The sequence below is a fragment of the Poecilia reticulata genome, chromosome 1 (assembly GCF_904066995.2).
Source record: "Poecilia reticulata chromosome 1, P_reticulata-male-v2, whole genome shotgun sequence".
NCBI lineage: Eukaryota > Metazoa > Chordata > Actinopteri > Cyprinodontiformes > Poeciliidae > Poecilia > Poecilia reticulata.
In genome coordinates, this window is record NC_088830.1 from 18,927,420 (window position 1) to 19,065,733 (window position 138,314).

Sequence of the window (138,314 nt, forward strand, 5' to 3'; positions counted from 1 at the left end):
ACAGTGGGAAAAGTGAGGGTGTAAAAACACCCACATCCCCCAAGGAACCACTGCTCTCAGAGCTGGCCAGAGGAACAAGCAAACAAAGCCACTTCTTTAGGCATCCATGTCAGAAGGGGGAGCCAGCGCGCACTTGAAGCCTCACACAAATTATACTTTTTATTGAATTACCTTGGATTTAAATTAAAATTCCCAACAAATGCTTATTTCTGTCAAAAACCTTTGTGTGTTTTTGGGTAACCTTTGTTGGCGACAACAAGAAGTGGGCTGGTTCCCAGCATCAAGATGCTACAAAGTTTCTTCACCTCCATGAAAGTTCCCTGTCATTTATTTTCTAATTTGTCCTTTTAATGAGATGACTGTCAGGAGTGTAGACTAGTAAACAGTGCACTTCCCTTCCCCCACCTGTTGCTAGCTTGATGAAAGGAGCCCATCACACTTTTCCTCAACAAAGAAGAAAGATTTCTTGATGGTAAAAATGTATTGTGGAAACCCGAGGAGCAGAATCCATCACTCTTGTCCAAGATAACTCATGTACAGCAATATTTTAGTAGCAAAAAGTTGCTTTTATATCTCAACTAAAATTAATTTGATGTTATACATTTTAATGTTTGCGTTAATATCGCGATACTTTGAAATTCAAACACAAAAGTTGTACATTGAAAATCTCACACCAGCTTGTGACCATTGTGAACTTTTGCCCAGCACTACAGTGTGACTAAAGTTTCCCAGATGTCATCGCAGATCAGTTTAGTAAGACCCCAAAATGATATTTATTAACAAAACATGATCACAAACATTCTTGGTCCGAACATCGATTAAGTTAAATTAAAACTCGAGTTAACTTATCTCAGTTTTACCTTCTCAGACTTTCAGAAACAAACCGGCTTGTCAGAAGCAGATCTCTTGAAGGTGCCCGAACATAACCGTCATACAATATTCAGGGAAAAGATCATCACTTAAACTAACACTGCATAATCAAGTTACTTCAAGTTGAGTTATGATAAGGCGTTGAAACAGACACACACACACACTTCAAACTCCCTCATCTTAAACCCCTCCCTAGCCTCCCGAGATCTGGTCGGGTTGCACAAGAATAAGACAATTAACTTCGGTACCAACATCAAAACATCAAAATATGCAACGTTCTACTTTTCATCTCAATTCCACATGTGAAAGCAATACTTTCTTCTGATTTTAAGACCATGCATGTACAGAGAGGATTCTGGCACTGGTTAATCTTTCTTTGACAATGTAGGTACAACAGGCACTTTATACCCATGGGTATTTTCTTTCTTTTTTTTTTTTTTTAGGACTGTTGTAACAAATATTACCAGCATAAACATACATTAAAATTACCAGTTTATCTTCAAATTGTCCAGAAAACAGTTGATGTCACGGAACTGGAAGGTTTTAAACATCTGCAAATTGTTTTCTTTCGTAAAATAATTTCACCTAGAAAACAGTCCGATGTCCAACCCAAGACAGTAATCGAGCCCAGAAGAGGTAAAATACTAAAGTTAAATATTAGTTTGAAATATCTACAAATTAGTGGCTTGAACCTAAAACAGTACTGCCCCCTTTCTTCAAACTCACATTTTCCAGTCATATTTTTTAAGATTGTTTAGAAATGTTTTAAAATAGCCCTTTAAAGGGTAAACCAGCAAAAACGAAAAAAAAATAAAAAAAAAAATAGTATCAAGTATCAACATAAATCTGCCTAGTCCTCCATCTGAACTTTGGGTCCTCAAAAACAATTAACAGGGTCATTAACGAGCTGTTCACAACCAGATTAAGCAACACCACATACACACAAAAGAAAAATGTAAATGAATGTTGGCATCGGTTTTAGTGTAAATGCATGTAGAGTTTTTCTTTTCTTTTAAAGACACTGTGATACCAGCCCTCATGTTTAACCACAGTGCATCACAAAAAAAAAAGAAAAAAGAAAAAAAGAAAAAGAATTGAAATATGGTCCCTTAAGGAATGAGCAGTCCAACATCGAGCCCAAAACCAATTAGTTGAAATAAAGAGTGAGCCAGGACTCTTAAGACTGAGCTAGAGGGGAATTTCAAACTAAGACAAGAGTTACCGGACGAGAAAAGGTGCACAAACTTCCAACAAGGTGCATTGCATCAGAAATGGGGGATTTTGGAAAAGGCAGAGTCTCGAGCTGGGATTTAAGACGTGTGGCACTGAACGCCCCCAGTGCTGGCGTAGTCATCCTCGTCCATGTAGTAGTACTGATGTCTGTGTCTTCTTCTGCTCTCCAAGTCACAGTCCTCCAGGTCAGCGTAGATGTAGAGGTCCTCGTCCATGCTGTCCGTCTGCTCTGTGTCTATCTTTCCGGGGAGGTAGCGCTCGAGCTCCTTCAGCTTGTGCTTGGGGAGGAAATTGGCTGGTGGGAACACCACCTAGTGGACATGAGCAGAGTACTGACTCAGCTTGACTGTATACACACACTTTCTATATTTGCTGCTTTGAGAACCTTTAAAAAACAAAAACGAAACATTTTTTCCTTCTATATTGCAATTATGCTCTACTTTGCTCCCGTCTGTCACGTAAAATCCTGTAGGATTCAAACAGGAAGTACTGCAGACATTTCCTCAGATGTGTCATTTTCACATGCATAAAGTCCTGATTTATTCTTGTCCAGTCTAGAGTGAAAAGGTGCAATGATTATGCAAACGGAGTAGTTCAAAACAGGGATATTATTAACTACTGCAACTGTTTGTCTGTGCTCAAGATCTTAGTATTGATTTACTTCACAAGTTGAGCCACTAGTACCTTAGCAGCGATGCTAATGCTAACTAAAGCGAGCTTAAACACTGTGGTCTGTCCCAGTTTGGTGAAGCAAACGAATTTCTAATCCTACAGGGAGAACGAACACATGAAGCTCTGTCCAAAGATTTTAAACAAGAACAACTAAAAAAACATATTTATGTGATTAGATGAACATAACACATCTAACTAGTGGCTGTGGGGAATGACTAATCATTACTGTTGTGATACTTGTGTTAGTTAAATATTAAGCCCATTTTTTACTGCCTGATGCTCTGGAAGAACTGTGTCAGTCTGCTGTCAAGGAGCAGAAATGATTAGTCTGCTTCTATTGAAGTGAAAATAACATCCTACAGGTCTTACCGAAAAGTGAATAATAAGACGTCCTTTCTCAAAAGGTCTGCGATACATAGGCATCCCCTCGTTGAGGACACACTTGGTGTCTCCAGGCTTGATTAGTTCCCCTGTAGTTGGAAACAGAAGGAGATTGGCTATAGCAAACCTGACAGGATATTCCATCAAGAGCCTTTAAAAAAACTCAGAGACAATAAATAAGCTTCTGCTGCAGAAGATCAGGTGATTCACAGCTGGTTCCACGTAAATCCACCACAGTCTTGAATACTTTACAAACTCCCAAAGGTTGATTAATTTAACCCCTTTAGAAGCAACTAAATAAATTCGTCATATGAAATCTGAGCAATCCAGGTTGCTGTATGTCTGATGGGTACGTTTACCTGGATGAGACGTAACGAGGAGAGTCCTGCTGTCCAGTGTTTGAACCGGCCTCTTAAAACCACACAAAGCCTCAACCAGCTGCAACTCCATCGACATGAGCAGGTCTTCTCCTCTCCTGAGGACAGAAACAAGTTCAGAAACTAAGGTCATTTCATTTTTGACGTTTCTGAGCAGACAACACATTAAAAGACAAAATAACATGTTACTATTCCTGGGGATTAGTAAGTGTCTCACTTATGTAGGTTTCAAATTTTGTACACATACTGTTGTAACGCCTTATGATGTAAACCTTGCTAAGCTAATCTACAATATCCAGGAAGACATGTCCGTTCCCATTTTGTTTTGTACCTGGTGAAAAGTGCATGTTCCTGCTGGTCGAGGACGATTATGATATCACCTGGTTCCAGCCCTGGTTCCTGATCCCCTTCACCATGAAAAACTATTTTCTGCCCATCTTTCATTCCTGTGAAAAACATCAGCTCACGAGTTCAACCGTCGGTCTCAGCAATTTTACAGCTTTTTTTCTTTTTCTTTATATAAACAGACTCATTAAGTCACACCTTTGTCAACGTGAACCTCCAGAATCTTTTTCTGTCGCATGATCTTGCGTCCTGCACATGTTTTGCAGCGGTCCTTCTGGCTGATTCTCTGTCCTTGTCCCTGACAGTTGTGGCACACGGTGGAAACCTGCTGCACCATACCTGGGAGTAACTGATGCATGCGTACCTGCACACCCGTACCATGGCAGGACATGCACATCTGTGCAGCTCCTTTACGACTTCCACGACCTGCCACGGAGGAAAAAGGGGGAGGGGAGAGAAATCATCAGCACTGTGGAAAAATATAGAATATAAGCACATTCTTGACATGGGATAGGAGTGGCATTTAAATAATCGTGTATTTAAATGGTTTTTGTGTGAATTTAAAACAAACAAGAAAAACATTTTGTTACCGGCTTAAGAGGTTGTTGCCATACTAATTGAATTCAACAACATTTTGAACCTGTTCCAACGAAGAACCTTTTAAATAATTGCTTGGTTTTGACATATTGTGCAGCTGAGTAAGCCAGTGAGTCTCTGGTACAATCCACCTGTCAAACAGTTCACTTCCATCATTCCAGAAGCACACAGACCACCGAGGAGCTGGAGGAAGCCTCAAGCTTTCCTCAGATAACGACTCCTTTGTGTGTTTTTTAATGATCCGGCTGCTGAAAACATCCCGGCTTTTTGATGTTTTCACAGATTCTCTGCCAAAGGTAAACCTCTGAGACATGGTGGAAACTAAAGGTCATTCTGCATCAGAGCGATTACACAACTTTAGATGAAATATGGTTATTAACCTCACGCACAGACACACACCATATTTCAGAAGCTTGTGAGTTATAAGCAGACGGACAATCTGAAAAGGGCAGTTTGTGAAGGCGACCGTGTGAATGCTGATCCGCCGCAGCGTCAGAAAAAGGTTCACAGCATCTAGCTTTTATATAAAACTGGAGCTACTAAGGATTTTTCTTTTTGTTATTAAATGTCAATACCTAAATGTTATTTGCTCTGCTGGGTAAGGTATGCTCATGGCATCCACTAAGAATTATAAAATGATTTCTGGTGACAACACAATGTTTGTCTTATGAGATCGGGGAAAATGTTTAAGCATTAAATCAATATTTTTTGACCCCAAAAACATCCAACTTGTAATTCCTAACTTTTTTAACCTTCATAAAATAGTACTTTTAATATTATAGAAAAAAGGTGTTTTATCTTGGTTGAGAGATTTGGAGTCTTACCATGAAAATGTTAAGTTCATACCACATGTGGAACAGTGGGTTAGTTTTTGTCAATAATAATGACTGCTTTAGTTTTGACAGTAAACAAACACCATCATTCGATGAATAAAACAAACTACTTGCAAACCTCAGGACTTAAAACGGCAGAAGTGTTTACCTTCACATCTCTCACAGATGCAGTTCTTCTGTACAGAAAGTTTTCTTGTTGCTCCGTTGTAAAGATCCTCCAAGGTCACAGTGATTTGATGAACTATATTCTTTCCTGTGGTGAAATAAAACACATCACTGTTATACATTTCACATGCTTTGGGTATATAAGATTCACAACAATAATGCACCTTAATATCTACATAAAAAGGCTTATTTTTGGGCAATAACTTGGAAAATATTTTTAGACAAAGCAGATACATCATCTAAAGATCTGTCACCAGCCTTTGATTACTGTTATTTATTGGATGCAAAATTCACTTTGTCCTTCAATTTTCTAGGCTCAGCTCACTAGACTGTTATCTTGTAAAAAAACAACAACTAAAAAACATCACAATTCTTACATGATTCTGTTGAGCGAGGCTTCACAAAATATTTTATAGTGACAGTGTGTTGTATACCGTTACCGGGGTCTCTACTCTTTAATATTCTAAACTTTCCAGGCTCAAATTCACAGCATTCTCGATCAATTTTCAGCCCATTTTAATTGTATAAATATGAACATTTAGTTCAGATATACAGAAGCCATTTAAACTGTTGTTTGGTTTTATGTATATAAAATGCAACCACGAAGAAAAACTCAGTGCGTAAGTAAGTGGATGGAAAAAAAAAAAAAAAGAGTAAGGAACAACCGTCCCTCATGTTTTTCCTAATTTATCTGCCAAGATTCATCCGACATCATGCTTTTCCATCAAACATCTAAGAGTGAATAAATCCACTAGTGCTTCCCAGCATAGTGAAAACTGATGACTTGCGTAGCACCATCTTAGTTTCATGTCAATATATCTTGAGAGGGGTTAACACCAGATGGAACACTTCAGAAAATCTAGCTCCTGTTTCTCAACGTGAAAAAAGCAGCACGTTCAAACGTCTGATAGGTTCGTCACTCGTCTTTCTTAAAAGTTCAGAAGGAAGAAAATATGACAGGCCTGGGAATTACTTATAAAAGCTAAAAATAAATCCTACGAGAAACTTTTTGAAGCCAACAGTGGCACTAACCTTCCTGTTCTGTCCTCTAGTGGCAAATGTTATGAACTACATTACATAAGAATCCTATTGTTTGCCCACTTCTGCATACTTCCACTGTTACATATGCAACCACCAACCACCTTTATCTGGCAGATACATTGACACTTTTATTTGCACTGCTCATTACTATAACTTTTTTTTTTTTTTACACTTTATATAATTGATACTATATTGTCCTTTCTCTTAATAGAAATTCCGATTTATATTATTTAGAAACACTATGCAGCATTCGCTTCATGTCTTCAGGAGCCACTGGGAGCTTTTCCAAACATTTGCTCTCACCTTTTCGTTCTCTGTGCATTCGACTACCTCCACCAAAAAATAGGTCAAAGATATCCATGGGAGATGTGAAACCGCCGCCACCACTGCCGCCGCCTGTTCCTCCTTCTTTTATAGCCTTTTCACCTCCCCGGTCATACACCTCTCTCTTCTTGGCATCTGACAGAATCTCGTATGCCTGCGAGATCTGTTTGAACTTCAGGGGGGAAAAAAAATAAAAACAATCAAGATTAGAAAACCGCCACAGCTGCTGTGGTTATTCGTAACAATATCAAGGGGACAAACCTTTTCCCCTTCAGTAGGGTTTTTGTCAGGGTGATACTTCAAGGCTAATTTGCGATAGGCTTTTTTAAGTTCATCGGGAGTTGCATTGGGTTTCACACCAAGTGTGTCATAAAAGCCTGTTTCTTTCACCATCGTTGCCTCTGTCAGATGATCTTAAGAAACGGAAAGAAAGTAAAAGAAAAATAAGTGTCTGAACCATATCTTAATGTACCCAATGAAACTAACTTTGCCCCAAAAAATATTTTGTCTGTCAGTTCATAGCAACATCAGAGTAAAGATTTTAAGAACATTTCAAAGGACAATTTCTGCAAAAATTAAATTCTCGTCGTCTAAACTGAGCGTTTCTCTGCAGAACCTGACAAATTCAACTCTTCCAGCTCAGACAAAATACCCACATGCAACAGACGAGCCAGCACAAAGAGAACCATGTCCTGTTCCAAGTGTTTTAAATGCTAGTAAACTCCACAGGGAGTGAAACAATGTGGGGGGTTTTTTGGACACAACTTGCTATGAACATTTGAACTCTTGTCAGAAATTTCAACTGTTGTGTGAAATAACCAAGTTTAAGCCTTAAAGCACTTGCTTTCCCCCCCCCCCTTTTATTCCAGTAGCTAAATCTCATATGAGTACCGTTACATTGACACAAAACTGTTACCCCCAACAATCTCCTTAAAATTTCAGGGAAGCATTGTTTTATGTATGTTACACTTTTAAGTTGATGATATGAACCATCATTATTATACGAACTAATAATTAATAAGTATTGGTTATTTCACAGCCATAGCTGAATGGCAACATACTGAATAAAAGCAACTTGTTTTACCTGGCAGAATTTTCTCTGTCACTTTATTAAATGAGGGAGAAAAAAAAAATCATACTTTATGGTAAGGAATGTGAAAGCCTGGGCTAAATAAAAGGACAGTTATTCTGCACCTAAAAATCAAAACATTTATGTAAGTTTGTAGAAAAATCATGCAGCAGTACATAAGAAAGTTAGAAATTAAGCCTTTTCTTGGTAATGTTTCAGGGAATTTTAGCCTTAAAATGCCGTAACTTAGGTTATTTATTTATTTATTTAATTTATTTTACTTTACAACACAACGCAAACAATTTCAACAACAAATTGATTTTCTTTTTGTATTTTGGCAAGCGTTTGGTTATGACAAGATTCATTCATGAATGATTTGGTAGTTATTGGTCGTTGTATTCATAAATCAACAAACGTCACGTTTCGCGTTAAGCGATTTTTACCACACTGGTCTCTAGTCGTTAGGCTGAAACTGGGCGCAAATTAAGGCTTAAGTTTCGATTCATAATAACAAGATTGGTGAAACTAGTTTTGAGTATTTCCTAGATATAATACAGCTGGATTTTTTTTTTAGAAGAAAGATTCCGGGGCAATTACAAGTGTTTTTCTACGATTGTATATGATTTAATGTGAGTGAGTATTAACCTTCCACACAATCGCAGGTTAAACCGCTGGTTAGATCGGCACATAAACTGAAACTGATGAGGCCCTTCGTAGCTAATTTAGCTACTTGACCAGGTCAAATCTAACCTGCTAGCTAGGATGACCCTCTGGCCTTTGGCCAAGCTAAGCACAGCTGACAGTGACAGAAATAAAACGTGTGATAATAACTGTTTTCCAACCTTAGATGAAGACAACAAGCGGCAGCCTCACAGAAAGCCTTTCTTCCAGAATCTTCTGACCCGCGTGCCAAGCGAAAACACACCAGTCCCGTTCACGTTATAATCTCGCGAGACGTTTGTTCAGCCACCACCAAGCGGGGACTCCAACGTATATCTTGCTAATGGTAAAAAAATATTTAAAAAAATGATAAAATGCCTATTTGCTGGCTTGTCAGTGAAGAGGGTACCCATAAACCAATCCAGTTACCTCATTTACGTGCGGTTGTTGTTGGGCGAGGTCCAGAAACGACAATTAAAGACAAGAAATGCTCTCGGCAGCAAGGTACCCAACATCAGTTTGTATGCTAACATGAGTGTGCTAACCTAACCTAATCTAATACATATTGCTTTTTTACATTACTTTTTAGAATGCTACTTACTCGATGAAATGATAAAAAATGTTGGTGTTGCTATATTTAGTATAATAAAAAGTTGTGCAAAACTAATAACAATCACTGCCAGGTTCTTGGGTCAGTAATAAAATCCAATGGATGGTGGTGGTAAATATTTGAAGAAAATGTTGTGTTCTTTATTTATGTCTATTGGCTCTCATGCATTTCACCTGTTAAGGTGGAAAGACTTGTCTTTTTAGGGAGGAGTGTGACTCTGTTTTAGGGATTGTGTTACTGTATTTAAAATTTGGTTTCTATCAGGGGTCATAATCTAATAACTTTAAACAACTTTTTTGCTGGAGTTGGAGTCGCATAACCATATTTCATTAAAGTGGACTGGAATTGGATTAGATACAATCTCCCAACAAGTATCCACTGTCAAGGTGGGTTTTAAATGTTCTGCAGAAAATGGCTCCTTTGAATATTTTTCAAGTCAAGTAGAAAAAGTACAAAATGTGAATGGGGAAAATGACCAGCACCTATATTATGTTTTGTGAACTTATAGTGATAATAATGTAAAAACACTTTCTCTAATTGAGCTTTGCCTAAATGACCGCTATCCCTTCCTTCCCAGTTGAACTGAAAGCTGAGTGCAACAAAGGTTATGTCAAAGTTAAACAGGTAAGACTCCAACATTTTGATTCATCACTTTTGCTGAAACATTTTTTGGATTAAAATTCCTTTACTGCTTATGAACCAATTCTTACTTTCACAACTTTGTTTTTTCTTTTTTAAAGCTGGGCTTAAACCCCACCTCAGTAGACTGTGTGGTGGTGGGGAAAGGCAATGAGGTCAGAATAAAACCTGGACAGAAGCTCCATGTTGTCAATCAGCTTTACCCGTACACCATACAGTTCAAAGAAGATCTCACTGGGCACCACAGCAGCATCAAAAGTCCAAGAGAGCAAACATCGGAGAACAGTGACAGCCAGAAAAATGTTCAAACTCTAAAAGCTCCAAAACAGAAAACAAATGGCTCTCCATCAGTATGTCATGGAGAAAACACACAAAAAAGTGTGAGGAAAAATATGTCCCTGTGCTTAAGATGCTTGTTTTATTATTATTTTGATTGTGTTGCAGTCTGCTGAACATCTTAACAATTTTAAAAATGTTGATTCCTCATCTGTTGTAGGAAAATGTCGGACATTGGAGCCAAGGTCTGAAGACTTCAATGCAAGATCCTCAGATGCAGGTCGGTACCTTACAAAAATGATGTAAAACCTCTGTCATGCTTTCCTGCAGCCTAATTTGTACCCTGAAGTGAAGCTTTTTCTGCTTTTCAGGTTTACAAGGACGATGAGGTTGTTGTGATTACAGACAAATACCCCAAAGCTCGCTACCACTGGTTAGTCCTTCCATGGCAGTCGATTCCCAGCCTGAAGGCTTTACGTGGAGAGCACTGTGATCTTCTGAAACACATGCAGCAGGTTGCTGACCGCATGATCCAGCAATGCCCAGATGCCAGCACACTGCGGTTCCGGTCAGGTTATCACGCTATCCCAAGTATGAGGTAAGCAATGGCTGTTTTATTACTGCTGTTACCTGGCAATGGGACTGCTGTTAGTAAAAACCTGAACAGCTAATGACTGTTTTTTTCAGTCATTAGCTGTTTACTTACAAGATATTGGCTTCATATTTTCAAATAAACTTGTAACATCTACTGGAATACAGCATGTCTTTTTAGTTTATTATATCAGGAAAATGTACATTTCATGTTGGTCATGCACATGACCAACATGTTCATGTTCACAAAATATATTTCTGTTAATGCCTGATCTGATCGCACAGATAAAGAAATACTTATTTACTTTGACAGTCACATCCACCTCCATGTGATCAGCCAGGACTTTGACTCTCCTTGCTTGAAGAACAAGAAGCACTGGAACTCTTTTACAACAGAGTACTTCATTGATTCTGATGGTGGGAATACATTTATGTCCGTTACCATTTTCTGCATATTTCACTGTATTTAATAGCGTAACTACAGTATTTGAAAGAATGCTTAATCAGTTTTTTCCCCCCCCCCAACAGATGTTATTCAGATGCTTGAAGCAAGTGGAAAAGTCACTGTTAAAGAAGGTTCCAGTGAATTATTGAAACTACCTCTCTGCTGCCATGTGTGCCACAAAGAGCTTCCTACAATACCTTCTCTGAAAGAACACTTGAAATCTCACTTTCCCAGATAATTATGTGACCTTAACATAGAAGTAAACACGTTTAATGGTGTTTAGTGTATTTTTCTAAAATGTTGTCTTGCATTAAGTGTTGTAATTATGCAAGTTGAAAACTTGTCACTTGTTTTGTACATTTTTGAAAATGGCGATATCATTATGCTTATCTAGAGGGCGTTTGTCAGTTCTTAGTCAAATGTTGATCCACTCTAACTTTATTTTTGTTTATATATTTCATTTTCAAATAGGTTTAGTTGTTCATTCTGACACAATAAACGGTTTCTAGAAACTATACACTTTTCTTCAACTCCCTTATTAATTTCTGAAAGAAAACAGTTTTATGCCATCATTAAGGAAGAAGTTCTGACCGTTTGAAATGGTTTAGGTATGTAGTTAACTTGCTGTTTTTCACAGTGAAAATCTGAAAACGTATGTATTACTTCAGATATGCTGTGCTTTAAAAATTACATTTATAGTTGTCAGATGATAGAACTATTAAGAGGTGCTTTATTAATATTCAATGCATACAAATTCAGTAAAATTTTTCCTTCAAATTGTACTGAATTTACAAAATTGATTTCCAATTTGACAATACTTATTCCCCAAGTTTAATCAAATAACATAATTTAGCCTTAAATGTAAGTAACGATAACATACTGGAGCTTTATTCTTCTTACTATTGTGATGACTAATGATTCTATCTTTATGTGCTTAATCTTGTTTTGGAGGTGCTGTGGATTGAAGTGGGTTTTTAACCCCAGATAACTACTTGATTGGAGAGTGAACAGAACCTTGCTAAAGAATATGACTGAATTAAGAAGTCAAAATAACACTATCCCTAAACTTGTATTTACATACATAATTCTTTAAATATTATTTTTCACTTAGGACCTAGTTGAGCAAGACAACTACATTCCCGTTTCAAAGAGAAACAGAATAAGTATGCCATTGTCGCCCTCTAGTGGTAATATTTCCAAACTGCAGTTTCAGGGAAAGATAGTACAGACCGTAGCCAGAAGTTTTTGAAGTTTCTTTGACCAGTCACTCTGTGAATATACACTCTCATACACTTCTCATTTTCATAAACATTTCATAAATGAAAATGAGAAGATGCATTTTAAAAAAGGAAAAACTGTGGCTGGCCCGTACGGGGATCGAACCCGCGACCTTGGCGTTATTAGCACCACGCTCTAACCAACTGAGCTAACCGGCCATATTTTGACACCTTCAAATATATATTTAAATAGCTTAATGTCGTGGGATCTTTGGTCACAGTTGATACAGAGATAGATGATACAAGATAAACTTTTAGGCTGCAACAAATATGGGGCTGAGCTGAAATGTCGCCTTCCAGCAGGACTACAGCTCTAAACACACTTAAAACTAACTTCACTGCGGTAGAGCTAAGTGCAAATGTATGTCACACGTTTTAGATTGTCTTTAAGACAAATAAAAGAGACATACCCAGATCTCATTTCATCTTACTTCAAAATGATTCATTGATATGTGTTGCCCAGTGACATATATTTTAAGTCAGATAAATTGAAGTTTGTGGCTATTGTAAAAATATTCAAGGGATATCAAAACTTTTGCAATGACCTGTAGATTAATCTTTTTATGTGGCTACATGAAAGCTTTATCACAAAGCTTAGCACACAGTTTTCTCTTAGCAGCCATTGTTTTGCATATAAATAAGTGAAAACAATACAGTATGTTCCTAAAGAATTTATTAGACAAAAACATTGTAGCATCTTCTCTGAATTTCTTGACTAATGAACAAAAAAAGATCTCTATTTCAATAAATGCAAGATCCCGTGTACTGATACATCGACTCTGTGTAAGTGTAATAGAGTGCAGGTCTACTTGCCAGCACAACAGTCCTGAATACAATGGTTATATTAACATTATTTCTCACATGTTATCAAAGCAAAGTATATGTGTAGGTTATACTATCACAGTAAGTTGTTTTTTACACTTAGTGAATCAGGTCGCATTATAGCAGAATCAATGTTCAGAGTTGAACATTCGTTAGTCTTTAAGCTGGTCATTAAATAAAACTCTGATATGACAAACACAGAGGTTGCATTTCATCATCTTCTGAGCCTCAGTTCCCTGTCATCCTCGTCCGGCACCAGCAGGTGCTCGCCCGGCGAATGAGCATCATCTCCTATACTCTGCAGGAAGTACTCCTCACTTTCACAGCTCTGCGTACTATTCACACAGTTTTTGGCCCTGACTTGTTCCAGCTCGGCGCTGTCACTGGCGTTGCTGTCTTCCGTGCTCTTGCTGGCAGTGCTGCTGTCGTTGCTGTCGCTTGTCTCCTGGCTCTCCTGGCTTTCACTGCTGCTGCTGCTGTCAGTGCTGTCGCTTGCAGCAGCTGAAACATCGCTGCTGTCACTGGCGTCTGCGCTGTCGCTGGTGGTGTCGCTGCCGTCGGTGGACTTTTCCAGTAGAGGTTGCTTGGTGTGGATCTGAACTTTCTTGGTGTGAGTTGGCCGTTTACCGCTCAGCTCATTGTTCAGGAGACCTGGGTGACCTGTGACCTCCGTGCTCATGTTGTCTTCACCACTCGCTCCTTCGGTGATACTTGGGAACACTCTCACCCAACTCTGCTGCAGGGTTTAAAGGAAGCCCAGGTTTACATCGGTGCATTTATGGTTTAGTTTAAAATCAAGAAAGTAAAATATGTTTTCTACAACCTTTCGAACATTCTCCTCGCTGCCCATGCTGTTGTCTTTGGTTTCAGCCATGGAGTCCATCTGAGCAGAGGTTATGAAATGTATGAGTCATTGACAGCTATGGAGAAGATTTAGTGAGCGACCATTTTTCTTTGTCCCTTACCCCGTCACTCTCATTCGATTGACTGTCGCTCTCCTCTGACGTCTGGTTTTGAAGACACAGTTTTAGGTAGTCAGCACAAAGTTTTATAGCAATGCAGCAAAACTAACATCATATTTGTGTTTCATTTAGGCAAAGGTCGCATTTCTATGAATCGCAGTGTCTTGCAAAAATATTCCTTGAACTTCTTTATATTTTGTTACATCCAAAAAACGTCAATGTATTTTTTTGGCTTTGATGTGATGTGACATAATTATCAAATGGAAGAAAAATTATGTAAGGAGTTATTGCCATTCTTCTCTTTTGTCCCCTAGACATTCATGCTCCAAAATACAATTTTGTGCAACCAAACTGCCTTCATTATGCTCTTAAACAGTAAATAGTGCAGACCAATGAGTAACTTACTCTCAGAGCTGTTTCGTGAAGGCTGCGGGTTAACAAACTGTATTATACATGACAAGGAGCACACCAATAAATGAAGAATAAAGTTATGGAGAAGTTTAAAGTTGGGTGGTTCAAAAGAAACACACACAATAATGCCCTGCTTTTTATCTGTCTGTCACATCATGTCAAAAACAGAAAGAAAGAAAGAAAGAAAAAAACCCTGTAAAAATGTACGTTTGAAATCTTTTGCGAGATTCTTTATATAGTTTCATTTGTTGTTTCTCTGGCTCATTTACAAAGATTTGAGGGATGCACTTTTCTTTTAACTCTAAATGTATGAAACAACATTGAGGAAATTGATGACAGTGAATATGAATGATTGACCAACACACCTTGTCCTCTGAAGTGGATTCTACTGATTCAGATTCTGAACTCTGTTTACAAAAAAAAAAGACACATTTATAGCACATCATTTCAGAAATGTTTTAGAATTATGTGGCATCAATTATCCAAAATATACTTTCTTCATGGATCAAGCTCATTTCTGGAATTCAAAATGTCTCACCTGGTTGGAGGTGTTTTCCTCAGAGCTCTATATCCCAAAGAGCAAAAACAGACATCCACATTTAACTAAAATGTGAGAACGTTTCTTGTGAACTTATATAAGTATATAAAATACATATATATACATATATGAATATATATATTTACCTGAAGCTCTGATGTGTTATTTTCAGAAGATTCTAAAACTGACAAACTTTCAGTCTGGAAAAGAAAAGAAAAAAAAAAAAAAAGAAGAAACCTATATGAGCACACACCCCAGTAGTTTTAATTAGATTTAATTACACATCATGACTGCAATATCAACAACCAAAACATTCATTAAAAACCTCCTTCTTGACAAGCTCAGGCTCAGGCAGAGCTATTGCTGCATAAATGCGTGGAGACAGATATGTATCCTTGTAAACAATATAATGTCAGCAGTGAGAATTGCCTTGAGGTCTGTACCACACCTATTGTTAGGCTTCCCGCTGACTCTGTCAAAGAAGCATTTTTATGCCCATTAGGATAAGTTGTTCACAGCACCGTTAACACACAATTTTGGTTAAATGTGTGCATGGAAAAGTATTCCTGCTTCAGGATGCTTTTTCAGGAATTAAGAGTTTTTTTGTTGTTTTTTTTTTCTGGGACAGTTCTCAAAAGTGGAAAAAGTATTTTTACTATCACCCTGAACTTTGTGGGTGGAGTTTAATGACGGGAGGGGCTGAGTAGTTCTAATTTTGCAGCATTAAATTTTCAGTCATCCCAAACTCATTTACCTTCATTTAATCATTGGAAACTCAAGATGTCAGATATTTCAGGACTTTATGTAAGCTACATATATTTACAAAGGAAACATTTTAATTACTACCCAATCTTACATATTTTTATCTTAGGCTTCTGTAAATATGAGTCAGTTGCTGTTTTTGCATGAATGCCACCCGAAGGTGTTAAATTCATCAGTGTAAAATTCATGCCATTATTTTCTAAAGGATGTTCTTTAGAAAACATCCTTTACATCACACACACTCAGAAGTTTGAATCAGCGCAACTCTGTTAAAACCTGAGTTTAATATTGGGTTTAATCTCCTTATGGAGTTTTCCATTTCTTTTATGAGCTGCCTCTCTTGATGCAGAGAGCCATTCTGATGATGATTCCCCTCAGCTCACTGACGGAGCATGAATAAAGGGTTTTAGCCTTTTTAGCAAAGATTAAATGGTATTATTGCTGCTTTTCTTGCATTTAATAAGCTATAGATAAACTTTTATTATTTTTATATCAGGAGCCACTTTGCCCCTCAGCATAGTTGCTCCTAAATAGCAACGGTGCAAGCAGCTACTTAGGAAGAATAATTCCAACTGCATTAACATTTACATTTAGTAGTAAAAACAGTCAAGCACCTCTGGAGAGGTTGAGGGTTCAGGGTAATTAAGTTCAGGGGGAAGGGTGGAAATATTACTTACAGAGTTTGATTCAGACTCAGTTGATACCAAAATGTTGTGTAAAATCTGTAAAAACAAAACGAAGAGGGACGTCATCATACACTCAGGCATTCAGAAGGTTCCCGTTTTTTTTCATTGAGTAGATATCTCAGAATATCTTGTCTCTTTTTTTCCAGTTTTTTTGACACAATATATATATATATTTAAAACTGAAAGCAAATTACTAAGTTGATAAATGTTGTCAGAAATGTTGGCCTGTTTCAAGAGTTTTGACTTTTTAAATGAGCTTCATACTTACTGGGTTAGCAAAAGCTGCTCCAATAAGGCAACATGTTATAATGATAAGCTTCATTCTGCAACAGAAGAACACAAAGGTTACAGTAATAAGTCAGTGTTTATCCCTATCACCAATTCCCCCCCCCAGTTCACTAAGGAAGCCATTCCTGCATGCTCTGTTGAGCAAAAAAAATAGGTTCAGTTCCAATCCATTAGCATTTTAATTTACTGGCAAGCCTTAACTTAGCAAGTAAGAAATAATAAACTAACATCTTGAATCTGCAAATCTAAATGTGAGCTCAGCAGCATTGACTGCAAAACATGTTTGAGACAGAACCAAGTCTGACCAAGAAACAAATGCACAGATATCAGAAATGACCAGAAATCAAAAGAAAGCACAGAGTGAAAAATAATGCCAGTAAATTGAAGATCAATTACATTTTTATACCTCAGATTCAGTCTGTGCAGGAGAGTTCAGCAGCGATCCAGGTATAATAAAGACGACGGCACTAAGTAAAATCCAATGCCTGTTCTGAGCTCTGTACCAAAGTTGGTAGCTGATGCACGATGTATGGAAATGCTACAACACCCCAAAACACCACCGTATATATAAATCCTCAATTGGGCTGATTGCATCACTTCCTTCCGGGTCTCTCTCTCTCTCTCTCTCTCTCTCTCTCTCTCTCTCTCTCTCTCTCTCTCTCTCTCTCTCTCTCTCTCTCTCTATTTATCTCTGTGCGTGTGTGTAGCAGACACACGAAGGTGTATTTGTTCCAGAAAGTGAGCTCAAAACAAACTCAGACTGGCATGATGATGATGATGATGATTGCAGGGCCAAGGAAACACACATTCACTCTCATAAATTTCCTCCGCCCCCTCTCATGTCTAAAGAGAAATGTAATTTAGCCTTCCAAACCATAGGTTTGTGGTCTGCAGGAAAAACAAACTCACCCACTGAGAGAGAAAGAGGGACAAGCAGCTCAGTGCAGCAAATGCTTGTTTCCGGTGAATTTTCCAGTTGAAGTTTTGATTGTTTTGGCATAATAAATCACAAGGTAGAGGAAAAGCGCAGGCTACAAGTAGCTAGCTGGATAATTCACAAGAAAAGCAACATTTTTGTGTTGTCTTTATTGATTGTATCAGTGAACAAAATTATAAGGAGGATTAAAGCCTGGCCAGAAGTCAGGCACTTTTGTTAGGACTAAAATATATAACCAGTACACAGGGCAGAGTATGTGCTATTAAATATGACTCATTCTTAAAAATAATGCATCTACAGTTCAGAGTCCTAATGGAAGTCCTTCTATTTTTTTCTCCCCCCAGGCTCATAATTACTTCCAGGATGTCCTTATATGGTTAGTCCAAAAATAAGTGAACAAAATTCCATGTTTAACTCCACACTGGATTTCTTTTGAGAGGATGAAACCTGCAATTAGCCTGGATGTTCACCAGTCTGGAGCAAACCACTAAAACCACCGGGCAGGAGTGGGGTGGAGATTGATTGATGCATGTTGTGGCACACAGACCGTCAGCAATGTCTGTTCACTCCAAGGTGACCAATTTTTAATCCTGTGTTGATAAAGCCTACTTGTGCGGCAGTTTGCAACACACTGAGCAGAGTTTTAATAGTAAAGATTTTATTTATAAAGTTTTGGAGTGCCACAAAGTTCAGTGTTTGGATACATTTTTTTTATGTTGCTGTATTTAGGGTTCTAACGCAGTGTGAAAATGTTTGGAAAATGTAGAATTTAAGTTTTCTTTGAGTAAAATTGATTCCACATTCCATTCATCCATTTCTGATTTGCGGATAATGAGTCTAGCAGAGAATCTCCAGGACCATGTTACCCTCAATTTCATCCTTCAATCCCAGAAAATCCCCAAAGAGAGTTGTTTTGGGAGAACCCTAATCAGATACTTAAGCTACCTAACCTGACCTCTCACTCTTCATCTCTAAGGGTGAGTCTAGCCGCCTTATGGAAGAAGCTTATTCCTTGCCTCATTCTCTAAAAGGTGTATTCATCCATCTCTCCATTTCAGATTTAAAGACTTGCCTGTATAAGAATGTCTGCTGTACATTCCTTGTGAACTTCTGTAAATATAATTGAAAAGGGCAAAATTAAGATTTAATTGAAAATAAAAATGAAAAATGTGCTGTAGCCCTTTTGTATGCTGAAGTGTCATCAGTAGGCAAGAAACCCATAGCCTGTTGCAGTGACCTCTTTTATCAAATTCATTTTGTTATGGATATGTAACAAATGGTGTCAGATGCTGGGAGAAAACTTATGGAACACAAAAGGTGTTCACTGACATTAGATACATTTTATGTAAAAATACAATCAGTGGAAGAAATAATTGCCTTAGCAAGTAAAAATACACTGGATAAATTGTTTCCTAAAACTTAGACTTGTTTGTGTTAAAAGCCCTACAGTAATTGATGCTATGCAGTTGCTTTGAACAGAGGCATAAATCTGAAGGTAGCGCATGATGAGAGGTCAAAAATAAAAGGTACTGTACTTCAAAATTTTCCAAGAAACATAGTCCAAATTGGTTCACTAAGAAAAATAGCCAGGCCACTTTTAACTCGGACACTCAGCTGAATCGAAAAGAGTTGATGATATGCAAATAAGAAGGAGGTGTAAAGAAGTGGATAACACACTTAAAAATATTACATAGAGAAACTAAGTAACAAAAATAGACAGAGATTAACCACAAAATAATGAGCATAGAATAAATTTAGCATACTATATGCTTAGTTTTCTTCAAAGCAGTGTACAGGCTAGACAAATCAGATATGCATAACAAATTTGTAAGAATAACATTTTTATCATTCATGTTTCTACCTATTTTCATCATGTAAGTGTCCTGTATAGTCTGTTACACCCAGTCAGTGGGACGCCTGCAAGCTCTTTTATCCCCGACAGTGATTTCCTGCTCTTTCAGGCTGTAATAACCCAGCATTAGATGAAGGTGTTAAATTGTTACTGTTTGCGTAAAGCGGCTTTTTCTAAACCACACACAAACCCACTTGGCCATCTGAGGTTTATACTCTAAACAAATGCTCAACACAATAGTTGTACCTGCAGGTTCTGCTCTGGGAGTGGTTTTAAAGATTATTTCCATCCTGTTTTCCATTATCTGTCAATGTTGCTTAATATCCATCAGGAGTTCAGTCTTGGTATGCAGTGACATCTAGTGACCAACATTTGCATTGTTCGACTGAATTCTGTCAAAAGAATCCAGACCAGATTAACTTTACCTTGTTCCCTCATTTTACAGTGACAAACTTCTATGTATTTTATTGGTATTTTATTATTTTTGTAACAAACCAACATAAACTAGAGCTAATATAACACTGATTTATTTCCCCATTCTTCTTTGTAAACCACCTTGAGCTCACTGAGGATTGAATGGACAGTGTGCATGAACATAATCTTCCACTTAGTCTTATAAGAACAAGTGGGAATCAGAAATGGATGGATGGATGGATGGATGGATGGATGGATGGATGGATGGATGGATGGATGGATGGATGGATGGATGGATGGATGGATGGATGGATGGATGGATGGATGGATGGATGGATGGATGGATGGATGGATGGATGGATGGGTGGGTATTGAGTACTTTGCACCACTACACATAAAATTAACATAAATATATTGATGTTTGTGGTTTTAATGTGACAAAATATGAAAACTTCCAGCAGCAGGAACACTGAAAGATGAAACAACATACATACACTTTGGTCCAAGATGAGATCTTGGCCATAAAATTACTAAATATACCTATGTGCTACAGGTGAAATGCAAACAGACATAAACAGTTTTTAAACTTCTTGTGTGTTGGAGAAAATAATGTTAATGTTTTTAGGCAGTTGACAAAGCTTAAGTTCAGTTTTGGATACCTCCATGTTACCCTTTGTGCAGCCCAAAGACCCTCCCAAAGCAGTGGCATCCCAGACCTTAAAAAACCCAACTCCTGTGTTCATTTCAGCTTGAGCGGACAGTGAGTGCAGCATCGCATACAAAAGGACAGCTTCACGGGTTCAACATCAGCACGTTCTGGTGTTTTTTCAGGACTCTCAATTTCCTTGTTCCAGCAAAAAGTAGGTAAAACCGATTTGCAAGTATCTGTGATTCTTTTCTTCAAAGCAGGCTAAAGGTGCGCAGAAAAAGAAGGTATTAAAAAACATTAAGTGACACTGCTGAATGATGTTTTCAGTGCCTCTGGTTAAAATGTTACCTCATTTAAGAAAGATTGCTGGACTTTTCTATTCCACTGAAAGTCACATCTTGTTGTATTGCTTTTGTGCATGACAACACAGCTGATGCACAATTAATTTTGTAATTTACTAAAATACTGTTGATGTTAAAGTAAAAGTTACATACACGGAGTTATGCACACATTTCACACAAATTACAATGACATATAATATATTGAATAGTTTCAAGAAAGACCATGTACATATTGAAATAATGTGAGGTGTATTTTTGTTTACTATATAAGTAGAGTTTCCATACATTCAGTGCATTTTCACACACATACCCTTATTGCTTTTCCATGTGTCAGGCTTATTTCACTCAGTCACAAAGCTTTAATTCCACTGGACAGATCCACTGATGTCTGTATTGTTTCCGTCCTGGCGCTCACTTTGTGGATTTAGCCAACGTTTTCCAGTCTGGTAGCTTCTGATGTTTACTTTACCCCTGAATGTGACTTTTGAGAGTGAGGCCTATCTATGAGGCCAGTAACTGTGACAACAGTGGAGTACCAAGTTGCTGGCTGCATACATATGCAGCATTCTGTTTAAGTCTGAAAAAAAAAACAACTAAAAAACAATACAAGTTGAAGTCTTGTGGAAAGTCAGCTTTGCTGTGAATTTCGATTTGTTTCTTTGACTAAAAGTTTCTATTCTTTGTGATGTTTCAGATATGAGGGTCTCCTTGATATTCATTTTCTTTCTAGGTGCAACGTTTGGTCCATCTGTGAGTAGCAAAGTATTACACCCCTTTCTTTATCAAGTGACACGTTTTTTTTTTAGTTTTTTTTATTTTTATATAGCGTGAAGATAAAATGCATGCTCATTTTGGGATGAATTATGATTATTCCTGTTATGAATAGGTGAAATGTAAATCTCGTGAAAAACACCATGGAATGCGGGAGCCGTCAGACTCGGGTACAGAAAAGGTAAACTCTCATACATCCGTCAGATATTTTAACACGGCAATATTATTGGTAAATGTTCAACTGGATTGTATTCAGGGTTATCAGAGTAAAAGAGCTGAATATAAATGTATGCCATACATTAGATTTTTAATAGTCTCCTTTGTTTTGGTTAATATAATTTTATCCTACTAAAATATACAAGTTAGTAGTTGTAACATCGTAAATTGTGAACAACTGAAAACAGCACAAAAATGTTTGCAAAGCTCTGTAAATTGAATGTTTTCTTCTCTCTCCTGGTAAAGGATGTTGTCATGATGGAGGGCAACGGGCCACAGGTCTCTCCCACTTTGGCCACCATTGAAGCTGGCAGTCAGGAACCGGAAGATGAGGAAGTGAGCTCTGGGTATGATACTAATGCCAACAAACAGGGTGAACAAGTGGAAGAAGAAAGAGAGAAACTCACAGCAGTGCTTTTGAGCGAAGAAGAACTGGTAGGTCTTTTGACGAAGGAAGCAGAAGAAGATGAAGAAGCAGAAGAAACAGAAGATGAGGTAACAATGATGGACGAAAAGAAGGCTAACGACAGTTCAGAAGCAGTGAAAATGATCAAATATGAGGCAAAAACAAAAGACGGCAGTGAGGAAAAAGAGGCCCCAGCGAAGGAAAAGGCTGAAAGACCTGCCATCAAGCTGATTGAACGAAGTGGTCAGGTGGGCTTGCTGGAGGAAACAGAGAGCAGCACAGAGTCAGAACTTCCAGTGAATCTTGATTACGCTGCTGATAGTGGAATATTAATACCTGCTCAGGTGGAATCAGAAGATCTCAACCCATCGACTGAAAACCAAGAGTCTCCATCAAAAAAGGATCTTCAAGAACCTAAGAAAGAGGTGGGTGAGAAAGAACTTCTCATGCAAGACATGCCGTCCCCTGAAGCAGGAGACCTGGAAGAAATGACTGATCAGAGCAAGGATTCATCGACCAAATCAAAAGAAAAACACGCTGTTAAGGACAAACCAGAGGCGACCATGGACCGTCAAGAGTTTCAGAGCAGCGTTGGGCTTATTTCTGGTCTGCGGAGGTCTGAAAAGGAAGAAGGGAAGGACGAGAGTGACAGTGGAGCTTTCTCTAAGAGAAAGACAAGGAAGCAGAAGAAAAACAAGAGACCCAGGAAGCACTCTCCACAAAGGAATGAAACACATCCTATACAAGACCAGGGCCAACTGGACAGTGAGGAGTCTGAGGGCAGCAGCACTGAGAACGTAGTTCACAAAGCTAAGAGGAAACGGAACGGAAAATGGGTAAATATTTGTAAATTTACTGTCCCTAAGGTGGCTAGCCAATGTTTTCTATTCAATAAGGCACAAGGGAAAAAAGTCTGGTATAAGTTATAAAAAAGCAAATTCAACTAAAAGTGTGGTTAAGAACATAATACAGCTGTACACATAAAGTAAATAGAACCCTCTTTCTGATCCAGTCAGTAGTGAGGATTGATGAGGAAAACAATAGGATAGCATTACCATATCAAGGTTTTAAAAGATAAAGAAGTTAAAGGCTTAATCAATCTACCAATCTATCTTTTGATATTGTCATCAAAAGATACTTGTCAATGCTGTGTTATTTCACAACATGATGCTATTGTAGATAGCATTATGATTACTTTTTTTATTTACGTATCATTTTCTCTAGGGTCCCTTAGTGGGGGTGAATCCTGTGCAGATCAGAGCCTCAGTGGATCTTTATCCTCGGTCCAGGTCCTTTTCGAACATACATCTTTCACAAACTCCACCAGGTTTGTGTTTAATGCTTTATTATTTGTCATAAAAAGAGAAAAGAAAAGCATGATGTTCATTTGATGTTAGTCACAACTAAGTTTCTAGAAGTAAGAAATATAATTTCCCATCGAGCACATTCATACGGACCACATACAGATTTGGTTCAGACCAGATGTGTGTTAAATGAGCCTTGTGCTCATAATAGGCTTCTCAGATCAGACCAACTTGAGTTGACTAATACAACCCCTGGTGGCAAGACTATAGTAGCACAACACATTTGAGGTCTGTATGGATCACATATTTTACCCCAAGTAGTTCTGTATCAAACTGATATAAACAGCTTAAATGACGCCATTTTAAATCAGTGAATAATACCACCTGGCTCCATTTTGTGGCCATTACCTAATAGGTTGGAACAGGAACACAGGGTCATACCGAAATATACTCAGTGGTGTTTTAATTGGTGAATGTTGTGGTTCAAGACCTTGAAGAAACAAAAAGAGGCCTATGAGAGTCATAGATTAGTTGATCTAAATGTAAACATATGACCTTGAGAGTGAAAATTCTCAAACCTAAACCTAAACCTAACCTAATCCTAACCAACATATAAACTTTGTTGAGTTACTTTTAAATGAAAACTTTAAAAACTAAAATATATCATGATGGAAGATAAAATGAACAGTGTTTATCCTTGGGACTAAAATGTCCTCCGTGGTCTCTGACCAGCAGTGTTCACCACCCAGTGACTAATGCCCTATCCCAACAGTCTCACAGGGGAATCTGCTGACTGGACCACTTTGGTCCCACTTCCACATGAATGGTGCCTGCATGGCTTCACAGTCACTGCCAAAACAAAGTTCTGCAGGATTAATATGGAGCTCCATAGCTTAAGGAGTGAATCAGGCAGATGGGTATGAAATTAATGACTGTACCAGCTCTAATGACAGAGGAATGTAGGTGATGCAGGCAGTAACTACTCACTGGTTTCCACAAGAAGAACCAGCCATAAAACAAGCCATTTTGTTGTAAATCTGATGTATGGTAAACAAATGGAGTCTTTGCGTTTTCTTCTAGATCCATGTGACAATTTTCGGTGCAAGCGAGGAAAGACGTGCAAACTGGATGCGGATGGTAAACCTGGATGTGTGTGTCGAGACCCATTAGAGTGCCCAAGCAGCATGAATACATTTGAACATGTAAGTGTGTGCAAAGTACTACTGATTCAACTGGACAGCCTCATCATTAAAGGTCTTTATGTCCGTTCAGGTTTGTGGGACAGATAACAAAACATACGATACGTTGTGTGAGCTTTTTGCTACTAAGTGTAACTTGGAGGGGACAAAGAGAGGCTACAAGCTTCACCTGGACTACACTGGCCCATGCAAACGTGAGAACTAGGCAGGTCTTTGTTGAAGAAAATGGTTGGGGGCAGGGGGGAACCTTTGACTGTATTGAACTGTTTGTTGTGTGTCCTCTCAGTAATTCCTCAGTGTGTGAAGAATGAACTGGTCCAGTTTCCTCTGCGAATGAGAGATTGGCTGAAAAACGTGCTTCTGCAGCTCTATGAGCATGACTCTGTTTCCCCGGGCTTCCTCACCCCAAAACAGCGTTTCAGAGTGAGACACGCAACTTTACTGTAGCGGAAGCTTATTCTTCTCTTTTTGAGCTTGAATGTATCCATTTTGTTCATTTTAGACAAGCATTTTCTTAGTAAAAAAAAAAGTTATTTACCACCACGCTTTGACATTTCTTGCCCCATACTAGGATATTGCAGGTATTAACAATGTCAACAGACCATAGCAAGACCTTGAAAAATTAATAAAAACCTTCACCTGATTCAGACCGTTGTTTTTAATTGACCATGTAACTGACTTTTATTTTCATTTTTTAATAAATTTATGAGACACATTAGCTGTAGATTTGTTGTTGTTTGTTTGAAAGTGATCTGTTTTGTGTTTCTTTTTTTGCAGGTGAAGAAGATTTTTGAAAACGAGAGGCGTCTTCACGCTGGAAATCACTCCGTCGAGCTCCTTGTGCAGGACTTTGAAAAGAACTACAACATGTACATCTATCCGGTTCACTGGCAGTTTGCTCAGCTGGACCAGCATCCTTCTGACAGGTACATTTTCACCATCCGTGCTTCACTCACAGCTAATTGGGCAAATGTTTCCAGACGTCAAATGAAATTTTGTGTTTAGAAATAAATAAAAAAAAAAACTCTGTAGTATTTGTTTCTTCAGTCCAAATTGAACAAAGAAATATTTGTCTTTATTTCAAATTGAATTAATTAATCACAACATAGTGTATACTAAGAATCTGCTTTGATAGATAATTCACAGTAAAAGATGATCGATTTCATCAAAATTACTATCAAAATTATTTAATCAAAATTACTATCAATCTTGGTATTACATTTAAAGCAAAAGCTGGATTTTATTGGTCACGGACAAAGCTGCTTCTTCATATGGTCAAAAATAATCAAAAATAATTTGCCTTTGACATTTTAAATTGGTGAATGCATCTCTTTTTGTGTCCTTTTAACAAATTGTTTGTATTTCCCTAGAACTATGCAAAAATCCTGCTATTCTATCATTTCTAACTGATAGGGCGTACACTTTTGAGAGCCACTGTTCCTGTGTGTTTCTTAAAAGAAAAGAAGACGTTTTTTGTTGTTGACATTTTTGTTGCGTTAAGCAACAAAAACATGTGATTACTTAAACTACATCTGATCAGCGTGATGAAAATCCACCTGCTGCTCATTCTGTGCAGGACCCTGTCCCACTCAGAGCTGGCCCCACTCCGGGCTCCCCTGGTGCCGATGGAGCACTGCACCTCTCTCTTCTTCCAGGAGTGTGATGCTGACAAAGACAAACAAGTCACCCTGAAAGAGTGGACTTCCTGTTTTGGCATCAAGGATGGTGAGAGTATTACCACTTATGAAACTGTTTACTGTGAGCTTGAATATTAGACTTATTAATTATGGTCTAATCACGGGTGTGGTGAAGATTTTACCAAATGTTCCTATACGTCTGTCTTCTCTCCAGATAATTGTCAATACATGGGCAGTTTATTATATATCAATCAGGCTCACTGTTCTCTGTAAACCTGTTTCTCCACAGCGGATGTGGACGTCAACCTGCTTTTCTGAGTTTCACCTCTGCTCTCACCTCCCACTGAGATTTTTGGAAACTTTTAAAGACATTTCCCACACGAGGAACAGCAGAGTGTTGGTAATCATTGTTGTTACCCTGCATTAGGGTGAGGGCAGTCAATTAATTATTTTAGGGAATTTATAACTTAGAGCAATGCATTTATTTCTGAGAATGTTATATTTGATTTTAGCTAGTGTTGTCCAAATACTTCTTTTCTAATGCATTCCACACAGGGATAAAGTTCATGCATTAACAGTGAAGAGAAGGTACACTTTGTGATGCTGGGATTAAAATAACATGTAGACTGAATTAGAGTAGGATTAATCATTAAAATCATTAAAAGTTAGTGTAATTTCAAACCCTTATGTTATGATACTACTGTAAATGTGTATCTGTGTCACGTAACATGTTAGTAAATGTCTTGTGATTGTATGTTTTTTGAGTAAAAGCTTAATTGGTTAAAAAAAAAGTCACAAGAAGATCACAGGGTATTTCTCTGCATCCTGTCATTACTGAAAAGCTGTTGTTTTCTCTGATGTCCTGAAATAAAGTTGTTTTCACACTTGGGTGGGTCCCAGTTGGTAGGCACCAGTGTATGCTTTTATAATTGAAAGCTTTCTTTTCACATTTAGTTGCAGGGTTGCACAGCCAGAAGGTTCTGGGTTCGATTCCTGGCCCCGGTCTTTCTGCATGGAGTTTGCATGTTCTCCCTGTGCTTGCATGGGTTTTTTCCGGGTACTCCGGTTTCCTCCCACAGTAAAAAAAAAAAAACATGACTGTCAGGTTAATTGGCCTCTCCAAATTGCCCCTAGGTGTGAGTGTGTGTGTGCATGATTATTTGTCCTGTGTTTCTCTGTGTTGCCCTGCGACAGACTGGCGACCTGTCCAGGGTGAACCCCACCTCTCGCCTGGAACGTTAGCTGGAGATCCATCCATTTTCTTTACACCCTTGTCCCTTAGTGGGGACAAGGGTGTCCCAGTAAGGACACCCTTGATGCTCAGATGCTCAGAGTTGCATGAGGTATTTACTCCATTACCTCAACAAAATGCTGCAGTCAGATAAAAAAAAAAAATATTGTCTAGAAAAGACTGGACATAGTTTTGGAAACAGAAAATGCACTGAGATTACTCATTTGAAGTAACAATTATTACTTACTACTTTCTTGCCATCAGACCTCATGACCGTCTGAAAAATCAAAGTTCTAATTTCAGGATCAGTTTTACTACACTATAGTTTTTACTCTTAATTAATATTATAACAAAGCACAGATACGTTAACTTGTGTAAAATCTCCACCCACTGTGAGTAACTTTACTGAATGAAGAACAAACATGCTTTAGCATAAAATTAATGGAACATGCAGTTTATGTTAAAGTAAGACTTTTTTCTTGTTTTACTCAATCTTTGTTGTTTCAACGTTGATTTCTATCTGCTGAAGCTGATGAACCATTTGAATGTAGTGAATATACAATAAGCTATGCTTTGCTACTGGAAGTACTTTACCCTTTTATAAAAGATATGCATTGCCTACTGTAGGTGTTAGTATCAGAAGTTTATGAAAATAAAATATGAAGAAGTGTTTCTTCCACTTAAAATGTGTCGTTTTGTAAATATGTTATTTTTTTATTTTAGTCTTTAAAATATCAGAACATGCATATAACTTTATACTTTTGTACATCTGATTACATAATTATTAAATACAGTATGATCAAAACAGAAAAGCACTTTCTAAGAACTTAAGTAGCCTTTTTGGTCTTACATGCTCTTACTGCTCCTACTCTTTACTCTTACTAGAGTACAATTTTTAGTTATTTTGCCCATCGGTGATAAGTTGTTAAGAAGGAATTCTGTTTCTGGCAACATTCAACATTCTTTCAGTTTTCTGTTCGACTGCATGACACTAATGTGTGTCTTCAACAACAATAGGTTTGAAAATGCAAGTCACTCCTCCGTGGTTTTGGCTGCCAGTTAATCCTAAATAATGGTTCTCTGTAAAGCAACAAACCGAAAGAAGAAACCTTAGTCATGGTGATAGCAGTGTGTTGTTGTTTTCAGATAAACGATTGAATTCTGATTGGATGTTTCTGCTTGACCTCTGAATCTGCGCCTCTCTATATAAGCAGAGCAGGAGGCAGCTGGCTACCTGCTCGACCGTCTTCTGTGGCTGACATTAGACATGTTCTGCATGCTGTGGGTTGTTTTGCCCACTCTGGCCGCTGTGGTGCAGGGTGGTGTGTCCTCCGGGAGCGCTGAGGCGCTTCTCAAAAACAATGGAGGGGGTGCTGCAGCCGCTGGGAATGTTGCCAATCCTGGGGTTCAAAATGGAGTTCCGCTGGCTGGTGAGGCCATCGTGGCACGCTTAGTTCAACTCGGTGGGTCACTTTTTATCCAGCCAGTTGGAAATCCCGGTCAACCACCGCTGCAGCAGCTTATTCCCATTTCAGCTCTCCAGCAGGGTGGGACTTTCCTTGTGGGGCAGGGCGGAGGAGCAAATGGGAATCTGCGGATCGCTCAACAAGCTGGAGGTTTGCCAGTGATGCTGCTTTCTGTGGCGCCCCAGAATAATGCCGGAACAGGCCCTCAGCCTCCCATGCAGATTCCTGGCCAAGTGCAGCTGTTCTCAGTGGCCGGGCCCAGCAACCAGCAGCAGCAGCAGCAGCAACTGGGCGTTGCTGTTGGCGGCGGCGGTGGTGCGCAGGCGAGAGGAAGACTGAGGTTTCTGCGTTCGGTGGCAGCTCGTCTCAGGGGGACGCAGCCTCCTACAACGAAAGCTGACGTTGATGAAGAGGAGGAAGAATGCTCCGGGACGGACACAGAGGAGAAACAGCAGTAATGAGACCCTGCTGCTCTCGTGATTTATTCAAGCTTTTTACTCACAGATCTGTCACATAAACAGCATTCAGAGATTTGCCTCATCAAATAATTGTTATTGTAACAAATGGTCAATAAAATGATTAAAAACTGAAGTGCTCAGACTTTGCCGGCTGTTTTTATTTACATTTCATCTGACTCTTAAAGTATATCCATGTAAATAAAACTTTAAATAACATCCATCACCATTATGATGCAAACAGACAAAGATTGCTGTTATTTATTTGTCAGAGTTGACTAAATATAGACACAAACTCCTATTTCCAGTGCGTTCCCAGGTTGAAACCTGCTCATTTGTCTTGGAAAACATGCCACAACATTTACATCATTGCTCAGCGCAGAAACTTTGTGTTGTTAATTAAAGACCGGACGGGTTGAACACAACCAATCCAATCTCCTACATGAGAGAAATGATCATATTCAAGTTGGGAAATACCATTTTTCACAATGTAGAAATCCAAGCAAGAAAATGTTCCTCACCGGGTACACGACCGCAGTGTGTGATTAAATGTCCAGACCAGACTCCCCACATGGTGTTTATGTGTGTTACTGCAGGCTGCGCAGTCAGCAGCAAAGAAACCGTTCCCAGACAGCCTCCGTGTGAGAGAAAAAAAAAAAAGTGAGCCGGCTATGCACAGGAAATGCACTAATGTCTACAAGCATGTTGAGATGAACAGCAGTCTGATCCTACTGACATGAATGTGAAGCTGTTGGCAAGATTTGCATTTAAATAATGAATTCATCTCAAAGCTTCTAGTTAGAATGGAGAAATTAAATTGCATACATCATTTTTTAGCTTAAGTGAATATGAATTAGGGAATTACAAACAAAATCCCCAATCTTAAATTCTATTTGATATTTTAAATACATTGAATCTTAATATTTTTCAAATGAAACCCCTGAAATGCATTGCATTTCTCCTTGCCAGAGTTCCATAAAGGCCAGGCCATTTTGTCAATAGTTTCTCCCACCTGACTTTTGGATCTCTGCAACTGCACCAGAGTGACCATGAGCCTTTGCAGTTGTGCCATCCTCCTTCCATTTCTTATTTTTTATTGATGTGTTGAGTAATTAATTCTCTCTCAAATTTTCAATGCTTGGGATCTAGTTTTTTTTAACCCAACTCACCTTTAATCTTGTCATCAACTTCTCTCCGTAGTGTCTGCTGGGTCTCTTGATCTTCATGATGTTGTTTGTTCTCTAAAATTATTTAACAAACTCCTCAGGCCAACACAGAACAGCTAATACTGAGATTAAATTATACACAGGTGGACTCTGACTGATTTATGAAGGTATTTAGTTTCTCTTGGTTTTATTTACTGGTATTAAACTAAAGGGGGATGAAAACAAATGAACACAGTTTTGTAGTTTTCCATTCTTTCCACTTCAATAAAATGTATATTTTTGTGTTTGTTTATAACTTTAATAATGAATACAATGCGTTGAAGTTTGTGGTTGGTAACGTGACAATATGTGAAAACACTTAACGACCTTAACTGCTCCTGAAAGCCTCTCCAAATCTTTTTGGTCAGTTATGTGATTAAGACACTAAACCAAAGATAGGTTAAGTACAGGATGAGTCCCCAGGTCGTTGTTTTCTTTCATGTTTAGATTTGTAAAAAAAAATTTAATTCTAAAACAATTTGAAACAACACTTTGTTTCTAAAAAATAGCATTTTTTTTCTATTCTGAAATTATTAGATATTTCTCAAATATTTGTGATATTTTCAGATTATTAATCTTGGTCTCCTTGCACCTTCCCCCAAAGAAACAAAAAACTTTTTTTTTTCTATTTCTCAATTTTGCACTACCTCTAAAGTCACAAAAAAGTACACTGAAGTTTGTGGTTGCAGCATGACAAAATAAAGAAAGGTTCAAGAGATATGAATGATTTGGCAATCCACTGTACGTAGACATTTAAATTAGATTTTCATGGTCAGATACAAAACAATTATGATGTCATATGTTTTTCTTCTGCAACCACAACCCACAACATTTAATTAAAGGGATCTTACAGGTTTGTAAGTCGGTGGCTTCCATCGACCTCTAAAGCTCCATGTGAGACACCAAAACCCTCCGTCATCTCTCTGTGGTCGTTCACCTGCTTGGAGAACAATTGTTACCAAGATCAAATCTTAAAAAAAAAATAGCAACTTGTGACTTTTACCCTTCCTTAAAGCGTTTCATAATGAAGATGTCATTTCACAACTTCCCATGACACACAGGTGACAGATACAAAGCAAGAAAAACACCAGTTTTCTTCTCTCTAATTGGTTCATAATAATCTTTGGGACACATAAAAAGGTGTTCTCACAGCAGAAAGATACAGTTGTCCTCCAATATCTGGAGCAAGCGTGCTTTTCGCAGATTTCAAGGTGCAAACATGAAGCTTTTTCTCTTCGCTGTGTTTGTGGCAGCAGTCACCTCCAGTGTAAGTCTAGTTTGTCTGCATCTTTCTGTTTAGTTTGGGCGTCTTTCTGTTGCACAGTCATGTAACATCCCGTCTTCTCGTTCTCTGCAGGTCAGCGGGGGCAAGGTGAGAAACAAACATGAATGTAGGCACAATTTGTGACTTATCAGGAGGCCAGAGACAACTAGAAAAAAAAAAGATCTAATGTTTTGTGCAGACCGCAAGACTGTTGGCAGCCATGAATGCTGGGATGCTTAACGGGATGATAGGAGGAGGTTTGAACCCCCCTCTGATGGCTGGTGGTGGAGTTGGTTTACTTGGGCAGCCCCAGTTTGCTCAGGTTCGTCCACAGGCTCATCTCTTGTTACTCTAATATGAAGTTACGTGACAAATTGAACATCTTTTCTTCTCACAGATTGTTCCTGGACTCCCTGCCTTTGCTGTTCGAGCTCCAGTTCCTAACATGTTCCCTGCAGCAGTCAATCCGGTTAGCAGTTGCAACAATGACACAAAGCTTCCCCTTTGCTGTTTCGGGCTTTTTAAAGCTCATATTTTTGTGTGTTTTGTTCAGTACCAGTTCCCTGTGATGGGTGTTCCTCAAATGCCCCAAATGAACCCTCCTCAGCAACTTCCAATGGTAATCACTCACTTCTCTGTAAAGTTCAGATGTTATTATTTTAGGATTAAATTCTTAGAATCGTGAGGACTTTCTGTTTTGTTTTAGGGAATGGCTGGTGGTGTCATGCAGCAGCAGCCTGCCTATCAGGCTCCTTTCCAGGCTCCATTCCAGGCTCCTTTTCAGGCTCCTTTCCAGGCTCCTGCCCAGCCTCCTGCTCAGCCTCTGGTTCAGCCTGATCCACTCCGAAGATTCAGGGTAAGAAGTGGAGAATGTGCATACGCAGAACCCAGCATGTCTGTGAGATGTATTTCATGGGTTTAAATGTTTCTCTGCAGCGTCAGACTGTGAAATCTGAAAATGCAGCAAAGTCTTCTGTGGACACACAGGTATAACATTGAATTTCATCTAATTTTTCTTGAGTTGTGATCCCGTTCTGTGGGTTTATTAAGTTTTCCATCGTTTCCTACATATGCCTACAGATTCCACGTCCCGCTGAGCCCACGACAGTTTCTCCGTGTAACAATAAGGAAGCTAATTAAGTTCACGTTGGTAATATGTCAAAATCCGACTCCATGGCACAAAGAGGCGTCTCACGTTGTCTTATTCTATGTATCTTCATGATTTGAATCAAAATTAAAATCAATCAGTTTTTGTACCTTTGTTTCCAATAAAGAAATTATGTTGAAATCAGCATGCAGTTCATCACTTGGCTTCATTTATGAGTTATTAGTTGTTGGTCACTGCTGCCATCTAAAGGGCAAAATAATTTTAATGTAAATAAACTAAAACTCAAAGAACTTATCATTCTGAAACAGCTACAAGATTTATAAATGGATATAATATCAGGACGTGACAATGAAAAGTATAATTTTATTGATAACCAATTAAAATACTTCTATGTCGTGCTTACATACATTTTCAAGAGTGTTTGTTTGGCATGTGGCCAATGGGATGCAAACATATTCACATCCCTTTTCACATTAGCTCATGTTGCACAAACTTCAAAACATTTTGTTGGTATTTTATGTGCCTGACCAACACAATGTACAGCATAACAGTAAATTAAAAGGAAACACATGGATCTAAACGGTTTGTTGTCCATCTTCCATAACTGCTGGACTTATTATTTAATTACACATGCAAATTTATTTATATTGCTATTGATTAGGTGACATGAAGGCAGCTGGTTGGATTTTATTTAGGCATACTGAAGTATAGGGAATAGAAAAAAGTATGCTATACATCTCATATTTATTTGTAAAAAAAAAAACATTCATCCCTTTTTTCTTCTATTTTCTTTTTTCTACTTACATAAAACTCCAATAAAATAAATTGAGTATTAACTGTATTGTGACAAAATGTAAAAGACAGGGAGTTAGAATGTGTTTGCAAGGCAATAAAGGTTATCAGTGACAATTTACAAGCTTACAAGCTACAATATTCCTTCAAACATAAACATATTTTTATTTTAGAAATGCTACAACTGAGAGTTGGTCCAAACCAGGTTTTACAGTGTTTGTTCAAGGCCACCTCTGTGTTTGCTTTATGCTGAGTCATAACCATCAAGTTCTTACCTTAATGCATTTGGCTAAAGAGCTGACCACTGCAGTAAAGTTTTCACAACTTTTGCTTTAAAAGTGTATGTGATTGTCTTTTCATCTATTTAATCTCACAGCCTTTGCTAAAGATGAGCATCAGTAAAATAAAAGTGACGTTGTAGCCATGATGCTGGATTTCACAATTATATCACAGATGAAAAATTTAATACTCTGCACGCCTGCTGAAGTGTGTACTTAGGTTTTAACTTCAACATGTAGGTTTAATAACTGGTTGGTTGTAAAAAAAAAAAAAAAAAAATTATATATATATATAATGGCACAGCCAAGATACTGCGCAGAACCCTCAAGCTCCCAGGCCTTTGGTAGAGGACCCGAGCTCAGAGGATGAAACAGACCACCCGCGGAGGGTGAGAAGGGAATTTTTATATATATATATATATATATATATATATATATATATATATATATATATATATATATATATATATATATATATGTACACTATGCCCGCCACTTGGTTATGTCGTTCCATGTACGCTTTCCCTGCCAGCATCTTGCACCCTGCTATTATGTGCTGGACTGTCTCAGGGGCCTCCTTGCACAACCTACACCTTGGGTCTTGTCTGGTGTGGTAGATCTGAGCCTCTATTGCTCTGGTGTTTAGGGCCTGTTCCTGGGCGGCCAGGATGAGAGCCTCTGTGCTGTCCTTGAGTCCAGCTTTCTCCAGCCATTGGTAGGTTTTCCTGACATCAGCCACTTCAGTTATTTGTCGGTGGTACATCCCATGTAGGGGTACATCCTGGACAGTGGCTCTCACACTCACTAGTCCTCTGCCTCCTTCCTTACAGCTCGTGTACAGTCTCAGGGTGCTGGATTTGGGGTGGAATCCCCCATGCATGGTTAGTAGCTTCCTAGTCTTAACATCCGTGGCCTTCATCTCTTCCATTGGCCAGCTAATTATTCCGGCAGGGTATCTGATTACCCTGCCATATCTGATATATATATATATATATATATATATATATATATATATATATATATATATATATATATATATATATATATATATATATATATATATATATATATATATATATATATATATATATATATATCAGATATATATATATATATCAGATATATATATATATATATATATAACTGTAATAAAACTGTAATAATAGAGATAAATCAATCAATCTACACAGCTCAGCTCTGTAAGAAATCTGCCCATTTGTTCTCTCTCTCTCTCTCTCTCTCTCTCTCTCTCTCTATATATATATATATATATATATATATATAATAAATACAATACTGGCCTATTCCACAAACTTTAGGACTTCCAGCAACCCAAAAAGTGAGCATAGCTTGAAATGCTAAAGCTTAGATAGGCCTTTTTGAATAAAGGTCCAAAATGGAAACTAAAAATGCATTACACACAAGGGTTTTGAAAACAATTGAACTTTGAATTTAAAGGTTCAATGTGAATTTAAAAGAAGCTGCAGCTGCATACATTTAAAAAAAAAACATAAACCAACAGGGAAAGTCATAAATAAATCTGAGATGAGATACAGAATAAAAAATAGCTAAGAAAGTGTTGTCAAAAAGAACTACAAATAAATGCTATACAATTTGATATACAATGAGGGAGAGTGATGGTAGCTAGAAAACTGGGACAAGGTCTGTGCTGAAAACCGAAAAAACCTCCAAACTGAAATCAACCAGAACACAGAACAAATTGAAAAAAGCCCATGGATTTACAATATGAAATAAAATCAATCCAATAGAAAACTGAACTGCTCCTGGGTAAACCCAGAGAGTGGCAGAAAGCCTTCTTACTGAAGGCTGATTGAAACCATTATTTAAAGTACTGTGAAAAAGTGCACTTTTGCAACTTTCGCACTGTGCCACAGTCACAAAATGAAGTTTGTGGTTGTGACAAAGTGTGAAAGTCACACATGTTTGTTTTAGTGCATTATCTGAAATGGAAAGTACATTGATTGGGTTTCAATCAAAGTATGAGTCAACATACAAACTGAACTGCGCATTACAGAACTACAATTACAGCTGTAAGTCTTTTCTCTAACAGCTTTAAACATCTAGAAACTGAACTTTTAGACCATTAGCATCTGTGAACTTTCATGTTCATGTCTTCCTAAAGGTCCTCAATTGGATTCACGTCCAGATTTCAACTGGGTCATTCTAACAAGGATGAAGCAGGTATTGCAGATAAATCTGCAGACAGGAGCTACTGTAACAAGAGTTAACTGCGATCCTTTAGACATCAAGATCTATCCACCTGGCACGAATGATTTTTTTGGCAAATGTCTGATCATGAGCTCTCTGCTCCCTTTTTTCTTCATTTTTTCTCATGACATGCAAAAAAATTGTGTTCCTCCTAATGCACTTAATTACACGCTACCAGTGTTAACACGTGCATGTAATCACAAAGAGAATGAGTGTCTTGAGTAAGTTTGTCGAAGATATGAAAAAGTGTCAACGAAGTGCAAAAAAACTAAGACAGTCTGCAGATTCTGTCATCTCTCCAGGTAGAAAGTACACACTGTTAGACATTATGAATCTCTGCGGAGTTATGAACAACCCCACACAGGGCATGTCATGGTGCTCAGAGACATGACTTACATTTAATGACAGACTTAGCAGTTCTGTGTTGTAAGTGTCTGAGTCTGTTGTCATGAGAAACGTCTGTCATTCTGACCGCATATTGTCTGGACGCGCTGCTGGTGGACTATTAAAACTCACATTCTGACAATTTAAAAGGCATCTGGACCCGAAAGAGGAGGCAGACACAGAAGAGAAGAGAAGAGAAGAGAAGAGAAGAGAAGAGAAGAGAAGAGAAGAGAAGAGAAGAGAAGAGAAGAGAAGAGAAACGGTAAGATGAGCTTGACACTGAGATTTTGAAGAAGTCTGAGGCGACTGGTATTTTACCAACTTTTAACAAAATGTGCATGTTTCGGCTCACTGCAGGACATGATGAAGCTGCAAAGTGCCCTTCTGGTAATCTGCCTTTTTAGGTCAAGCCTTGCTCTGCCAGTGAGTTTCAATTATATCCAACATTATTTCACAAGAACAAAGTATGCCATTTCAACATTAGATTAAATATTCTGCACATCTTCTTGAAGGTTCAGATTGGAATTATTGCAAGCAACAGCAATGAGGTAAATCACATTTAAAAATCTGCGTTTGTTGTTATGCAAAAAAATGAAATAAGTTGATTTAATTTCACCGTTTTGTTCATCAGATCCTGAGGCTGAATGGATTGACTCTTGCAGCTCTTGGACAAACACAGGTGCTTAAAAAGCTGCTGAAAAGTCTCAGTTTTCCTGTGCTCTGCATTTAAAACAATGGATAAATATGTGCTTTTACTTTCTCCAGGGCTCAATATTACCCCAGTATGTGCTGCAGCAGCAAACTCCGGACGTCTTGCTCACCCCACAGGTGTTGAATTTTAACCCCCAACTGGCAGGTCCTTTTGGTCCCCAGGGGCCACAGCTGCTGCTTCCCAACCAAGGCAACCAGTTAACACCCATGCTAGTCCCTAACGGGCAGCAAGAGCAGCTTGGACCAGCACAAGACCCCAACAATCCCAACGGTCCTCAGCAAGCCCAGAACCCGGTCCAGGTAACAGACCAACAACTTGAGGATCATGCAATTAGATTGTTTCACCAATGCACCTGATGCAAGGATCTCTGCACACTGATAATAGTTTTTCTTTTCTTGCAGATGTATCCACAGTTTCAATATCCATCTTTTGGATTCCCACAGCTTCACAGACAGCAGGTTTTTATTTACACAAACTGACCCATTTGTAAGCATTATGTTAATTAAAATTTTAAATGTTGATTACATTTTTTTTTAGGGCTACTCTTACTTTGTACCCCGGTATGGCTATGCCCAGCAGAGGAACACTGCGGTTCTGCCCAACAATGGACAGCAGAAACTGGAAAGAGCCACACAAAGACCACAACTCCCACTGCAGGTAAATTAAAAAAAATAAAATACCTTCCAATATTTATATATTTGTGAATAGATAAATATTCCAAGATTGGAGAATGAACTCCTAAACTATTTGTGATCGTTGGACTGCACTGAAGCTTTTAAAAAGCAACTTAAGGCATTCTGTTTTAAACAAGCTTTTTATCCTGACTGGTACCTTTCAGTACAAGCATTAGAAGAATCATGACAATTTTATGTTGTCTAAGATGTACTTATTAAATGTCTATTTCTTTGAATTTGTATTACTTTTACTGTTTTCTACTGTTTTAACTGTTGTCTGGGAAAGGAATAATGAAAAAGGACAACAAATCTCGGACATAAACATGCACCAAAAATGCATGGCTATGGAGCTTCGACAACCTGTCTAATTATGATTCTCTTGGTAGAAAATCATTCAGCGTCATTGTGTTTTAAACTAAACCAATGAAATCAGTTTACTGTGTGTATCACTTTGAATTAAAAGCTGGAGCAATAAACTTTGATGAGTCAACGCTAAGGCTTAATGATAATAACACAGCTGAGTCTATCGAGTCAGAGCAGCGTGGATGTGGTAAGTGTGTTGTAATGACGTCTGGCTACTAAAGTAACCAGACAGCTCATCTGTCTGCTTGATGCACCACTAAGTGTTAACCACTCACTTATGCTTCTTCTAATGCTTACCTGCAGGCTGCATGCCCCAGTGACACTAAAGTGTGATTTTTTATTTTTTCAATTGTATTGAAATTATATTCAGCAACATTTTATGCACCTCAGGCATAAAACAGAAAATATGTATTTTTTGGAAATACATATTCTAGGAAATTTTACGTCGTTTCTTTATCCAGTCAACTCTGTGCTTTTTAATAACTTGCAAACTGCGTTGTGATTAGTGCATGCACTCTTGAAATCGGTTGATCTAACTGTAATTCCCCTTCTATTTCAGCAGGGCTCTAAGCTACAGACAGAAAAGGTGAAATATTTATTTTGTTTGTTTTTTTCCTGTTTGAAACAGTTGCTCTCGAAATGTATCGTTTTTGTGACTTCCTCTGTGGTTTTTGCCAGACATGGCCAGCAGGGGCAAAGAAAGAGTCCACCACTGCCCCCCCTGATCCCCGAGGGGATGCAACTGGTCCTGGGACTGATGAGGTACCCCGTTTACACGTGCAAACTATTTGTTGAGAATTTTTTCCGATGTTTAATTTCATTTTTGTTTTGTTATTTCTTCAGGGTAATGGCAGCTTCCCCTTCCTGTTTGAGCCATAGATGTTAAAAGGAAAGAAGAAACATCACTGGAGAGGGGAAAAGGCCTGGGGGGGGGGGATATTTGCCACAACTTAACTGAAACTTATTCTTTGCTTTGACTACATTTTAAATAAACAAATAAATAAATACATAATTTTGTCAAATGAAATTGTTTTCAATTGAATGTGAATCTTCTTGATTTTGCAACCGTCTCCAATTTCAACTTTAACAATATTGTCATCAGAAGTATGGCATAGTACAAAATAAATAAATAAATAAGCAAATAAAGAAATCCTGCTGCAAACGTCACAACAATTACCTTTAGCACTTCTTCAAAAGGACTTTAGGACGCATAAAAAGTTGACACTTTGAAAGGTGTAAAGTTGTGTTAGGAGATGTCTAATGAACATGTTGCCTAATTTAAAATCCAAGAGGACAGTTTGTTCCATTTAACTTCTCTTTTCACCAAGTTACTCAAAATTAGAGAAAAGGAAATTACACAAACAACAGTAGTAACTTTAATTTTTTTTTCATTTTATTGAATTGAAGATTTTTAACAATGAACTGGACCTTATATGTGACTTGAATTTTTTTTTCTTCTTGTTTTATACAAAGTTGCAGTTTCAGTGATGCTTTTACTAAAGGCGTTGGAGGGGACACCAATTCTGTGATCCAATTAGAGACGTCATCTCTTTTTGGCAAGCGTATGATCAGTCTTTGTACAGGAATTCAGGTTCAGGTGGCTAATCTTACTTTTGGCCAGGGTACAGTCTCTGTAGTCTCTGTAATGTTAATATTTACACATCTGTGGATAATCCAGAACAACAGATTACTGAAAACATTGTTGGCGAAGGCCTCTACAGATTCTTGGCACGCAAAGATAACCTCAATTTTGATTATACAGTTCAGCTGATTAAACAGATGGTCTCTAAAAAATGTGAAAACATTTCTCTAAAACTTCAGTAACCTGGACACTGAAGTTTCCCATTCAGGAAAACTTCAGTATCCAGTGTGTTTGCATTCAGGCCCTTCATTTCTAATCAAAAGGTCTGGCATAAGCTTACTTATTTCTCTGAATACTAGGAGATTAAGAATGGTGTAAGCAGTGGAAATTTAATGGATTTATTTTTGATTATAAGATTGAACATTTTTATTACACATAAGAGCTATCAAGGTGTGGATTGTGTATCTAATCCCTGTTTAGACATTACAACCAGATTGCACTTTTATAAGGGAAATTTCCAAACTTCTCTGATCCTGATTCTGTATAAAAGAGGAGTCCAAAATTCACCAAAGAAGAGTCTACGGTGATTATATGAATTTATGCTTCATTTATTTCATACAATTGGACCAATTTGTTTGCTTGATAAAGACTTTATTTATGTTCCAACAGCTGAAATCACTGCAGCCATGCTGAAGGTAGCACTTATTCTTGGATGCCTCCTGAACCTCATTGTGGCTACACCAGTAAGTGACAATACTATAGAAAAATTAAGTCAGATATTTTTAAAGGTTTTTTTTTTTTTTTTTTGATGTTGAGTTGGTTTGACAGCAAGATATTTTCTGTTCCTTATCATGATGCTGGTATAAAATCTTGAGCTTATTTTAGTCTGCTGTGAAAATGAAGTCAAAAGAATCTGCAGAATGACTGAACCTGTCTGTTCTCTTCAGATGGAGCACCAGCGATTTGCTCGCTCAGGCTCTGGCTCTAACTCTGGCTCTGGATCGAACTCCGGAGAGGTGAGAATCATATCTTTTCTTTATTATAAACTACAAATGAACAACTTTTACTGTATAATTCTTGCATAATTCTGCTATTTATCTAACTACTATTAGGACTTTTCCACAGACCTCAACAACTGACCTTGACACCCTGCTATCCCTGCTTGTCCAGCTTCTTGCCACCACCACAACTGCAACAACTACAATAGCAACTACAACAGCAGCTACCACACCTGCTGCCACTACATAAAACAGAGTCTTGAACATCAGAAACTTTGTCATGTTTTGCTGAGAAGCATTTGTTTTTTTTTTCTTTTTCAATTTTAAGTAATATTGGAAATCTGTTTTGTTTTCCTAAAACATTGGCCAACCTGCAATCATGTTTGGTATCTACTTAATAAAGTTTAGCAAAAAAAATAAAATAAATAAAAAATTGTGATGACTCTTTTCTGATACAATTTCAAACACATTTTTATGAACAACTTACTTCAAACCTATTTGTTTTTCACCGTGGAGGAAAGGCAAGTTAATAAACCAATGGGTGATTTTCATTCAATTTTATATCATTCTTAAACATCTGTCATGGTTTTTAAAAGTGAATGTCACAAGTTGCAAAAAAAACAAAACAACAAAACTCTTAAAGAGTATTACTGAAAATGAAAATACGTCATGTTGCCAGAGAGTTGAAGGATAAAAAGCCCTGCCTGCTCATTTGGCCAAATGAATAATTATCTCACAATATGCTGACAAGTGCAGACTCTTGGTTTTTATAAACTGCACATCTCAGAAGTGAGACCACATTTCTCTGAAAATCACTTGTTAACCAAGCTGAAATACATTCACACTACCATGTTACTTCATTAATTGTTTACTAATGATGCAATCATTTATTGTGATTTAACAAAAAATAAGGTCTGAGTATTAAGAAGGATGACAGAAATGTTGTTTGAGCACTCAGTAGCGACACACTATAGTTGGCAACTCAAGGTTGAAATGAAAGACTTCATGGTCAACATGGACTTGGGCTCTAAAGAACTGAGGTTTGACTTGGACCCCTGCAGTCTCATTTATAAAACTTTGAATGTTATTAATACTAAAAGTGTGCATATACCTAAAATCCAAAAACTAGAAAATATTTACAAAACTTTTCTCATAATTTATAATGGAGTTATTTCTCCAATATAAATCACGGCAGCACCTGAACATTTGCATACAAGGCTCCATGTCATCTTCTGCCCTCTGTCCACCCACATTCAAACCACATGGTCAAAGTACCTCATGAATGTTAAGGTGTATAAAGATGAGCCAGCTGGTCAATGTTATGAAGCCTAGGCTTAAATTCAAGCTGGGAGACTTTTCCTTCAACGGGCACCACCAATTAACCTGCCTCCGCTTGGCCAACCAGAATGCGCCACTGTTCCACCTCGTCCAATCACACTGCAACAGCTCCTTCAAAGACAAAGCAAACTCAGATCCTCCCGCTTCAGTTGTGCTTCACCCCCATCTCCACCACTGACTTCCAGGACGCCTCCAGGTCCTCTCAAGACTCCTCTCTCCAGTCCCGCTCCACCACCAGTGACTGGGCCCAGGGGAAGACTACCCTGAGCTTCGCTCGAGCTGATCATCAAGGTCGCGGCGACTCTCAGCTCACTCGTCTTCTGCCGGTGTCCAAGCGCCAAATTACCAGCCCAATAAAATTGTCTAACTGCTGTTTCTCTCTCCGTGTGAGTCTCTACAGATCGAAATATAGTCAACAATGGCAACCACAAAGAAAATGATGAAGAAACAGAATTTCACCAAGGCAAAGATCAATGTGTTGATGACTGATTAGGAGTATCAACAGGGGTCCCCAAACTACGGCCTGCGGGCCGGATCCGGCCCACCTCCACATTTAGTCCGGCCCCCTGAACAATACCAGAGAGCGTTCAGATTTTTTTTCATTTATTGTATTTTCCGGTTTATATGTGGATTTTTCTTCAACCACCAGGGGGCTCTTTAGCAGGAAGTGTGTCCTGTAAACTGTGGGTGTTTTGTTTTGCTGCCATCTGTTGGACTTTTGGGGAACTGCTTGACTTTTATGTTATGTAATCAGTACGGTTGTTTGCTAGCGGTAGAGCAGATGAACACACGTGTTTGTTATGAACGCCGCATTCCAGGTCGAGTTCTTCGAAGCAATGCCTGTAAGTAGCAGCTTATACTTCAAAACGAGCCTTTATGTTAACATATGATAAAAGAAGTAACTTGTTACTTCTTTTATCATATGTAACTTGTAAAATGTACTCAAGTAAAAGTAAAACTACCACATTAACATTTGTACTTAAGTAAAAGTTAAAAAGTACTGGCTTTTAAAAATACTTAAGTATTAAAAGTAAAAGTACTTGCTGAATGGATTACCTAATCGCTAATATCATTAAGTGTACCGATTGTATTTAATTTTAATACATCAGAAATGTGCCATTTTAATGAACAATGCCATATGAAGCATGTTTTTATTATGTTTACTCTCTGTAACATAGTTTAGACTTACATATGTGATTCTATGCATCATAATTTAAGGGATGGAAACATCTTGTCTCCTGTCCTAACATAACATGAACTTCACTTTTTTTGCCACTAGTGGCATTTATTTTTAAAGAAATCAAAACAGAAAGTGGATGGAAAGAAGGTGGGTGGGAGAGGACAGGCAACCAAGGAGCCAGTAGCAGAGTTGTAGTCAAGACCACCTACACAAGACCAAGTCAAGACCAGCAACCCGCGCTACGTGACACAAAAAAAATGTACTTTTACCTTCTCAAATTTATCTGAAAAATCCACATTCCCATAAAAAATAGATATTAAATTTTTAGAGCTGAAATGAATTTAATCAATAAAGATCCGTCCAGAAGAAATCGGATCGTTCCTGAATATTGTGCCACTATATTGCACTTTGGTACCAGCGTTGTCCCATAAATGCGACACCTCAGTCAACACCTCCACACAATAATTCAGTGCATGAGTGACAACTTTTTTCATCGCAGATGCAATATGTGTCTGCACAGCTAGCTAACACGGAGCTTACCTTTCTTTAACCTTTCCTTCCAAGTGACGCTAAAAGTTGGACGAAGTCCCCACAGTCTGTGAAAGCGAAGCGCTGCTGATTTTACATGTCGCCATATCTTATGATTTATGCAGCGCTATTATATTACTGACGATTAAACAGACATCTTCTCCTGCTCAGAGGAAACCACTGCGCATGTCTTGGAGCTTTGCGTGCGAGTAAAGGGGGAGGCGATGGGTAACAACAGACATGCGTTATTGCTTGGATTTTACGGCGCCATCTTGAGTCCCTGAACTTCACATTTTAACGGAAAAAAGCACAATGCGACTTGGATGTAACGAGTAACGCGACACTTTTGTAGAAATGTAGTGAAGTAGAAAGTACAGATACTTATTGTAAAATGTAGTGGAGTAAAAGTAGAAAGTATCCATTATTAAATCTACTTAAGTAAAGTACAGATACACGAAAATTGTACTTAAGTACAGTAACGAAGACTTCCCACCCCTGATGAGGTAGCTGTTGTATCAGTTGTACTATGTATCTGAATGTAAAACACTTCTGTAAGCTGCTCTGAGCTCATCCTGAGTTGTTTGTGTTTTGACAGTTTCACTCCATTCTACATGGAAATAAAGGAAGAACTAACTAACAGAGGTGGGGACTCGAGTCACATGACTTGGACTCGAGTCAGACTCGAGTCGTTAAAATCACGACTTGAGACTTGACTTGAAAAAATGCTCAAAGACTCGGACTTGACTTTGACTTTCATGCCATTGACTTGGGACTTGAAGCTGTTTACTTGAAAAGACTTAATATTTTTTACTCAAAAATGTTTTTATACTTAGTATTCAGCTGCACATGTTCTATTATTTGAGATAAATAGATATTTTAAAAAGAACAAATGGTCTATTATTTGAATTTTATATATAATTGCAAATTATAAAATAAATAAAATAAATAAAAACGACTCGAAATTACTTGAAATTAAAGGTTCCTGACTTGAGACTTGACTCGACTTTTGTCTGTCTTGACTTGAGACTTGACTTGACCGTTTTTACTTGAGACTTGACTTGGACTTGAGGACAGAGACTTGAGACTTACTTGAGACTTGCAACACAGTGACTTAGTCACACCTCTGCTAATTAATCCTGACCCGTGTGAAAGGAGTTTGGCTGATTAGGTTTGGTACAAAACACCATAGCGAGACCATTACAAAGTGAATCATTGAAAATAAAAGAAAGCGGCCATTAAAATGGAATTAGGTTTTAACAGGGAATTGAAATTTGAGAATGTTGTTGATCAGTTAAATAGCATTGAAGGGAAATGCTATAAATCTTTGGGGTTGTGGCTTATAGTCCGGTGCGGCTCATAGTTAGGAAAATACGGACTATGATCCTTCCTGAATTTTTCCTGGGAAGAACCCAGAGAGGGTTATTTGATTGTGCTTTTTGGAAAACAATATATTTTTACATTTAGGCAGTCCTGCAATCCTCACACTTTTTCTGTTACAAACTGACTCGGGCCCCCCACCAGAGAAGGGAAAAGTCATAAATATTCATAAAGACTTATTCATGTTCATCACAGGTGTTTATGACGGAGTTATGTCAGTATTATTCACCCCCTTCAAATAAAGTGTTACCTGCTGGGTTTATGTAGCATTTGATTTTTAACTAAATATTTATACCTGTATTTGATAAAAATAGTGGTTGACCTTTGGCATTTATTTTGAAGAATGTTGGTCCTGTTTAGAACTATGATTTTCATGTTCAAAATCAATTTTTTTAATGTTCCATCTTATAGTAATAACTTAACAAAATTGTTTATTTGACTTGAAAGGCTAGAGTCAAGACTGCTTTACATTTAATTTATACGTTGGAAATTTGTATAGTAAAATGCAATAAATTAGTTGTGATGTACAGAAGATAAACTTAGCAAGTTCAAGAACATGTTTAGTTCTTAATATATAATAACAAAGGCTAGTTATAAAGACTAGATGACATGTCAATTTATGGTCAATTTATTGCAAAATAAAGTCTGCAATTTGATAGCAGAATGGTTTCATTTTTACATCACTTTGCATGAGCTACTTTCAAACTAAGTGTTTTGTGTTCTACAACTACATTTCCTGTGGACTTAGAATTTAGTTTTGTTTCAAAATTATGTTAAGAATATATTAAATACATTAACTTTAATATATTTGACACTATAATTAATATATGGTATAGAATACAGACTTCAATGTTTTGGAAGACAAAAGTATTTGGAAATGCCAAAGGTGTTTTAAAAAAAGGTTTGTGAATATGTCACAAAATACAGAGTAAAAAGACAGAGAATTTCAGTTTTGAGTTAACAAAATATTGGTAAATTTGACATAAAAAAACCCTTAAATTATGGAAAATATTTTGATGGAAATTCTGAAAAAAAATATACAGAAAATGTCCTGGTAAGTCTCTGCCAGGATATTTTAAAGTTTTTTTGTTTGTTTTTTTTTTACAGAAAAAAAAAAAGAATTAAGAGAAGTTTCTCGTAATTTAACAGTATTTTATTTCAAATTTTTCCATAAAAAACAGAGAAATGCCCTGGTAATTTTCTGCCAATACATTTTCTGTTTTTTTTCGGCATTTCCAGCAGAATCTTTCCATAATTTAACAGTTTTTTTCCCTGTAATTTAACATATACAAACTGTTAAATTATGGCCCAGCACACCACCACCACTTCAGGCAACATTTCCCATATTCTCAAACTCAAAGCTTGACAGGTATGGGGCAACGTGAGAGTTCATCTATTAAACTGACTGAAGATGAATACATAAACTAAAAGCTGGATCATAGACATTTTTAATAAGTGTATTTGTGAGCCTGTCTCTTTTTATTAAATTGAAAAAAAAATCAGATTTTTGTTTAACTTTTCTTCAGGTTAACTTCGAAAGCGAGCTGTTATTATTACAGGTTAGTTTTCTAAACTACGAAAAAGTAACTGTTAGGGAAGCTCAAAAATGAAAAATTGGACTGATATTGATATTCGATAGTAACACTGCTGTCATGCCAGATTTATTAAATACTTTATTTTGTCAATTTTTTTATACGATTACTCGATAAATCGTAAGAATAATCGATAGATTACTCGATTACTAAAATATTCGTTTATAATAGGCCTAATTATATAAATAAAATAGCATTTATAAGGGGATCAGGGATTAACGTCTCTCCTTCGCCCCCCTCCTTCTACAGCCAGACCTCCTCCCCCTTCTTGCAATACGCCGTCCGTCTGGCCCCCCCAGCACTCAATGGTACGCTAGACCGGCTCCATCCTCTTCGACCGCTCACACTTCTAATGGTACACTAGCCCCCCCCTCAATGTCTCTCATTCGCTCCCTCCGTCTTCGCTTCCCCCACCCCTCTAAGGTTACGTTAGCCCCCACCTTCTCTCCTTCTTCGAACCCCATCTAATTATACTCTAGCATCCACAGTCCACAGATTAATGTCGCTCCTTCGCCCCCCTCCTTCTACAGCCAGACCTCCTCCCCCTTGCAATACGCCGTCCGTCTGCCTCCCCCAGCACTCAATGGTACGCTAGACCGGGTCCACCCTCTTCGACCCCTCACACTTCTAATGGTACACTAGCCCCCCCTCAATGTCTCTCCTTCGCTCCCTCCTTCTTCGCTTCCCCGCCCCCCACCCCTCTAACGTTACGTCAGCCCCCCACCTTCTCTCCTTCTTCTTTGAACCCCATCTAATTATACCCCGGCACCCCCAGTCCGCAGATTAATGTCTCTCCTTCGCCCCCCCTCCTTCTACAGCCAGACCTCCTCACCCTTCTTGCATACGCCGTCCGTCCGGCCCCCCCTGCACTCAACAGTACGCTAGACCGGCCCCACCCTCTTCAACCTCTCACACTTCTAATGGTACACTAGACCCCCTCAATGTCTCTCCTTCGCTCCCTCCTTCTTCGCTTCCCCCACCCCCCGACCCCTCTAAAGATACGTCAGCCCCCCACCTTCTCTTCTAATTATACTCTAGCCCCCCAGACCGCCACTGTTCCCTGTGCCCCCCATTCAGACTCTTCGGTATGCTCTACCCACCTTGCTCTGACTGTAACAGTGGATGACTAAAGGTTTCCGGTATTCTAAGATGGAAAACTTTTAAGCACTCTTAAGGCCATAATCATCCACTTCTGTAAGTTGTGAAGTTCTGAAGAAGAAACGCATCCAGTTTTGACACTTCTGATAACGTGTCACTCAGTTGGTGAGAAAAAATCCTGAAAACACCGTTAGGCATGAGGACTCGGAGACAGGTCTCGGTAACAGGTCCAGTCTCAGAGGCAGGTCCTATCTCAGATCAGTCCAGACTTAGATCAGTCCAGACTCAGATCTGTCCAGACTCGGAGGCAGGTCCGGACTCGGAGGAAGGTCCTGTCTCGGAGGCAGGTCCCGACTCGGAGGCAGGTCCCGTCTCGGAGGCAGGTCCCGTCTTGGAGGCAGGTCCTGTCTCGGAAACAGGTCCCGACTCGGAGGCAGGTCCGGACTCGAAGGCAGGTCCTGTCTCGGAGGCAGGTCCCGACTCGGAGGCAGGTCCCGTCTCGGAGGCAGGTCCCGTCTCGGAGGCAGGTCCGGACTCGGAGGCAGGTCCCGTCTCGGAGGCAGGTCCCGACTCGGAGGCAGGTCCCGTCTCGGAGGCAGGTCCCGACTCGGAGGCAGGTCCTGTCTCGGAGGCAGGTCCCGACTCGGAGGCAGGTCCTGTCTCGGAGGCAGGTCCCGACTCGGTGGCAGGTCCCGACTCGGAGGCAGGTCCCGTCTCAGAGGCAGGTCCCGACTCGGAGGCAGGTCCCGTCTCGGAGGCAGGTCCCGACTCGGAGGCAGGTCCCGTCTCGGAGGCAGGTCCCGTCTCAAAGACAGGTCCGGTCTCGGAGGCAGGTCCGGTCTCAGAGGCAGGTCCCGTCTCGGAGGCAGGTCCCGACTTGGAGGCAGGTCCCGACTTGGAGGCAGGTTCCATCTCGGAGGCAGGTCCCAATTCGGAGGCAGGTCCCGTCTCGTAAGCAGGTCCTGTCTCGGAGGCGGGTCCTGTCTCGGAAGCGGGTCCTGTCTCGGAAGCGGGTCCTGTCTCGAAGGCGGGTCCTGACTTGGAGGCTGGTCCTGACTCGAAGGCGGGTCCTGACTCGGAGGCGGGTCCTGTCTCGGAAACGGGTCCTGAGTCGGAAGCGGGTCCTGTCTCGGAGGCTGGTCCTGACTCGAAGGCGGGTCCTGACTCGGTGGTGGGTCCTGACTCGGAGGCAGGTCCTGCCTCCGAGGTCTGTCCTGAATTGGAGACCGGTCCTGACTCAGAGACCGGCCCTGACTCCTCCGAGTCAGTACCAACCTCTGAGCAAACCAAACCTAGGGACCCAGCTAAGCGTGGACTATACTCTACGTTTGGTCCACTCTTGGTGGGTGCTTGCCTCTCTACTACATCTGAAGCATCTGCAGAACACGCAGCCTGTCTGATGCACCTCCATGCCTTTTGAAGAAAGTTTTCTTCGAGATTGATTTTCCGCGGTCGTGCCAGGGTTCTTTTAAAGCACTGGACAACCTTGTAAATAACAATTGGGTTGTCACTTTTTATCATCTTGAAGAGCAGTTCTCTAACTGCATCTTCATTGCCCCAGAGAAGTTGCAAGATGTCTCGGCAGAGTCTTTCTTCCATTTTCTCAAAAAAGACAAAATCAATGTCCTTTACTTCATTCCATATTTTTGGAGCAAGCTTTCTCTGGACAGGTTCGGTGTGCTTCCTTTTGTAATTCCCGTAGCTAGATCTGTAACTAGACTCATAAATCAACCTCCAAAGAATTCTTTGCACCATAACTTTCCTTTCTTCTTCAGTTCCTCGCCTGAAACCCATCCTGTTTGCGTCCCTCAAAAATTGTTCAGGGTCCATGGTTGCCTGAGTATAATCCTCACTCAGGCACTTTTCATCTGCGTACAAGTCCTCAGTTGGAAAAAATGTCTTTCTGATCTTACTATTTGTAGACGCTAACATTTTCTTCTTAGGAACAGGATTCTCCAGGTGCTTTTTGAAATTTTCCACAATAACCGGGTGTCCTGCTGGGTGATCAACTAGTGCGATTAAATGCAGTCCACTGGCAAAGTGGAATGCATCTCTCGCAAGACTCTGGAAAATCCTTTCACTAAGCTCTTCTGACACCTCCGAGAGTACGTCCACATTTATATCTCCAATTTTTCTCAAAAGCAAGATCAAAATTTTGCTATGTTGTTCCTCAAAGATTTGTCGGACAAGATGCAGAGTTGGTCCATCTGCAGCCTTTTCAATCACTTCCCAGAGAAGTTCACTGAGAAAGTTTCTCTTTCTGTAATCTGGGCTCCTTTGACCAGGATGAACTTTGTTGGACAAGGTTTTTTTCACTTTTGTCCAAAAAGAGACCTTAGGCCTCACGTCCATTTCCCTCTGTGGGCTTTCGTTGTTCATCTTTATTGAGCTGAGCTAAAACGTCCAAATGAATCTTGTGTTGACTGACTTGTTAACTGATTTGTGTTAACTGATCAGAGAATTAACTGATCAGTTGGTGATGTCATGTACTCTATGACATCATAAAGTCAACCTCAGAAGGGCCTCATGACACAGACATCATTTGAAGTCATGCTGATGACATCATTGTCAGCAGCATGGCAACTGTTGCTAGGGGTAATAATAGCACGTAGTGAGCATGCGCTATGAAAAAAAATTGAATCTGTGGGCACTAAATGCATTATTCCCTCAAGTCTGAACTGACAGTGATTTGCTCAGCTTAACAGGAGGGGCCAGGGAACCATTTGCCCGTCCACTTTACCGCCCTACCCATTTTTATTTGTTATTTGGGTTCCATCTCCTAACAGGCATAGGGCAAAGTGCCAATGGAACTGCTACATGACCTGGTGGGCCGGTCTATCAGTCAAACCTTGTGATGCTCACTTGTGTGTGCCCACAAAAGTGAAAAAAAGGGCATGCATTTCTTTAAATGTTTATGGGATTATGATAAGAAGATATTTTATTTGTTATCAGGGGTTTAATGACGATGGGTGCAGTAACGGTGTTTCACCGGTAGGTGGTGCATGGGGACTCAGAGCTGCCGTTTCTCATAAGCTGAGAGATGGTAAAAACGGTGAGCTTTGCTGGAGTAATTAAAGACACAAGTTCAAATCCATGCTGAGAGTGGAACTCCTTCAATCAATGCTCCTCCGCACCACTGATAGGCTAAGCAATGTATCGTGATCCTCTGCAGCAAGTGATGGCAAAGCATGTGTGTCTTTACCTCCGCGTGTCTTTACCTCCATGTGTCTTTACCTCCGAGGCAGAGGCTCCGCCGAAACCCTGAGATCGACACATCGAACCCCTGGCGTTCGATCGAACCCAGGTTAAGAACCACTGATCTAAAGATTAAATCTCCTAAACAAGTGGTCCCCAAACTATGGCCCGCGGGCCGAATCCGGCCCGCCGCCACATTTGGTCTGGTCCCCTGAACAATACCAGAAAGCATTCAGATTTTTTTCCATATATTGTATTTTCCGGTTTATATGTGGATTTTTCTTCAACAACCTTTACAGGACAAAACTTCTTTAGCAGGAAGTTTTGTCCTGTAAACCGGGTGTTTTGTTTTGCATGGCGCATTGCTGCCATCTTGGACTTTTAGGGAACTGCTTGACTTCTATGTTATTCAATCAGTACGGTTGTTTGCTAGCGGTAAGCAGATGAACACACGTGTTTGCTATGAACGCCGCATTCCAGGTTTCCCCTCAATGAAATATATACTAGTGTTGAGGAAAAATGACTATTTTTAGTGTTTAACACAGTTTAAACTTTTTAGAACAAATTTCTTAATTTTGAACAGGTTTCTGTTAGTGATTTGAAACCAAATACTATTGCTGGGTAAGTATTGAATAGAGATCTGCAGGAGAGCTTCTGCTCAGACCCCTTGGGTCTTATCATTAAAGACAGGAAGGTGGAGGACAGTATCACTTGAATTACTGTGAGAAAGGGAACTTTGGTCGATCACGTAACCAGGATGAGAAGTCTTCCAAAACTAACATCTGACATGGTGCAAAACTCAATATAACATAAAATGTTTTAAATCACTAACACTTAATTTGTCAGATACTTTTCTTAGTTGTTAATACATGCTTTGACTGAAAATTGTATTATTTTGTTTTAGAATTAATTTAGTCAATGATGAATGTATTTGAAATTTTATTATTTCTGACTATATTAGAATCAAATGAAAATGTTTTGTTTAGTATTAGAAAAATACTTAGGTTTATGGTGAATAAATGTCTTAATTCTAATTTGAATATTATAATAGGTTAGAAACCGTGTTGTACTCCATTATTTTCTGTTGATATTATCTATTGCTTTTGTTTGATATCAGGACTAAACTCTGAAGATGCTGAGTGCAGAAGAACAAAATTGGGTTTTTGGAGACAACTTTTCATTGAATTAAAATACAGTGTTAAAGGTTTGTTCCTGGCAGAGCGGGAGAGAAACCAGAATTTCACAGCTACCTGTGAGGTTCCTTCATCTGTTTCTCTTTGCCCAGATGGCTGTAGAGCCGCAGGAGGCCGGATAGTGTTAATAAAATACATTTAAAATAAGTTAGTTTTAGAATTTATCATGACTTGATTGAAATACCCTAATTATAGTTTTAAAATTTATAACATATTCTGGCCTATTGATCTTTATTTTACCTGTAGTTAAATCAGATGGTTTGTCAAGATCTCTGATCTGTCCTTTGTCTGTCTGGGAAACAATCAGTAGGAAGTTCTAGCTTTTCACACTGATCTGTGAAAGCCATAAACTACCATGAATTCGGAGAGTCTACTTCCACCTTATTTAACAAAAGGAGGAACTGGTGTTTGATCTTGTGAACAAATCGCAGGGATTTTCTAAATTCGAAAGGGCCAGAGATGCCTTCCAGTTGGTCAAGTAGAGATACGCCTTATTTTTGAAACATTTAAAAGGAAAACACGCCTACAGGTATAAAAGTTTGTGCACAAGGAAAATAATTCAGAAAAGGCTGATTTTAGTTAACTTCTGCACCAGCTCTTTCTCCAAGGACGTCCTTGATATTTCTCTGTCTTCTTGTCTCAGGTAACAATGTTTGTATCTGTGTTTCTCCAGTTTCCTGTTCTATCTTATATTTTCTTCTGATTGGATTAAATTCTGTAATTCTGTGACTTCAACACGCATTGTTGTGTTTCTGTCCCCGCACGTGGCCACGCGAGAGAACCCGAGATCAACGGGAAGAACCAGAGCCAGATTTTTTTTGCTAAATTTAATTATATAAATAATTCTTCCTTAACACTAGTCAGTCCCAGTAACCGTTTCACTAACGGTTTTTGCCCATTTTCTTTCTGGGTAAAAATCAATCGAGAAACGCCACCCCTCCCCCCTGAACAGTTTCAACCTTCCCCCCTCCCCACGTCAGCAATTTCCGGCAGCGCAGGTGATAAACGTGTAACCCTTTTTCTGTTACAAACTGACTCCGACCCCCAACCAGAGAAGGGAAGTTATGTGGTCCTCACAGGAAAAAGTTTGGGGACCACTGCTCCATGTAATCTTCTGCCCTCTGTTCACCCACATTCAAACCACATGGTCAATGCAAAGTACCTCATGAATATTAAGGTGTATAAAGATGAGCCAGCTGGTCAATGTTATTTCATGGGCAACAGTGGCATCCACAAAGAAAATGATAACAAAACAGAATTTCACCAAGGCAAAGATCAATGTATTGATGACTGATTAGGAGTATCAAATAAATAACATTATTTTAACAATAGAAGTAGTGTGAAAAAAAAAGGCAACAGCACCACCAGGAGGCAGATGAGACGCTCCACAGCTGAGTGGGCAGGAGTTCTGCTTTAATGCCCATTATGTTAAAGTGCATCTCCTCTGTAGTGTGGAGGTTTAGAAAACGAGTGAAGAGTCAGTGCCTGGGAGTGTAGTTTGGCAACATGTTAAAACAGACCTGAGAGATTTGCAATGGTGTAAATCTTTGCTCTCCATATCAGGGGGTTCTCAGTTTCTCATTGTGTACCATAAAAACTGCCACATGCAGTCAAAGTTTATGTCCAGAAGTCTGCTGTCAACAGCTGGACCCCAAGTTCACACAATCAAAGTAGAGTTGTCGCAAGTTTGACTGACTGTCCCACAGGACAGTCAGTCACACTGTTTTGCTGGGCTGAATTTTGGACTCCTCTTATATAAAGAATCAGAATGAGAGAAGTTTGGAAGTTTTCCCTTTTAAAAATATAATCTGGTTGCAATGTCTAATTAGGGATTAGATCCACAAACCACACCTTGACAGCTTTTATGTGTAATAAATGGCTCATCCTGATTAACTTGTACGTACAGCATATCAATAAAAGCTAAATTTTATTTCATTTTCCTAAGTTAAAGATATACATAAGCCTTTATCAATATTGATTACTAAAGATAGGTAAAGTTCTTCAAAATAATTTTGCTATTGCTCTTACAATAACCATGCATGTCTTGATGATGAAGTGCAAAATATAATGAAAGACAACATAGCAAAAGTCTTCATTGAAAATGTTTATTTTTAGTCAAAACTTGGTGAAGAATGACATTTGTCCAATTGTTGAGTGAATAGAAGGCATCTGGTTAAAACAGCAGCCATTGAATCTGAAATGAGATGAGAAAATAATACAATTATAGATTCACTATATACCAACTTCCCAAAAACAGACTAAGTTAAATATCGATTATTTACAGCAGTATTGTCACAAATCTGTTTTTCAATATTTGTCACTCACTTGATCATTACTGATTGAGTAGTTGTTGGAGCAGGGCCAGGATCTGGGCCAGAGTTAATGTACCTGTAGCTGCTGCTGTGGTCGTTGTCGTGGTGCTCTTTAAGGAAATATAGGGAGATTACACATAGCAGAGGATTTTTTTCAATACTGATACACTAACTTATGCTGAGGTTTAATCTAAAGGTTAGGCAGAGAGGACACTCACCTCATGTGAGCCAGAACCAGAGCTTGAACGAGCAAAACGCTGGTGCTCCACCTGCACAAGGTTTGACATTACATGCAGTAAATCTTCTCACAATAATAGCGAAATAGTGCATATGTATAGTGTATAGTACATACACTATATATATGCTCATTGATCTCTTATAAAACATAATATTATACTTACAGGTTCAGCCACAATGAGGCTCAGGAGGCATCCAAGAATAAGTGCTACCTTCAGCATGGTTGCAGTAATTATACCTGTTGGAGCAGAAGATCAAAATGACGTTCTGAAGCAAAATAGAATTTTTAAAAATCACTGTATAAATACAAAAACAATATAAATAAGGGAAACCATCACACCTTCAGTAGGTTTTCTCAGAGACAAGAGAAAAGTCTGTAGTGTTGCTCTTTGGATGTTGAGCTTCTCTTTTATACTTTTACAGATGCAGAAATGTTGCAAAACTGTGATTACATATAGGCTTCAAGGTGTGGCTGAGAATTAGTGACTAAAGTTATAAAATTGTGGACAAATATCCCTATAACATTCAGGTTTACCTACATTTGAGTGTCTAAATAACATTGTGAAAACCTGTTGAAAGAACCGGTGATTACAAGTTTCAGCTTATTGTTGGTGAACTGCAAGAGACACAGCAGCTGATTTTCAACGTCACTAAGTTTTGTGACTGAGGTTTATACTAAAATAGATGGAGAGAGCCTCCTCTGTGGAAACTGTTAAGTTTAATGAGTATAATAACACTGAGTGACTTGCCAACAAAATCAGTGTCTTACTCTTCCTTTTGCTTTGTTTATGTGTATAAACACATACATTTTCTTATTGAGATTTAAAATTCATACACTTGTTGTCGATAAAGTTCATAAGTTCTTTTATTTATTGATGTTTTATTGATGAATTATTTTTAGATAGTGGTCAGATTTTCAGATGTGTTAAAGATAACTTAATCCAACACCTCATTACAGCTTTTGTATGTTTTTAATATAATAATAGAACCTCTGCTTAAAGCTGCAGCATCTAACTTAAAAAAATGAATTTTACATACGTAATAAAACTTTCGCTATCCTAACATGAGATAGATAATCTCTGAAAAAATAATCGATCTCCTCCCTGCTCTGCATAATTACTCCGCTCAGACAGAAACAGCCACTCAGATCTAGCAGTAATCAGCTAGCCATGCTATCAGGAAGTTTTCGTTCAGTAACTCAGGATTGTTTTTGTAATGGATCCTGTATTTGCCTTTGAATGTTAAGTTTTATACTTGAATTTTTTGGCAATGTTGAGAGGTTTTATTTGGACTTTTTGCATTATTTAGCCTCTTCAGAGCATTCATATGTTTTCAGTCTGTTAAAGATAGTATTATTGATAGCAGTACAATTTGCACAATTTGTTCAGTTTTCTTCTTGGAAAAAGTTATTAAAAACAAGTTTTTGTCTAAATTAAGTTGAATTCATGGTTCCTTTTTCCACATAATGTAACCGGTAGTGTTTATGATAAAAAAAATAAATAAAAAAAATTATGTGATCGGTATCGGTGAGCGGCCGTGATCAGCCCTCAAGGGTGATCGGAATCGGAATCGGTAGGAAAAAAATCTGATCGGCACATCTCTAATATATGTCCTTCTACATGTCTGTATGCATATCTTCTCACTGGCTAAGTCACGGCATTAACTTATTTCCTAAAATATGACATGACAAGCAGAATGCAGGCTTCACTGGGTGTTTGTGAAACAAAACCACTAAGTCACATAATTTGTTTTTAAGAAAATTGTGATATCAAAGTTTTGCAACTTTTTACCAAGGAGTGTCATAACTGGATCAAATACTCTCCTGAAACTAAAATGTTTTTTCATGGCTTAATACTTGCAAAATGAGAAATTATACTAGTACAACATATTAATTAGCTGTAATTATAGTGTCCTCATTAACCCTTTGACTTAAATATAAATGTTATGGGGTTAAGGAGTTAATGTAGATTTTAAAGATTTGATTTCTCAATGTATTTGTTCCTGGAGAAGTACAAAAGAATAGATCATTCAGATCAACAACCAATGATCTTCCACTTCTTTGAAAAAATCTGCTGAAGACGTAAGGATCTCTTTAGTTTAATATTCCTTTTTTTACCTTCTTTTTTTCATTATTATATTCAATTAAACTAAAATACTCTGCATATGATTTCACATATCTTTTAAAAGCAGAACAGAGACCTTTCAAGGATCCTCAAACACTAGGGGTTTAACAAGAGAGCGTCTTCTGGTGTTTGTCAGTGGGTGAGGCTAACGTTGAGCCTGTCTGAAGTCTGTGGCAGTTTCCTCCACACAGGAACACAATGAGCTTATTAGATATTAGCTTATTAGCTTTTGAACTTATTAGATATTTCCCACTAAATTAGTGATGAAGGGGCTGGAGTTTCTCATCCACGGTTTGAAATTCGCTAGAAGAATTCAATTATGTTATTTGAAGTTATTTCTGTACTGTCCAGTGAAGATTTTGACTCATAGCAACCAGGAAGAAACTGTCTGAAGCAGCCAATCAGATGTCTGGGTTTATAGAAGCAGCCTTAATCTCGCTTCCAGAGTTTGATGGGTGAAGCTGACAGTTTAAATAAATTCATGATTTGCTTCAACTCAAAAACATAAATTTATTAACTCATAAAATAATTCTAGATTTTAGAATAAAATCAGTGCATTTACCTGAGACAATTAATTCTAGGGTTAATACATTATTTCTGTAGTAATTTCCAGTTATAATACATTAATGACACACATAAGTAATTATTTCATAAGTTATCTGGCATCGTTCACTTTCTGTAATTACATAGATATTCTAATTTCAGGTTTAAATTTGAAATTGTCACGTGAAGTGAAAAAAAATACTACAAACACTTTTATTAAAGCTTCTTTTTAAATCTCTCATTTATGTATACTGACATCATCTAAATATAGTGAGCAAAATGGGTAGAAAGTTTGACATAAAGTGACTGCTTGAATTTAAGTTTCCACACTCAACAGCAGAGGGGAGTGTAAACCCATAATGGGGAAAATTGATGAAATGAATAGATCAACTCTGGGTTGGAAGAGACAGATGGCGGTTTCTGTGTTTGGTGTTTCACTTCAACACAGTTTTATGACAGTTTTCTGTTTTTATTCTGTAATATAATAAACTTAAAAGTCCATACATCCTGTGATAACACTGAGGGAAATTGCCCAAGTTCTGCAGTCACCATTATTTGACTCATAAGTGAAATTGGTTTGATAATTTTTTTCCCTTCTTAATGAAATCATTTTGCTATGATGATCTATAAATAGTTTCTAAATAGCTGTAAGACTTCTGTCAGCAGTAACTGGTTCACTTGTACAGCATATCAATGAAAGCTAAATTTTATTTCAATTTCCTAATTTCCAGATATACATAAACCTTTATCAATATTGATTACTAATGATATTTAATCTTCTTCATAATAATTTTGCTATTGTTCTTACAATAACCATGCATGTCTTAATGAAGTGCAAAATATAATGAAAGACAACATAGCAAAAGTCTGCATTGAAAATGTTTATTTTTAGTCAAAACTTGGTGAAGAATGACATTTGTCCAATTGTTGAGTGAATAGAAGGCATCTGGTTAAAACAGCAGCCATTGAATCTGAAATGAGAGGAGAAAATAATACAGTTATAGATTCTCCATAAACCAACTTCCCAAAAACAGACTAAGTTAAATATCAATGATTATTTACAGCAGTATTGTTAAAAATCTGTTTTCTGTGTTTTTCACTCACTTGATCATTACTGATTGAGTAGTTGTTGGAGCAGGGCCAGGATCTGGGCCAGAGTTAATGTACCTGTAGCAGCTGCTGCTGTGGTCGTAGTCGTGGTGCTCTTTAAGGAAATTAAGGATGATTACACATAGTAGAGGATTTTCTTCAATACTGATACAATAATTTATGCTGAGGTTTAATCTAAAGATTCGGCAGAGAGGACACTCACCTCATGTGAGCCAGAACCAGAACTTGAACGAGCAAAACGCTGGTGCTCCACCTGCACAAGGTTTGACATTACATGCAGTAAACCTTTTCACAATAACAGTAATAATATCTACATAGAGTTTATGCTCTTTGATATCACATTAAACATTAAAATATTATACTTACAGGTTCAGCCACAATGAGGCTGAGGAGGCATCCAAGAATAAGTGCTACCTTCAGCATGGTTGCAGTAATTTTACCTGTTAGAGCAGAAGATCAAAATGACTTTCTGAACAACATATTTGTTCAAATTAGTAGAATATATCACTAAAGAAATTCACTGTATAAATACCAAAACCATAATCTAAATAAGGCAAATCATCACACCTTCAGTAGGTGTTCTTAGAGACAAGAGAAGAGTCTGTAGTGTTGCTCTTTGGATGTTGAGCTTCTCTTTTATAGCTTTACAGATGCAGAAATGTTGCAAAACTGATTGTGTTTTTCCCTATACTTCAAAGTGTGGCTAAGAATTAGTGAATTTAAGTTATTAAATTGTGGGCAAATATCCCTAATAACATTCAGGCTTACCTACATTTGAGTGTCTAAATAACATTGTGAAAACCTGTTGAAAGAACCGGTGATTACAACAGTTTCAGCTTATTGTTGGTGAACCGCAAGAGACACAGCAGCTGATTTTCAACATCACTAAGTTTTGTGTCTGAGGTTTATATTAAAATAGATGGAGAGAGCTTCCTATGTGGAAACTGTTAAGTTTAATAACAATAATAATCACAACTTGGATTGGCATATCAACAAACCTATTTGGTATTTCAAGTTTTTATGAGAATAATAATCATTATACGGAGTGGCTTGTCAGCAAAATCAGTGTCTTACTCTTTCTTTTGCTTTGTTTATGTGTATAAACACAAACATTTTCTTATTGTGATTTAAAATTCAGACATTTTTGTTGTCCATAAAGTTCATAAGCGCTTATATTTATTGATGTTTTATTGATGAATCATTTTTAGATGGTGGTTGGATTTTCAGATGTCTTACAGATAACTTAACCCAACACCTCATTACAGCTTTTTATGATTTCAATATTTCTCTTTAATAATTCCAAGATATTCATGAAAATCAAAAGACTAAAGTCACGACACATCTTCTATTTAAATAAAGTTTTAGAATTGTTTCTTTGCATAGATTCGCTGTCAATCATAAATTACATCAGGACATTATTATATATTGGTGCAGAAGAAATAACTCTGCTCCAAACATGCATTTACTAATGTTTTGCAGATTTCACATTTTCAGAATATTTTTTTTGTAAGGTTTAGGACGCTGAGTTTTACATTGTCAGGTAATTACTATATATACACTGCTCAAAAAAATAAAGGGAACACTCAAATACATCCTAGATCTGAATGAATGAAATATTCTCATTGAATACTTTGTTCTGTACAAAGTTGAATGTGCTGACAACAAAATCACACAAAAATCATCAATGGAAATCAAATTTATTAACCAATGGAGGCCTGGATTTGGAGCCACACACAAAATTAAAGTGAAAAATCACACTGGCTGATCCAACTTTAATGTCCTTAAAACAAGTCAAAATGAGGCTCAGTATTGTGTGTGGCCTCCACGTGCCAGTATGACCTCCCTACAACGCCTGGGCATGCTCCTGATGAGGTGGCAGATGGTCTCCTGAGGGATCTCCTCCCAGACCTGGACTAAAGCATCCACCAACTCCTGGACAGTCTGTGGTGCAACGTGACGTTGGTGGATGGAGCGAGACATGATGTCCCAGATGTGCTCAATCGGATTCAGGTCTGGGGAACGGGCATAGCTTCAATGCTTTCATCTTGCAGGAACTGCTGACACACTCCAGCCACATGAGGTCTAGCATTGTCTTGCATTAGGAGGAACCCAGGGCCAACCGCACCAGCATATGGTCTCACAAGGGGTCTGAGGATCTCATCTCGGTACCTAATGGCAGTCAGGCTACCTCTGGTGAGCACATGGAGGGCTGTGCGGCCCTCCAAAGAAATGACACCCCACTGCCAACCCACTGCCAAACCAGTCATGCTGAAGGATGTTGCAGGCAGCAGACCGCTCTCCACGGCGTCTCCAGACTCTGTCACGTCTGTCACATGTGCTCAGTGTGACCCTGCTTTCATCTGTGAAGAGCACAAGGCGCCAGTGGCGAATTTGCCAATCCTGGTGTTCACTGGCAAATGCCAAGCGTCCTGCACGGTGTTGGGCTGTGAGCACAACCCCCATCTGTGGACATCGGGCCCTCATACCATCCTCATGGAGTCGGTTTCTAACTGTTTGTGCAGACACATGCACATTTGTGGCCTGCTGGAGGTCATTTTGCAGGGCTCTGGCAGTGCTCCTCCTATTCCTTCTTGCACAAAGGCGGAGGTAGCGGTCCTGCTGCTGGGTTGTTGCCCTCGTACGGCCTCCTCCACGTCTGCTGGTGTAATGGCCTGTCTCCTGGTAGCGCCTCCAGCCTCTGGACACTACGCTGAAAGACACAGCAAACCTTCTTGCCACAGCTCGCATTGATGTGCCATCCTGGATGAGCTGGACTACCTGAGCCACTTGTGTGGGTTGTAGAGTCCGTCTCATGCTACCACGAGTGTGAAAGCACCACCAACATTCAAAACTGACCAAAACATCAGCCAGACAGCATAGGTACTGAGAAGTGGTCTGTGGTCCCCACCTGCAGAACCACTCCTTTATTGAGTGTGTCTTGCTAATTGCCAATAATTTCCATCTGTTGTCTATTCCATTTGCACAACAGCAGAGGAAATTGATTGTCAATCAGTGTTGACAATCAATTGGAGTGGACAGTTTGATTTCACAGAAGTTTGATTTACTTGGAGTTATATTGTGTTGTTTAAGTGTTCCCTTTATTTTTTTGAGCAGTGTATATGTGCCCTTCTACATATCTGTGTGCAAAACATTTCACTGGCTAAGTCACAGCATTAACTTATTTCCTAAAATATGACATGACAAGCAGAATGCAGGCTTCACTGGGTGTTTGTGAAACAAAACCACTAAGTCACATAATTTGTTTTTAGGAAAATTGTGATATCAAAGTTTCGCAACTTTTTACCAAGGAGTGTCATAACTGTAACACATACTTTCCTGAAACTAAAATTATATATATATTTTTTATTTTACACCTTAATTAACTGTAATTATAGTGTCCTCATTGACCCTTTGACTTACGTATAAGTGTTTTGGGATTAACGTAGATTTCAAATATTTGATTTCTCAATGTATTTGTTCCTAGGAAGGTATAAAAGAATAGATTCATTCAGATCAACAACCAATGATCTTCCACTTCTTCTCTGAGAAAATCTGCTGAAGACGTAAGGATCTCTTTAGCCTGATATTCCTTTTTTTACCGTATTTTTTTCTTTGCATTTTCCTTTCTATTATTTATTTGATGGAATTGGAATAAATCTGTACTTATTTATTTCTCTCTCAGGAAAGATGACTGCAACCATGTTGAAGGTAGTCATTGTTCTTGCATGCCTGCTGAGTCTAATTGTGGCTGCTCCTGTAAGTATAACATTATTATATTCAATTAAACTAGCAGCGATAACATCTCTGTTATCATTTTTGTTGTAATAAAGTATAAAGCAGGTTTTAAATCTACAAACAAGAGCGTTTTGGATAATTTGACTCTGATGGAGTGACTGCTTTCTCTCGCTTACTTTTAAACCATTTCTAAGCATCACTGAATGTAATGGATATTAATAATTATAGTGTTAATTGGTTATAGTGTTATTGTTGTAATAAAGCAGAATATGTTCAACCTACAGACGGAGCATCAACGCTTTGCCCGTTCTAGCTCTAAAGAGGTGAGGACTTTCTCTGCTTTACATTTAAAACAATCTTGAACATAAGTTACTGTATCATCACAGAGAAAAGCCTCTGCTGTGTGTGTAATGATAATCTTCTTGATTTCCTTAAAGTCAAGCTCAACTCTCTCGCTGGCTAACCTCATCACTCTTCTCCAAGCAATTATAGCTGCAACTGCAGCATAAAGCCTGCAATGTTACCAGTGACCAGTCAGTGAGTGACCAATTGTTTGAAGTAGTAGATGTTAAACTTGATCTGTTTCTGATCAGGTTATTGAGTTTATGCTACTATTTCACCTCTTCTCATTTCAGGCTCCAAACCTGCTTCTCTGACTAGAATGGTTCTTCACTCAACATTCAGGAAAACATTTTTCCCTTCTGCTTGTTTGCGTGACAAATAAACCTTAAGAATGAAAATCCTCTCTGTGCTGGTTTTTCTTAATAATCATCCAGTCTGATACGGTTATCCTCGTGAGCAGAGCTGGTGCTTATCTCCAGCAGTAACGAGGCAGGGTGCGCCCTGGACAGGTCGCCATCCATCTCTGAGTAAATCATACATAGCAATATTATCCTTTAATTGTTATTTCTCACTCCAGTTTTAGCACATTTACTCAGTTTATAAGAATTAGTGAACATTTTTCCATACCAAAGAAATTCCAAATCCCATCCATCCATCCATCCATCCATCCGGTTTGGAGGTTCAGCTCCTGTCACTTTATCAATTATACATATTTGCGTCGTCTTCTTAGTGTCTGACCTCAGATCACCATAAAGGTTTCTTGTTTTAGCTCAGTACTGATTACCAAATATATTTCTATTTGCTAAACAATGAGAGTTCAATCTGGAAAGACTCAGACGGAGAAAAAGAAAAAATTAAAAGATTTAATGACAGGAATGAATAACAGTTCTTTGGCGCTCGGACCCCGGCAGCTGATTTGAGCTGAGATTTGATGTGAACTCGATGAACATCCCGATAACTGATTAGGGATGCTCTCCCCCGGGGCCCGGCTCTGGTGGTGGAGGTCGGGAAAGGGTGCTATCCTGGAGAGCCGAAGGATGTGGGTGGAGAAGGGGCAGTGGTGGGTTGAACTCAGCTGGGAACCGGATGACGGCTTGAGTGTGGATCCTTTTATGCAGAGCTTGATTGATGATTGGACGCGCCGGGGAGGACCAGCGCTGAGGTTGGAGATGAGCATGACGCCGATGGGCGAACGAAGGGGGCGGAGTCTTCCAGCTTGAATTTTCGCTATCAGCTACATAATAATGAGAAAGAGATTCTGTTTTACTTTTTTTGTTTTATTGGAGGTGTGCTGAAGTTATTTGGTGCAATTAGCGTATCACTTGTGCCAGGCCCGTGAAGAGACCACTAAAGGGGCAGGTGCTCAAAAAAAAGCGCACATCTAACTGCATTCTAGGACAGAATATTAACAGCCACTCAGCTTTCAGAGTTTAATAAACAATGATAAATTACAAAAATGTGAGATATGCAATCAAAGCTAACGAACATCTCCATATAGAGCATAACACTATGCCTATGTAAGCTATTTTATTAGTAATTTCTTTCTGCTGGTCTTTTTTTTTATAGGAAAGTTTTGCAATATTCAAACCCGCAATTTAGCAAGATATGTAAATCAGAGCTGGACTACCAGACATATTTTGTCTTTACAGAATTACACTATTAAAAATATAAATAAGGGCACAATGCAACCTTTTAGTGTACTGTAATCTATATATAAAAGAGCTGCCTGTTTGCTGCACTTGCAGTGGAGATGAAGACGGTCCATTCAAGAAAGCAGAGCTGCATCAAACTTTAATGTGGAACTGCAGAAAAAAGAAAAAACAAAACAAAAGCAAAAACTGATTTGTTAATGCATGTCATCATGAGAAAAGCCTACTGAGTTTTGCTTAAAAAAAACTTTTTTAAACATTTAAATCACATTTGTCTCATGAAGTGCATTTTTTGCAAAACAAACTTATTTTGCATGTCAGAAATCTTCTTAATATTCTAAGTTTTTGTTGGAGTCAAAGTTTTGCTTGTGATTCTCGTCTTGAGCAGGGTCTAAAATCGCAACAAAAGATTTCTGTCATGATGGGTTTAACGGATCCTACCCACATGCAAGAACACCATAGGAGACGGAGTTATAAAAATGAAAAGTTTATTTTACAGAAGGCAAACAACAGAAAGTGAAGCTGGTCCAGGAACTGCTCGGCTGCTCTCGGAGCACTGAGAAGACAAGGGGAGTGTGGTGAGTTCAAGTGCTGGGAAATGGGAGTTTGTGAATGAGTAATGGGTAAACTTACTGGCTCTGTGTTCAAAACGGCTTGGAGGGGACTGGTAGGTTCAGGGGTTCCTTCAAACTAATGAGTCGTCTCCACGTGAGGCTTGGTGGGTCGGAAAATGGCGTTGGAGGGCGGACAGGAAGGTTTGTCACAAGACAAAAATTAGTTATTTAATTAAAAAGCTTTTTAAACAAAACGATTTGTTTTTTAAAAAAGAAATAATTACAATTCCAAAAGTTTTGATCACACTATTATTTTACTTAACTGAGGTTAGTTTTTTCCCCCCATTGAATAATTGGGAAAACAAATGCAACTTCATACTCTGCGAACCAAACCCTAAAATCTGGATTGAGTTTTTTTCCTCTTCATTAATGACACACTTTTATTACATTCATTATATCTATCATGGTAATGAATATCCTTGTTGGACTTTTATTTAAGTGTTATTCTCCTTCAAGATACATTTACCTAACACCAGAATAAATGAAATGTACATTATACAGCAAAGGAAATTAGAAGATTGTACATATATCCATTATGGAGATGATCGGTTTTGGACGGGCGATGTGCCCTTATTGCATAAGCGATACTGAAGAATGACTGATATCAGATACAGGGGAGAAGCTTTTTAGTTGTCTTGCTTTGCTAGCAAAGTCGTTAGCTAGCAGCTAGCTAATATCACAACAACAAAAGCCTAATGTCTGTATGATAAAAATACTGAATCGATAGATAAGAACAGTTTCTCCTCACCTGGCTGTCTCCTCCCCTCAGTAGTTCTTCAGAGAAAGGCAGAGGCCTGTCAGTGTCTGTTGTATTTCATTACCTCTCTGCTTAAACCGCGACTCCGAGCTGAAGCAGAAACGATACTTCAACGTTTTCCATCATCTGACAAGTAGCAAGTCTACTTCACTTTATTCACCAAAAACGTTTTTTTTTATTCACCAAAAACTGTTCTGTAATCTGGAACGTTCGCTAAGTTGAGCTCCAGTTAGCCGCCTTATCGCACTGCGCGAGAGGCAACTGCGTCATGCGTCACGGGCAAAAGGTCAAAGGTAACAAGGTAACCGGAGTGCTTATTATGTTGTACAAAAAATAATAAAAATAATTTTAGTACATGTTATGTGACAGAAGAGGGCTTAGAAAATAATAATACAAAAAAATTAAATAAAATAAAAATAAAAATTGACCAAAAGGGCACTTTGGGGCAAGGAGCAAAAAGGGCAGGTGCTCAAGCCCCCCCAGCCCCCCCCCCCCTGCACGTGCCTGACTTGTGCCAAATATTACACAGACGCAATACAATAGTTTGCCATAAACTATTTGCGTCATGTCTGTTGCATCGTGAATCTATTTCGCATTATGTATATAAGTGTATATAAATCTTTTTCTAGCACATGTGAGCTGAATGCTTACAGTATTTTGGTTGCCACAACAGACTCAAGATGTCTGCAACCTGCACAAAAAAAGAAATCCACATGTTCAATGTGATTGTTGACAGGCACACCTGGACATGTCTGCAAACTCTGCCCTCAGTTATTGGCTAATGTATTCTGGAGTACATCTTAATCACATGGACATGTTTTTTGCTTTCTGATTCAAAAGAATTTACATTATCAATGTAAATCTAAAAGTCAAGACTTAGTTGTGTGAACCTAGGCAAGACTCAGCCCTTCGTGGATTTTATAAATGCCTTTTCTTGCTTTCTTTTTTTAGGAGAAATATCTAATATATTGCAGATTAGCTTATTTTTAGCGTTTAAATTAGTTAATAGCAATAGAAAATATTTCAGCTGAACTAGCATGTGACTTTCAGAGAAGTGTGGTCTCACTTGTTAGTGAACAATCAGGGTTTATCAGCCTTTAGTCTGACTCTCTGGCAAAATAACCATTATCATTCCATTATCAGGAAAAGCTCTTATTAAGAGTTGTTTAGCACCTTCATGAATACAAGTAAAGTATTCATGAAAATGTATTTTAGGATTCTCCATATTGTCACCCTCCTAAAATAATGGCATAAGTCATTTTTTTGACTAAAACATACTTTAGAACGAAAGAGGGTTTTTATTTTCTTTTTCTTTTTTGTCAAAATTATTTTTGGTAAAAATAAATGACTAAGGCCATTGTTTTAGGAAGGTGACAATATGAATGTATTCAGAGGCTACAAGGAAAAAAGGAGCAGTCACAGGGTTTTTTTTTGTTGCCAAACTTTAATGATCAGATGCCGAACATGACTGATCAGTAGTATTTAAAACTGACAAAGAAAAAGAAGATAACTTTCTCAGCAATACATGACAAATTAGCTGATGTTCAAGTCTCCATTTTATGTAGTAGCAGCTTTTGTTGTAGTTGTGGCTGCAGTTGTAGTTGTAGTTGTGGTTGTGACTAGAAGCCGCAGGAGCTGGGTTAGCAGGGTGGCCAAGTTGGTTGTTGAGACCTGTAAGAAAATCATAAAGATAGTTAGAAATTTTGCAAAACTATACATCAATTATACAGTAGATGTTGTAAATTTGTGGTTTATTACAGAGACAAGACATATTTTCACCTCATTGGAATTGGATCCAGAGCTGGAGCGAGCAACTCGCTGGTGCTCCATCTGAAAAAATAATTTATTTGCCTTTGTTTACTTTTTTAGCAGAAAAAAGTAATGTAGAAAATAATTCCTATCCTCTTATTTAAAAAAATCAATTCAAACTCTTTACAATTGCTGATCAACATTTCTATTTTGCAATTTTTCTTTAATGATCACTCTAATCTAATCCCTCAACAGACTTTCTATCATATTGAACTTGGGTTTATTCCTACTTCAAACCATGGATGTTTCTAGCAGAGGTTACATTTAAAGATTACTTTAGAACAAACATGTCAGAGGTTTGCAACAAGAAATGACACTTGTTTAATGACATAAAACAGGGAAAATATGAGTTTGTGCAAAGTAAATGTATGCAAAACTACATATTTAAGATTGTCTGCACATTTTTTAGTCCACTTAAAAAAATTGCTTATAATATTGTCACTTACTGGTGTAGCCACAATGAGGCTCAGGAGGCATCCAAGGATAAGTGCTACCTTCAGCATGGCTGCAGTGATTTCAGCTGTTGGAACATAAATAAAGTCTTTATCAAGCAAATAAATTGGTTCAGTTGTATAAAGAAATGAAGCGTAAATGCATATAATCACCGTAGAGTCTTCTCTGCTTGACTTGACAAGAAGGTTGTTGTGTTGAGCTGCATTTGGGACTCCCTTATATACAGTATCTGGATCAGAGTTGTTGGGAAATTACCAAAATTAAAAATGCAACCTCATTGTAATGTGTGGTTACAGAAACAACACCTTGACAGCTGTTTGGTGTAATAGTACAATCCAATGTTATTATATATAATCCATAGCAGGTCCAGAAAATTACAGCAAGGATTGGTTCATTCTTGATCCCTTAGTGTTGAAACAAATTAGTACATTGACATCAGACCTTTGGATTACTTTTGGTACAGGCAACACCCAGATTAATTTGCATTCATGCTTGTAGAAATGATCATCAGCAGCCGTCTGCTCCCATTGTTTTGATAAAGCTTATTGAGCAGATGCCAAGCATGACAGCAGGTTTGATCCATATTTTAGGAAAAGCAAAAAACACATTTTTGTACAATTTCTCCAACTTTATTCAAAAAGAAAAAAGAAGATTGATGTTCAAGACATTGCCAGGCATATTGCTGGCTGTGTGTTTGAGTTTTTTTTTTTTTTGTTTTGTTTTCTAGTCGGTTTTCATAGCGTTCATGATAGTAGTGCATATAGTACAATCAGGTGTTATATGTACCTGATAGTTTTAGGCAATACATTTTTCTGCCACTTGCATGATAAAACAAACCCACTTCCCTTGTGTCTTCTTCTCTTCTCTTTTGTTCTCTTCTCTCAAAACGTGCATTTTCAGTGTTTGACAGTTAAACGTATTACAAAGAAGCATGGAAACAGATATAGTGGCAGAGACACTGGCAATATCAAGCCCTGTTTGGATTTATGGACACGTCATTCTTTTTTTTAATAAATAATTACTGTATCTCAAATTTGTTTAGTGCAGAGATGTTCTGACATTTTTTTCAGACTGCAAGTCAACAGTTTTAACACAAGTCAGTCAAGTTTCTAATGACTGAAATAAAGATTTTCTCATTAAATTTTGTGCAAGTTCAACCTGGCATTGCTGCAGAAATCAGAGTCCTGACTTGCATTGATGTCCTTAAGCATATATCACCACATGAACACATACTAACTGTCTTTAACTTTCTTATTTTCATAAAACATTGATCTAACCTTTTTATATTTAGTTCAACATGCAAACAACAGTTAATGATGCCTTTTCTTTTTTTTTGTTGAAAATTTGTGAAATGTAAATGTCATATTTACCCTATTAGAAATATAAATTAGAATTAATGACCGAAGAAAAATATTGAAAAAGGTTTAAATCTGTTAAGGTTACATTGACTCAAAGGGCTTGTTTGTCTTTGTGATGACTGTGTTAATGCTTGTTTATCTCTGTCTTCATACTGCTGACTCCTTTATTAAATATTGCACAAACCAGGTTTGGAGGGTTTTCTTCTGCTTAATCTGAGCTGGAGAACAACATTGAGAAACGGTTGTCTGAATAGACATTGTCAAGCTTTGCTTTCAGTTCTATTTATTAAAAAATGTTCAAACATTATCTCTCTTATTATTAATTGTCTGGGCTAAAGTGTAACAAGTAAGTAAATGAGTGTTATACTTTTGAATAAAAAGAAATTGTAATGTAATATTAACGAAAATATGTCAAAAAAGTTATAAAGATTCAGAGCTCTGCATTTTTTGGATGCTGTCTAGTTTTTACCTTTTAGGTGGCCATTGTTTTGCTACGTTGGCCATTTTTAGGCCTGAAAGTTGTTGGACTCGCCTCTCGAGCTCTACAGTGTGTTTGTTTTGTTCTGAAATTATCCAAAGTCATTTAAAGCAGCTTTCAGTTGGACAGATACAGATTTATGAGAGCCATTAATAAAACAAAAGAAAAAATTCAAGACTGGAATACTGTAAATCTTTACAGTCAGGAAGTTCACAAAATGCAGTTAAAAGCCTTCAGCAGATCTCAAATGATGTAAATTATAAAGAAATGTTCTGTTTTGACTTCCTTTCACTGGCTCCCTGTTAAATCCAAAATTCAATTGAAGATTATCCTTCTCACATGTAAAACCCTCAGTAATAAAGTTCTGATTGTCCCAGAGGTCCTAACGGAGCACTTTGCTCTTAGGCTGCAGGTTTACTAGTGGTTTCCACAATTTTTAAAAGTGCAATGTGAAGCCAGATCCTTTAATTTTCAGTCTCCTGTCCTGTGGCAGCTGCCCTTGCTTAAAAATTTACCGTTAAATAAAATTCAGTGTTCTGGAGAGACAGTTCTGCCTGACTCTGCTTCTCTCACAAGCCACTGTAAGAGGTTAGTTTATCTTCAGGTATCTCTGTAGTTTTGCTGCTGTATGCTTACCCCAGATTTACACCTCATCCACTGCCGCTTCTCTCCGACTGAAACTCTGCAGTAAGATTCACATTTCAACTCAAAAAGTTTTTTCCGGATGCTGGAGAAACTATGAAGTCAATCTACAAAGATCACACTGCACTAACAGAAAAATGAAAAAACACAATTTGTAAAACACATCAAAACTGTACTGGTTATTACTTGAAATAGACGTTTTGTATCTACATACAAGTTTGTCCTTAAGTAGTTCCAAAATCAGCAGCACAACTGGAAACAGGTGAGGACCAATTTGCAATGTCAACAACTCATTCCTCTTTCTAAAACACAATCAATTGGCACAGAGAGAAAGATCTCGGTCACACAGCCAAGGCAGACAACAACAGCATCAGTACTGCAGCCAACCAGCCAGAACAGAGGACACTTTCAATGCTCTGACATTGGGGACCGGCTTCCGGTAATGCTGCAGGACACAGTTCAGAGACCCTATAATATCCCAGAGGGGCTGTTAGCGAGGATTATCACTGTTCTAATATTATTTGGACTGAAGACAACCAGGAGACAACAAGCCAAATTGAACATTTTTAATATTTTAGTAAGACATTTCATATAACAGCAATAATTAAACCCTACCCCCACTGCCACTATTCAGCCTCCAGTCGCCCACATGTGCACGTCAATCAGCATCTCTATACACACCACCCATTGCAATGACCACTGCAACAGCCATATCCTACAGCCTGCAGCCCATTTCTGCATATTCTGTCCTCAGCGTCCGGCATACAGAGAAGGAGAGGGCGCAGAGCTGCAATGCACAGATTTGTAGATTTCTTCATTTAAATGTATAAATGTTTGTGTTATTTTGACAACATATATGTTTTGTGTGAGTTTGCAGTGAAATAAATATCCACATTTATTCTGAGTGCTGCATTTAATAACACGTGAAATTGTTTTTGTGAGGATTTGAGTTTTCTGTGTGTTTATTTTGCTTTCTGTCAGTTGAGCCTCTGTGATTGATTTAACCCAGCTGTGTCTCGTTCCCCTGACAATCCTCTGTGTATTTAAATCCACCTGTGTCTCTTGTTTGTTGTCGGGTCCTTGTCTGACGTCATTGTCTCTAGCTGTGTTACCAGTCGCTACCAGTGTCTGAGCTCTTAGCCTTCTGCTCACCTATGCAGAAACCATCATTTACTCTTCTACCTGGGTCCACTGCGTCTACCTAACCATTCTACAACCGCAAATCACGACAACTTTCCTAAAACAAACAGTTTTTGTTTTGGTTCAAAGATAACTTTGAATGCTATAGACTTATTTCCTCAACACAGGACACAAGAGGGACAGACGTTCATCCAACATGGTGGCTGGAAATATTGCTGATGCCTTTGACTGTCCAGTCGCTCCACTGGTGCTGCTGCAATTTCCATCAGTAAATGGCGCAACAGGAATAAATTGAATTGAGCATCACAGAATAATAAAAAGGCCCATCCTTTCACAGAAACCTTTGAGAATATCTGACTCAATTCTTCTACAATATTGTCACTTACTGGTGTAGCCACAATGAGGCTCAGGAGACATCCAAGAATAAGTGCTACCTTTAGCATAGTATCTAATTTAGCTGCACAGTTGTGAATCTTAAATTATATCTGTGTGTTAGCTGTATTGAACGGACATTCATTTCTAATCATAAGGTCTGGCATGAGCTTAGTAATTTTTCTGAATACTGGGAGACCAAGAATGGTGCAACCAGTGGTAATTTAACTGATTTATTATGGATTATAAGACTGGACAATTTTATAATACATAAAAGCTATCAAGGTGTGGATTGTGTATCTAATCCCGGATTAGACATTACAACCAGGTTGCATTTTTAAAATGGAAAATTTCTCAACATCCTGATCCAGATACTCTATATAAGTGGAGTCCAAACTTCAGCTCTTCACAACCTTCCTGTCAAGTCATTCGAAGCAGAGAAGACTCTACGGTGATTATATGAATTTATGCTTCATTTCTTTGTACAACTGAATCAATTTATTTGCTTGATAAAGACTTTATTTGTGTTCCAACAGCTGAAATCACTGCAACCATGCTGAAGGTAGCACTTATCTTTGGATGCCTCCTGAGCCTCATTGTGGCTGAACCTGTAAGTGATAAGCAATTTTTCTTTTAATGGACTGTAAAGAAGCTTAAATATGTGAATTTAATTTTACTTTGCAGTTAATATTGATTCTCCTCTTGTGTGTCATAACAGCACTTTTCTTCTTGTTTCACATACATCTCAACACATTTCTTAAATTACAACAGAGTTTTCGAGCACCTATTACACATGTGAACCGTGTAGTATTCAATCCTCAATTACAAAGCCAAGCAATTTCAAGAAGTCTGTTTGCTGCAAATCTATCGAAGAGTATACATTACGTCATTTTTTTCAGTGAAAATGTCAACAAAAGGAGATCTTTTTCAGAGACGGGCACAGTTTTACATTGAGATTTAGAAGATTCCCATGTCATTTCTGTGTTGTGTTATGTTAAAGAAATTAATGACAAGAAAAATTAGAAAAAATATTTCTTAGCTGAACTGTATTTGGTACTCCTCCAAGGGTTCTGATGAACTAAACTCAGTTTGCTGACAATTAAATTTTACTGGAAAGGAAAGTCACCAATGGCTCCTTTACAGCTTCTGTTAAATGAGACTGGTGATATGTATGGTTATTAACAAGTACAGGAACGTAAAACCAGTAAACATGAAATAGTAAGAAGTTAATTTGGTCCACTGAAGTCAAAGTAAACTGCAGAATGACTGAATTTGTTTGTTCTCTTCAGATGGAGCACCAGCGAGTTGCTCGCTCTGGATCCAACTCCAACGAGGTGAGAATATGTCTTGTCTCTGTAATAAACCACAAATTTACAACATCTACTGTATAATTGATGAATAGTTTTGCTAAATTTCTAACTATCTTTATGATTTTCTTACAGGTCTCAACAACCAACTTGGCCACCCTGCTATCCCAGCTCCTGCGGCTTCTCGCCACCACCACAACTACAACCACAACAAAAGCTACAACTACAACAAAGGCTGCTACTACATAAAATGGAGACTTGAACATCAGCAAATTTGTCATGTGTTGAGAAAGTTGTCATTTTTTCCCTCTCTCTCAATTTTCAATGATATCAGAAATCAGTTTCCAATATCATTGAAACATGGATCAAACCTGCTGTCATGTTTGGTTTTGTGCTTAATAAAGTTCAGCAAAAATAGAAACACTGTGACAACTCTTTTCTCTCATTAAAGTACATTCATGTGAAGAATCCAATGAGATTATAAAATTTCAAACACATTTTTATGAACCACTTACTTCAAATATGTTTTTGATCGTGAATTGAAGGCAAATGATAAACAGATGGTGGGCGTTTACTTAGTTTCATTAAATTTTTGATCGTCTGTCATGGACTTTATTAGTGAATGTCACATGGAGCTAAGCAGCTCTGCGTCAGAATTTTTATTGAAAAAAAGAACAAGTTATGTTGCCAGAGAGAAAAAACTCTGTCCATTTGACCACATGAAGAATCGTTTGAAGAAACCCTCACAATTGCAGCCTTTTATTTTGTCTAAACTGCAACTTACAAGTGAGATTGCAGTTCTCTGAAAACCAGTATTTCCAGCCACCATGTTGGATGAACTTCTGCCCTTCTTGTGTCCTAAAGTAAATCAATCACAGAGGTTCAACTGACAGAAAGCAAAATAAACACACAGAAAACGAAACCTGACCCTAAAGCTCCGCGTGCGAATAAAGGGGGAGGCTATGGGTGACAACAGACATGTAAGTCACGGTATTGCTCGGATTTTACGGCGCCACCTTAAGTCCCTGAACTTCACAATTTAACGGACAAAAAGCTCAATGCGACTTGGATGTAACGAGTAACGCGACAGTTTTGTAGAAATGTAGTGAAGTAGAAAGTAAAGATACTTACTGTAAAATGTAGTGGAGTGAAAGTAGAAAGTATCCATTATTAAATCTACTTAAGTAAAGTACAGATACACGAAAATTGTACTTAAGTACAGTAACGAAGTACTTGTACTTTGTTACTTCCCACCACTGGTTTTTAAATGCAGCACTCAGAATCTCTTAATTGTAGTGTGAGCATAATTCAGCTAAAGATTGGTTTTTCAGAGAACTGCAATCTCACTTGCAAGTTGCAGTTTAGACAAAATAAAAGGCTGCAATTGTGAGGGTTTCTTCAAACGATTCTTCATGTGGTCAAATGGACAGAGTTTTTTTCTTTCTGGCAACATAACTTGTTCTTTTTTTCAATAAAAATTCTGACGCAGAGCTGCTTAGCTCCATGTGACATTCACTAATAAAGTCCATGACAGACGATCAAAAATTTAATGAAACTAAGTAAACACCCCCTATCTGTTTAACATTTGCTTTCAATTCACTATCAAAAACATATATGAAGTAAGTGGTTCATAAAAATGTGTTTGAAATTTTATAATCTCATTGGATTCTTCACATGAATGTACTTTAATGAGAGAAAAGAGTCGTCACAGTGTTTCTATTTTTGCTGAACTTTATTAAGCACAAAACCAAACATGACAGCAGGTTTGATCCATGTTTCAATGATATTGGAAACTGATTTCTGATATCATTGAAAATAGAGAGAGAGGGAAAAAATGACAACTTTCTCAACACATGACAAATTTGCTGATGTTCAAGTCTCCATTTTATGTAGTAGTAGCTTTTGTTGTAGTTGTAGCTTTTGTTGTAGTTGTAGTTGTGGTGGTGGCGAGAAGCCGCAGGAGCTGGGATAGCAGGGTGGCCAAGTTGGTTGTTGAGACCTGTAAGAAAATCATAAAGATAGTTAGAAATTTAGCAAAACTATTCATCAATTATACAGTAGATGTTGTAAATTTGTGGTTTATTACAGAGACAAGACATATTCTCACCTCGTTGGAGTTGGATCCAGAGCGAGCAACTCGCTGGTGCTCCATCTGAAGAGAACAAACAAATTCAGTCATTCTGCAGTTTACTTTGACTTCAGTGGACCAAATTAACTTCTTACTATTTCATGTTTACTGGTTTTACGTTCCTGTACTTGTTAATAACCATACATATCACCAGTCTCATTTAACAGAACCTGTAAAGGAGCCATTTGTGGCATTCCTTTCCATTAAAATTTTATTGTCAGCAAACGGAGTTTAGTTCATCAGAACCCTTGGAGGAGTTCAAAATACAGTTCAGCTAAGAAATATTTTCTAATTTTTCTTGTCATTAATTTCTTTAACATAACACAACACAGAAAAGACATGGGAATCTTCTAAAACTCAATGTAAAACTGTGCCTGTCTCTGAAAAAGATCTGCTTTTGTTGACGTTTTCACAGAAAAAAATGACATAATGTATACTCTTCAATAGATTTGCAGCAAACAGACTTCTTGAAATTGCTTGGCTTTATAATTGAGGATCGAATACTACACGGTTCACGTGTGTAATAGGTGCTCAAAAACTCTGTTGTAATTTAAGAAATGTGTTGAGATGTATGTGAAACAGGAAGAAAAGTGCTGTTATGACACACAAGAGGAGAATCAATATTAACTGCAAAGTAAAATTAAAATATACATATTTAAGCTTCTTTACAGTCCATTAAAAGAAAAATTGCTTATCACTTACAGGTTCAGCCACAATGAGGCTCAGGAGGCATCCAAGGATAAGTGCTACCTTCAGCATGGCTGCAGTGATTTCAGCTGTTGGAACACAAATAAAGTCTTTATCAAGCAAATAAATTGGTTCAGTTGTATAAAGAAATGAAGCATAAATTCATATAATCACCGTAGAGTCTTCTCTGCTTCAAATGACTTGACAGGAAGGTTGTGAAGAGCTGAAGTTTGGACTCCACTTATATAGAGTATCTGGATCAGGATGTTGAGAAATTTTCCATTTTAAAAATGCAACCTGGTTGTAATGTCTAATCCGGGATTAGATACACAATCCACACCTTGATAGCTTTTATGTATTATAAAATTGTCCAGTCTTATAATCCATAATAAATCAGTTAAATTACCACTGGTTGCACCATTCTTGGTCTCCCAGTATTCAGAAAAATTACTAAGCTCATGCCAGACATTTTAATTAGAGATGAAGGTCCGTTCAATACAGCTAACACACAGATATAATTTAAGATTCACAATTGTGCAGCTAAATTAGATACCATGCTAAAGGTAGCACTTATTCTTGGATGTCTCCTGAGCCTCATTGTGGCTACACCAGTAAGTGACAGATATTCTCAAAGGTCAGATATTCTCAAAGGTTTCTGTGAAAGGATGGGCCTTATTAATATGGGCCTTATTAATAACCTGTGATGCTCAATTCAATTTATTCCTGTTGCGCCATTTACTGATGGAAATTGCAGCAGCACCAGTGGAGTGACTGGACAGTCAAAGGCATCAGCAATATTTCCAGCCACCATGTTGGATGAACTTCTGTCCCTCTTGTGTCCTGTGTTGAGAAAATAAGTCTATAGCATTCAAAGTTATCTTTGAACCAAAACAAAAACTGTTTGTTTTAGGAAAGTTGTCGTGATTTGCGGTTGTAGAATGGTTAGGTAGACGCAGTGGACCCAGGTAGAAGAGTAAATGATGGTTTCTGCATAGGTGAGCAGAAGGCTAAGAGCTCAGACACTGGTAGCAACTGGTAACACAGCTAGAGACAATGACGTCAGACAAGGACCCGACAACAAACAAGAGACACAGGTGGATTTAAATACACAGAGGATTGTCAGGGGAACGAGACACAGCTGGGATAAATCAATCACAGAGGCTCAACTGACAGAAAGCAAAATAAACACACAGAAAACTCAAATCCTCACAAAAGCAATTTCACGTGTTATTAAATGCAGCACTCAGAATAAATGTGGATATTTATTTCACTGCAAACTCACACAAAACATATATGTTGTCAAAATAACACAAACATTTATACATTTAAATGAAGAAATCTACAAATCTGTGCATTGCAGCTCTGCGCCCTCTCCTTCTCTCTGTATGCCGGACGCTGAGGACAGAATATGCAGAAATGGGCTGCAGGCTGTAGGATATGGCTGTTGCAGTGGTCATTGCAATGGGTGGTGTGTATAGAGATGCTGATTGACGTGCACATGTAGGCGACTGGAGGCTGAATAGTGGCAGTGGGGGTAGGGTTTAATTATTGCTGTTATATGAAATGTCTTACTAAAATATTAAAAATGTTCAATTTGGCTTGTTGTCTCCTGGTTGTCTTCAGTCCAAATAATATTAGAACAGTGATATGCCTCGCTAACAGCCCCCTCTGGGATATTATAGGGTCTCTGAACTGTGTCCTGCAGCATTACCGGAAGCCGGTCCCCAATGTCAGAGCATTGAAAGTGTCCTCTGTTCTGGCTGGTTGGCTGCAGTACTGATGCTGTTGTTGTCTGCCTTGGCTGTGTGACCGAGATCTTTCTCTCTGTGCCAATTGATTGTGTTTTAGAAAGAGGAATGAGTTGTTGACATTGCAAATTGGTCCTCACCTGTTTCCAGTTGTGCTGCTGATTTTGGAACTACTTAAGGACAAACTTGTATGTAGATACAAAACGTCTATTTCAAGTAATAACCAGTACAGTTTTGATGTGTTTTACAAATTGTGTTTTTCATTTTTCTGTTAGTGCAGTGTGATCTTTGTAGATTGACTTCATAGTTTCTCCAGCATCCGGAAAAAACTTTTTGAGTTGAAATGTGAATCTTACTGCAGAGTTTCAGTGGGAGAGAAGCAGCTGTGGATGAGGTGTAAATCTGGGGTAAGCATACAGCAGCAAAACTACAGAGATAGCTGAAGATAAACTAACCTCTTACAGTGGCTTGTGAGAGAAGCAGAGTCAGGCAGAACTGTCTCTCCAGAACACTGAATTTTATTTAACGGTAAATTTTTAAGCAAGGGCAGCTGCCACAGGACAGGAAACTGAAAATTAAAGGATCTGGCTTCACATTGCACTTTTAAAAATTGTGGAAACCACTAGTAAACCTGCAGCCTAAGAGCAAAGTGCTCCGTTAGGACCTCTGGGACAATCAGAACTTTATTACTGAGGGTTTTACATGTGAGAAGGATAATCTTCAATTGAATTTTGGATTTAACAGGGAGCCAGTGAAAGGAAGTCAAAACAGAACATTTCTTTATAATTTACATCATTTGAGATCTGCTGAAGGCTTTTAACTGCATTTTGTGAACTTCCTGACTGTAAAGATTTACAGTAGTTCAGCCTTGAACTTTTTCTTTTGTTTTATTAATGGCTCTCATAAATCTGTATCTGTCCAACTGAAAGCTGCTTTAAATGACATTGGATAATTTCAGAACAAAACAAACACACTGTAGAGCTCGAGAGGCGAGTCCAAACTTTCAGGCCTAAAAATGGCCAAAGTAGCAAAACAATGGCCACCTAAAAGGTAACCTCTTACAGGTTACCTTTGTCAATGTACTAATTTGTTTCAGCACTAAGACAGCATCCAAAAGATGCAGAGCTCTGAATCTTTATAACTTTTTTGACATATTTTCGTTAATATTACATTACAATTTCTTTTTATTCAAAAGTATAACACTCATTTACTTACTTGTTACACTTTAGCCCAGACAATTAATAATAAGAGAGATAATGTTTGAACATTTTTTAATAAATAGAACTGAAAGCAAAGCTTGACAATGTCTATTCAGACAACCGTTTCTCAATGTTGTTCTCCAGCTCAGATTAAGCAGAAGAAAACCCTCCAAACCTGGTTTGTGCAATATTTAATAAAGGAGTCAGCAGTATGAAGACAGAGATAAACAAGCATTAACACAGTCATCACAAAGACAAACAAGCCCATTGAGTCAATGTAACCTTAACAGATTTAAACCTTTTTCAATATTTTTCTTCGGTCATTAATTCTAATTTATATTTCTAATAGGGTAAATATGACATTTACATTTCACAAATTTTCAACAAAAAAAAAGAAAAGGCATCATTAAGCTGTTGTTTGCATGTTGAACTAAATATAAAACGGTTAGATCAATGTTTTATGAAAATAAGAAAGTTAAAGACAGTTAGTATGTGTTCATGTGGTGATATATGCTTAAGGACATCAATGCAAGTCAGGACTCTTAATTCTGCAGCAATGCCAGGTTGAACTTGCACAAAATTTAATGAGAAAATCTTTATTTCAGTCATTAGAAACTTGACTGACTTGTGTTAAAACTGTTGACTTGCAGTCTGAAAAAAATGTCAGAACATCTCTGCACTAAACAAATTTGAGATACAGTAATTATTTATTTAAAGAAAGAATGACGTGTCCATAAATCCAAACAGGGCTTGATGTTGCCAGTGTCTCTGCCACTATATCTGTTTCCATGCTTCTTTGTAATACGTTTAACTGACAAACACTGAAAATGCACGTTTTGAGAGAAGAGAACAGAAGAGAAGAAGAAGACACAAGGGAAGTGGGTTTGTTTTTATCACCGTGCAAGTGGCAGAAAAATGTATTGCCTAAAACTATCAGGTACATATAACACCTGATTGTACTACATGTACTACTATCATGAAAGCTATGAAAACCATCTAGAAAACAAAAAAATAATACTCAAACACACAGCCAGCAATATGCCTGGCAATGTCTTGAACATCAATCTTCTTTTTTCTTTTTGAATAAAGTTGGAGAAATTTTACAAAAATCTGTTTTTTGCTTTTTCTAAAATATGGATCAAACCTGCTGTCATGCTTGGCATCTGCTCAATAAGCTTTATCAAAACAATGGGAGCAGAAGGCTGCTGATGATCATTTCTACAAGCATGAATGCAAATTAATCTGGGTGTTGCCTGTACCAAAAGTAATCCAAAGGTCTGATGTCAATGTACTAATTTGTTTCAGCACTAAGGGATCAAGAATGAACCAATCCTTGCTGTAATTTTCTGGACCTGCTATGGATTATATATAATAACATTGGATTGTACTATTACACCAAACAGCTTTCAATGTGTTGTTTCTGTAACCACACATTACAACCAGGTTGCATTTTTAAATTTGGTAATTTCCCAACAACTCTGATCCAGATACTGTATATAAGAGAGTCCCAAATGCAGCTCAACACAACAACCTTCTTGTCAAGTCAAGCAGAGAAGACTCTACGGTGATTATATGCATTTATGCTTCATTTCTTTATACAACTGAACCAATTTATTTGCTTGATAAAGACTTTATTTATGTTCCAACAGCTGAAATCACTGCAGCCATGCTGAAGGTAGCACTTATCCTTGGATGCCTCCTGAGCCTCATTGTGGCTACACCAGTAAGTGACAATATTATAAGCAATTTTTTTAAGTGGACTAAAAATGTGCAGATAATCTTAAATATGTAGTTTTGCATACATTTACTTTGCACGAACTCATATTTTCCCTGTTTTATGTCATTAAACAAGTGTCATTTCTTGTTGCAAACCTCTGACATGTTTGTTCTAAAGTAATCTTTAAATGTAACCTCTGCTAGAAACATCCATGGTTTGAAGTAGGAATAAACCCAAGTTCAATATGATAGAAAGTCTGTTGAGGGATTAGATTAGAGTGATCATTAAAGAAAAATTGCAAAATAGAAATGTTGATCAGCAATTGTAAAGAGTTTGAATTGATTTTTTTTAAATAAGAGGATAGGAATTATTTTCTACATTACTTTTTTCTGCTATAAAAGTAAACAAAGGCAAATAAATTATTTTTTCAGATGGAGCACCAGCGAGTTGCTCGCTCCAGCTCTGGATCCAATTCCAATGAGGTGAAAATATGTCTTGTCTCTGTAATAAACCACAAATTTACAACATCTACTGTATAATTGATGTATAGTTTTGCAAAATTTCTAACTATCTTTATGATTTTCTTACAGGTCTCAACAACCAACTTGGCCACCCTGCTAACCAGCTCCTGCGGCTTCTAGTCACAACCACAACTACAACTACAACTGCAGCCACAACTACAACAAAAGCTACTACTACATAAAATGGAGACTTGAACATCAGCTAATTTGTCATGTATTGCTGAGAAAGTTATCTTCTTTTTCTTTGTCAGTTTTAAATACTACTGATCAGTCATGTTCCACATCTGATCATTAAAGTTTTGCAACAAAAAAAACCCTGTGACTGCTCCTTTTTTCCTTGTAGCCTCTGAATACATTCATATTGTCACCTTCCTAAAACAATGGCCTTAGTCATTTATTTTTACCAAAAATAATTTTGACAAAAAGAAAAAGAAAATAAAACCCTCTTTCGTTCTAAAGTATGTTTTAGTCAAAAAATGACTTATGCCATTATTTTAGGAGGGTGACAATATGGAGAATCCTAAAATACATTTTCATGAATACTTTACTTGTATTCATGAAGGTGCTAAACAACTCTTAATAAGAGCTTTTCCTGATAATGGAATGATAATGGTTATTTTGCCAGAGAGTCAGACTAAAGGCTGATAAACCCTGATTGTTCACTAACAAGTGAGACCACACTTCTCTGAAAGTCACATGCTAGTTCAGCTGAAATATTTTCTATTGCTATTAACTAATTTAAACGCTAAAATAAGCTAATCTGCAATATATTAGATATTTCTCCTAAAAAAGAAAGCAAGAAAAGGCATTTATAAAATCCACGAAGAGCTGAGTCTTGCCTAGGTTCACACAACTAAGTCTTGACTTTTAGATTTACATTGATAATGTAAATTCTTTTGAATCAGAAAGCAAAAAACATGTCCATGTGATTAAGATGTACTCCAGAATACATTAGCCAATAACTGAGGGCAGAGTTTGCAGACATGTCCAGGTGTGCCTGTCAACAATCACATTGAACATGTGGATTTCTTTTTTTGTGCAGGTTGCAGACATCTTGAGTCTGTTGTGGCAACCAAAATACTGTAAGCATTCAGCTCACATGTGCTAGAAAAAGATTTATATACACTTATATACATAATGCGAAATAGATTCACGATGCAACAGACATGACGCAAATAGTTTATGGCAAACTATTGTATTGCGTCTGTGTAATATTTGGCACAAGTCAGGCACGTGCAGGGGGGGGGGGGGGGCCTGGGGGGCTTGAGCACCTGCCCTTTTTGCTCCTTGCCCCAAAGTGCCCTTTTGGTCAATTTTTATTTTTATTTTATTTAATTTTTTTGTATTATTATTTCCTAAACCCTCTTCTGACACATAACATGTACTAAAATTATTTTTATTGGTTTTTGTACAACATAATAAGCCCTCCGGTCATCTTGTTACCTTTGACCTTTTGCCCGTGACGCATGACGCAGTTGCCTCTCGCGCAGTGCGATAAGGCGGCTAACTGGAGCTCAACTTAGCGAACGTTCCAGATTACAGAACAGTTTTTGGTGAATAAAAAAAACGTTTTTGGTGAATAAAGTGGAGTAGACTTGCTACTTGTCAGATGACGGAAAACGTTGAAGTATCGTTTCTGCTTCAGCTCGGAGTCGCGGTTTAAGCAGAGAGGTAATGAAATACAACAGACACTGACAGGCCTCTGCCTTTCTCTGAAGAACTACTGAGGGGAGGAGACAGCCAGGTGAGGAAAAACTGTTCTTATCTATCGATTCAGTATTTTTATCATACAGACATTAGGCTTTTGTTGTTGTGATATTAGCTAGCTGCTAGCTAACGACTTTGCTAGCAAAGCAAGACAACTAAAAAGCTTCTCCCCTGTATCTGATATCAGTCATTCTTTAGTATCGCTTATGCAATAAGGGCACATCGCCCGTCCAAAACCGATCATCTCCATAATGGATATATGTACAATCTTCTAATTTCCCTTGCTGTATAATGTACATTTCATTTATTCTGGTGTTAGGTAAATGTATCTTGAAGGAGAATAACACTTAAATAAAAGTCCAACAAGGATATTCATTACCATGATAGATATAATGAATGTAATAAAAGTGTGTCATTAATGAAGAGGAAAAAAACTCAATCCAGATTTTAGGGTTTGGTTCGCAGAGTATGAAGTTGCATTTGTTTTCCCAATTATTCAATGGGGGGAAAAAACTAACCTCAGTTAAGTAAAATAATAGTGTGATCAAAACTTTTGGAATTGTAATTATTTCTTTTTAAAAAACAAATCGTTTTGTTTAAAAAGCTTTTTAATTAAATAACTAATTTTTGTCTTGTGACAAACCTTCCTGTCCGCCCTCCAACGCCATTTTCCGACCCACCAAGCCTCACGTGGAGACGACTCATTAGTTTGAAGGAACCCCTGAACCTACCAGTCCCCTCCAAGCCGTTTTGAACACAGAGCCAGTAAGTTTACCCATTACTCATTCACAAACTCCCATTTCCCAGCACTTGAACTCACCACACTCCCCTTGTCTTCTCAGTGCTCCGAGAGCAGCCGAGCAGTTCCTGGACCAGCTTCACTTTCTGTTGTTTGCCTTCTGTAAAATAAACTTTTCATTTTTATAACTCCGTCTCCTATGGTGTTCTTGCATGTGGGTAGGATCCGTTAAACCCATCATGACAGAAATCTTTTGTTCCGATTTTAGACCCTGCTCAAGACGAGAATCACAAGCAAAACTTTGACTCCAACAAAAACTTAGAATATTAAGAAGATTTCTGACATGCAAAATAAGTTTGTTTTGCAAAAAATGCACTTCATGAGACAAATGTGATTTAAATGTTTAAAAAAATTTTTTAAGCAAAAGTCAGTAGGCTTTTCTCATGATGACATGCATTAACAATTCAGTTTTTGCTTTTGTTTTGTTTCTTTTTTCTGCAGTTCCACATTAAAGTTTGATGCAGCTCTGCTTTCTTGAATGGACCGTCTTCATCTCCACTGCAAGTGCAGCAAACAGGCAGCTCTTTTTTTATAGATTACAGTACACTAAAAGGTTGCATTGTGCCCTTATTTATATTTTTAATAGTGTAATTCTGTAAAGACAAAATATGTCTGGTAGTCCAGCTCTGATTTACATATCTTGCTAAATTGCGGGTTTGAATATTGCAAAACTTTCCTATAAAAAAAAAGACCAGCAGAAAGAAATTACTAATAAAATAGCTTACATAGGCATAGTGTTATGCTCTATATGGAGATGTTCGTTAGCTTTGATTGCATATCTCACATTTTTGTAATTTATCATTGTTTATTAAACTCTGAAAGCTGAGTGGCTGTTAATATTCTGTCCTAGAATGCAGTTAGATGTGCCCTTTTTTTTTGAGCACCTGCCCCTTTAGTGGTCTCTGCACGGGCCTGGCACAAGTGATACGCTAATTGCACCAAATAACTTCAGCACACCTCCAATAAAACAAAAAAAGTAAAACAGAATCTCTTTCTCATTATTATGTAGCTGATAGCGAAAATTCAAGCTGGAAGACTCCGCCCCCTTCGTTCGCCCATCGGCGTCATGCTCATCTCCAACCTCAGCGCTGGTCCTCCCCGGCGCGTCCAATCATCAATCAAGCTCTGCATAAAAGGATCCACACTCAAGCCGTCATCCGGTTCCCAGCTGAGTTCAACCCACCACTGCCCCTTCTCCACCCACATCCTTCGGCTCTCCAGGATAGCACCCTTTCCCGACCTCCACCACCAGAGCCGGGCCCCGGGGGAGAGCATCCCTAATCAGTTATCGGGATGTTCATCGAGTTCACATCAAATCTCAGCTCAAATCAGCTGCCGGGGTCCGAGCGCCAAAGAACTGTTATTCATTCCTGTCATTAAATCTTTAAATTTTTTCTTTTTCTCCGTCTGAGTCTTTCCAGATTGAACTCTCATTTTTTAGCAAATAGAAATATATTTGGTAATCAGTACTGAGCTAAAACAAGAAACCTTTATGGTGATCTGAGGTCAGACACTAAGAAGACGACGCAAATATGTATAATTGATAAAGTGACAGGAGCTGAACCTCCAAACCGGATGGATGGATGGATGGATGGATGGATGGATGGGATTTGGAATTTCTTTGGTATGGAAAAATGTTCACTAATTCTTATAAACTGAGTAAATGTGCTAAGACTGGAGTGAGAAATAACAATTAAAGGATAATATTGCTATGTATGATTTACTCAGAGATGGATGGCGACCTGTCCAGGGCGCACCCTGCCTCGTTACTGCTGGAGATAAGCACCAGCTCTGCTCACGAGGATAACCGTATCAGACTGGATGATTATTAAGAAAAACCAGCACAGAGAGGATTTTCATTCTTAAGGTTTATTTGTCACGCAAACAAGCAGAAGGGAAAAATGTTTTCCTGAATGTTGAGTGAAGAACCATTCTAGTCAGAGAAGCAGGTTTGGAGCCTGAAATGAGAAGAGGTGAAATAGTAGCATAAACTCAATAACCTGATCAGAAACAGATCAAGTTTAACATCTACTACTTCAAACAATTGGTCACTCACTGACTGGTCACTGGTAACATTGCAGGCTTTATGCTGCAGTTGCAGCTATAATTGCTTGGAGAAGAGTGATGAGGTTAGCCAGCGAGAGAGTTGAGCTTGACTTTAAGGAAATCAAGAAGATTATCATTACACACACAGCAGAGGCTTTTCTCTGTGATGATACAGTAACTTATGTTCAAGATTGTTTTAAATGTAAAGCAGAGAAAGTCCTCACCTCTTTAGAGCTAGAACGGGCAAAGCGTTGATGCTCCGTCTGTAGGTTGAACATATTCTGCTTTATTACAACAATAACACTATAAGCAATTAACACTATAATTATTAATATCCATTACATTCAGTGATGCTTAGAAATGGTTTAAAAGTAAGCGAGAGAAAGCAGTCACTCCATCAGAGTCAAATTATCCAAAACGCTCTTGTTTGTAGATTTAAAACCTGCTTTATACTTTATTACAACAAAAATGATAACAGAGATGTTATCGCTGCTAGTTTAATTGAATATAATAATGTTATACTTACAGGCGCAGCCACAATTAGACTCAGCAGGCAGGCAAGAACAATGACTACCTTCAACATGGTTGCAGTCATCTTTCCTGAGAGAGAAATAAATAAGTACAGATTCTAATTCAATCAAATAAATAATAGAAAGGAAAATTCAAAGAAGTGGAAGAGAAGTGGAAGATCATTGGTTGTTGATCTGAATGATCTATTCTTTTATACCTTTCTAGGAACAAATACATTGAGAAATCAAATCTTTGAAATCTACATTAACTCCTTAACCCCAAAACATTTATATTTAATTCAAAGGGTCAATGAGGTCACTATAATTACACTTAATTAATATGTTGTACTAATATAATTTCTCATTTTGCAAGTATGCAAAATGATGGAAAAACATTTTATTTTCTGGAGAGTATGTGTTACCAGTGGCGCAAAAAGTGGGTATGCAGGGTATGCAACGCATAGGGGCGCAGCACCAGAGGGGGCGCCAAAACCCCGTCTGGAGGGGGCGGCGCGCCAATGATGTTTTCCCGTACACTAATGCGCGCCTTACGCTCCTTCACCTCGCGCACATAACGAGGTAAATGTAGCGAGTTTTACCCTTCACGTATCGTCGCCTCGGGGGAGGGGGGGGGGTGCTGCTGAGTGAGCGTCGCTCCTTCACCCTGACGTTCCGTCCTCGGCCGGGGGTGGGGGGGTGGGGTGGGGGGGGGGGGTTGGCGGTTGGGGGGCGCCGATCAATGATTTTGCATCCACCTGAATAATGTGTAGTTGCGCCACTGTGTGTTACAGTTATAAGACTCCTTGGTAAAAAGTTGCAAAACTTTGATATCACAATTTTCCTAAAAACAAATTATGTGACTTAGTGGTTTTGTTTCACAAACACCCAGTGAAGCCTGCAAACTGCTTGTCATGCCATATTTTAGGAAATAAGTTAATGTTGTGACTTAACCAGTGAAAAGTTTTGTACATAGATATGTAGAAGGGCACATATATATATATATATATATATATATATATATATATATATATATATATATATATATATATATATATATATATATATATAGTAATTAACTGTAAATGTAGAACTCAGTGTCCTAAACCTTACAAGAAATATTCTGATTATGTGAAATTTGCAAAACATTAGTAAATGGAGAGTTCTGCACATTTGTTCTGCAAGAATGTATAATAATGTCCTGATATCATGTATGATTAACAGGGAATCTATGTAAAGAAACAATTATAAAACTTAATTTAAATACAAGATGTGTCATGTTAAAGTCTATTGATTTCAATGTTTATCTTGTAATTATTACAGAGAGATATTAAAAACATAAAAAAGCTGTAATGAGGTGTTGGGTTAAGTTATCTGTAAGACATCTGAAAATCTGACCACTATCTAAAAATAATTAATCAATAAAACATAATTAAATAAAAGCACTTATGAACTTTATCGACAAAAAAAGTGTCTGAATTTTAAATCTCAATAAGAAAATGTATGTGTTTAAACACAAACCAAACAAAAGAGAGTAAGACACTGATTTTGTTGACAAGTCACTCAGTGTTATTATTCTCATTAAACTTAACAGTTTCCACAGAGGAGGCTCTCTCCATCTATTTTAATATAAACCTCAGTCACAAAACTTAGTGACGGTGAAAATCAGCTGCTGTGTCTCTTGCGGTTCACCAACAATAAGCTGAAACTTGTAATCACCGGTTCTTTCAACAGGTTTTCACAATGTTATTTAGACACTCAAATGTAGGTAAACCTGAATGTTATTAGGGATATTTGCCCACAATTTAATAACTAATAGTCTGTAAGTCACTAATTCTCAGCCACACCTTGAAGCATATATGTAATCGCAGTTTTGCAACATTTCTGCATCTGTAAAGCTATAAAAGAGAAGCTCAACATCCAAAGAGCAACACTACAGACTCTTCTCTTGTCTCTGAGAAAACCTACTGAAGGTGTGATGGCTTCCCTTATTTATATTGTTTTTGTATTTATACAGTGAATTTTTAAAATTCTATTCTACTTCAGAACGTCATTTTGATCTTCTGCTCCAACAGGTAAAATTACTGCAACCATGCTGAAGGTAGCACTTATTCTTGGATGCCTCCTGAGCCTCATTGTGGCTGAACCTGTAAGTATAATATTGTAATGTTTAATGTGATATCAATGAGCATATACTGTATGTAGATATTATTACTGTTATTGTGAAAAGGTTTACTGCATGTAATGTCAAACCTTGTGCAGGTGGAGCACCAGCGTTTTGCTCGTTCAAGCTCTGGTTCTGGCTCACATGAGGTGAGTGTCCTCTCTGCCTAACCTTTAGATTAAACCTCAGCATAAATTATTGTATCAGTATTGAAGAAAATCCTCTGCTATGTGTAATCTCCCTTAATTTCCTTAAAGAGCACCACGACTACGACCACAGCAGCAGCAGCTACAGGTACATTAACTCTGGCCCAGATCCTGGCCCTGCTCCAACAACTACTCAATCAGTAATGATCAAGTGAGTGAAAAACAGATTTGTGACAATACTGCTGTAAATAATCATTGATATTTAACTTAGTCTGTTTTTAGTAAGTTGGTTTATGGAGAATCTATAATTGTATTATTTTCTCATCTCATTTCAGATTCAATGGCTGCTGTTTTAACCAGATGCCTTCTATTCACTCAACAATTGGACAAATGTCATTCTTCACCAAGTTTTGACTAAAAATAAACATTTTCAATACAGACTTTTGCTATGTTGTCTTTCATTATATTTTGCGCTTCATCATCAAGACATGCATGGTTATTGTAACAATAGCAAAATTATTTTGAAGAACTTTGCCTATCTTTAGTAATCAATATTGATAAAGACTTATGTATGTCTTTTACTTTGGAAAATGAAATAAAATGTAGCTTTTATTGATATGCTGTGCGTACAAGTTAATCAGGATGAGACATTTGAGTTACACCAAGTTATCCCAGCTAATGCAAAAAGCAAAATTGACAGAACATTTTTTAACATGAAAGCACATCCAACTCCAAGTGATGAGCTCAGTTTGTGCAGAAACTTTTATTGTTTCCAATGGTTACAGCTTGATTTGGCATCATCAGGCTAAATGAATGCGGAAAATATTAGTTTTAATACTATTACATATGTGTTTTCCAGCATTGCTATAGAAAAATTAATAAAAAAATAAATATATATCTGAATGGGTGAACTACAGAGTAAAGTAGGAGCCTTGCAATGTCAATTGTTTATCCCAAAAGTTTTCAGCAGCAGATAATAAGCAAAATAGACCAAGAGCTTAATGACAACACAAAACACTCCAGGAAGTTGGAAAGACATAACAAAAGACCTGTGAGAACCAGTTAGTGCTGATAGAAGTTTTACAGCTATTTCTAAACTAGTTATAAATCATCACAGCAGAATTATTTCATTCCAGAGGAAAAAAAAGCATCCAACCTATTTCTCTTATGAGTCAAATAATGGTGATTCTGCAGAACTTCTGCAATTTCCCTCAGTGTTATCACAGGGTGTATGGAAGCTTACGTTTATTATATTACAGAATAAAAACAGAAAACTGTCATCAAACTGTGTTGAAGTGAAACACCAAACACAGAAACCGCCATCTGTCTTTTCTTCCAACCCAGAGTTGATCTATTCATTTCATCAATTTTCCCCGTTATATGTTTACACTCCCCTCTGCTGCTGAGTGTGGAAACTTAAATTCAAACAATCAGTCACTCTTTGTTAAACACCTTCTACATAAAATGTTAAACTTTCTACCCATTTTGCTCACTATATTTAGATGATTTCAATATAAATAGATGAGAGATTTAAAAAGAAACTTTAATAAAAATGTGTTTAGTATTTTTTTCACTTCACGTGACATCTTCACGTGACATGTATGATTAACAGGGAATCTGCAAAGAAACAATTATAAAACTTAATTTAAATACAAGATGTGTCATGTTAAAGTCTTTTGATTTTCATGTTTATCTTGTAAATTTTACAGAGAGATATTAAAAACATAAAAAAGCTGTAATGAGGTGTTGGGTTAAGTTATCTGTAAGACAACTGAAAATCTGACCACTATCTAAAAATAATTCATCAATAAAACATAATTAAATAAAAGCACTTATGAACTTTATCGACAACAAGTGTATGAATTTTAAATCTCAATAAGAAAATGTATGTGTTTATACACATAAACAAAGCAAAAGAAAGAGTAAGACACTGATTTTGTTGGCAAGTCACTCAGTGTTATTATTCTCATTAAACTTAACAGTTTCCACAGAGGAGGCTCTCTCCATCTATTTTAATATAAACCTCAGTCACAAAACTTAGTGACGGTGAAAATCAGCTGCTGTGTCTCTTGCAGTTCACCAACAATAAGCTGAAACTTGTAATCACCGGTTCTTTCAACAGGTTTTCACAATGTTATTTAGACACTCAAATGTAGGTAAACCTGAATGTTATAGGGATATTTGTCCACAATTTAATAACTTTAGTCACTAATTCTCAGCCACACCTTGAAGCCTATATGTAATCACAGTTTTGCAACATTTCTGCATCTGTAAAAGTATAAAAGAGAAGCTCAACATCCAAAGAGCAACACTACAGACTCTTCTCTTGTCTCAGAGAAAACCTACTGAAGGTGTGATGGTTTCCCTTATTTATATTGTTTTTGTATTTATACAGTGATTTTTTAAAATTCTATTCTACTTCAGAACGTCATTTTGATCTTCTGCTCCAACAGGTATAATTACTGCAACCATGCTGAAGGTAGCACTTATTCTTGGATGCCTCCTGAGCCTCATTGTGGCTGAACCTGTAAGTATATAATATTTTGTTTTATATGAGATCAATGAGCATATATATAGTGTATGTACTATACACTATACATATGCACTATTTCGCTATTATTGTGAAAAGATTTACTGCATGTAATGTCAAACCTTGTGCAGGTGGAGCACCAGCGTTTTGCTCGTTCAAGCTCTGGTTCTGGCTCACATGAGGTGAGTGTCCTCTCTGCCTAACCTTTAGATTAAACCTCAGCATAAGTTAGTGTATCAGTATTGAAAAAAATCCTCTGCTCTGTGTAATCTCCATATATTTCCTTAAAGAGCACCACGACAACGACCACAGCAGCAGCTACAGGTACATTAACTCTGGCCCAGATCCTGGCCCTGCTCCAACAACTACTCAATCAGTAATGATCAAGTGAGTGACAAATACTGAAAAACAGATTTGTGACAATACTGCTGTAAATAATCGATATTTAACTTAGTCTGTTTTTGGGAAGTTGGTATATAGAGAATCTATAATTGTATTATTATCTCCTCTCATTTCAGATTCAATGGCTGCTGTTTTAACCAGATGCCTTCTATTCACTCAACAATTGGACAAATGTCATTCTTCACCAAGTTTTGACTAAAAATAAACATTTTCAATGAAGACTTTTGCTATGTTGTCTTTCATTATATTTTGCACTTCATCATCAAGACATGCATGGTTATTGTAAGAGCAATAGCAAAATTATTTTGAAGAACTTTACCTATCTTTAGTAATCAATACTGATAAAGGCTTATGTATATCTTTAACTTAGGAAAATGAAATAAAATTTAGCTTTTATTGATATGCTGTACGTACAAGTTAATCAGGATGAGCCATTTATTACACATAAAAGCTGTCAAGGTGTGGTTTGTGGATCTAATCCCTAATTAGACAACTAGATTATATTTTTAAAAGGGAAAACTTCCAAACTTCTCTCATTCTGATTCTTTATATAAGAGGAGTCCAAAATTCAGCCCAGCAAAACAGTGTGACTGACTGTCCTGTGGGACAGTCAGTCAAACTTGCGACAACTCTACTTTGATTGTGTGAACTTGGGGTCCAGCTGTTGACAGCAGACTTCTGGACATAAACTTTGACTGCATGTGGCAGTTTTTATGGTACACAATGAGAAACTGAGAACCCCCTGATATGGAGAGCAAAGATTTACACCATTGCAAATCTCTCAGGTCTGTTTTAACATGTTGCCAAACTACACTCCCAGGCACTGACTCTTCACTCGTTTTCTAAACCTCCACACCACAGAGGAGATGCACTTTAAAATGAGGGGCATTAAAGCAGAACTCCTGCCCACTCAGCTGTGGAGCGTCTCATCTGCCTCCTGGTGGTGCTGTTGCCTTTTTTTTTTCACACTACTTCTATTGTTAAAATAATGTTATTTATTTGATACTCCTAATCAGTCATCAATACATTGATCTTTGCCTTGGTGAAATTCTGTTTCGTTATCATTTTCTTTGTGGATGCCACTGTTGCCCATGAAATAACATTGACCAGCTGGCTCATCTTTATACACCTTAATATTCATGAGGTACTTTGCATTGACCATGTGGTTTGAATGTGGGTGAACAGAGGGCAGAAGATGACATGGAGCAGTGATCCCCAAACTTTTTCCTGTGAGGACCACATAACTTTTCCCTTCTCTGGTTGGGGGTCGGAGTCAGTTTGTAACAGAAAAAGGGTTACACGTTTATCACCTGCGCTGCCGGAAATTGCTGACGTGGGGAGGGGGGAAGGTTGAAACTGTTCAGGGGGGAGGGGTGGCGTTTCTCGATTGATTTTTACTCAGAAAGAAAATGGGCAAAAACCGTTAGTGAAACGGTCACTGGGACTGACTAGTGTTAAGGAAGAATTATTTATATAATTAAATTTAGCAAAAAAAATCTGGCTCTGGTTCTTCCCGTTGATCTCGGGTTCTCTCGCGTTGCCACGTGCGGGGACGGAAACACAACAATGCGTGTTGACGTCACAGAGTTACAGAATTTAATCCAATCAGAAGAAAATATAAGATAGAACAGGAAACTGGAGAAACACAGATACAAACATTGTTACCTGAGACAAGAAGACAGAGAAATATCAAGGACGTCCTTGGAGAAAGAGCTGGTGCAGAAGTTAACTAAAATCAGCTTTTTCTGAATTATTTCCCTTGTGCACAAACTTTTATACCTGTAGGCGTGTTTTCCTCTTTAATGTTTCAAAAATAAGGCGTATCTCTACTTGACCAACTGGAAGGCATCTCTGGCCCTTTTGAATTTAGAAAATCCCTGCGATTTGTTCACAAGATCAAACACCAGTTCCTCCTTTTGTTAAATAAGGTGGAAGCAGACTCTCCGAATTCATGGTAGTTTATGGCTTTCACAGATCAGTGTGAAAAGCTAGAACTTCCTACTGATTGTTTCCCAGACAGACAAAGGACAGATCAGAGATCTTGACAAACCATCTGATTTAACTACAGGTAAAATAAAGATCAATAGGCCAGAATATGTTATAAATTTTAAAACTATAATTAGGGTATTTCAATCAAGTCATGATAAATTGTAAAACTAACTTATTTTAAATGTATTTTATTAACACTATCCGGCCTCCTGCGGCTCTACAGCCATCTGGGCAAAGAGAAACAGATGAAGGAACCTCACAGGTAGCTGTGAAATTCTGGTTTCTCTCCCGCTCTGCCAGGAACAAACCTTTAACACTGTATTTTAATTCAATGAAAAGTTGTCTCCAAAAACCCAATTTTGTTCTTCTGCACTCAGCATCTTCAGAGTTTAGTCCTGATATCAAACAAAAGCAATAGATAATATCAACAGAAAATAATGGAGTACAACACGGTTTCTAACCTATTATAATATTCAAATTAGAATTAAGACATTTATTCACCATAAACCTAAGTATTTTTCTAATACTAAACAAAACATTTTCATTTGATTCTAATATAGTCAGAAATAATAAAATTTCAAATACATTCATCATTGACTAAATTAATTCTAAAACAAAATAATACAATTTTCAGTCAAAGCATGTATTAACAACTAAGAAAAGTATCTGACAAATTAAGTGTTAGTGATTTAAAACATTTTATGTTATATTGAGTTTTGCACCATGTCAGATGTTAGTTTTGGAAGACTTCTCATCCTGGTTATGTGATCGACCAAAGTTCCCTTTCTCACAGTAATTCAAGTGATACTGTCCTCCACCTTCCTGCATATGTTTATTTATGACCTCCTGTCTTTAATGATAAGACCCCAGGGGTCTGAGCAGAAGCTCTCCTGCAGATCTCTATTCAGTACTTACCCAGCAATAGTATTTGGTTTCAAATCACTAACAGAAACCTGTTCAAAATTAAGAAATTTGTTCTAAAAAGTTTAAACTGTGTTAAACACTAAAAATAGTCAATTTTCCTCAACACTAGTATATATTTCATTGAGGGAAACCTGGAATGCGGCGTTCATAGCAAACACGTGTGTTCATCTGCTTACCGCTAGCAAACAACCGTACTGATTGAATAACATAGAAGTCAAGCAGTTCCCTAAAAGTCCAAGATGGCAGCAATGCGCCATGCAAAACAAAACACCCAGTTTACAGGACAAAACTTCCTGCTAAATAAGTTTTGTCCTGTAAAGGTGGTTGAAGAAAAATCCACATATAAACCGGAAAATACAATATATGGAAAAAATCTGAATGCTTTCTGGTATTGTTCAGGGGGCCAGACCAAATGTGGCGGCAGGCCGGATCCGGCCCGCGGGCCATAGTTTGGGGACCACTTGTTTAGGAGATTTAATCTTTAGATCAGTGGTTCTTAACCTGGGTTCGATCGAACGCCAGGGGTTCGATGAGTCAATCTCAGGGTTTCGGCGGAGCCTCTGCCGCGGAGGTAAAGACACGCGGAGGTAAAGACACACGGAGGTAAAGACACACGGAGGTAAAGACACACACGCTTTGCCATCACTTGCTGCAGAGGATCACGATACATTGCTTAGCCTATCAGTGCTGCGGAGGAGCATTGATTGAAGGAGTTCCACTCTCAGCATGGATTTGAACTTGTGTCTTTAATTACTCCAGCAAAGCTCACCGTTTTTACCATCTCTCAGCTTATGAGAAACGGCAGCTCAGAGTCCCCATGCACCACCTACCGGTGAAACACCGTTACTGCACCCATCGTCATTAAACCCCTGATAACAAATAAAATATCTTCTTATCATAATCCCATAAACATTTAAAGAAATGCATGCCCTTTTTTTCACTTTTGTGGGCACACACAAGTGAGCATCACAAGGTTTGACTGATAGACCGGCCCACCAGGTCATGTAGCAGTTCCATTGGCACTTTGCCCTATGCCTGTTAGGAGATGGAACCCAAATAACAAATAAAAATGGGTAGGGCGGTAAAGTGGACGGGCAAATGGTTTCCTGGCCCCTCCTGTTAAGCTGAGCAAATCACTGTCAGTTCAGACTTGTGGGAATAATGCATTTAGTGCCCACAGATTCAAGTTTTTTTCATAGCGCATGCTCACTACGTGCTATTATTACCCCTAGCAACAGTTGCCATGCTGCTGACAATGATGTCATCAGCATGACTTCAAATGATGTCTGTGTCATGAGGCCCTTCTGAGGTTGACTTTATGATGTCATAGAGTACATGACATCACCAACTGATCAGTTAATTCTCTGATCAGTTAACACAAATCAGTTAACAAGTCAGTCAACACAAGATTCATTTGGACGTTTTAGCTCAGCTCAATAAAGATGAACAACGAAAGCCCACAGAGGGAAATGGACGTGAGGCCTAAGGTCTCTTTTTGGACAAAAGTGAAAAAAACCTTGTCCAACAAAGTTCATCCTGGTCAAAGGAGCCCAGATTACAGAAAGAGAAACTTTCTCAGTGAACTTCTCTGGGAAGTGATTGAAAAGGCTGCAGATGGACCAACTCTGCATCTTGTCCGACAAATCTTTGAGGAACAACATAGCAACATTTTGATCTTGCTTTTGAGAAAAATTGGAGATATAAATGTGGACGTACTCTCGGAGGTGTCAGAAGAGCTTAGTGAAAGGATTTTCCAGAGTCTTGCGAGAGATGCATTCCACTTTGCCAGTGGACTGCATTTAATCGCACTAGTTGATCACCCAGCAGGACACCCGGTTATTGTGGAAAATTTCAAAAAGCACCTGGAGAATCCTGTTCCTAAGAAGAAAATGTTAGCATCTACAGATAGTAAGTTCAGAAAGACATTTTTTCCATCTGAGGACTTGTACGCAGATGAAAAGTGCCTGAGTGAGGATTATACTCAGGCAGCCATGGACCCTGAACAATTTTTGAGGGACGCAAACAGGATGGGTTTCAGGCGAGGAACTGAAGAAGAAAGGAAAGTTATGGTGCAAAAAATTCTTTGGAGGTTGATTTATGAGTCTAGTTACAGATCTACCTACGGGAATTACAAAAGGAAGCACACCGAACCTGTCCAGAGAAAGCTTGCTCCAAAAATATGGAATGAAGTAAAGGACATTGATTTTGTCTTTTTTGAGAAAATGGAAGAAAGACTCTGCCGAGACATCTTGCAACTTCTCTGGGGCAATGAAGATGCAGTTAGAGAACTGCTCTTCAAGATGATAAAAAGTGACAACCCAATCGTTATTTACAAGGTTGTCCAGTGCTTTAAAAGAACCCTGACACGACCGCGGAAAATCCATCTCCAAGAAAACATTCTTCAAAAGGCATGGAGGTGCATCAAACAGGCTGTGTGTTCTGCAGATGCTTCACATGTAGTAGAGAGGCAAGAACCCACCAAGAGTGGACCAAACGTAGAGTATAGTCCACGCTTAGCTGGGTCTCTAGGTTTGGTTTGCTCAGAGGTTGGTACTGACTCGGAGGAGTCAGGGCCGGTCTCTGAGTCAGGACCGGTCTCCAATTCAGGACCCGCTTCCAAGACAGGACCAGCTTCCGAGTCAGGACACGCCTCTGAGACAGGACACGCCTCCGAGACAGGATACGCCTCCGAGACAGGACACGCCTCTGAGACAGGACCCGCTTCTGACTCAGGACCCGCCTCCAAGACAGGACCCGCCTCCGAGTTAGGACCCGCCTTCGAGTCAGGACCAGCCTCCGAGTCAGGACCCGCCTTCGAGTCAGGACCAGCCCCCGAGACAGGACCCGCTTCCGAGACAGGACCCGCTTCCGAGACAGGACCCGCTTCTGAGTCAGGACCCGCCTCCGAGACAGGACCCGCGTCCGAGTTGGGACCTGCCTCCGAGTTGGGACCTGCCTCCGAGATGGAACCTGCCTCCGAGATGGAACCTGCCTCCGAGTCGGGACCTGCCTCCGATTTGGGACCTGCCTCCGAGACGGGACCTGCCTCCGAGACGGGACCTGCCTCCGAGACGGAACCTGCCTCCGAGACTGGACCTGACTCTGAGACGGGACCTGCCTCCAAGACGGGACCTGCCTCTGAGTCCGGACCTGCCTCCGAGACGGGACCTGCCTCCGAGACGGGACCTGCCTCCGAGACGGGACCTGCCTCCGAGTCCGGACCTGCCTACGAGTCGGGACCTGCCTCCGAGACGGGACCTGCCTCCGAGTCCGGACCTGTTTCCGAGACAGGACCTGCCTCCGAGACGGGACCTGCCTCCGAGTCGGGACCTGACTCCGAGACGGGACCTGCCTCCGAGTCGGGACCTGCCTCCGAGACGGGACTTGTTTCCGAGACAGGACCTGCCTCCGAGACGGGACCTGCCTCCGAGTCGGGACAGATCTGAGTCTGGACTGATCTGAGTCTGGACTGATCTGAGATAGGACCTGTTTCTGAGACTGGACCTGCCTCCAAAATGGGACCTGCCTCCGAGACTGGACCTGTTACCGAGACCTGTCTCCGAGTCCTCATGCCTAACGGTGTTTTCAGGATTTTTTCTCACCAACTGAGTGACACGTTATCAGAAGTGTCAAAACTGGATGCGTTTCTTCTTCAGAACTTCACAACTTACAGAAGTGGATGATTATGGCCTTAAGAGTGCTTACAAATTTTCCATCTGAGAATACCGGAAACCTTTAGTCATCCACTGTTACAGTCAGAGCAAGGTGGGTAGAGCATACCGAAGAGTCTGAATGGGGGGCCAAGGGAACAGTGGCGGTCTGGGGGGCTAGAGTATAATTAGAAGAGAAGGTGGGGGGCTGACGTATCTTTAGAGGGGTGGGGGGGTGGGGGAAGCGAAGAAGGAGGGAGCGAAGGAGAGACATTGAGGGGGTCTAGTGTACCATTAGAAGTGTGAGGGGTTGAAGAGGGTGGGGCCGGTCTAGTGTACTGTTGAGTGCAGGGGGGGCCGGACGGACGGCGTATGCAAGAAGGGGGAGGAGGTCAGGCTGTAAAAGGAGGGGGGCGAAGGAGAGACATTAATCTGCGGACTGGGGGTGCTGGAGTATAATTAGATGGGGTTCGAAGAAGAAGGAGAGAAGGTGGGGGGCTGACGTAACGTTAGAGGGGTCGGGGGCGGGGGAAGCAAAGAAGGAGGGAGCGAAGGAGAGACATTGAGGGGGGGCTAGTGTACCATTAGAAGTGTGAGGGGTCGAAGAGGGTGGACCCGGTCTAGCGTACCATTGAGTGCTGGGGGGGCCAGACGGACGGCGTATTGCAAGAAGGGGGAGGAGGTCTGGCTGTAGAAGGAGGGGGACGAAGGAGCGACATAAATCTGTGGACTGTGGATGCTAGAGTATAATTAGATGGGGTTCGAAGAAGGAGAGAAGGTGGGGGGCTAACGTAACCTTAGAGGGGTGGGGGAAGCGAAGACGGAGGGAGCGAAGGAGAGACATTGAGGGGGGGCTAGTGTACCATTAGAAGTGTAAGGGGTCGAAGAGGATGGAGCCGGTCTAGCGTACCATTGAGTGCTGGGGGGGCCAGACGGACGGCGTATTGCAAGAAGGGGGAGGAGGTCTGGCTGTAGAAGGACGGGGGTGAAGGAGAGACGTTAATCCCTGATCCCCTTATAAATGCTATTTTATTTATATAATTAGGCCTATTATAAACGAATATTTTAGTAATCGAGTAATCTATTGATTATTCTTACGATTTATCGAGTAATTGTATAAAAAAATTGACAAAATAAAGTATTTAATAAATCTGGCATGACAGCAGTGTTACTATCAAATATCAATATCAGTCCAATTTTTCATTTTTGAGCTTCCCTAACAGTTACTTTTTCGTAGTTTAGAAAACTAACCTGTAATAATAACAGCTCGCTTTCGAAGTTAACCTGAAGAAAAGTTAAACAAAAATCTGATTTTTTTTTCAATTTAATAAAAAGAGGCAGGCTCACAAATACACTTATTAAAAATGTCTATGATCCAGCTTTTAGTTTATGTATTCATCTTCAGTCAGTTTAATAGATGAACTCTCACGTTGCCCCATACCTGTCAAGCTTTGAGTTTGAGAATATGGGAAATGTTGCCTGAAGTGGTGGTGGTGTGCTGGGCCATAATTTAACAGTTTGTATATGTTAAATTACAGGGAAAAAAACTGTTAAATTATGGAAAAATTCTGCTGGAAATGCCGTAAAAAAACAGAAAATGTATTGGCAGAAAATTACCAGGGCATTTCTCTGTTTTTTATGGAAAAATTTGAAATAAAATACTGTTAAATTACGAGAAACTTCTCGTAATTTTTTTTTTCTGTAAAAAAAAAACAACAAAAAAAAAACTTTAAAATATCCTGGCAGAGAGTTACCAGGACATTTTCTGTATATTTTTTTTTCAGAATTTCCATCAAAATATTTTCCATGATTTAACAGTTTTTTTTATGTCAAATTTACCAATATTTTGTTAACTCAAAACTGAAATTCTCTGTCTTTTTACTCTGTCTTTTGTGACATATTCACAAACTTTTTTTTAAAACACCTTTGGCATTTCCAAATACTTTTGTCTTCCAAACCATTGAAGTCTGTATTCTATACCATATATTAATTATAGTGTCAAATATATTAAAGTTAATGTATTTAATATATTCTTAACATAATTTTGAAACAAAACTAAATTCTAAGTCCACAGGAAATGTAATTGTAGAACACAAAACACTTAGTTTGAAAGTAGCTCATGCAAAGTGATGTAAAAATGAAACCATTCTGCTATCAAATTGCAGTCTTTATTTTGCAATAAATTGACCATAAATTGACATGTCATCTAGTCTTTATAACTAGCCTTTGTTATTGTACATTAAGAACTAAACATGTTCTTGAACTTGCTAAGTTTATCTTCTGTACATCACAACTAATTTATTGCATTTTACTATACAAATTTCCAACGTATAAATTAAATGTAAAGCAGTCTTGACTCTAGCCTTTCAAGTCAAATAAACAATTTTGTTAAGTTATTACTATAAGATGGAACATTAAAAAACTTGATTTTGAACATGAAAATCATAGTTGTAAACAGGACCAACATTCTTCAAAATAAATGCCAATGGTCAACCACTATCTTTATCAAATACAGTTATAAATATTTAGTTAAAAATCAAATGCTACATAAACCCAGCAGGTAACACTTTATTTGAAGGGGGTGAATAATACTGACATAACTCCGTCATAAACACCTGTGATGAACATGAATAAGTCTTCATGAATATTTATGACTTTTCCCTTCTCTGGTGGGGGGCCCGAGTCAGTTTGTAACAGAAAAAAGTGTGAGGATTGCAGGACTGCCTAAATGTAAAAATATATTGTTTTCCAAAAAGCACAATCAAATAACCCTCTCTGGGTTCTTCCCAGAAAAAATCCAGGAAAAATCCAGGAAGGATCATAGTTCGTATTTTCCTAACTATGAGCCGCACCGGACTATAAGCCACAACCCCAAAGATTTTTTATTTTTTTTAAACCAGTAGACATACACATATAAGCCGCAGATATCTCCAGGTTTTCCACAATGATGCAGCAGCAGAGGGGGGGACGGACACCCAAAATCTGAGTAATAACAGGTCAATTGAATATCACATTTATTACGGTTGAAAAAGAAAAAGTTGCCAAGTTTAGATTTAACTGAACTGATTACGGTAGTTTCCGAACGGTATCTGTAACAGTAAAAGTGCTGATCCTTCGTGAGACTTGACTTCTTCTTTAAATTTCAACAGCAGCTTGCATTAATTATTGTTGCACTACTGCCATCTACTGGATCCTAATATCTCTACCTCAAATTCTCATAATGATCCCAGTACAGGGCTTAAAGTAAAACAAAATCCTGAGCCTGAAACTTATAGTTATGATAGAAATTTACTATAGCGTTGCTATTGCCACAGTTTAAAAAAAAGTGTATTTGAATAGTGCAACAATTGCTTCTAACAATACAATTAACAAGTTAAACACTCAAACTTAAATAAGACTTCAGTTCATTTTAACTGAAAACAAAATGTAAAATGTCTGTGCCCTAAAGGTTTGCCTTACAGGCAACAATCCCTCAATATAAATAAGAGCCTTTCAGTCAATGTTTTAGCAAGTAATTTAGAACATGCAACATTACCAACTAAATCAGTTTCTCAACCTTTTTGGGCCCAGCGCCCCCCCAGCCTTTATCCAGGTCCCTCACTGCCCCCCACCAAACAATTTGTAGGCTACTTTGCACTGACTATTATTTTATTATTAATATTATTATCAATATTGTAGATGTTTTGATTTTTATGCTCATTTCTGTATTTATCATTAAAAATAATTTCCCAGAGAACAAAAATGTCATGGGAATAGAAATTATTTTCCCAGGCATCTATGAAAAATCTAATGAACATTCAAGTTAAAATTAGTAGACCTACCAGCAGCCAATCAGAGTGGAAAAATATTCTTATTCTTTGCCATTTTCTAGTTGTTAAATATTCCACAAAATGACCAGATAAAAGATGTTCAACATGCCAGTTTAAACTTTGAACTATTAGCAAAACGACTGAGCTCTGCAACATTAAAACATGGATAGCACTGTAACTACATTAATCATAACTCTTCTTCTCTTCAGTGTTTGTCAGTTTCTGGTGGTGCAGCTCTGTGCTGCCTTCAGGAGAATGGGACATCAGAGTATCATCCATAAAACTTCACCCACATGGCATTTATTGTGCAAACCAGAGCTTTCAGTGGAAAAACAAAAGTTTCAGATCCTTTTAATGCCATACAAATATGAGACAGAAACATGGATTATATTTTATATAGTTTATATAGTTTTACTGGACAGAAATTACAAAGAACAAATCTGGTTCTTAGTCAAATTGAAAGTGTCATGGAGTCATCAGCCTCATGACATTAACACTGACATGAAAAATAATATTGAAGAAATAAATCTATCAAAAATAATTAAAAACATAAATAAGTGATCAGTTCTTTAAGATATATCTATTCTCAGTTTTATGTCCCTCTTTTCCTGTTTCAGAGTTTTGCCAATGTGCACGTCTTTTTTTGTGTGTTTTGTTTTTACCCCCTAAGGTGCAGGGGGCCCGGGGGGCAGACTGACATAAATCTTTTAAAACAACGGAAACAATTTCTGCATTCTGATTATTGAAATTTAAAAGTGCTGTGTTGTTCCATCACCCCCGTTTCATACCGGACCACTTACAGCACCGTGTTAACGCTATAAAATGAACGCTCTCTATCATGGTATCACCCATGGAGGGATTTCTTTATTCAAATGGGTTCATTTTTTCAGAGGGATACAAAGTGAGGGTGTCGTGATTTTAGTAATTACGTGTTTATAAGAGCGATTTTCTGTTGTCCTTCCATGGAAGTGGGCAGCATCCAGACGGACAATAAAACACTTTTTAATATAAGTTGCTGCTTTGACATGATCACAGAACTGCCAAAACATATGTACAAAAATCCTCAATAAAACATAACTATTAGAAAATCAGACACCAGACAAAGAGAATCACAGCAACGTCATCAGCCGGTGTAACGCTGAACTGATGGTGAAGCTTCTAGCAGGAAAGGAGCTGCGCCAAAAGCTACAAACACTGAATAGAAGAAGAGCTGCCATCTATATCGTTGCAGCCAAGCATGATTTAATGTTACACAATACAGTTTTACCAAGTTGCTGAAAGTGTAAACTGGCATTGTTGTGCATTTAAGGTGTTAAGTTTACCTTCAATCAAACGCCCCCCAGAGGAATCTCAGCGCCCCCCTTTTGTAAAAATGTCCGCCAGGGCCCCTGCCGTCTACTGAACACCCCCTGGGCGGCGGTACCGCCCACATTGAGAACCGCTACACTAGAAGGAAAAATTGACAGAACATTTTTTAACATGAAAGCACATCCAACTCCAAGTGATGAGCTCAGTTTGTGCAGAAACTTTTATTGTTTCCAATGATTACAGCTTGATTTGGCATTATCAGGCTAAATGCATGCGGAAAATATTAGTTTATATACTATTACATATATGTGTTTTCCAGCATTGCTATAGAAAAATTAATAAAAAAGTAAATATATCTTGAATGGTTGAAACTACAGACTAAAGTGAGAGACTTGCTATGCCAATTGTTGATCCCAAAAGTTTTCAGCAGTAGTTTATAAGCAAAATAGACCAAGAGCTTAATGACAACACAAAACACTCCAGGAAGTTGGAAAGACATAACAAAAGACCTGTGAGAACCAGTTAGTGCTGATAGAAGTCTTACAGCTATTTATAAACTAGTTATAAATCATCACAGTAGAATTATTTCATTCCAGAGGTAAAAAAAAGCATCCAACCTATTTCTCTTACGAGTCAAATAATGATGATTATGCAGAACTTCTGCAATTTCCCTCAGTGTTATCACAGGGTGTATGGAAGCTTAAGTTTTTTATATTACAGAATAAAAACAGAAAACTGTAATCAAACTGTTTTGAAGTGAAACACCAAGAGCAGGATCATCCATCTGTCTCTGCCAAACCAGAGTTGATCTTTTCATTTCATCAATTTTCCCAGTTATGGGTTTACACTCCCGTCTGAAGCTGAATGTGGAAAATTTGCATAGTGAATTTCAAACCGTGGATGAGAAACTCCAGCCTCTTCATCACTAATTTAGTGGGAAATATCTCTAATAAGTTCAAAAGAGAGCTCATTGTGTTCCTGTGTGGAGGAAACTGCCACAGATTTCAGACAGGCTCAACGTTAGCCCCACCTACTGACAAACACCAGAAGACGCTCTCTCGTTAAACCCCTAGTGTTTGAGGATCCTTGAAAGGTCTCTGTTCTGTTTCTAAAAGATATGTGAAATCATATGCAGAGTATTAGCAAATGTGTCCTTAGCGCAGACAGGTGTAATATTTAGTAAAGTGTAATAAGCTCTTAAAGTAATCAACAGGATTTCGTGCAAAGAAATTTCTTCTTACCTTAATCTGCATACAAGGTGTGGCAGGATGAACTCTTCTGTGACTCTGTGTTGGGAATACTACACATAGTTATTAAAAACAGTATTATAATTTTAATTCTAAAACAAATCAGAAAATCTGACCACTATCTAAAACATTTAATCAAAAAATGTAATGAAATAAAACCACTGATCACTTATTTTTACATTTCACTACAAAAATGTCTGAATCTCAAATTGCAGTAAGAAACATATCAAGTTTTACGCAAATTAAAAAGACAATAAGACAATGCTTTAATTGACAAGCTGCTGAGAGTTATGATTATTATTCTCATGAAACTTGACAGTTTCACAGAGGAAGCTCTCTCCATCTATTTTAATATGAACCTCAGTCACAAAACTTAGTGATGTTGAAAATCAGCTGCTGTGTCTCTTGCGGTTCACCAACAATAAGCTGAAACTGTTGTAATCACCGGTTCTTTCAACAGGTTTTCACAATGTTATTTAGACACTCAAATGTAGGTAAACCTGAATGTTATTAGGGATATTTGCCCACAATTTAATAACTTAAAGTCACTAATTCTCAGCCACACGTTGAAGCATAGGGAAACATGTAATCGCAGTTTTGCAACATTTCTGCATCTGTAAAGCTATAAAAGAGAAGCTCAACATCCAAAGAGCAACACTACAGACTCTTCTCTTGTCTCTAATGTAGCCGAGTGGTGAGGTGTTGTTTCGCAGTGGCCACCAGAGGGAGCTGTGTGTGCCAGCTCGTTAGAGAATGGGGTGAAAACCGTTAGACCGGTAGAAGCAGCTTTGTTGTGCTCGCTACGGTGTGCTAACGTTCATAACGGTTTTCTGCGGTCCTAAACGGAAGGTTTTTGTGAAAAACTGTGGAGCTTGTTCGGGCTCTGTGAGGAACTGTGGAGCTTGGTATGTCCTGGGATATTGTGAGTTTCTGTTGAATAATCTCTGGTTTTAGTTAAACAATGATCTGTTATTTCCCTGAATATATGTTTATCTGACCTTACTATACAGTGCCAGTTAGGGTGAATGGCCCGTTGCCTTCCACAATTTCGAGTTGTAAGCCAAGTTTACTATGTGAGTATTTTGAAATGTTACACTAGGTTTATCATATTGTAAGAAGTCTGTGTGATTTTATTTATTTTCTTTTGTAGAAGCGTGCCTGCTTCGGTTGTTTATGCACTCAATAAAAAAAAGAGATTTATTTGATTTCTGCTATTAAAGTAGCTGTCACTATAAGATCTTTAACCAAAATTTATCATTCTGTATAACTCCAAATAAATTTAACAATACTCTTATTCTATTAGAGTATTCGGGAAATAAAGAAAACCCCATTGATAACTTTGTGTCTGGGTTCCTCATTTTACCAGGCTACATATTTTGGTACCAGGAGTGGGGTTCTCTAATTTGGAGTTTAATACATTAGCAGGTTCTTAGTTTTAGGAGTGCATAAACAACTGTGGTAGGTTGAAGCCACCAGTGTGGGGAAGGAGCCAGTGTGTTGATGACAGCCTGGAAGCCTGTTGGAGGACCAGTGAAGTGTCTGCGTAGATCCTTACCACATTGAGGTGTGGAGAGTAACACCCCTGGAGGGAAACACAGTGGACATCTTGATATCAGACTGTACTTTTTCTTCAGTGACTGTTCCTGAACGAGGTCAGTTTTAGACCATTCAAGATGTCAGAAAACGATGATGCCCAAGCTGGTAGCCATGAAGATGAGACTGATGTCATGGAAACTTTGCAAGCACGGTTTATTGAACTGACTGAAAAACATGACCAAGCAATGGAAACCATTGCCAGTCTAAGTAACAGGTCATATGTATATGTACCTAGAGAACGACAAATCCAGTCTTTTAGTGGTGACCCAGTAAAAGATGGCCGCTCCGTCGAGGAGTTTATTGAGGAGGTTGACCGTGTCATAAGAACCAGGTGTCAAACTACCGAAGACAAACTTGATTTTATTCTGTCTCTTCTGAAAGGCCCTGCACTGGAGGAGGTGAGATTATGCATGGATGAAGAACCAAAAGATCCTAGTGAGGTGTTCCAATTGCTTCGTGAAGCCTATTCTGAAAGACGTAGTGTAACTCAGCTTTTACAGGCATTCTATGGTCGTGAACAGAGAGAATGTGAGGACTTTCAGGAGTATTCCCATGCTCTCTCTCAAATTCTACGTCTAGCCCTTAAACAACAACCAGATGCTGTATCCAATGCTAAGATGGCAGTCAGAGACCAGTTTGTAGAGGGTGTACGAGATTCATCTCTTAGAAGAGAGCTGCGCAAGATGGTTCGGGACAAACCCCAGTCCAGTCTACTAGATGTTCGCGAAGAAGCCATTGGCTGGTCTATTGAAAAAAGTAGCAGCCATACTAGAATCGCTAAAACCAGAAAGGTTATGTGTGACAATGTCAGTCAAGTAAATCAGGGAACTGATGGTTCTAAAGACCAACCTGCTACTACGCTAGAGGATATTGTTAGAGTGGTTTCTGAACAGAGTAAAGCCATTGGTGAATTAACCCTTGCACTAAAAGAGAGCTTTGCTTGCAAGGAGAAGTCTAGCCAAGAACAAAATGGAAGGATTAGGCTGAAACCTCAGTTTACAGATGACGGGAAGCCAATTTGTTTCAAATGCAGTGGGGTTGGGCATATTGCTAAAGAATGCATGCAACGTAACCCAGGTAGACCACAGGGTACTCCTTCCACATCTTTTCAGGAAAACTAACTCCCTCGGTTGCTGGGAGCCAGGCTATCCGAGGGGGGACAAAAGGCTCTAAGACGTTAAACCGTGAAATATTTTTGGAGCGTGCAGTGGGGAGTGTAGGGAGGTTACAGTTTGCATCAATGGGGTCCCAGTTTCTTGCCTTTTAGACACTGGGAGCCAGGTTAGTACCCTCTCTGAGTCTTTTTTTAAAAAGTATCTGCTAGGAAAAGAGGAGAATGTTGTCCCTACTGCCAACTGGCTCAAACTGACAGCAGCAAATGCTTTGCCGATTCCATATATTGGCTATGTTGAGCTGGATGTGGAGGCTATGGGGTTAAGCATACCAGAGTGTGGGTTTTTAGTCGTTAAAGATTCAAACCCTGGTGGACAGTTGAAGGAGGAGACAGACTCAAGCCATCTCTTGCCAACAATGTCTAAAAAATCAGTCCCTGGTCTCTTGGGGATGAACATTATAAAGAGATGTGAACAGCTGGTTACGGCTGAGTTTGATAATGCACTCAAAGGAGAACTTGACCCAGATTGGAGGGAAGCCTTTCAGAGGCTACAAAAAAGCAAGGTCCTCCAGAAAGCTTCCACAGCCAAAATTTCCAGCAGGGAAACAGTTCATGTGCCTGCCCTTTCAATAGCCACAGTCTATGCTAAGGGAATTATGTCAACAAAAGATGAAGCTGGTTATCTGGTCCTGGAACCAGCAGTGACAAATCTGCCCAAGGATTTCTTTGTAGTGCCCACATTGGTAGAGCCTACTAAGTCCTCCTTCCCTGTGCAAGTCATGAATTTCTCCCAGGATGATGTGTTTTTGTGCCACAAAACTAGACTGGGCACATTATCCAAAGTGGAATGTGTGGATGGCAACCAGACAGAAGTGTGGTTCCGTCGTATCTCTGCTTCACAAGAAGAAGTAGTGATACACAAGAAGAAGTAGTGATAGAACATAAGGAGGAACAAGCTGAAAACGATGATCTCCAATCATTGTTAGCCCAACTGGACATGGGGGGTACAGATGCGGAGCGGGCCAGACTAACAGAGCTGCTGGCTAAATATGCAGATGTATTTGCTTCTTATGATGAGGATTTAGGTTACACCGACCAGGTCAAGCATGAGATCCATCTTGTGGATGATGAACCAGTGGCACAGCCGTACCGTCGTATACCACCTACACAGTATAATGAGGTTAGGGAGCACATCAGCAAGTTAGTGAAAAAGGGCGTCATTAGGGAAAGCACTAGTGCTTATGCTTCCCCGGTGGTCTTGGTCAGGAAGGCAGATGGCAGTTTACGCCTGTGCGTTGACTATCGGAAACTAAACACAAAGACCCGAAGGGATGCTTTTCCTTTACCTCGCATTGATGAATGTTTTGATGCCCTCCATGGTGCAAGGTTTTTTTCTACCATAGACCTTGCCAGTGGATACCATCAGGTGGCTGTCCGTGAGAATGACCAACACAAGACAGCTTTTACCACCCCTTTTGGGCTGTATGAGTACTTGCGTTTGCCTTTTGGGGTATGTAATGGGCCAGCCACCTTTCAGAGACTAATGCAGGGGGCTATGAGTGATCTAATAATGCAAATCATGCTGGTGTACCTAGATGATATTTTAGTGTACTCGCAGTCTTTTGAGGACCATTTAAAGCGACTTGAGCTGATTCTGGGCAGGCTGAGAGATACTGGGCTTAAAGTGAAGGTGGAGAAATGCCATTTCCTTCAGTCAAAAGTGCGTTTCCTTGGTCATGAGGTATCTGCGGAGGGCATTGGGACAGACCCTGAGAAAACAACAGCAGTGGAACAGTGGAAGATCCCCAACACAGTAAAAGAGTTGAGGTCATTCTTGGGATTCTGCAGTTACTACAGAAGGTTCATAGATGGGTTTTCACAAATAGCGGGTCCACTCCACGATGTGGTAAATGCATGTCTCAAAAATAATAGTTTATCTGGCTCAAGGAGACAGTTTGAAGTATTGTGGTCCCATGAGTGCCAAAAGGCATTTGACCTACTAAAAGAGAAGCTGACCAGTGCTCCTCTGTTGGGTTATGCTGACTTTTCCCTGCCTTTCATTGTTGAAACAGATGCCAGCAATGCTGGATTAGGAGCAGTCCTTTATCAACAGCAAGGCAGGGAGAAGAGAGTTATAGCATATGCTAGTAGAAGGCTTCGCAATGCAGAAAGAAATGACAGGAACTACAGCAGTATGAAACTTGAACTCCTAGCCCTTAAATGGGCAGTCTCGGAAAAGTTTAGGGGCTACCTTCTGGGTTCAAAGTTCACTGTGCTGACAGATAACAATCCACTGTGCCACCTAAACACAGCTAAGTTAGGAGCTATTGAGCAACGCTGGGTAGCCCAACTTGCAGTTTTTGACTTTGAGGTAAAGTATCGACCGGGTCGGTGTAACACTGCTGCAGATGCTCTCTCCAGGCATCCATTAGCAGGGGAGCCTCATCCAAATCCAGATGATAGGGAAATGGATGGCTGTATAGCCATTTGCAACATGAGGAAGGGGACCCCTCTTGGCCCAGACCTCTGCTATGCTGGGATCAGATGCTGTCATGTTCGGGAAGTCCGAGTTTCAGGGACTGGGTCAGATACGGGCAGAAGTGATTTGGAGGGTAACACGCCCACCTTGCCGGGATACAGCCCAGAAGAGTTGTGCCACTTTCAGAGTACAGATCCCACAATAAGCTCCTTTAGGAGATTTTGGGACAGAAAAAAACAGCCTACTCACAGAGACAGAACACAGCTGGCTAAGCCTGTAGTTTCTCTACTCCGTCAATGGCATCGGATCAAGGAGGTGAAGGGGTTGCTTTACCGAGTAATAGATGATTCTCGTCTTGGGGAATGCCACCAGCTCCTTTTACCTACCTGCCTGAAAGAAACTGTTCTTTCTAGTGCGCATGATAGCATGGGGCATCAAGGGATTGAACGGACACAAAGTCTCCTCAGACAGAGATGCTTTTGGGTGGGTATGTATGATGATATTGAACAGTGGGTTAAAAGATGTCAGAGATGTGTTCTCACTAAAATGCCCCAGCCAAAGATTCATGCCCCCATGAAGTCATTTCTAGCTACACGGCCACTGGAAGTAATTGCGATAGATTTTACCATCTTGGAACCCGCCTCTGATGGCCGTGAGAATGTTTTAGTAGTAACAGATGTGTTCACTAAGTTTACCCAGGCATACCCCACCCGTGATCAAAAGGCAGGCACCACAGCCAAGATTCTCCTTCGTGAGTGGTTTATGAAATATGGGGTGCCTGAGAGATTACATTCAGACCAGGGCAGAAACTTTGAGAGTGAAGTCATTGCAGAGTTATGCAAGTTGTACGGAGTGAAGAAAACCCGTACTACCCCTCACCATCCCCAGGGGAATGCACAATGTGAAAGATTTAATAGGACTCTCCATGACCTCTTGCGAACCCTGCCACCTGAAAAGAAACGACACTGGACTGAACATGTAGCAGAGTTGGTGTACGCATATAATGTGACACCACATGCGACCACAGGCTACTCACCCCATTTCTTGCTCTTTGGGGTCCATCCACATCTACCTCTTGATGCTCTGCTAGGTCAGCGGCACCAATCAGAAAAAAGAACTGATTGGCTAGCTGTGCACCAGGAACGTCTTAGGGAAGCCCATGCAAGGGCAAGAGAGTACACAGAACAGAAATCTGCTGAACGGCTGAAGCATGATGAACCGAATGTCTACTGTCCCTCAATAAGTGTGGGCCAGTTAGTGTATCTCCGGCACAGGCCACAGGGCAGAAATAAAATACAGGATGCTTGGGGACCTGTTCTTCATAGGGTAGTAGAGATCCAGGGCACCACCCACACTGTGGAACCAGTGGAGGGAGGCCCTTTTAAGAGAGTCCATCGGGCTGACCTTAGGCCATGTGTAAGCCCTGTTCACATCTCTTCTCCTCAAAGCCGAAGCAACCCAGCAGTACTAACTGACTGTCCGTCTGTTGAGGATATCCCTAGCTACGGGGATCCTGAGTATATTGTTTTGGAGGAACACCCTTTCTTAAATGTGAGGCAACCACTTCAAAAGACCAGGGGCACAGAGGTTCGGGGTGCAGAGTTAGTACATAATTTAAAACCAGAAACTGAACCATTTAGTTGGAAAGCAACTAATGATTGTGTTGGACCTGAAGTCACTTACGGTCATCCAGATGACAACACGAATGCTTTACCAGCCCCTGAAACTCGTAGGACTTTGAGAGAAAATGCAGGGTTTCATTCAAACCCCCATCATGACCCTAGATCAGCATGCAATGTAGCTTCCGGCAGGCCAGAAGTGTTATGAAATAAAATGTATTAAGTCATCGAGGACGTTGACTTTTTAGCAGGGGAGTGTGTAGCCGAGTGGTGAGGTGTTGTTTCGCAGTGGCCACCAGAGGGAGCTGTGTGTGCCAGCTCGTTAGAGAATGGGGTGAAAACCGTTAGACCGGTAGAAGCAGCTTTGTTGTGCTCGCTACGGTGTGCTAACGTTCATAACGGTTTTCTGCGGTCCTAAACGGAAGGTTTTTGTGAAAAACTGTGGAGCTTGTTCGGGCTCTGTGAGGAACTGTGGAGCTTGGTATGTCCTGGGATATTGTGAGTTTCTGTTGAATAATCTCTGGTTTTAGTTAAACAATGATCTGTTATTTCCCTGAATATATGTTTATCTGACCTTACTATACAGTGCCAGTTAGGGTGAATGGCCCGTTGCCTTCCACAATTTCGAGTTGTAAGCCAAGTTTACTATGTGAGTATTTTGAAATGTTACACTAGGTTTATCATATTGTAAGAAGTCTGTGTGATTTTATTTATTTTTCTTTTGTAGAAGCGTGCCTGCTTCGGTTGTTTATGCACTCAATAAAAAAAAAGAGATTTATTTGATTTCTGCTATTAAAGTAGCTGTCACTATAAGATCTTTAACCAAAATTTATCATTCTGTATAACTCCAAATAAATTTAACAATACTCTTATTCTATTAGAGTATTCGGGAAATAAAGAAAACCCCATTGATAACTTTGTGTCTGGGTTCCTCATTTTACCAGGCTACACTAAGAACACCTACTGAAGGTGTGATGATTTGCCTTATTTAGATTATGGTTTTGGTATTTATACAGTGAATTTCTTTAATGCTACATTCTAGTAACATGAACAAATATCTTGTTCATTTTGATCTTCTGCTCCAACAGGTAAAATTACTGCAACCATGCTGAAGGTAGCACTTATTCTTGGATGCCTCCTGAGCCTCATTGTGGCTGAGCCTGTAAGTATAATATTATCGTGTTTCATATGAGATCAATGAGCATATACTGTATATAGTGTATTCTCTATACACTATACATATGCACTATTTCACTATTATTGTGAAAAGGTTTACTGCATGTAATGTCAAACCTTGTGCAGGTGGAGCACCAGCGTTTTGCTCGTTCAAGCTCTGGTTCTGGCTCACATGAGGTGAGTGTCCTCTCTGCCTAACCTTTAGATTAAACCTCAGCATAAATTATTGTATCAGTATTGAAAAAATCCTCTGCTATGTGTAATCACCCTTAATTTCCTTAAAGAGCACCACGACTACGACCACAGCAGCAGCTACAGGTACATTAACTCTGGCCCAGATCCTGGCCCTGCTCCAACAACTACTCAATCAGTAATGATCAAGTGAGTGACAAATACTGAAAAACAGATTTGTGACAATACTGCTGTAAATAATCGATATTTAACTTAGTCTGTTTTTGGGAAGTTGGTATATAGAGAATCTATAATTGTATTATTATCTCCTCTCATTTCAGATTCAATGGCTGCTGTTTTAACCAGATGCCTTCTATTCACTCAACAATTGGACAAATGTCATTCTTCACCAAGTTTGACTAAAAATAAACATTTTCAATGCAGACTTTTGCTATGTTGTCTGTTGTATTTTGCACTTCATCTTCAAGACATGCATGTTTTCTAGAAGAACATTAGAAAATAATGTTTTGCACAAATTTACTCATATAAGTCTATGAATATCTAGAAAGACTTATCTAATAACAGATTAAATGTTTTATCTTATTGATATGCTGTACAAGTGAACCAGGATGAGACAAAGCGGCAAAGCAATCCCAGATTCTGCTAAAAGCAAAATTTACAGAAGACTCTTAGTTTTTAACATCAGAGAACATCCAGCGTCAAGTGATGAGCTCATTTTGTGCAGAACGTTTTACTGTTTCTAATGATTACAGCTTGAGTTGGCCTTATCAGACTGAATGCATGAAGAAGTATGGTAACTTGACCAATACCAATGCTATTCAGGTTTTGTAGTTAAGGGTAGTAGTTAATAAATAAATAAATAAATAAATAAATAAATAAATAAATAAATGTTGATATATATTGTGTGTGCTCACCGTGTGCTCAAAACTGAACTTTATTCCCATATTTGTAATAATAAGTGACCATGAGGATAAAACAAATGTGCAGTAAAAAAAAATTCACAAGTTGACAGGAATTTGAAGGAAAATATGTGAGAGTTGTTCTTTAGTAAGTTCAAGCCCTGAATCGTTTTCATCTGCAACAACTTTAGAAAGCTTTTCCTTAGATTGAACCTTTGGGGCTAAAAAGAAAAACTGAACCCTACCATAGGCACGCATTAACCTAGATAATTTTTAAATATATCCTTAAGAACCAATCCATACATTCATATTCCAAAGCAAGCTGAGATTGCAAAAACTTTGGCTGTCAGAATAACCTTGATGCAAGACACGACATTATGTGCCACTCCTGTCAGCCAAGACCAGCCAACTTGTAATACAATTTGCACAAGCTCACAAAAATGAGTAAATTTCAAACATAGATTGATCCAGTGATTCTCAATTCACACTGCTGCTGGTGGGATAATGGTGCAATTTGTTGAAACTCCTTACAGCCAATTGAAGCGCATAGATGCACTTTAATACAAAAAACTGGGAAGTTAATTTGGTGCAGCCATGAAAATATGTACTGTAAAAAACTCTAAACGCTCTACATAGAAACTTACACTACAAATGATATTAAAAATACTGTACAGGGGTGTTGCATGGTGTCACAGTGCTCACTGTATTCATGTAGTTTATTTACACAAAATAAACTACATTAACATTTACAGTAACATTTTGCTTAGATATGATCAAACTATCCTGCAATAAAGTCAAATACAATGAGATGTTGATTCTGGAGAGTTTTACCTCACAGGAAGTCCCAGCAATAGATGATGGATAAATGTAAACAGCTACCCAAAGTGTGGGGTGCCTCCCCTAAGGTGGACGCAGTACCATTGGGGGGGTCGATGAATGAAAAAAGAAAAAAAAAAACTCTCAGGGAGCTGTTCATATTTTAGCCCCATTTTGCACAGAGACTTGTTTTAAATGTATTGATGATAGCAAAGTTGAACATTGTTACAAATAAAAAAAAGAAACATGTTTGAAATAACACGGACAGCAAAGAATACTCTTCTACAGTGTAGAACTAAAAAAAAACACATGCTGCACAAAAGTGTTTCTCTGTAAAGATGGTTTGTAGTTTGTTTTGCTGCAACCTGACGTGTGAAATAAATTTCAATGGAGTTTGAAAACAAAATATGTGAATAGCTAAATGTGTGGTTGAAGGATGTGTGTGCCCAGTTGATTTTTTTTTGTGGGGGGGTATTATTATAATCCATAGGGAGGCCCAGAAGAAAATCTTTGGAAATCACTGCGATAAGGAAACAAACTAAAAGCAAGCAGACAGTTTAGTGTTTGTGCAAGGCACAGTTCCTTTACATGTAGAGTTCGACCGGAAATGATTCAAGACCCTTAGAGATTTAAAGTATTAACATTTTGGAATGAGTAAGACAGAGTCAGGGGTTAGGGTGATGGTAATAGTTCTCTTCATCTATGATAAATCATAAACAAATCAATGTAATTCATGAAAAAAATGGTCACCTATTATATGAAGGGTTTCAATAGTGTTTGCCTAATGACAGGTGGAATTAATTCCCACATGGATATTTTGTTACTAATGCAAAATGTAAGATGCAATGTTTAAAATTGAACTAATTTTTTCATTAATCAATTGCTTAAAAAAATACACCTATACACCTACATTCATTTTTGTTTTATTCTGAAAGAAATACACAATAAGCTATTTAGTCTTTTTAAAATCTCTTTTCAACACTCCATGATCTACTTTAAATGTCTTGACAGATTCTATCTGCAAAAGACATAGAGCAACAGAAATGGGCAATGAAGAAAGAAAACATGTGGAAATGTGAAAACCTCTCACAATACCAGATGATGCAGTATTTAATCCAGAGCATTTAAAGAGCTTATTAAGCCTTTCCACTAGATTTGCTTTCCAGGAATTAACCTTGAGTCCAGACAACACCTTTGAATGCTCAGTTTCTATCTTTTTTTATGTATCAGACTGAGCTTTTTTATTATACTAAAGGCTTTCCATGATGGTTTGTTGTTCTTGTTTTATTGAAGAAAAAAAACCATTCAATACAGTCTATATGTAAAGTATTCATAACGCTTCACTGTCCCCCAAATTTTGTTAAGTTGCAGTTTTATTCTAAATTGCATTGCATTAATCTCTTTGTTCTAAATTACACATTACGTTCTTTAACATAAGTATGTAACATAAGTAGACACATAACTGACATTTTCGATTAGCTGAGGAAAAATATAATGTGATTAATAGCAAAAGTTTCTGATAGATATTCAAATACTGAATTATTTGAAAAGAAATAAATGCAAAGGTTCAGAATTTTACAGTTGTTCAGTCCACACAAAAACACTCAAAAGTTTAACCTAAAAACCTGACAAATACAAAAAACATGACACTGCTCTTTGGCTTGATTTTGAAATGTTCAAAAAGTTACACAGAGCACTTTTCTACAAGATTTTTTGTCAAAATTCAAGTTCAAATTCAAATTCAAGTTTTTTTGTGCCCAACCCTTTGTTGATCTTCCAAACCATTCATGTTTCATCATTGCTTCAATTATTTCCTAAAATTTTCACCTACGTACTTGAAATGCTGGGCAGACAGTTTCCTAACAGCTATTGTTTCCCAACTGCCTGATATCCTCCATCTGCATGTGTATAAAAAGCTCTAATGACCAAAACACCATCAGATTTACCTTGACCTGCTCTGGGACAGATTGTGAAGAGACGACTGTAATTGCAAATTTCTTTTATTCATTCTGTTTTCTATTTGAATTTTTTGTCAGACATTGACTCAGTGCCTTAATAATACAGTTATTTTATTTTATTTTTTTACTTATTGTAATCTTAAAATTATTATTATTTCTTATTTTGGCAGGTAATCAGTGAAACAATGCTGAAGGTAGTATTTGTGCTGGGATGCCTCCTGTGTCTCACTCTGGCTTATTCTGTAAGTGCCATATTTATAAAGACTGAATCAATGTTGTTTTAGTCGGTGCAGCCGCCACAGAAAAAAAAATTAATGTTGTTTTATTGTCATTTTTAACAGGATGACTCGGCATCCAGCCGGGAGAACCGCTCACTTCGGGGCCCTCATCCTCCTAGGGTAAGTTTATTGTACTAGTTTTACTGGAGTAGATAAGAACTGTTACCAAACCAGAATCTGTTTCCTGAATCTGAATAAACCTGACCTTGATCTGTGTTTCAGGGCCGTGGTCCTCCTCATGGCAAACCAGGCCACCATGGTGTACCTGACGATATCCTTCAGAAGCTTCTGGACTTTCTGCGCACCAGTACTACCACCACTACTACTGCTGCAACTACCACCGCAGCTGCAACTACCACCGCAGCTGCAACTACCACCGCAGCTGCAACTACCACCGCAGCTGCAACTACTACCACAGTGGCAGCTACAACATAAAGAATCTTCTCTCCCCACTAAATATGGCAAATAACATCTCCTGATTCTTCATGCTGTTTCCTAAATAAAGTACAAGTTGAATGCACATGGTCTCAATGTGTTTGTGAATGAAAAGTGAGTCAATTGGCTTTTTTCACACCAGGTGTGCACATTTTTATTCAGGACAAATTTCAAGTGGAAGAGACATTACATTTATAACTCAGAACTCAATGAGGTATATGGATAGTGCAGTACATGGAAGTGATGAAAATAAGTAAAACCATTTAGAAATAATTCTGTCTTTAAGTTATCAAGCAATACATTTAAATGCATGGAATTTAGAAAAGAAAAACACATAGAAATCCCAAATCATTTTTATGTTGATATTAATATAAGACATGTACATATTTTTTCCATCTACACATTTTTCTTCTCTTCCTTCTCACAGTCTGAATTAACAGTGGCTTGAAGAACTTACAACAAAACAGTGACAGAAAAAAGGAACTAGCTTGTGCATTTAAACACAGCTAGCTTTACTTCAGTTTAATGTGCTGTTTATGTGACATGTGTCCAAATGTATTCAAGTTTTGCTTTAGTCTTAAGATAAACCTTATCTCACCATTATGCACTTTTAAAGTTTTGAATGTCTTTTACTTAAAATATGTTTTTAAAACTAGTCAAACAGTGAATGTACTGATTCTCAAAAAGCCAAAACAGTTTAAGAGCTATGGAAGCAATCAAACACGTGGCTGAGGTTTCCGACTGGGTGGCGTAGCAGGAGGAAATTAGGGCTCAGCAGAAAACATGGCAGCATAATGGCTGAACAAACTTTTTTTGATGTTTAATAGAGAAATTTACTCTGCTGAATATGGATTTGTGGTTCATTTCTAAGCTAAAACGAATCCAAGCTGGAAGCAGATGGGATTCTGCTCAAGATCAGGAGATGTTGCAAATACTGATCTGATGAGGAATAGTCAAGCTATTCTTTGAGGTTCAGTCTAAACTAAACCTCAGGTGGAAAGTTCCTCTGGAAAATTCAATTTCCAGCAACCGTGGAATAATTTATCTCAGTATAAATTATGTTGTAGAAAAACAGCCGAGTGGTGAAAAATAGAAATTGTTCCATCATGCTAAGGGAATGCTTTTCTTCACCAGGGACAGGGAAGCAGGTCATCTTTGCTGTAAAATATTTCTGAAAACTGTCTATCGTCTTTATTTCTCTTCAGCATCATGTTATACGTGTGTTGGTAAGTTAAATAAAATGACAATAAACATACATTTTCTTAAATTTTATGTTAGCAGGTTGTTGAGTTACATCTGAAATCAACTAAAAATAAATATACTTTTAAGGTTTTTATGAAAGTGTCACCAAACCAAAGTTTATTGGTTTATTGTGTTTAAATTCAAGGATGTTTTAAGCAACAATTGAACAGATGGCAGCGTTATGTCTGCAATATTACAATGACAATAAGTTAAAAACTACAAAAGTCACATGTAAATAACTCATTCATAAAGTAGCATATAGATGGGTTATAAATGTGTCCAAACTTAGTGAGGATACGTTTTGGTATATTGACTGGATTTGTGCAGTGCTGTTCTAGTCATACTAACCACTCAAAGCCCTTTACACTGACGTATTTCACTTTGCCCAGAGGCACATCAACATGTGACAGGAGGAGGCTGGAATTGACCCTGCAGCTTTCCAGTTGACAGAAAATATTCTACACATTCAGGTCGAGTCAAGTTTACCCCAATGGTAAAAACCCTTTTAGGTTTTGTAAAAAATAAGATAAAAACGACTTAACACCCATGCATTATCAGACTTACTTCAAACCATAAAGCTGTACGGGCAATTTAAAAACTCTGACTTTACTTTAGGGGACACAGATATATCATGATAGATATATTAACGCCTGGTTAATGAGAGCCTCTCAGACAAAATTTCCCAGAAACGTTTGCAACAGTGTGTTATATTTATTACCTGCATTAATCACAGCTATTAATTCCCACATGGATATTTTGTTACTAATGCAAAATGTAAGATACAATGTTTAAAATCGAACTTATTTTTTCATTAATCTATAGCTTAAAAAAATACACCTACATTCATTTTTCTTCTATTCTGAAACAAATACACCATAAGCTATTTAGTCTTTTTTAAATCTCTTTTCAACACTCCATGATCTACTTTAAATGTCTTGACAGATTCTATCTGCAAAAGACATAGAGCAACAGAAATGGGCAATGAAGAAAGAAAACATGTGGAAATGTGAAAACCACTCACAATACCAGATGATGCAGTATTTAATCCAGAGCATTTCAAGAGTTTATTAAGCCTTTCCACTGGATTTGCTTTCCAGGAATTAACCTTGAGTCCAGACAACATCTTTGAATGCTCAGTTTCTGTCTTTTTTTATGTATCAGACTGAGGTTTTTTATTATACTTTGTTGTTCGTGTTTTATTCCGGAAGAAAAAAAATCAATACAGTGTATATGTAAAGTATTCACAACGCTTCACTGTCCCCCAAATTATGTTAAGTTGCAGTTTTATTCTAAATTGCATTGCATTAATCTCTTTGTTCTAAATTCTACACATTACGTTCTTTGACATAAGTATGTGATATAAGTAGACACATAACTGACATTTTCGATTAGCTGTGGAAAAATATAACGTGATTAATAGCAAAAGTTTCTGACAGATATTCAAATACTGAATTATTTGAAAAGAAATAAATACAAAGATTCAGAATTTCAAAGTTGTTCAGTCCACACAGAAACACTCACAAAATTTTAACGTAAAAACCTGACAAATCCAAAAAACACAACACTGCTCTTTGGCTTGATTTTGAAATGTTCAAAATGTTACATAGAGCACTTTTCTACAAGATTTTTTTTGTCAAAATTCAAGTTCTAATTCAAATTCAAGTTTTTTTGTGCCCAACCCTTTGTTGATCTTCCAAACCATTCATGTTTCATTATTGCTTCACCTAATTCCTAAAATTTCCACCTACGTACGTACGTACTTGAAATGCTGGGCAGACAGTTTCCTAACAGCTATTGTTTCCCAACTGCCTGATATCCTCCATCTGCATGTGTATAAAAAGCTCTAACGACCAAAACACCATCAGATTTACCTTGACCTGCTCTGGGACAGATTGTGAAGAGACGACTGTAATTACAAATTTCTTTTATTCATTCTGTTTTCTATTTGAATTTTTTTGTCAGACATTGACTCAGTGCCTTAATAATACAGTTATTTTATTTTATATTTTTTACTTATTGTAATCTTAAAATTATTATTATTTCTTATGTTGGCAGGTAATCAGTGAAACAATGCTGAAGGTCGTATTTGTGCTGGGATGCCTCCTGTGTCTCACTCTGGCTTATTCTGTAAGTGCAATATTTATAAAGACTGAATCAATGTTGTTTTAGTCGATGCAGCCGCCACAGAAAAAAAATTAATGTTTTTTTATTGTCATTTTTAACAGGATGACTCGGCATCCAGCCGGGAGAACCGCTCACTTCGGGGCCCTCATCCTCCTAGGGTAAGTTTATTGTACTAGTTTTACTGGAGTAGATAAGAACTGTTACCAAACCAGAATCTGTTTCCTGACCTTAAACCTGACCTTGATCTGTGTTTCAGGGCCATGGTCCTCCTCATGGCAAACCTGGCCACCATGGTGTACCTGACGATATCCTTCAGAAGCTTCTTGAGTTTCTGCGCACCAGTACTACCACCACTACTACTGCTGCAACTACCACCGCAGCTGCAACTACCACCGCAGCTGCAACTACCACCGCAGCTCCTACTACTACCACAGTGGCAGCTACAACATAAAGAATCTTCTCTCCCCACTAAATATGGCAAATAACATCTCCTGATTCTTCATGCTGTGTCCTAAATAAAGTACAAGTTGAATGCACATGGTCTCAATGTGTTTGTGAATGAAAAGTGAGTCAATTGGCTTTTTTCACACCAGGTGTGCACATTTTTATTCAGGACAAATTTCAAGTGGAAGAGACATTACATTTATAACTCAGAACTCAATGAGGTATATGGATAGTGCAGTACATGGAAGTGATGAAAATAAGTAAAACCATTTAGAAATAATTCTGTCTTTAAGTTATCAAGCAATACATTTAAATGCATGGAATTTAGAAAAGAAAAACACATAGAAATCCCAAATCATTTTTATGTTGATATTAATATAAGACTTGTACATATTTTTTCCATCTACACATTTTTCATCTCTTTCTTCTCACAGTCTGAATTAACAGTGGCTTGAAGAACTTACAACAAAACAGTGACAGAAAAAAGGAACTAGCTTGTGCATTTAAACACAGCTAGCTTTACTTCAGTTTAATGTGCTGTTTATGTGACATGTGTCCAAATGTATTCAAGTTTTGCTTTATTTCCCAGTATTAAGATAATCCTTAAGATAAACCTTATCTCACCATTATGCACTTTTAAAGTTTTGAATGTCTTTTACTTAAAATATGATTTTAAAACTAGTCAAACAGTGAATGTACTGATTCTCAAAAAGCCAAAACAGTTTAAGAGCTATGGAAGCAATCAAACACGTGGCTGAGGTTTCCGACTGGGTGGCGTAGCAGGAGGAAATTAGGGCTCAGCAAAAAACATGGCAGCATAATGGCTGAACAAACTTTTTTTGATGTTTAATAGAGAAATTTACTCTGCTGAATATGGATTTGTGGTTCATCTCTAAGCTAAAACTGGAATCTAAGCTGGAAGTAAGATGGGATTCTGCTCAAGATCAGGAGATGTTGCAAATACTGATCTGATGAGGAATAGTCAAGCTATTCTTTGAGGTTTAGTTTAGACTGAACCTCAGGTGGAAAGTTCCTCTGGAAAATTCAATTTCCAGCAACAGTGGAATAATTTATCTCAGTATAAATTATGTTGTAGAAAAACAGCCGAGTGGTGAAAAATAGAAATTGTTCCATCATGCTAAGGGAATGCTTTTCTTCACCAGGGACAGGGAAGCAGGTCATCTTTACTTGTAAAATATTTTTGAAAACTGTCTATCATCTTTATTTCTCTTTACGTGTGTTGGTAAGCTAAATAAAATCACAATAAATTACATTAAGGTAACTGCCTATGGCATAATAACTTTTCAAAAAGTCCAAGGAGTCTAAATATTTTTCAAGGCACTTTATTGTTTCCATGCTGTTTGTGCTCAGGAATAAAATTAAATAACATCAAATAAATGTCTTTTGTCATTTATTGTGTAATTCCAATGTTAACAGAAGCTTTAAAACATACATTTTCTTTAATTTTATGTTAGCAGGTTGTTGAGTTACATCTGAAATCAACTAAAAATAAATATACTTTTAAGGTTTTTATGAAAGTGTCACCAAACCAAAGTTTATTGGTTTATTGTGTTTAAATTCAAGGATGTTTTAAGCAACAATTGAACAGATGGCAGCGTTATGTCTGCAATATTACAATGACAATAAGTTAAAAACTACAAAAGTCACATGTAAATAACTCATTCATAAAGTAGCAAATTAATGGGTTATAAATGTGTCCAAACTTAGTGAGGATACGTTTTGGTATATTGACTGGATTTGTGCAGTGCTGTTCTAGTCATACTAACCACTCAAAGCCCTTTACACTGACGTATTTCACTTTGCCCAGAGGCACATCAACATGTGGCAGGAGGAGGCTGGAATTGACCCTGCAGCTTTCCAGTTGACAGAAAATATTCTACACATTCAGGTTGAGTCAAGTTTACCCTAATGGCAAAAACCCTTATAGGTTTTGTAAAAAATAAGATAAAAACGACTTAACACCCATGCATTATCAGACTTACTTCAAACCATAAAGCTGTATGGGCAATTTAAAAACTCTGACTTTACTTTAGGGGACACAGATATATCATGATAGATATATTAACGCCAGGGTAATGAGAGCCTCTCAGACTAAAATTTTCCAGAAACGTTTGCAACAGCGTGTTAGATTTATTACCTGCAATAGAAAAAAAATATAGACTAAGTCCACCATGTGTACATCCATAAACAAGATAATTATAATGTTAGGAAAGAATGGAGCAAGCACTGTTTTCATGGAGCTCTACGCAACAAACACAACTGTTTCGCAATTATGGAGTTGTTATGAAAGAAACGAGCAGCTCCAGATTTTAAAAGAAAAAACGAAGGATTTTCCTCTGATAAAAAAAAAAAAGTACCAGTTATGCAAACATTAAATGTTCGCACCTGGAACATTTCTTTGAAGACGGATTTTATCTGCCTGTGTTTGTGGACATTCTCACACATCCACTCAGATACATAACAGGATGAGGACATTTTATCTTATAAAAACCCAACCCAACCCTAAAGCCAAAACTGTGTGCACACCTCTGTTGGTGTTTTTTCCTGAGGCTAACCGCGGCACATCAGAGATGAGGCAACACCTGTGAAGTTGGCGGGCAATGTCGACACAGTAGAGCTGTTTAAAAGCTAATTGGGTTTCTTGAGGCACCCATATCCAGACTGAGTAGATGAGCGTGATCTTTTATTCGTCATTAAGCTTTTTATTCTCGAGCCCAACTGTGATACGGAGACTAAGACAGCATGAATTCCAGGATGGTGTGTTTTCTGATGATTCTGCTTTGCATCAGTGCCCATGCAACTGTAAGTACAAAACTGTTAAGCGCTGCTTTGTTTACTTGACGTTGTGCAAATTATTGAACATTTTTCTGTTAAAGTGAAATAATTTATCTCTTTGTGAATTTTGGAGAGGAGCCATGGTAAGCACAGTTCTAGCAGCGAGTCGGTGAGTGAAGAGGTAATTAATAATAATGCAGATAACTTTTTATTTTGATCGTTTTTAGCATTTATCAATATTGCCTAAGTTTCTTTCCTGTTTTTTTTTTGTTTGTTTTTGCTTCAGGTGAACACGGTAGACCTGCCTTCACTTATCTGCAGACTGTTTCCGACTCTGTGTTCAACACAGACTACAACAACGACAACAACAGCAAAAACCGCCACAACGACAACAACAAAGGCAGTCACGACTTCAGTCACCCCCCGAGGAGACTCTGGATAAGCTACAGCCTCTAAAATGAATCCAACATGAGGAATATTTAGCAAGATGGGAAGAGTTTGTTTACTTTGATTTGTAAAATGATCAGTTTAATGGTGTTTTATTCTGGTGAGGCCATTGGGAAAACCAGAATCCAACGGCTGACCTAAAAACGAATGTATTAGTTTGAAATAGCTAAAATTTCTTTGTTGTGCCTCCTTTCCATTTCTGTTATATTTTGTTGATTGCACTTAATTTATCTAGCACAGTTTTTGATTGCCTTTCCACATAAAGTCTTGATAACGTTTGTCCATACGGTGAAAAACACCAAATATAAGCAAAGAGTAATGGACGACGTATGTTGGAGACGGGTCCCCACCGATGAGAAGACTCTGACAACACGCCAGTGTAACATCCACTCAGTAAACTCACACAGACAAGCCTGAATGCTGACTGCTTAAGAAAAGGGATGAGTGTAAGCTGCTTGAAGCCAGACTCTGCCAAGTCTGTCGTACTGCGCTGCTGAATCACCCGACCAACACTTTGATTCATTCTTCTGCACTGCTGATTCCTAAGACTTTGACTGAAGTACATTGTGTGTTTTTTCTAATCAATTACTTTGTGTTTGATGTAATTTGATGTGCCTAAACACTGTATTATCAAAAAGCCTGATTTTGAATGTACTTTTTCGCTCTATTTTTTTTTCTGAACTCATATTTTTTTTCCCTAATTATGACTGATCTTCTGTGTGCTGCAGGTGAAGTGTTATGGTTCTAATAAAGTCATATAAAATTAACAAGATATTTGCAAAGATAAAGTTTAGTAATAGTATGTATATGAATCACTATGAACATTAAATGATAAATCAAATGAGAATGCTACATCCTGTGAAATCTCTCGTAGATTTCTCAATGATCTCACTGAATGCAATGAGTTCAAGAAGCTCTATGTTTTCTGCTCTGCTACTTTTGATGATGTGTCGCTAAAAAGTATATTTTGGGGCTCTTCACTTATATAGCACACAGCTGATTCCATTGAAGCCAAGTGTCTAAGGGAGCCACATCAACAGCAAATGGTGTTTTCCAGAGATTTACAGAAACACAAGCAGTTCCTGATCACACACACTCAGTCAGTCACAGTTTCCCCTTTCCAATCACAGCAGAAATGCTAAAACCAAGACACAATGGAAGATCAAAGGAGGAGTCTGACATCGTGCTCATCGACTGTCAGACATAAAAACTTAATTCACCAGATAACTTTCAACTTTGCATAATGTCCAGGACATTATGACTGTTGTATTTTGCCACATGTGTTGCCTATTTGTTTGTTTGTTTATGTCATTTAAATGAAAATGTCACATGTTGACATAAACAAAAGTTTTGAATGAAAAGTATTGTGCGGCCCACCCCTTCTCTAAAAAGTCCATTCACTAAACCATAAGCAGCACACATCAATCAGCCGTCCATTCTAAACGCAAAACAGGCAATGTGTATACATAATAATAAGAAGAAAGAAAAAAAATCTTTGTAATGACGCAGCACTATACTGTTTCAATATGCAGCATAGTGCTGTATATTGATTATAGTCATTGTATTTTATTTTTATAAAAAGTAAAAAATTGATCCACTCTCCTTGGTTTCTTTAGACAGATTTGTTCCATAAAAAATTTTGTTTTTTAAGGGTGATGGGATATTAAAATGGCATTAAATATACACAATTTTTGTGGTTAATGTACAGCGACAATTTAGCTTTTCATCATTTCTTCTTCGAAGACATGAATTTAAAACTTTTAATGCTTTTGAGTGCACTTGCAATCACTGTATTGGCTCATCTGCACTTTACAGGAATTTAAAAGTCCATGCGCCTCATAATGAATTTGTAATTGGATTTGGATGAGTCAGCCATAATTCATCCAGCTTAAGCAACTTCAGAAAAGCTAGCTTTTCTCATGCTTTTTTTTGTGCATGTCACACATGTAGCATACATAATTAAGGATAATTACAGCAGTCAGACAGTGACATCAGCCACACCCACAGGTGTCCTGAGAGTCAGGAAGCAACACTGTCTGAACTCTTCACTGGTTGTTTATACATTTCTATAGACGTTACACCATCATAACTGAAAGAAAACTTGCAATTCAGTTCATTCAGGAGAATTTGTGTGGTTTCCAACTCGCTGCTTCATTCACAGGAGATAATTAGGTGGATTTTGAGCTTTTCTTTCTGTGCTGTGATTGGTCATTTCAGATTCTGACAGACACATAAGTGTCTGCTCCTGGCCTTTCACTTTCAGTCAATTTATTTGGCTCCCTGGTGACATTACTCGAACGCTTTCAGTAGCTGAAAGGAAAGAAGAACTGAGAGCAATAGTGGCCTCACTCTGTTCGTAAAAATGTTCATCATATTTCTGCTTTCATGTTTGGCTATAATTGTAACTGCAATACCGGTAAGAAATAATAATGAAAATCATTAAATGCCAGCTTATTATCAAAAGCTTAATTGAACATGCAACTTCTAATTACTTTCTTTAACAGGTTAGTCCAAGTACTCGTCCTCTGCAGCCGTCACAGAAGGGAGTCAGTCATGGAAGTCATGATGCCACAGTCAGGAAACCTGAGGCTCAGGTGGACCCGTCTCTTCCTCACAGCTTGGACCAACCACAGCCTGGAAATCCCCAGCAGCCGGATCAACAGGCCAACAACCATCAACAGGACAACAACCAACATTCATTGCAGCATTACGCATTGTTTCCACAAGGGGGCAGCCCGGTGATGTTCCCCCTTCCTCAGAGTGTCGCTGGATTTCTACCGCCTAACCAGCTCACCCTTCCTCAGCAGCCTCTGGTAAGAAATAAGAACGTTTACGATACAATTTAGACTGAAGACGGTTTCTGATTTTTCTGCCTCATAATTTTAAAACAATAAATCCAAACGGTGTCTGTGTTCTTTCCATTCTTCTAACCAGATTTTTCCATCGTACGGATTCATGCCTGTATTCCCCTCGCCCTATAGCAATCAGCTGGTAAGATATTATTAGCAAACACACAGGTTGTGCCTTCAGCAATATCCCACACATAGTTTAAAGTATTGCATGTGCTCACTATAGATCGGAGTTCAGAAAAAAAATTCCCAGCACAACTTACTTTAACTTGAAAGATTTCCCCTGTGGGTGTCTTGAACAGTTTTCAACAGTTTAATGAAAGTTTTTTTTTTTTTCCTCTTTCAAGTGCTCTCAAAGGAAACCATATACAACCTCAAACTCTCTCACAGGAGACAGTGTTGTGCAAATACAGACATCTGTCTCTAAACATAATTACTGGTTGATTTACAGTGCCGAGACAGCAACTAACATTTTAATGCCGCAAGTGCTGATTATTTAACCTCCTAATTCAGAGTAATGTAGCACAATTCAAGTCTTTACAGTGCACAAGTTATGAACACAAATTAAACAGTGCATGCATTTTCTCTCCCGCAAAGTTCTCCCCGTATGGATTCCCGAAGGTTACTGAGTCTCCCCTCCCTCAAGCTCCAATAAATCAGCTCACCAACGGTCCTGTGCTGCCAGCAGAAAATGCTGCCGGGGTGGCTGCACCCTCCGTAGCTGCAGCTCAACAAACACAACAACAGGTTCCTTAATTTGACATGACTGATCCCATGGAGTAATAAATATTGACTTTATTGGAAGTTAAAAGTGGAGCTGCATGATCAGACTGTCAAACTCTCTTTCACAGAATCCCCCAGTCGTGTACATGCTCCAGCAACCCATGGTAGATATGAATTGGTGTTCTTATGCTTGGATGATGAAACAGCTTTTGTTGCCTCACAATTGTTTGCCAGATCATTTTTCATCTCACACGAGCTGTCATTGCTTTCTAGAATCCCTCACTTGGAGGTCTCAGCTCAGAGGAACTGGAGGTAAATCAGCCAAGATTTTTGTCTGACTCTCAACATGTGCAAACACTTTGCTTTGGTGAACTTGATGATCCCAAAACTGTTTCCCCTTCCATGTGCCTTATATTATCTATACATTATTCTCTGTCTCAGACAGCAGCAAAACTGAGCCAGCTGGGTATGTTTATGCCCACCATGCTTGCAAACCTTCCCGCTGGAGCAGCAGCAGCTGTTCAGGCGCAGAGTCAGGTCGCCGGAATCATAAACCCAGACCAACGGGCTGCCGGACAAACTGCAAGGACCTCAGCTTCTGGAGCCCGACCATTACAGGGTGCACCTTGCTCTGGATCACAGCTGAATGTTAACAACACGCCCGCCCGTCTGAAGAAAGCAGTGCGTGAAACTCCCGCAGTCCGATCAGCGGATGAATCCAAACTCCGGCCCACACAGAGAAAACTGGCTTAATAAAACCGCAGCAGCTACTAAAACTTACTTATGATGTTTTAAAATATCAACTGCAATAAATAAACGGCTAGCGATTTATCACTAGGGTGTCTTTAGAGTATGCCTAACCATTGTTGGTGTTTGTTGTCTTCAGTGCGGTGTTTTTATATATAATGTTAAATAAAGAAGACAATCAGAGACTGACTCTGTCTTTCAGCGCTGTCCTGTGTGCTACTATGTCATCAATCTGCTTTCATTTAGTTTCAACATTACATCTTTATGTCAGAATTTGATTGGGTGAACACCAATGCCACTTCCACGTGTTGCGAAATTCACAAGAAGTCTTAAAAAATGTTGTTCTTTATACGGAGTCCTTCATTTGCTCTTGTAAATCCATGTGTTTGATTCCTTTTAGAAAAGAAAAGAAAAGAAAAGAAAAGAAAAGAAAAGAGAAGAGAAGAAAAGAAAAAAAAAGATCTTTTTATAACTCCTTCCCTAAATTAGTAGCAAGCTGTTAATACAGATTGTGCCTGGTGCTTGGCAGAAGAGCGGCAGATGGTTTTTAGAGGATTCTCTGTAAAACGGTTTTGTCTGGGTGGAATTAAAAGCCTGGAGCTTTATTAGATAAGTAGTTTTGAGAACTTTTCCTGACTTACTAACAATTTGTCTTGTTAGAACCACAAAACTTCTATTTATTTTCCTGGGATTGTATGTTATTGACCAATGCAAGGTGGACCCTATTTCTGAAGGAGAAAAATAATAAATGGCCTTACTGGACTTTGTGAGATGTCAAATGGTTTGGTTAATGTTTTCTTATGATCTAACTCATCTTTATCAACAACTTTATCGCTGGTGAATTTCTTGTTCTTGTGATGCTTTGTCACTAATGTTTTCTAACAAACCATTGAGGCCAGGTTGCATTTTCATTTGGGTGTCCCAAAGTCAATTGAGGACTATACACCTTTTCAGTTGTTTAGTGCTTTTACACATTAAACAATGTGCAAACCATGTAATGTTTTCATTTTATGTTCCAGTTGTGCTCTACTTGTGTTCGTGCTTCATTTAAAATCTTAGTCGAACACATTAAAGGTTTTGGTTGAAATGAGACAAAGTGACACATTTGTGAAGTACTGTAAATTTAAATGATCAAACTAAATACTACTTGAAACCGGCGGAGCAAATTGCTTCTTGGCTAATGAAAATTGATGTCTCATTTTTGTTCAGCAATCTTTTTCTTATCTTGTGAGCTGAATCTATCATTACACACCTACTTGTGAGTGGATAATAGGGCATTTACCCTCAGTAGGCCTCACCTCAAGTTGGAGGTTAAACCTGTGTGGAATTTCATGATCTTCCTCCATGTCTATTAGTTTGTCCCAGATACTGTGGTCCTTCCTCCCCCCCAGTGTGAAACCAAACAAATTAGCTTAATTGGCAACTCCAAATTTACCGTAGGAGTGAATTTTTCAATGTGTGTGTTGGTTTGTTTTGAAAATCTCTATGGCGACCGAGCAATGGCCCTGTCCGGGATTTCCATAACCTGTTGCCCATTTACTGTCAGTATTGTACTCAGCTCTGAATAATCCAAAACAGTTACAGTGGACAGATGAATGAGACATACATCGATGGGCATGCGCATCATAAATGCATGTCTTATACAGACTTTATTGAGTGTCATATGTATATTGTGGTTGCATAGACTTGAGCCTGTGGATAAATCAGTCTGATAGAAAACACATATTTTCCTAAATAAACCAAGTGTCAAAGGTCATAGGTTCTAATCCCAGCCTAAGCTCTCAGTGCCTGGATTTCTCCTTGTTCTCTCCAAACATGTATGAGTTCTCTCTGGGTCATCTGGTTTTTTTATAATGTTTAACAGACTCAACAATTTATTTACAATGATTTTCTTTTCAATCATTGTACCATTGTCAATATTTTCCATTAGTTTTTGACGAAAAAAATGCAGTGATATTTAAGAAGAATAAAAATGCTTATATATTAGAGTCATATTTTCACACTTTGGACCTGGGGTTACTGGGTTCTTGAACTTCTGTACCTCATAAATTACGCTGCTGAAGGATCATATGTCATAAATGTGTGCTTCAAGCCAAAAATGTGTTAAAGGGGTTTCTCCCAGAGACAGAGCTGTCAGTGATGTGATCATAAAATTAAAACTCTTTGGCTTATGACCAATGCCTGTCAAAAGTTTGCAAGGTCTTTGTTTTGTCAGCAAATAAATAGGAGCAGATCTTCTTCTGCTCATCACACATCCATCTCCAGGAATACTTCTGTACTCACAAGTGGACGGACAGGAAAGGTAAATATCTTAAAATGAAATAGAATTACTGAAGAATTTGTTGCATGATTTCTATAATTTATTCTTTTGAAAGATCTGTATTGAATATACTAGCATGGAATAATCACAAAATAATTGTTTCCACAGCTTAATTCAAAATGAAGCTCATTTTGCTTGCAGCCTGCATCATTGGAATGGCTTTCAGTGCTCCTGTAAGGGAAACTCACATTTCTTCCTCAAATTTGTATCGTATTTTTGAGATTAAACTTTTGCAGTACAAACAACTAAAAGTCCAATTACACAAAGCAGTACCTTGTCTTATAGGAGTGATTTCCGATGTTTTTCTTGCTAATGTCTAAATTACCTTTTTTTTTATTTTTTTTTTAGCATTTTAGCTCAACTATTTTTGATTTGGATAGTAATGAGCCTGTATAAATGTGTGTATGAATTTCCCACAAAACAGCCTCAGATGTACATGGAGTTTGACCTCCACCATGCCCCTCCTCAGGTAAAAACAACAACAAAAATGTTTTGCAGCGACTGAAGCATAGTTTTTCCTTCCCTTCCAAATGACCCAGTGGTGTAAAGGTTAAAACTGTGCACCTATTCTTCACAGGCGGCCCAAGCAATCCCTGCCGGAGCCCCAGTGGGGTCCCTGGAAGTTGTAAGAACAACATGTTATTATTTCATGCTTTCAACACACATTTATACCCGGCGATTACTCTTTTATGTGATAATTGTGGCTATTTCCAATTTCAGCTGCTCCCAGTTAACAGCCAGAGGCAATATGTTGGAGGACCAGTGAGTGACATTTTAAAGCTGGATATTAACAGATTTGAACTTTGTAGTTAAAATTGTGGGGGAAAAGAAGTCTAAGTAAACAAAAATCTAAGTAAAGGTTTGGCTGTTCTTGCATTGCTGTGGCTTAGCTGCACACATTAACCAATAAATGAATTTTCTCTGGAAGGTCCAAGGATTCATCAAGCAGGAGATCCACAGGGCAGATGGGAAAGACGATGAGATTGTAAGTGCATTTAACAGCTTCCTGACTGAAAGCTGTTGCAGAATGTTTGTCGTCTTACTCGTCTCATTTCATCTCCGTCCGTTTCAGTACTACCCCTTTGGGTTTGACCAGCCAGCTCCAGCTGCAGCTGCCCCTGCTGCCCCTGCTGCCCCTGCTGCTCCCGCTGCCCCTGTTCCTGCTGCCCCTGCTGCTCCTGTAGCAGCAGTTGCTCCTGTTGTTATCGTCGCTGCACCCGTAAGAGCTATTTAACTATTCTATCTGGACATTACATCTGAATGGTTTCATACGTTTCGATAACAGCAGCAGAAGACATATTTAAAGAGACAGAGAGGCGAGCAGGTTCATTCAACTAAATTAATCTTGCTTGGGAAAAAAAAGAGCCCATTTTTTGCTGAGCTTTCTAGAAGCATTGGCTCATCCTACCTACTGATTGGCTTACGACAAGCCTCTGTGATTTCAGGTTGCCAAACCCAGTGATGATGACGAGGAAGATGACTAAAAAGGTCTGAGTCAGCAGCAGTTGTGCTCGTGTGCAGAAAGAGGTACGATACACACACAACTTAAAAAAGGAAAAGTCAGTTTATACAATGAACTCTTGATGAAACGTTTGTGTCATATGCTTAAATTATTTTCACAGCTGACTTAGTTTGTTTGTTTCTTTTTTTAAGATGATGAAACCAGGAACCAGCTCAGATGAATAGAAACCAGACAACGATGCTGCTCTTTAAAGCTTCTAACTAATTTGGTGCTATGCGTTATGGACATCATTTCAGTCCAGATGGTGCTTTGTTTTCTTTCTCAACAAAACAAACAAATATAATGTGATGAAATGCAAATTGGTGGTTTGCTGTGAAATACGATTATCCTATTTTTCCAATATTCCTCTTTGTGATCTTTCTATTAGGAAGCTCAGATAATAAATGAAATGAATGCATTAATCAGTGTCCTTGTGTTGTTTTGTCTTCTACAAATAACTACATATAGGAAAATAAGAAGGTAATAATATCAGTAAGTTCTTAAATCTTTCGCATAAAAAAAGGTTTTTGTATGCAACAACCTTGATTTTTCTTTAAGAATTGGCCCGACAGATTGTTTTATATAGTTTGAATAAAACTGAAATTTTGCTTCATGAGATTCATTTTTAGCAAGTCTTGTTTTTCAGACCACAGACATTAAATTGTATCTGGTCAGTATTTACTGTATTTCATAACAGCGCTTTTCTATTTGGAATTTAGAGAACAAAAGTGACGTAGAGATATATTTCACATTTTTTGACTAAGCAGGTCTTCTACTCTCGTGGTAAACAGCTTGTCTCTCATAAAACTTTTCACTGTAAATCTTCTTCCACTGTTGTGTCTCATAAACGACACTGCTGATTGATAAAATGTCATAAAAGTGTGTTTCAGGTTAATAAGGAGTAGGAATGTTAGCTGTCAGTGTTGTAACCATAAATAATAAATCTTTGACTTATCTCCAAACAACCGTTATGTGTTAACACTTCTGTTTTATTTATCATGTTATAAGAGGAAGCAGCTACGCAGTCAATCAGATTGTAGACATATGGCACTATTTATGTATTCATCACTTGGATGCTAACCCCAATCAAGATGTGCCTTTTTAGGACAAAAATAAAAAATGCAAAGAAATCTCTTTAATGTCAAAGTAAAAACAGAGTTCTACGAAAAAAATATACAAATAAAACTGTTGCGTAACGAAAAAAGCATATTCTTGTTTTGCTTCATTTTTCAAAAATACTCCTAGCATTGCATCTTGCCTCTATCTAGAAACCAAATACATGAAACAAATACAACAACACACTAATACAAATTTATGCAACACTATTTAAAGTTTGTGTATAAACTAAAGTGCCTGTCATGCGCAGCTGGAGCATGTTGTATCAATCACAATTTGCCATGTAAACTGCAGAGGTTTTATCTCGATTCTGATTTCTTCATTAGTAAGTCCGTACCTCATGAGCAACAACTCTGCAACATCTGTAATTCCAAATCGCATGAAAATACACTCATTTCTATAAAACTATGAAATCCAACACTCTCTATGGCTGAGAATGAAGGTTGAGGTGAGTGAAGGTGCTTAAGCTACTGACTGTGTAATCAAACTGACTCTACTATTACTCAGATAGTGGATTGGGCCACTGGTCATTTAGTTAAGCTGTGGGCCAGACACCTGATCTGTACTCCCTCATTGGGTGACTTCACTCCCTTCAGCTGTAATTAACTGTTTGGTGAAGGGACACCCTATAAAAGCCAAACCTGCTCTCTCTGAGCTACAACACAGTCACTTAGCAACACCTCATCCTCTGAGTTCAACATTTCATCTTCTCTCTCTGGTTTGGTTTCATTGCAGTGGGTGAGTACATGTATACCTGGCTATCAGAAACCAACCATCCTGTGTGACTTTTGTAGATTTTACAACGGTGAATGTTGTGTTTTCAGAGTGAAAATGAAAGCAGTCTTCCTGTGCCTATGTTTGGCTGGCACTGCCTGTGCTGTGCCCGTAAGTTTTAGATTTTATTTTTAAACAGCAAAAACTTTAAAACTACCAGACAAAATGTCCTGCAGTCACTTCTCTAAATGTTTCCGTTTCTGCATTTAGTTTCAGTACTTGTCGCATTACACAGGGTCTAGACCCCGGCCTCTAGCGACACAGGTAAACATGCACACTGTGTGCTGAGTTTGTAAAACTCTTCCTCTACAGTTTCATCTTAAATGCTTGATGAAACTTTAAGAAAAATAAATATCTTGTAAGCTGAATTTTTACCAATAAAAGCTTTTTTTACCCCCAAACTTTCATCCAGATTAAATCGCCTTTCACCGGTGGTTTCCCACAACCTGCAGGCCCAGGAGTTTATAGTGTGGAATTTGTAGGTCCCAATTCTTTAATGTTATGTTTCCATTTAACTGTAAAAATCAAATTATTACATTTTTACTTACAGCATGTATGTGCACTTTGTGTGTTTTACCAAGCTTCCATACATGTTTGGTGCTGGTGCAGCTGGAACAAATCAAGGACAAGTAAGAGTTTTCTCACATACATGTAGATGTGCTCATCTATGACAACAACTGTTTTTACTTTTCACTGATTTTGTTTCAACAGACCTTCCCTCAGTACGGTTTCATCAAGTACTCCATCCCACAGCCTCCTGGCAGACAGAGCGTTGAAGTTGTATGTGCTGATCTGTTACTTTTTATACTATGTGTGGCGTACAGTGCGACTATTAACATTTTTGTGGTTTTGTGGTGTTATATTTGCAGTTCTACCCTTATGACTTCGCTAAGAACCAGGTAAATATTTTTGGGTAACTTAATGAATCCTTACAAACCTAATAATATGTACAGTGCAGGATTCTAAAAGCAGGTTTATTTTTGTTTCAGATAATTCAGAACTCTGCTCCTATGCCAAATGGGCCCAGTCTGCAAAATGTAATAACATTTTTTTATTATTTGATTTTCCCTATTACTCTCAAAACACATCATAAACATAAAGTTTATGTGCTTTTTTTTCAGTTACCCCCATTTAGATTTCCTCCTCAAGGAATTCCCCAGCAGCCAATGAATGTGAGAACAGAGTATTAGTAATATACATTCTATAATGTCTCTCCACATTTTGCTTCATGGATATCTGTTTTTGTTTCTTTTTTCTTAGATGCCAGCTTTTGATGTCAACGCACAACCATCACAGGATCCATTGCAGCAACTGCAGCAGGACAAACCTGTGCAAACAAGCCAGGTGACCAAACTATAAATCACTTCACTAATTAACTTTGCACCGTTAACAAATGCTCACAAAAGTTGCACAAATATGCATGAAAAAAATAATTGGATGCTATTTTTCTGTGTTTTCAGGCTCCTGATAAAGTGTGAATGAGTGAACGACGTCAAACACTGATATTTGGTTATAAAACTGAAGAATCATCTTGAAGTAACATTTTAGAAGATTAGCAAACTATGTTGATAACCTCTGTAGATACCTGAGAAGACTTTAAATTATCTTTAATTTTTTAATAACAATAGCTGTTTTAGAATTATTGACTGTGATACGATGTTTCACCCAGCATGCTGCATTTTCACAGTGTCTATGTTCTTTCCTTTTCTTCCCTCACTGCTGTTTTCTTTTTAAAAATAAAAAGTTTGAAGCAAATCCCTGTGAATACTACTCTTTATTTGGAGAGTTCTTTTAAAGGCGTCCTTATTTGCATCTGTGTTTTGGCTTTGAATTTTTTTCCCCACACGTTTTCACATTAAGGGTATGTCATTTTATGTATTTTATGTATTGGGATTTATAAAGAAGTTAGAACCTACAAAGTGTGGCATGCATCTTTATTAGATAAACTTGAGGCAATTACAGCTGCAGTTCTTTGGTGGTATCTGTCTACCAGGTTTACATTTCTAACTAATAAAATCTTAAATCACTGAGTAGACATTATAACACATAATTGATCCAAAATATTCCTTTGTAGTTATATTTTGAAATGTAAAAATGTTGTCCTCCAGGAAAATAAACCTCCACCTCGTTCTGAAGTTCGTCCTTGTATTTGTCTGATACTGTACTGGTCTAATTGAAGTTTTGGGCTGTGACATGACAAACATTTTGAAAAATGAATCTGGTGTGAATACTTTTATTGGATGAATTAGGTTAACATATAATACTTACTTAAAAATGTGTCATTCTCATTCGCTTTTTTTCTATTTAGAGGTTTGAAAACAAAAAAATATATTGCCAAAAATGATTATTACCAAAAACGTTTATTGGAATCTATTGAATAAACAGAAAACAAGTCAAATTTATGATGGGGAAACAAAGGAAATTTATCAAGTCAAAAAATCAACATGTTCTTAAAAGTCTCAAACTATTCTAAACATGGTATGCGCAACACAGCAAAAGCATATTTGACATCTTGTGTGCTGCAGGATATCACGCTTACTATAAACAGCTTCGGTTTAGCAGATTTCCCCACAGTGAAATTTTACTGTCGTGAAAATCGTAACACCACCAAGGGAAAAATCCATCAAATAACTGGCCCCCTGGGGACGAAAGCCTGTTGCAACATGACTTTAAAGCTTAGCTCTTAAAACGCACCAACAAAAGAGACAGGCGCCATCCACTCACACTACTCAGTCTCTTCCTTACATGTTTTCTAAAATCATAAACATCTGTCAGCAGGAAGTGTTAAAAGCTGATTTGAAACACTTTATTATTTACCCAAAGTGGTTCCTCTTCTTTTTAGGGATTTGTTATCGAAACATTAAGTGGCGTTATTGAATGAAACAATAAAAACAGAAAAGCTGAGTGGAAAAATTGGTAATCCAACCCCAGATCTCTCCCCCCCCAACAAACAAACAGGTAGCATATTCCTGTTAAACATATATATTTACATTATTTCAACTGTGACACTGATAAATATTGTTCAAAATTATAGACACAATGAACAAAAAATGGAAAAAAATATTAGCTTGAGAGATATTAAGCTATTAAGATAATTTAATCCCATTTAGCATCCTAAACGACAAATGTCTTTCTGAATACATGCATCAAAAAAGACAAATAATGATAATTACATACTATTGCCCCTCTGTGGAGCAAAGCAGAGTTTAATTAGGATGGTGAATTACAAGTATTCCTGTTGGAACAGACAATAATGTCTTCTTCACCTCATTAAACTCATAAAATAATCTGAGTGTGGCATCACAGGAACAGAAGGGCTTTGAAGAACTAATGAAGTGATTGTTATCTATCAGAGGAACTCATTATCTCAGCAAATTTCAGTCAAGACTGTCTGGGATGAAGTTTGACAGATTACACAGTAAATCTTAACGTATCTGATTTGAAACAAAGAAAGAAAAGAAAAAAAAGTATGAAGACTTCCAAAGCTAAAACAAAAATTGATTTTTATAAACCAAAAAGGTTTCTTTAACTACAAGGGAAAACAAACTCCTCAGATGTTGACTATTTTGGCTAAACAAGTGTTTTTATGTAAAAACCTGGAAATACACATGGATTATCA

The 138,314-nt window shown here is 38.2% G+C and overlaps 11 protein-coding genes, 13 long non-coding RNA genes and 1 other non-coding gene across 29 annotated transcripts; 17 read left to right on the forward strand and 8 right to left on the reverse strand.

Moving 5' to 3' along the window:
- Nucleotides 1-749: 749 nt before the first annotated feature.
- Nucleotides 750-8,886, reverse strand: dnaja1 (DnaJ heat shock protein family (Hsp40) member A1). Its single transcript, XM_008411234.3, has 9 exons — nucleotides 8,750-8,886; nucleotides 7,100-7,251; nucleotides 6,818-7,010; nucleotides 5,457-5,561; nucleotides 4,077-4,304; nucleotides 3,865-3,979; nucleotides 3,516-3,631; nucleotides 3,145-3,245; nucleotides 750-2,414 (listed from the first exon to the last, which is right to left on the reverse strand). The coding sequence occupies exons 2-9, from the start codon at nucleotides 7,229-7,231 to the stop codon at nucleotides 2,181-2,183; spliced, it is 1,224 nt and encodes a 407-aa protein (XP_008409456.1). The 5' UTR covers nucleotides 7,232-7,251; nucleotides 8,750-8,886; the 3' UTR covers nucleotides 750-2,180.
- Nucleotides 8,836-11,643, forward strand: aptx (aprataxin). Its single transcript, XM_008411244.3, has 7 exons — nucleotides 8,836-9,071; nucleotides 9,755-9,801; nucleotides 9,918-10,196; nucleotides 10,313-10,372; nucleotides 10,464-10,690; nucleotides 10,997-11,100; nucleotides 11,212-11,643. The coding sequence occupies exons 1-7, from the start codon at nucleotides 8,942-8,944 to the stop codon at nucleotides 11,364-11,366; spliced, it is 1,002 nt and encodes a 333-aa protein (XP_008409466.2). The 5' UTR covers nucleotides 8,836-8,941; the 3' UTR covers nucleotides 11,367-11,643.
- Nucleotides 11,644-12,490: 847 nt separating this feature from the next.
- Nucleotides 12,491-12,564, reverse strand: trnai-aau (transfer RNA isoleucine (anticodon AAU)). Its single transcript has one exon. It is a non-coding gene; the product is annotated as a tRNA-Ile (tRNA).
- Nucleotides 12,565-13,061: 497 nt separating this feature from the next.
- Nucleotides 13,062-17,519, reverse strand: scpp1 (secretory calcium-binding phosphoprotein 1). Of its 2 annotated transcripts, none has more exons than XM_017304180.2 (9): nucleotides 17,281-17,519; nucleotides 16,855-16,909; nucleotides 16,578-16,622; nucleotides 15,285-15,338; nucleotides 15,139-15,165; nucleotides 14,966-15,007; nucleotides 14,193-14,234; nucleotides 14,051-14,110; nucleotides 13,062-13,960 (listed from the first exon to the last, which is right to left on the reverse strand). In XM_017304180.2, the coding sequence occupies exons 2-9, from the start codon at nucleotides 16,906-16,908 to the stop codon at nucleotides 13,442-13,444; spliced, it is 843 nt and encodes a 280-aa protein (XP_017159669.1). In that variant the 5' UTR covers nucleotide 16,909; nucleotides 17,281-17,519; the 3' UTR covers nucleotides 13,062-13,441. The 2 variants fall into 2 exon arrangements, with proteins under 2 accessions (XP_017159669.1, XP_008409448.1); XM_008411226.3 differs by having other exon boundaries at nucleotides 13,062-13,963; nucleotides 17,281-17,512.
- A 2,815-nt stretch (nucleotides 17,520-20,334) lies between these two features.
- On the forward strand, nucleotides 20,335-27,861 carry LOC103465962 (uncharacterized). 2 transcript variants are annotated; one of them, XM_008411204.3, is made up of 11 exons: nucleotides 20,335-20,937; nucleotides 21,762-21,817; nucleotides 21,954-22,019; nucleotides 22,301-23,296; nucleotides 23,685-23,787; nucleotides 24,845-24,966; nucleotides 25,037-25,157; nucleotides 25,250-25,386; nucleotides 25,741-25,889; nucleotides 26,540-26,688; nucleotides 26,890-27,861. In XM_008411204.3, the coding sequence occupies exons 2-11, from the start codon at nucleotides 21,764-21,766 to the stop codon at nucleotides 26,916-26,918; spliced, it is 1,926 nt and encodes a 641-aa protein (XP_008409426.3). In that variant the 5' UTR covers nucleotides 20,335-20,937; nucleotides 21,762-21,763; the 3' UTR covers nucleotides 26,919-27,861. The 2 variants fall into 2 exon arrangements, with proteins under 2 accessions (XP_008409426.3, XP_081464310.1); XM_081608184.1 differs by lacking the exon at nucleotides 20,335-20,937 and having other exon boundaries at nucleotides 20,961-21,817.
- A 4,245-nt stretch (nucleotides 27,862-32,106) lies between these two features.
- Nucleotides 32,107-33,513, forward strand: scpp9 (secretory calcium-binding phosphoprotein 9). The gene is made up of 8 exons (XM_008411192.2): nucleotides 32,107-32,224; nucleotides 32,315-32,329; nucleotides 32,421-32,543; nucleotides 32,619-32,690; nucleotides 32,775-32,840; nucleotides 32,928-33,077; nucleotides 33,158-33,208; nucleotides 33,302-33,513. The coding sequence occupies exons 1-8, from the start codon at nucleotides 32,177-32,179 to the stop codon at nucleotides 33,359-33,361; spliced, it is 585 nt and encodes a 194-aa protein (XP_008409414.1). The 5' UTR covers nucleotides 32,107-32,176; the 3' UTR covers nucleotides 33,362-33,513.
- A 3,628-nt stretch (nucleotides 33,514-37,141) lies between these two features.
- odam (odontogenic, ameloblast associated) lies at nucleotides 37,142-39,788 on the forward strand. 3 transcript variants are annotated; one of them, XM_008411184.3, is made up of 10 exons: nucleotides 37,142-37,274; nucleotides 37,370-37,435; nucleotides 37,525-37,560; nucleotides 37,644-37,691; nucleotides 37,778-38,023; nucleotides 38,126-38,182; nucleotides 38,262-38,381; nucleotides 39,324-39,347; nucleotides 39,440-39,523; nucleotides 39,605-39,788. In XM_008411184.3, the coding sequence occupies exons 2-10, from the start codon at nucleotides 37,373-37,375 to the stop codon at nucleotides 39,638-39,640; spliced, it is 714 nt and encodes a 237-aa protein (XP_008409406.1). In that variant the 5' UTR covers nucleotides 37,142-37,274; nucleotides 37,370-37,372; the 3' UTR covers nucleotides 39,641-39,788. The 3 variants fall into 3 exon arrangements, with proteins under 3 accessions (XP_008409406.1, XP_081464328.1, XP_008409397.1); XM_008411175.3 differs by having other exon boundaries at nucleotides 37,146-37,274; nucleotides 39,321-39,347; XM_081608202.1 differs by lacking the exon at nucleotides 39,324-39,347 and having other exon boundaries at nucleotides 37,143-37,274.
- A 1,204-nt stretch (nucleotides 39,789-40,992) lies between these two features.
- Nucleotides 40,993-41,814, forward strand: LOC145551997 (uncharacterized). The gene is made up of 3 exons (XR_014087919.1): nucleotides 40,993-41,086; nucleotides 41,291-41,359; nucleotides 41,469-41,814. It is a non-coding gene; the product is annotated as an uncharacterized LOC145551997 (long non-coding RNA).
- Nucleotides 41,815-54,933: 13,119 nt separating this feature from the next.
- Nucleotides 54,934-55,862, reverse strand: LOC145553556 (uncharacterized). The gene is made up of 5 exons (XR_014089649.1): nucleotides 55,732-55,862; nucleotides 55,556-55,629; nucleotides 55,373-55,423; nucleotides 55,168-55,264; nucleotides 54,934-55,036 (listed from the first exon to the last, which is right to left on the reverse strand). It is a non-coding gene; the product is annotated as an uncharacterized LOC145553556 (long non-coding RNA).
- A 3,061-nt stretch (nucleotides 55,863-58,923) lies between these two features.
- LOC145553647 (uncharacterized) lies at nucleotides 58,924-59,825 on the reverse strand. Its single transcript, XR_014089753.1, has 5 exons — nucleotides 59,735-59,825; nucleotides 59,534-59,607; nucleotides 59,370-59,420; nucleotides 59,162-59,261; nucleotides 58,924-59,028 (listed from the first exon to the last, which is right to left on the reverse strand). It is a non-coding gene; the product is annotated as an uncharacterized LOC145553647 (long non-coding RNA).
- Nucleotides 59,826-62,632: 2,807 nt separating this feature from the next.
- LOC103465924 (uncharacterized) lies at nucleotides 62,633-63,642 on the forward strand. The gene is made up of 5 exons (XR_014089888.1): nucleotides 62,633-62,730; nucleotides 62,850-62,923; nucleotides 63,187-63,225; nucleotides 63,340-63,439; nucleotides 63,538-63,642. It is a non-coding gene; the product is annotated as an uncharacterized LOC103465924 (long non-coding RNA).
- A 4,046-nt stretch (nucleotides 63,643-67,688) lies between these two features.
- On the reverse strand, nucleotides 67,689-68,776 carry LOC103461243 (uncharacterized). Its single transcript, XR_533081.2, has 4 exons — nucleotides 68,679-68,776; nucleotides 68,520-68,593; nucleotides 68,044-68,094; nucleotides 67,689-67,935 (listed from the first exon to the last, which is right to left on the reverse strand). It is a non-coding gene; the product is annotated as an uncharacterized LOC103461243 (long non-coding RNA).
- A 4,099-nt stretch (nucleotides 68,777-72,875) lies between these two features.
- Nucleotides 72,876-74,244, forward strand: LOC103461475 (uncharacterized). Its single transcript, XR_014090191.1, has 4 exons — nucleotides 72,876-72,967; nucleotides 73,053-73,126; nucleotides 73,806-73,850; nucleotides 73,959-74,244. It is a non-coding gene; the product is annotated as an uncharacterized LOC103461475 (long non-coding RNA).
- Nucleotides 74,245-75,536: 1,292 nt separating this feature from the next.
- On the reverse strand, nucleotides 75,537-76,903 carry LOC145554223 (uncharacterized). Its single transcript, XR_014090328.1, has 4 exons — nucleotides 76,813-76,903; nucleotides 76,654-76,727; nucleotides 75,931-75,975; nucleotides 75,537-75,822 (listed from the first exon to the last, which is right to left on the reverse strand). It is a non-coding gene; the product is annotated as an uncharacterized LOC145554223 (long non-coding RNA).
- A 4,137-nt stretch (nucleotides 76,904-81,040) lies between these two features.
- Nucleotides 81,041-82,131, forward strand: LOC145554424 (uncharacterized). Its single transcript, XR_014090445.1, has 4 exons — nucleotides 81,041-81,149; nucleotides 81,235-81,308; nucleotides 81,734-81,784; nucleotides 81,893-82,131. It is a non-coding gene; the product is annotated as an uncharacterized LOC145554424 (long non-coding RNA).
- Nucleotides 82,132-86,154: 4,023 nt separating this feature from the next.
- LOC145554517 (uncharacterized) lies at nucleotides 86,155-86,994 on the reverse strand. The gene is made up of 4 exons (XR_014090519.1): nucleotides 86,902-86,994; nucleotides 86,600-86,638; nucleotides 86,386-86,485; nucleotides 86,155-86,287 (listed from the first exon to the last, which is right to left on the reverse strand). It is a non-coding gene; the product is annotated as an uncharacterized LOC145554517 (long non-coding RNA).
- A 1,761-nt stretch (nucleotides 86,995-88,755) lies between these two features.
- LOC103467515 (uncharacterized) lies at nucleotides 88,756-89,631 on the forward strand. Its single transcript, XR_534086.2, has 5 exons — nucleotides 88,756-88,854; nucleotides 88,957-89,030; nucleotides 89,144-89,194; nucleotides 89,303-89,402; nucleotides 89,527-89,631. It is a non-coding gene; the product is annotated as an uncharacterized LOC103467515 (long non-coding RNA).
- Nucleotides 89,632-91,411: 1,780 nt separating this feature from the next.
- Nucleotides 91,412-92,342, forward strand: LOC145551999 (uncharacterized). Its single transcript, XR_014087921.1, has 5 exons — nucleotides 91,412-91,542; nucleotides 91,645-91,718; nucleotides 91,853-91,903; nucleotides 92,012-92,108; nucleotides 92,240-92,342. It is a non-coding gene; the product is annotated as an uncharacterized LOC145551999 (long non-coding RNA).
- Nucleotides 92,343-105,667: 13,325 nt separating this feature from the next.
- On the forward strand, nucleotides 105,668-113,650 carry LOC103467512 (uncharacterized). Its single transcript, XR_014087920.1, has 6 exons — nucleotides 105,668-105,733; nucleotides 112,814-112,827; nucleotides 112,947-113,020; nucleotides 113,161-113,211; nucleotides 113,319-113,415; nucleotides 113,547-113,650. It is a non-coding gene; the product is annotated as an uncharacterized LOC103467512 (long non-coding RNA).
- Nucleotides 113,651-116,772: 3,122 nt separating this feature from the next.
- On the forward strand, nucleotides 116,773-117,697 carry LOC145551998 (uncharacterized). Its single transcript, XM_081608209.1, has 4 exons — nucleotides 116,773-116,924; nucleotides 117,070-117,141; nucleotides 117,241-117,297; nucleotides 117,400-117,697. The coding sequence occupies exons 1-4, from the start codon at nucleotides 116,844-116,846 to the stop codon at nucleotides 117,610-117,612; spliced, it is 423 nt and encodes a 140-aa protein (XP_081464335.1). The 5' UTR covers nucleotides 116,773-116,843; the 3' UTR covers nucleotides 117,613-117,697.
- A 2,969-nt stretch (nucleotides 117,698-120,666) lies between these two features.
- Nucleotides 120,667-121,514, forward strand: LOC103467504 (uncharacterized). Its single transcript, XM_008413943.2, has 4 exons — nucleotides 120,667-120,762; nucleotides 120,910-120,981; nucleotides 121,080-121,136; nucleotides 121,235-121,514. The coding sequence occupies exons 1-4, from the start codon at nucleotides 120,682-120,684 to the stop codon at nucleotides 121,427-121,429; spliced, it is 405 nt and encodes a 134-aa protein (XP_008412165.2). The 5' UTR covers nucleotides 120,667-120,681; the 3' UTR covers nucleotides 121,430-121,514.
- A 2,386-nt stretch (nucleotides 121,515-123,900) lies between these two features.
- On the forward strand, nucleotides 123,901-126,267 carry LOC103467499 (uncharacterized). The gene is made up of 3 exons (XR_534083.3): nucleotides 123,901-124,245; nucleotides 124,352-124,399; nucleotides 124,505-126,267. It is a non-coding gene; the product is annotated as an uncharacterized LOC103467499 (long non-coding RNA).
- Nucleotides 126,268-126,842: 575 nt separating this feature from the next.
- Nucleotides 126,843-129,173, forward strand: ambn (ameloblastin). The gene is made up of 7 exons (XM_008413924.2): nucleotides 126,843-127,081; nucleotides 127,170-127,478; nucleotides 127,600-127,656; nucleotides 128,112-128,261; nucleotides 128,366-128,401; nucleotides 128,511-128,549; nucleotides 128,679-129,173. Exons 1-7 carry the CDS (start codon nucleotides 127,028-127,030, stop codon nucleotides 128,988-128,990), a joined length of 957 nt encoding a protein of 318 aa, XP_008412146.2. The 5' UTR covers nucleotides 126,843-127,027; the 3' UTR covers nucleotides 128,991-129,173.
- A 2,012-nt stretch (nucleotides 129,174-131,185) lies between these two features.
- Nucleotides 131,186-133,227, forward strand: scpp7 (secretory calcium-binding phosphoprotein 7). Its single transcript, XM_008413909.3, has 9 exons — nucleotides 131,186-131,286; nucleotides 131,413-131,477; nucleotides 131,729-131,773; nucleotides 131,882-131,929; nucleotides 132,025-132,066; nucleotides 132,233-132,289; nucleotides 132,377-132,523; nucleotides 132,750-132,831; nucleotides 132,958-133,227. Exons 2-8 carry the CDS (start codon nucleotides 131,424-131,426, stop codon nucleotides 132,786-132,788), a joined length of 432 nt encoding a protein of 143 aa, XP_008412131.1. The 5' UTR covers nucleotides 131,186-131,286; nucleotides 131,413-131,423; the 3' UTR covers nucleotides 132,789-132,831; nucleotides 132,958-133,227.
- Nucleotides 133,228-134,550: 1,323 nt separating this feature from the next.
- scpp5 (secretory calcium-binding phosphoprotein 5) lies at nucleotides 134,551-136,288 on the forward strand. The gene is made up of 11 exons (XM_081615215.1): nucleotides 134,551-134,659; nucleotides 134,746-134,806; nucleotides 134,906-134,959; nucleotides 135,108-135,173; nucleotides 135,277-135,324; nucleotides 135,407-135,475; nucleotides 135,565-135,594; nucleotides 135,685-135,732; nucleotides 135,817-135,867; nucleotides 135,956-136,039; nucleotides 136,156-136,288. Exons 2-11 carry the CDS (start codon nucleotides 134,753-134,755, stop codon nucleotides 136,171-136,173), a joined length of 522 nt encoding a protein of 173 aa, XP_081471341.1. The 5' UTR covers nucleotides 134,551-134,659; nucleotides 134,746-134,752; the 3' UTR covers nucleotides 136,174-136,288.
- Nucleotides 136,289-138,314: the final 2,026 nt, after the last annotated feature.

Bases quoted from the DNA above. Each gene is read 5' to 3' on its own strand.
- LOC145551998 (XM_081608209.1), top strand. From the start codon at position 116,844: ATGTGTATAAAAAGCTCTAATGACCAAAACACCATCAGATTTACCTTG. The intron at 116,925-117,069 runs GTAATTGCAAAT...TTATTTTGGCAG, and splicing joins CAGATTGTGAAGAGACGACT to GTAATCAGTGAAACAATGCT. The intron at 117,142-117,240 runs GTAAGTGCCATA...CATTTTTAACAG, and splicing joins GTCTCACTCTGGCTTATTCT to GATGACTCGGCATCCAGCCG.
- scpp5 (XM_081615215.1), top strand. From the start codon at position 134,753: ATGAAAGCAGTCTTCCTGTGCCTATGTTTGGCTGGCACTGCCTGTGCT. The intron at 134,960-135,107 runs GTAAACATGCAC...ACTTTCATCCAG, and splicing joins CCCGGCCTCTAGCGACACAG to ATTAAATCGCCTTTCACCGG. The intron at 135,868-135,955 runs GTGAGAACAGAG...CTTTTTTCTTAG, and splicing joins TTCCCCAGCAGCCAATGAAT to ATGCCAGCTTTTGATGTCAA.
- scpp9 (XM_008411192.2), top strand. From the start codon at position 32,177: ATGAAGCTTTTTCTCTTCGCTGTGTTTGTGGCAGCAGTCACCTCCAGT. The intron at 32,691-32,774 runs GTTAGCAGTTGC...TGTTTTGTTCAG, and splicing joins TCCCTGCAGCAGTCAATCCG to TACCAGTTCCCTGTGATGGG. The intron at 33,209-33,301 runs GTATAACATTGA...ATATGCCTACAG, and splicing joins AGTCTTCTGTGGACACACAG to ATTCCACGTCCCGCTGAGCC.
- ambn (XM_008413924.2), top strand. From the start codon at position 127,028: ATGTTCATCATATTTCTGCTTTCATGTTTGGCTATAATTGTAACTGCA. The intron at 127,479-127,599 runs GTAAGAAATAAG...TCTTCTAACCAG, and splicing joins CCCTTCCTCAGCAGCCTCTG to ATTTTTCCATCGTACGGATT. The intron at 128,262-128,365 runs GTTCCTTAATTT...TCTCTTTCACAG, and splicing joins CTCAACAAACACAACAACAG to AATCCCCCAGTCGTGTACAT.
- aptx (XM_008411244.3), top strand. From the start codon at position 8,942: ATGCCTATTTGCTGGCTTGTCAGTGAAGAGGGTACCCATAAACCAATC. The intron at 10,197-10,312 runs GTGAGGAAAAAT...CATCTGTTGTAG, and splicing joins GAGAAAACACACAAAAAAGT to GAAAATGTCGGACATTGGAG. The intron at 10,373-10,463 runs GTCGGTACCTTA...TCTGCTTTTCAG, and splicing joins TGCAAGATCCTCAGATGCAG to GTTTACAAGGACGATGAGGT.
- scpp1 (XM_008411226.3), bottom strand. From the start codon at position 16,908: ATGAAGCTTATCATTATAACATGTTGCCTTATTGGAGCAGCTTTTGCT. The intron at 14,235-14,965 runs GTGTGTTGGTCA...CTTCAAAACCAG, and splicing joins AATCCACTTCAGAGGACAAG to ACGTCAGAGGAGAGCGACAG. The intron at 14,111-14,192 runs GTAAGGGACAAA...ACCTCTGCTCAG, and splicing joins AATCGAATGAGAGTGACGGG to ATGGACTCCATGGCTGAAAC.
- odam (XM_008411175.3), top strand. From the start codon at position 37,373: ATGATGAAGCTGCAAAGTGCCCTTCTGGTAATCTGCCTTTTTAGGTCA. The intron at 38,382-39,320 runs GTAAATTAAAAA...CTTCTATTTCAG, and splicing joins GACCACAACTCCCACTGCAG to CAGGGCTCTAAGCTACAGAC. The intron at 39,524-39,604 runs GTACCCCGTTTA...TTATTTCTTCAG, and splicing joins CTGGTCCTGGGACTGATGAG to GGTAATGGCAGCTTCCCCTT.
- dnaja1 (XM_008411234.3), bottom strand. From the start codon at position 7,231: ATGGTGAAAGAAACAGGCTTTTATGACACACTTGGTGTGAAACCCAAT. The intron at 4,305-5,456 runs GTAAACACTTCT...CCTCCGTGGCAG, and splicing joins CATCTGTGAGAGATGTGAAG to GTCGTGGAAGTCGTAAAGGA. The intron at 2,415-3,144 runs GTAAGACCTGTA...CATGTCCACTAG, and splicing joins GTCTTATTATTCACTTTTCG to GTGGTGTTCCCACCAGCCAA.
- scpp7 (XM_008413909.3), top strand. From the start codon at position 131,424: ATGAAGCTCATTTTGCTTGCAGCCTGCATCATTGGAATGGCTTTCAGT. The intron at 131,930-132,024 runs GTAAGAACAACA...TTCCAATTTCAG, and splicing joins CAGTGGGGTCCCTGGAAGTT to CTGCTCCCAGTTAACAGCCA. The intron at 132,290-132,376 runs GTAAGTGCATTT...CGTCCGTTTCAG, and splicing joins ATGGGAAAGACGATGAGATT to TACTACCCCTTTGGGTTTGA.
- LOC103465962 (XM_008411204.3), top strand. From the start codon at position 21,764: ATGAGGGTCTCCTTGATATTCATTTTCTTTCTAGGTGCAACGTTTGGT. The intron at 22,020-22,300 runs GTAAACTCTCAT...CTCCTGGTAAAG, and splicing joins CAGACTCGGGTACAGAAAAG to GATGTTGTCATGATGGAGGG. The intron at 23,297-23,684 runs GTAAATATTTGT...CATTTTCTCTAG, and splicing joins GGAAACGGAACGGAAAATGG to GGTCCCTTAGTGGGGGTGAA.
- LOC103467504 (XM_008413943.2), top strand. From the start codon at position 120,682: ATGTGTATAAAAAGCTCTAACGACCAAAACACCATCAGATTTACCTTG. The intron at 120,763-120,909 runs GTAATTACAAAT...TTATGTTGGCAG, and splicing joins CAGATTGTGAAGAGACGACT to GTAATCAGTGAAACAATGCT. The intron at 120,982-121,079 runs GTAAGTGCAATA...CATTTTTAACAG, and splicing joins GTCTCACTCTGGCTTATTCT to GATGACTCGGCATCCAGCCG.